Source organism: Ammospiza caudacuta, chromosome 4 (assembly GCF_027887145.1).
Source record: "Ammospiza caudacuta isolate bAmmCau1 chromosome 4, bAmmCau1.pri, whole genome shotgun sequence".
Lineage (NCBI taxonomy): Eukaryota > Metazoa > Chordata > Aves > Passeriformes > Passerellidae > Ammospiza > Ammospiza caudacuta.
Genome location: NC_080596.1, coordinates 30,814,160 through 30,917,099, shown reverse-complemented (window position 1 = coordinate 30,917,099; position 102,940 = coordinate 30,814,160). Strand labels below are relative to the sequence as shown.

General features: G+C 39.8%; 2 protein-coding genes across 3 annotated transcripts; both read right to left on the bottom strand.

Annotated features, from left to right (window-relative positions):
- Positions 1-12,202: 12,202 nt before the first annotated feature.
- Positions 12,203-32,053, bottom strand: HSPA4L (heat shock protein family A (Hsp70) member 4 like). 2 transcript variants are annotated; one of them, XM_058803917.1, is made up of 19 exons: positions 31,862-32,053; positions 28,630-28,687; positions 27,867-28,007; positions 26,728-26,850; positions 25,326-25,425; positions 23,940-24,073; positions 23,068-23,312; positions 22,908-22,984; positions 21,611-21,762; positions 21,055-21,161; positions 20,561-20,694; positions 19,188-19,390; positions 17,031-17,132; positions 16,410-16,547; positions 15,937-16,062; positions 15,235-15,342; positions 14,232-14,351; positions 13,722-13,883; positions 12,203-12,896 (listed from the first exon to the last, which is right to left on the bottom strand). In XM_058803917.1, exons 1-19 carry the CDS (start codon positions 31,966-31,968, stop codon positions 12,702-12,704), a joined length of 2,532 nt encoding a protein of 843 aa, XP_058659900.1. In that variant the 5' UTR covers positions 31,969-32,053; the 3' UTR covers positions 12,203-12,701. The 2 variants fall into 2 exon arrangements, with proteins under 2 accessions (XP_058659900.1, XP_058659899.1); XM_058803916.1 differs by lacking the exon at positions 31,862-32,053 and having other exon boundaries at positions 28,630-28,848.
- An 8,149-nt stretch (positions 32,054-40,202) lies between these two features.
- INTU (inturned planar cell polarity protein) lies at positions 40,203-75,241 on the bottom strand. The gene is made up of 16 exons (XM_058803913.1): positions 75,101-75,241; positions 70,475-71,061; positions 62,548-62,633; positions 57,224-57,418; positions 53,831-53,949; positions 53,462-53,551; positions 53,006-53,083; positions 51,610-51,793; positions 49,364-49,417; positions 48,186-48,248; positions 46,931-47,152; positions 45,345-45,749; positions 44,734-44,831; positions 43,918-44,107; positions 41,874-42,028; positions 40,203-41,017 (listed from the first exon to the last, which is right to left on the bottom strand). The coding sequence occupies exons 1-16, from the start codon at positions 75,235-75,237 to the stop codon at positions 40,906-40,908; spliced, it is 2,775 nt and encodes a 924-aa protein (XP_058659896.1). The 5' UTR covers positions 75,238-75,241; the 3' UTR covers positions 40,203-40,905.
- Between the last annotated feature and the right edge of the window lie 27,699 nt (positions 75,242-102,940).

Below are 102,940 nucleotides of genomic sequence, written 5' to 3'. Positions count from 1 at the left end.
TAAAGAGTTTTAGGAGAGTAAAAGGACTCCCTTAAAACAGGGCATGCAGGCCTTCCTTCTACTTTATTGCATGACCAAAATGTAAAGATTTAGGACATCATCAAGTGGAGAAGTCTGATGGGCAACAAAAGTAAAAAGGAGCTGAATAGGAAGGATGATAAAAAGCAAAAGGCAGCATAAAGTTACATTTTGTCAATCATAATACATCATCACTTGTTGCTCTGCAGCTTTGCTTTTGTCTTGGCCACAGGGTTCATGACACTGGTAGTTGCACTTATTTCCCATAGTTGTATTTCTTTCTTATTGCTGCTTTTCACAGACACGGGGCAGCTTTCTGAGATGCATCTCATAGTGCCTGTCTAGACAACAGACACTGAATCTTGTTGAAAACATCACTGGTGTATCCTGGGTAGACGATAAATTGTGAACATGTAATGATCCATCAGTCCTGGCTTCTGTTTGACCACTAGGACTTAAAAAACCAGTTAATACATCAAATATATTTGCTTTGATGTGTTAACCTTGTACTCTAAATATTCAAATAAATGTTGCCTGGCCTTCCCCAGCATCTGCCCAAGAGGTGGCTGTGACAGGGTGTGTGTTTCAGTGGCACAGCAGGATGAGCACCCAGCAGTCCTCAGGGCCTGCCAGGGTGTGTCAGCAACGTGAGACACTCAGTGCAGTTGTTGCCAACTCCTCTTGTCAAGAACAATTTATTTTTAAAAATTGGACTTTGTAGTTGTAAACTCACAAAACTTCAGTGGGGTATTTTCCTGCCTAACCCCACTGAAATGCATGGTTTTTTTCCTTTTTCTCATGACAACCCTGTGAAAGAGGAGCCCATTCCAGGTGCTGTTATAGATTGTTTTCTTCCATGTTATTCATTCTGGAGGGTAATGCTAGAAAACTTAGGGAAGGAGAGATTTATCCAAACCAAAACTGAATCAAATCCAGGTTATATTTGCGATGGGTTTATTGTATATTTTTTGTTAATTTACTGTATTAAAGGGAAAATACGTGATCATGGAGACTTGGCTGCTTCTATCTCTTCTTCACAAAGTTGAATTCTGTGTTTCTACAAAGAATATAAAATTTTATCAAATGAGAATTTGCTTTGATTTTATTCTCACCCATCCAAATGCTCTTGGAGCTCACCTTTCAGCTTTGCTTTCAGAAATGTGAAAGCCTGCTCTTGTCATTTAGAATCACCTGTCTGATTAAAACTTGAGTGCTGAAAAGCAAAATTTCTGTCAGTAACAATTCATTTCCAGGCACTTGTTTCAGTCTGGTGTTTCAGCAGTTTGATCATGAATTTTGGAACATACTTGCTGGGTGTTCACTGTTTACAGTGGTCTGCAGTTTTCATACCCTGCTTCGTAGGTTAAATGTAGCAATGTCATAATTGCAATAAGTACATTTTAAAGATGAGCAGAAAAAGGGATTTCCACTCACATACTTTATCTTAAAATGCACTGGGCCAGAATTTGTGAGAACAAAACCTCTCTGTCTTGATTATGCTGAAGCTTGAAGAAAATCTCATTAAAAGTTTTGGGTCTGACTGTGCTCCATTAGGAGTATATGACTTATTCCTTGTGGGTGTTATCCACACCTTCACTGTCTGTAAATTTTTTTTGTGCTCTAAGTTACAATCCAGCCAAATGATTTAGTGTTCTTCTATGACTCAGAAGATAACATGGGAAAGAAACCAAACCAAACCAAACCAAAAAATGCTCATGCAAGGCACATTCCATCTAATACTTAATCTGAGCTGAATTCAGCCTGGAAAAATGAGAAGACTGCAGCATCAATTTATTGCCAATGCATTTTATTCATGTTAAGCCTACTGTTTCTCTCTCTTTCCATCTTGAGCATCACAATATCCAGAGGTGATGCTGGTCTCCAGTTTATCCTCAGGTGGAATGTAACCTGTTTGCCTCCTGCTCTGCAAACCCTTTCTCCTGTGTTTCTTTGCCTTTTCTCCTGGCAGCTGAGAGCCATGGTCACTGGAAACGCAGCCCTGCAGATAGGCACTGGGTGAGGGGTGCACTCAGTGTGGTTTGGTGTCTGAGGATTTGCTGCTCTGCTGGTTTTGTCCTTGCCCAATGCCAGCATTGTTTCCACCTTCCTTGGAGTTTATTTAGGTGGTGGCTGGAGTTTTCCTAGGTCTCCCTTGAGGAATATTCAATTGCCAGCAGTGGGTGTAGCTGCCTGTGTTGACAGCTAGTCTTACCTGCAAAGGTGGACTGCTCCCTTAGGCACAATTCCTTTGTTAATGGTGTTTCCAAGCCATATCAAACTGTGCAACAGTCATGACAACAATTACTGTCTCATATTTTAATCCTTTTTTTAATTAGCATTTCTTCTTTTATATGTTTTCAGAACTAGGGATTAGCACTTACCTGCACATTGAGCTTACTGTGAGCACATGAATTTTGTCTGTATTTCACAGAATGCAAAAAGACCTCTGAATAAATAACAACTGGTTTTGAATGGTACTTTATTGCCTCCATGCAGGAAGATACAGTAAGAAACAGTTTTTATATTAAATAAATGGAGCATTCATATCTCAACAGTCTTTTAGAGCTAAAAAGCCCACATCTTATTGAGTACACATCTTCTTTCAAGACATCCTGGGTAAAAAGATTGAGTTAACCTGCCTTGATAGAACTGTTTATTCCTTCTTCTGTCAGAAGAGAATGAATGGATTTCCTCTTTGTGCTTCACACAAGCAGCAAAGGAGGAACCATCTGTACCTGTCACAGGCAGCACAGTGTGAGGTGTGTTGTGAATATATAGGATTATTCAGGCATTACCTGGTGTCACATGAAGCACAGGAGCTCTGTGGTGGCAGTGAACAAGCCGAGGTGACCATTGCTGCATTCCTGGGATCCCAGACAACCTGTGACATTTACATAGCTCCTGGGCCATAACAAGCTCAGCTTCCTCTTCCTCTAAAATAAGAGGAGCTTGGGAGAAGAGAATTAAGATTTCTGTCAGTTTTAGCAATAGAACCAATCACTAACTAAATGAATGTGGTTATTTGCCATCATCTTGGCTGAAAATAAATTTGCAGTGCCTGCTTAGACCATGCAGCTCCTCTGAAGCAATCATAGGACAGCATTTTCCAAGGACAGAAATTGTAGTGGACTATTTTCAGCTGTAAACATAAGCAGCTGTAGATCCATTGAAATTAGAGAATTTGTATAGCTTTGTACAAAGGTGCAATTTGATTCCTAGGTTGGGATTTAAATTTTTCAAAAGCAGGGATGTTATATTTCTTCTGTGACATTTGCACCTCAATAGTGAACAGCCTTGCTCATATTGAATAGGAGGGAAAATTAGAATAATGGGAGTTTTTCCCCCAGTGAAATTCACATTTGGTTTGTTTGTGGTTTTTTTTTCCTGTTTGTGGTTTTTTTTCCTGCTCCATTCTCAGAAGTACTTTGAGTTAATTGCTTCACATCTGTGTCACTTCCATGACAACCAGTGTGCCTGGTTTTACTGGAGCCAGAGGCTGGGCCTGTGTTTGAAGATCAAGTAGCCTGTGCTGAGCTTTGTGCTGCTGTGGCGGCACCAGGACTCAGACAAGGTGCTTTCAAACTGCCAGGGGTATATTTGCAATGTGCCTCAAGTTGGAGGTACATGAAGCAGTTCAAAGCTTGCTTTGAAACTCCTTTCTTAGCCAAAAGCCTGTGCTCATCTTTAATTATTGAGCTCTTAGTTCTCCTCCCTGATATTCTCTCCTGCCAGGCAGACCAGACTGGTTTCCTTGAGAACTTTCCATGACATGTTTATTGCTGAAGTCTGACTAACAGTAGCATAGCTGCAGTGCAGTACAGTCTCTATTTTCACTTGCAGTAGCCCAGGTTTTGGTTGTTTGTTTTTTTAAAACTTTCTCCACTTCAGATTCCTCATGTATCTGCTTGTAGCCGCATCTCTCTTCACAGAGAAAAACAAAGCACAGCTTCCCAAGGATATTTTCTGAGGTTCACATTCTCTGAACCTCAGAGAAAGAAAAAACAATTCTTATCTCAATTGCTGCTCCTCTTGTTGTTCACAAGTGGAATACATTTTAGAAGATTGTTTACCTAAGAGAAATTAGTAATTAGATTCTAGTGTGAGTGTTTTGATTCATTAACCCATTAAATCCATGTGTGTGTGTTGGGACTATCAGCTGACAGTCATGAAGTTCTGAGCAGTGGAGTGAGGTTGAGTGCTTGTACAAATTCAGTTTAAATGTAGTGTAATACAGTATAGAATAATATAATAATTAATTAACCTTTTAATATCCATAGAGTCCTCTTTGTCATTCCTCCCCTTTGTTGGGGTGCCCTAATTTACAATAGCTGCTCAAGAGAATGGCATTTCTCTCTTCAGCATGCTCAGAGGAAATGTGATTTCAGATGGCAGAATCTTTGTGTTGAGACAGGCTTGGAGCTGAACAAATATCCTGAGACCTGGATCACTTTTGATGCTTTGCCTCACACAGGAAAGGGCTGCAGCTCTCATCTGTCTGTATGATGGCGAGTTCTCCAGAGGGAACATGTTCCAGACAGAAAAAAACAACTGAAAGCTTCTTCCTCCTGGAACTGACTGTGCCACTGCTGTGCTGATCGAGAAAAAAGATGTGGAAAAAAATGTTTCCTCACCTCCCCTACTTCTTTGGTAGTGAAATTCAGTTTTTTTCAGAGAAAGAATTTTTTATGTAAATTTGTATCTTTAAGAAACAAGTTAAACTTGTTAGCCATGTGATTTAGTTTACTCATCTGTAAAAGTGACAACATGTTTCATCCTTGGCTGAAGGGAAGTCATTTGTAATGTAAGTGAAGAAAAAAAAGTTTGTTGAAAGAATGATTCTGAGAAGCTGGTCATTAAATATAATCTGTTTTGAGTAAAATGCTTGGTGTGGCAGAAGGCTTTGTTGCACTAACACTTTTATGGACATTCCAGCTTTGAACCTTCCTATGAAGTTACTGGCCTTAAGCCTATGCTACAGGAGCATTGTGTTGCTTGTGTCAGTGCTGTCAAAGGCAGGTGGGTATTTTGTTTTTACTGGTTGTGTTGGACTGTACTGGCAGCATTTGGTAGCCCAGTGGGACTTTACCATTTATGCCAGCATAAGCTTCCCCCCTCAGATCTTGTGTCCCTGTTAGTGAAGTTAAGAGCAGTTGTGACTGTGTGGTACATGGAGCCTGTCCCTGTGGATACCAGGGCTGAGCTCAGGCAGGGACTGAGCACCAGAGCCAGGCTGACATCATGCCTGGGTTATAGAAACAATGAGCTCGTTGGAAGGATTTGCTCATTTGGCTGATGCCTCTCGTGTAGGTGTCTGTGTTTGTTGCTGTACACAGCCCCAGATGGTGCCCTGTTCCTGAGCAGGACATGAACCACTCTGCAGGTTTTTCCAGATGCCTTTTCTGTGATTGTTCTGATTGTACTGCACTTGTGAGCACTAAGTGATAGTTTCTAATAGAGAAAACTTTTGCAAATCAAAATAAATTCCATGAAAAAGGGTGGTCTCAGTATGTGAACTGTTTATTAAGACCTAGCTTGGTCTGGAATTATCATTAAATCCATCACACAGTCTGCACACTTTGCATCTCCACTCTCTATGCTAAAATCACCATGTAAGAGCATTTTGTCCTGGATATTGTAGACAAGGTGGCACAGGTAGATGATGGACTAGGTGGGGAATATTTATTGCAACAGGAGCATTTGAAAGATGTGAAAAGAATAAGTAAAATGGGAAAGGTTATTTTTGGTTGAGAAAGGAAACTTCTTGGGCCACATCTTCCTGTAGTATTGTCAAGACAAATGTTTCCTGTTTTGTTTTGTCATTTTATTTTCCAGGAGTAGTTCTGCTGGTTGCTGCCATGCTTCACAGGAGGAACTCCAAACTGTAGCTGGGATTTTTGTGCTGGTGTGTTGCCTTCCTGGTGGTGTTGGCTCATTTTCTGAAAATGCAGCATGTTTTTCCCCTGCAGTCGATATTCTGTGACTTGAATGCATCACTTAATTTCACTGTCCTTCAGAGGCATAATTAGTAACCCACATTTACTTCTGTCTGTTCAATGCTTATCAAATGCTCAGTTTTATTCCTGGAGTGTTCCCTCATCTGAGGATAAGGCTATTTTCTGAAGAAATTTGCAAGTAAAATGCTCTTGACCAGTGGTTTTTAAACGTTGTGTTTGCTGCAGAAGGTGTCATTTTTTTCTTTGTAATTGTAAATGCTTCAGCACCACTGAAAATCTAATTAACCTTATGAAAGGAAGAGCACATTGGTATTTGCAGGGAGAATGAAGAATGTAGGACAGAGTTAAGCTGAGAAAGTAAAGGATAATATTTAGCTGCAGCCATGGTAATGATCACGGGGACACTCTTGTTTCAGAAGCTCTGTGACAAACACCATCCTTGTGAATAAACTGTTTTTATTCTGCAAGCAGCTCCTTTCTCCCTGAAACTGTACCCAGCCAACCCCTTGAGAGTTAGGATATTACAGTTCAGAGAAGCTGGTTTTCAGGCAAAATTTGAAATTGAGGGTCTCACAATGTACACTTAAGCATTTTGATGGAAATACTATTGGCCGTGTTTTTAATTCCTTCAGAGTTTCAGCTGGCTACCTTCAGCTGCCAGGACCCAAGGGAATGGCCTGAAGCTGTGTCAGGGTAGGGTTAGGGTGGGTAATAGGAAAAGGTTCTTCACCCAGAGGGTGTCTGGGCACTGAACAAGCTCCCCATGGAAGTGTCCACAGCACCAAGCCTGACAGAGTTCAAGAAGCATTGGGACAATGCTCTAGGTGGGAATGCTGGGCCAGGAATTGGACTTGGATGATCCTTGTGGGTCCCTTTCAACCCAGGATTAACAGGAATCACAGAATACTCTGTGATTCTTTCAACATTCACCTTATTTTGCTGTAACAGTCCTTTTGCTGTGTGACAATGCAATAGAACATCCTTGCACAGCTGGTAAACACTGGAGTAAGGAGCTGATTGAGTGGTCTGAGATGCTGAGACAGCAGAGTAGGTTAAGGGCAGTATTTTCCCCTGTACTGATAAGAGGAAGTTGATTTCTAGTGTACATTTTTACATTTGCACTATACATGAGCATGTATATACATGTAAATATATACAGTTCTTTCAGTAGGAAGGACCTTTCCCCACCCCAAAATTCCAAACCTGTCCTGTGAAATATAGCTGAAATATTTTATCATTTATTGAGATGTAAGAATGCAAAGCCTGGATGAAATGCAGACTTTGAGAAGCTTTTAAAGTGTAGCAAGGAATATGGATATAAAAATGTTGAATTATGTTTTTTTGGTGCTTTTGTCTTGGTTATGCAGAATTCTACAGTCATTGCATCCTGGTGGAGGACACAGGGATTCCTGTTACACTGCTAGCACATTGAAAAATTCCTGGAGGAATGCCACAGGTTGCTGCTCTGCATCTGCTCAGAGAATCAGCTGTGCCCAAAGCCATCAATTTCAGTTCAAGGCACAGGAAAACTACCTGGAACTTGTATGTTGCAGTAAGTTATTCATGAATTCCTGGCAACTTGGGAATTTGTGTTTATCCTAACACAGAGATGTGATGGCAGCTGTGAAAATAACTGCAGTTCCACAGAAGCAAAGCAGTGCTGTGATTGAGCTGCAGCAGCCTGGGCCAAAAAAGGTGAGAGAAACAACACCAGGACAGGTGAGGCACCAAAAATGCCTTTATCTTACCTGTGGCCTTTTGGACAAACTCCAGTTGTATCAACCCACAACATCAGACAAAGCTACTTTAAGAACATTGATGCAAAAATGAGGTCTTGGGTGGTCATTTCTGGTTCAAGTAGCTGTTTATATATTTATTATAATTATACACAACCTTGACAATCTGTATTGCCATTCAAAAATAAATCCAAGTCTTGTCAATTTGCACATGATCTGTCACTACTAAGGATCCCATTTACATACATGGTAAACATTTTCCATACTTAAACACTGCTTGAAATTCTGATGCTCCCATCTCCTCCTCCCTTATCCCCTGGAGTTATGGTTATCAACTATGGAAAGAAACTTTTCCAAGCACTGCAACATTCAGGGTCTACCACCTTTTCTGATCAATTTAATTAAACTATTTCAACACTTGGTAGAGGTGGCTGGTGGGTGTAGCTCTTAATTGCATTTTTGTTAAAAATTATTCTTGATGGATTTCATTGCAATGATTCCTGGTTTTCATTGTTTGATGCATTTCCTTCTGACCAGGAAAGAGAAGGAAACCAAAGTTTAGCAGCTGTATCAAGTAAGTCACATCAAGCACATTCCTGGTTTAGTATTCTACAGTGCCAACAGTCACATTTAGTTGTTTTCACTGTTATTTACATGTGTAGTAAGTGGTTGAAGTCTTCAAATTTCAAGTGCAGAAAATGAAGAATTCAGCTAGGAGTCAGCCACCACACACTTTTAAGAGCTTGTGTTTATACTCCAACTGCTATCTTAGGAACTGAAATTATAATTTATGAGGCATTAACGCCTTTTGTTAAGCAACATGTTTTTTACCACCTCTTGGGAGAGTTTCTGTCTCCTGGTGCCTGGAAGATGAGAAAACCTAAGAGTAGCAGAAGTGCAAGAGGCAACAAAATATTCCTCCATCCAGTTAATAAACTCACAGCTAGTGGCAATTAAAATAAGCATCCTTAGCAGGCAGACCTTATACCAGCCCACAACTCAAGTTTGGGCATCTGAGCTTCACTTGAGAAGGGCTCCCAGAAGTGGGGAAGTCTTACAGTGTGATTACACAGCAATGAGGAGCCCTATTTTGAGGAATGAGCTTAGTGATGGCTGAATCTATGGGAATTGAATTTCACTTCTTTTCCTACAGCAGCTGGGCAGGTGCTTTGAACCAGCAAACGCAGCATCTTTGCAACATGGCTTTGTGTTTTGGGTGCCAGCATTGCTTAACTGACAGGCATGGAAACCCAGAGCTCTGACAAGTGTAGATTCCAACGTTTGTTAAGCTGTTAATTTTTCACACCGGTGTCAAAAAATAATAGGGAAGAAAACCCTTCTGCCAGCTCCTTGCTTGTTTCCTGAAATTACACTTACACAATCCTTACAAGAAAACCCCCACTTAAATATGGAGTATTTGAGAACTGTTCTTAGCCATCTGTAGGAGAGACTGGAGTTCGGCACACAGAAATGTAGCAAAACATTAAGGAATTTCAAATGTTGAAGATACAAAGAAGTCTCATCAACACACAGATTGGATGCTTTACCTTAACAGCTTCTACTTGTAGGTGGAAGAAACAAAATCTCCATCCCTCAGACTCCAAGGTGTCCAGAATGCTGGAGCTGCACTGCAGACACTGCACTGCTTCCCCCTTGCTCTGAATTCCCCTACAGCTTGTGGAATTCAGGCTGGGTATTTCCCCACTGCCCCTGAGCATTCAGGACCAGCTGCTCACTGCTCTGCAAGCATGCCCCAGAGGCAGTGATCAATCAGTGCAAGGACACTGCCAGCAAGGGAGAGGAGTCTTAGTTCAGATTCAGACATACAAAATCAAATCCTTCATTCACAATCAAGGGGTGTTTTGTCATGAAGCAGCAGCTTCAAGAAAGAAGAGCATAAAACCCCAACTTGAGTGTTTATGTTACATCTGAAGTTCGAAGAAACTCCTTGGAGTCTAAAGTAACATAATAATAAAAGTGGAAAGGAACTCATGAATCAGTTCTACACTAAACTTAGTTTAGTAAAGAAATTTAAAACAAATAAATGTTGAAGTCCTTTCTTGAGCAAGTCCATTAATGCTCCACACAGGAGAGAATGAGTCCTCTTTAAAGGAAAGAAGGAAGCTCTTGCTGGTAAAATGAACCAATGTATCTCTGCTGGTTTCTAACTAGATCTTTACATGACACTTCAGAACCTGATTTACAAAACCATTGTTTTTTAAACAAACTCTACTGCCTTTACAAAGATAGTGTTGCTTCCTTTTCTTTCTTTTTGTGGGACATTGAGGGAACATTTTCAAATATTAGAAATGTATCTTGCCCTCAGCAGCAAGTTTCAAGTAAGACATTTATAAGAAATACTTGCTGTTACAATATACAAGATGCAGAGCAGCAGACTGCTGCTGGTTCTCTACCAAAACTTTGTGCTGCCAAGACACTCGCTCTGGTGCTGTCAGGGGAAGCAGAGGGACCTCGCTCATTGAGTGTGACACACAAAACCACAAGTTGTGCATAGTGTCTAAGTACTTATATCTGTCCTGGTAAAATCCCCTCTTTGTAACAGGAACCAGATTACATATGAGCAAGTCATGTATTAATGTGAACCTGGCTGTGGAAAAATCAACTCTGCAATCCCAAATGGGATTCCTAACATGGACCTCAGAGCCAGCTTCTGTGGGCAGCACTCCTCTTCAGAGGGATCTAGAGACAGACCAGATGCACAGCAAAAAAACTTCCTATTCTAGTAAGAAAACTTGACTACAGCTGTTTGTCTGAACCATATCTGCTTTTAAGCATGCAGAATTCAGAATTATTCTAGCCTTTATCCTAAGCACTGCCTCAGACATCTGTGATGTGGTATTAAGCATCTGATGGCCATGAGCAGAGGACACACTGTTACTGCACATGAGCCTTTAGCTACTGGAGAGCTGACACCGGACATTTCTGCAGCTTTGTGCTCTTCTACCACAGGTACCAAGAAGTCTACCTAGACAAATTACTGTGCAGCTGGATTTTAGGAAGCCAGTACTTGAGAATGCTGCTCATTACACTGCTGTGGTAAAAGCCATTAGGATATAAATGGTGTTAAAGCCTACAGGACCCAAGCCAGCCCAGGCTGACTGAAAGGACAGCTGATGCTGCAGGACTGTCACCCCTCATCACCCGAGGGGTGACCACCGTGCCAGAACTCAGGACTGAGGTCACAGAGGAGCTGCAGAACAGCTCTCAAAGTCACTCAGTTCTTGTTCAAGGACATGAAACATGTCAACTTACAGTGTCAGACCATCCACACTGATCGCATGGAAGAGAGCAAAGTAGATGCATCTCAGTCACTTGAGGTCAGTCACAAAGATACAATTCCAGCACTTGAACTAGTCTGGCAGATTTCTGTACAGCCATGAATGATGCTTCCTTTTTCTGTGAAGGTATGAGAGAGTTGAATTCACCTCTCCCAGGGCTCATCAGTTACTTTTCACAACATGAACAGTGGTAGAAGATGAAGGGCATGGCTGAAGATAAAATGCCAGAAACAAGATTGTGGCTCTTCATTTGTTTACAACAGCAACACCTCCTATGGGAGAACCACTGCAGGAGTGCCTGGTTAACATCTGAATTTCTTTCTGGGACAGACTTCAAGTCACTGAAGCATCACACTGCAACTTATTTTAGTTTCTTATGCTAGGTAAAGAAACCACTTTTCATACTTGGACTAGCTCATTGCCATTCTGGTAACAGAAGAGTTTTGAAGTCAATACTGACTGGCTTTAGCAAGTGCTGCAGCACCTCAGTGACTGACAGAAGCATTTGGAATACATTTGGGACATAGACTGGACCTTGACAACCTTTAAGACATCAAAGAAAACAGTGATTCTATTGTGTAATATATTGCAGACACTTTCATTAGAGAGCTAAATGACCAAAGCTAAGTGGTAAGCTATGCAAATTCATCAGGTAGAGTCCACCTTTGGGGTAATAATATCCAGTTTTTAAACTCTTTTGTTTTGGTCCTTGACCAAAAAATTTACGTGCTGAGCATCAAGGCTTAAAGAAGCTCTCAGCATTTCTTTCAAGTTTGCACCAAAAAGCATTTAAGCCACCTCAAAATCAGGGTGCTGATACCGAGTTTGCACAGCACTGTTTCTGTTGCTTCTCCTCCCCAGGATGAGATACAATCAGATGAAAATTGAACTCAAAAGAAGTGTCAATAGTTCCATGTGCAATAAGACATTTTCAAGGGAAAGCTACGCAGCAGGCCATGAATGTTGTCCCCTGTCATGCTGTTCTCACCAGCACCACCCTGTCCTAAGCTCAGCAGGGCATGTACAGCAATGTGCAGAGCCCAGGGATTCCAGCACCCAGCAGAGCCACCGGGCTGGAGCAGTCTGCAGTGAACACTGGTAGTGGCATGGGAACCCAAAAAACGCTTAAGCTCAGATTAATTCCTATGAAAAAGACCTTACAATTCTCATGGTACATCAACAAGATGGACTGGTATGCCAACTAACCTCTATTTAATATTTAAATTATAACAATACAATAACTAGAAAAGGTCAGTGCTTGAAGTGACAGGTTTTGCCACTTCGATTCCAATATTTTTCCAAAATAAAGATGCGATTAGATCTACACTTGAGCATCAGTAGTGCAATACAGTATCCTTTCCTGAATAAAGGAGCTGAGGTTTATCCACAATAAAAGCTTTAAATAAGGTAGATTGTTGCCATTTATATATCAATTCTGTATGTTTGATATAAAATATATTGGGGAAGCTTCAACTGACTTATACAATCTACATTTGGCTAAAGCTCCACATAAGCAGCATCAGTGGAAATGAACATCAGAGGTGTACTTAATATAAAACACTTTCAAAACTACTCAGCAACAAATGACAGAAGTTTGGCTAAGAATAACTGAACATCTGAGGTGTGTACCAGACAAAAAGAATGGACCCTGTGGTTACTTGCACTATTTTAATGAAGTAAAAGAAATGCAAGGTTTAGTCCACTTCCATTTCCCCGGGGGGTTTGGTCTGCTGGGGGTTGTCCTTGGCTGCTTCGGGCTTGCTTTCGGCAGCGCTCTGTCCGTTCACGGGCCCGTTGTGCTCCCCGTTAGCTTTGGCCTGCCCCTCACTGGGAGCTTCTATCTTCGGCTTGGGCTTGGACAGAATGGGGTTACAGAAGCTGTCCAACTCCTGGGTGTGACACAATGAGACAGCAAGGTCATTTGGTGGCACAGCAACTGCACCCAGCTACACTGCCTCTCAGTTGTACTGTCCCTACTGTCACCATGATAGTTTATGAAAAATCCCTTCACCAGGATTTCTTCTCCTGGGAAGCTGGGAAGCTTCAGCTTCTCCATGTTTGCTCCTCTGGAATGTGACTTGGAGAATTATTTACCCAGCATGTGAATTGTTTTTAATTATTGGCCAATCACAGCCAGCTCTCTTGGACTCTGAGCCGGTCACAGGTTTTTATTATAATTCTTGTCTAGCCTTCTGATGTCTCCTTTCTCTTTACTAGAGTTTATAATTTTAATATCATATCGTATATCATATCGTATTGTGTATCATATATCGTATCGTATATCAGCCTTCTGAGAACTTGGAGTCAATTCTCATTTCTCCCCTTGTCCTGGGGACCCTCACAACACCACAACACCTAGGGGCCTGGAATGTCATTGTCAAGGACCAGACTTCTCTATTCTGCAAAGTCTAGAAAGTTCAAAAAAACCCTTTCACCACCTGAAGAGATTCTGATTTGCTACAAACCTGTACGTGACAACCCATTCTGTAGAAACCTAGTGCTGTAATCCAGGGTATTTAAAAAAGGCTTGTGCAAAGTTACTACTGTAAATCAAGAGCCAGCACTGAAGAGTGCTCTAACTGCTGCCCTCTCTGTATAAATCTTTTAATAGCTTTAAAATCTCTGTAGATGTGTAATTCTAGCTCAGATCTAAGCTAAAATCTGGTTCAGGAAAAACTGATTAGAATGCAACAAGTACAATTATTATTTTTTACCTTCGATTTTGCTAGTATTTCTGCCACTTTGACAACTGGATCCTGAGTTAGACTGAGTTTGTTCTGGGCATTCATTTTGCTGTTCAACCAATTCATAGCCTCATTAATGTATTTTTCAACTTTCTCCATCTCAGCAGGATCTAGGTGGTCATATTTTTCATCCTAAGGAGAGAGAGAGAGAGAGAGGTATTTGTATCACCAATTAAAATATGCTGCTCACCCAATTAAGTTAATCTTTGAAGTTACAGAAACACTGGTAACAGCTGTAAGTTCAGAGATCCATTGCAGGTGGTACCAGCCACCATAAAAACACAAAAACCTCTGACTTATGTTCTCATGAAGCAGCTCTTTCTGCTAGCAATGCTGAAAAAAGCAGAGCAAGAGGCAACTTTACAGGATTTATTTAAAAGACTCTACAGCAGCTTTACAGGATTTATTTAAACACAAAAGACTCTACAGCCAAACTCAAAACACCTACAATCATTGAGTAGCTAAAGCATCTGGCTTTACCTTATTTTTGTATGCTTCTACTGCTTTCATAAGGAGCTGAATCTTCTTCCCCAGTTCATTTAGAACTTTTGGTCTCTCTTCATGTTCTATGCATCTTTCCTGGATAGGCTGTCCAAATTTCTGGAATAATAAGCACAAAGATCTTTACAAAACACATATTTCCTTTAGTCTGCTCTAAGAATACAATGCAGCATGGGAAGGAAGGCTGCCTTCAACTCCTTTTCTTACCCCTTCAAAGAGCCAAGTCCTTGCATATTGCTTTAGTCCAACAACAAAACCAAAAAAAAGCAGAAGGTTAAACCCAGGAATAGTGACTGTTCTTCCTAGGCTTGCCATTTTGCTGTTTTTTGCAAAAAGAACATTTGGAACAGAAACCAGTGAGGCTTTAAGGGATGGTTTAATTTTTAAGTAGTTAATCTGAAAACATCTAATTTTATCCACTGTTTGCTTTTTCCTTCTCTCGAATCCAGGCAGTTGCCTGGATCTACTGTTTCCATTAATTATTCCTCCCCTTGAGGAAATGTGACTGGAGAGTAAACAGCTGGAACCCAAGGGCTAGACACATACTTCAACTTCCAACAAAGTAGGTAGTTTTTCATCAGAACTCATTTTCCCCATCAGATCCTTCAAATCTGAAGCATTTGTCATCAATAAACAAATGATACAATGGAAGCTACTGTTAAAGCACCCCAGAGCCTTTATTGTTGGATATTAGACTCAAAAGTTGGTCTTACTGTACATCTAAAGAAATCACTGAGAACAGGGAAAACAGAATATATATTCTGGAACATAATTCTCATTACCCAGGAGTGCAGTCAAACTACTCAGAAGCCTCTTGCAGACTGTAAGAAGCCTGACAGAAAATTCCCAGAGCAATTAAATCTATTACCAGTAGTGACAGTCTGCTTCATTTCAACCATCTTCAAATTAGGAACACAACTCACATTAAACTGCATTTTTAGTTCTAAATATGAGTTTTCTAGAAAACAACTTAAAACCTTACTTTTAATTCCTGAAGCTTATCCATGTATACTTGTTTTGGCTGGTCCTCTCCATCTTCATAAAGCCAGTTTTCTGTGTCCTCCAACATCAAGGTCAGCTTGTTTGAGTCCTACAAAGCAAATTATGGACACTCCAAGTCAGAAAGGAACACATCAAATGAGACTTCTCTCCCTGGCACAAACCCACCCTACTCAAAAAAGGACTGCTTCATCAGCTTAAAACATTCCAAGTGAGAGTGAAGGAAAACAGTAATTACCAGACTTCAAAGCCAAGATTTTACAGTGATGAGAGAGGCAGGACAACCCTGCTCATGTGATTTGCAGGTGAAGTTTACCAGAGTTACAAAATCAGTCCTGAGGGTATTTAAGGCAGTCCATGCACCTCTGAAGAGCGTTCCATATTATCTGTTCATTTCCTTCTGCCCACTCATGCCATTCAGAGCCTACTTTCCTACGCTGACCATAGGGTTTTCACTTTCTGCCTGCATCCCTGACCCTTCCTTGCCACTGAGGAGCTTCTCAGGCAGTGAAGAACTCTGCAAGTCAAATGTCAGGTGTAAACATGAAACCTGAACTTCACTGAAGCCATCTCCTATTCCAAAACTAGTCCAAGAGACCCCTGCAGCCTCCACAGAACACACACTCAAAATTTATCCACACAAAGGAACTTTTCCCAGCAGTTGAAATGTATAAACAGGTCTTACTTCTTCAGTGATGAATTTCTCAAAGGCTCCACACAGCTTGTCTCTGAATTCATACACATATTCTTCAACAGCATTCTTAGCATCATTTCGTTCCTTCTCCAGCTTGTCTTGCATCATCATCTTCCCCTAGGGTGGAGAAAGGCACACTGAAAACTGAAAGCGTTTTGAAGTGTCAAGCTTAGTGACTGCTCTTCAAACTGCACCAGAGAAGCTGGCAAAGGCCTGATAATTCAAAATTACTGATAAAAATGTTCACCTCTGTCTAAGGCATCACTACAAGTACAACCAGAATGGGCTAAGTCCAGAGAAATTGAGACATTTCAACAAAAACCAAAACCACAACCAAAATCTGTTACAATTATGGGCAACTTTCCAAAGAATTCTAAATTAGCTAAGTCAATGATTGCAAATATTTTTTAGATACTTATTTACAGTGACATGAATTTGAGCAGTCACCTCTTTATGCTGCTTACCTCATTTTCTATATAGGAATTGATCAGATCTTGTCCCAGCTGCCTACAGAGGCTTGCCTGTATAGGGAGGTCAATACTCTTAACTTTTGTTTTAGCCTTTGGCTGGGAGGGATGATCTTGCTTTTCTCCAGATGCAGCCTGTGAAAAGAGTGCCACTACTAAGAAACTTCCAGGAATCTTAAATATTATTACATTTATGACCAAAAAAGAAAGGCAAATGAAACTAGTTAAGACAGCTACAAATTAATATTATGTAAATTAAGCACCTAATTATTTCTCTGTATTCAAAATCACTATTAACCTTAGTTTGGAACCAAACAGGTGAAATGAATTTCTTTAGAGAACCATTAAGTAAACTTGTTCAAAAGCTTAAAGCACTGCATATTATTCTTCACAATGTTTCCTAACCTCCCTAAATTCCATCTTCATTAGAAAACCAGGTTAAAAACCTACTTCAAAGTCTTAATCATGTTGAAAATTTCAAGTGCTATGGAAGGATTCCTGACTTACCCATTTCAGTACAGCTGTCTTCTAAACACAATCCCATGTTTTCCAACTAGCAAAATCAGTTAAGTGTGAGAATACTGGGCTAAAAATGTCCTATCAACACTGAATACAAACCTTTGTTTCATTTCCAGCATTTTCAGTCTCCTCATCTGCCTGGTTCTGTTGTTCAGCTTGACTTTTCTGCACACCCTCTTCTTGATCAACCTGCATTTTATCCTGCAGAGAGTTACATAACTGAATGCAAAGGTTTGCTGTAAGATTGAGGACTGATGTCAACTGCAGTAAATCCCACACAACATAGAAACTTCACAATCAATCTTTAAAATTTATGGTTCACCATGTTTAAACAGGCATTTTGATGTAGTATTTGTATTTATAACTTTCAAATTAAATGAAAATTCTACTCTGCTGCTTGATGTTGCTGTCTGCCCCCATTAAATAATTACACTAAGCCTTGTGAATACTCACTTGAAATTAGAAACAAAAACATATAAAATGAAATCAAAGAACATTCTAGCAACACACCACCAATACAGGAAACAACAATGGATTCTCTATGGAACAGCCAGAACTTTGACCTTCTGTCATTTCTGACTTCAACTTTAAAGCTTGCAACCCAAAGCAGAAGTCATTTAATCAGTGCAGCTATTACCTGCATCTGTCTCAAAAGGCAGTGAAATCAATAAAAATTAGCTTCTGTAGTTAATTTTTTAAAGTAATTTTTCTGTAGCTATTTCTTTTAATCCCAAAGTAGCCTCTTGGGAGTATATGAGCAACTATCTTCCCTCCTTGCCACCCAAAATAAAGAGAGCCTCACTTAAATTTTTCAGAAAGTTTATCACTTTTGCCTTATTCTAACTTTAACAATCTGATTGGTAAATTACCAGTGCAGATCACTTGGTTTAAGTAATACAGCTCCATGTCATCACTCAAAAGCACTTTTAATGACAGAGTAATGAGTAAGCCTGGTGTTTTCAGGATGATTCTAATGCTCAGAGATCCAGAGCATTAATAACCAACATGCTGTAGCTAAGGTCTGAAAGGTCCAAGATTGCCTCCATTACAAGGAATTAATATTTCTGGATTCACAAACTACATATGAATGTAGAATAATTTACTACTAGTTCTGCAAAATAATAAGAACAATTGTTTAAGGATTTCAAACTCTAGCACAGGTGCCTATGTTGCAGTTCAAAGTGGAGAACAAGAAGACTACTTCTGCCAAATTTAAAGTTTTGTCACCTGAGAGTAACAAAAAAGTGGTACCTAAATCTTAATTTGCTGTTCTTACTGTTCACACAGAAAAGCCAACAACTGGAAGGAGCTGCTTTGCCTACAGGAAACAGCTAGAGAGGGGATAACAGGACACACAGACAAGACAAACCTCCTCCTCAGAGTCGAGGGGATGATCCTCAATACTGAAAGGTAATTGCTGACAAGCACCACCGTGAAACAGAAGATGTGTTAGATGAAAGAAGCGCTACAAATGGAAGGCCTGAGCATGGAGGCAGCTACACTCACACTGAATTCAGCACACTCCCAGTATGCTCCACGAGCCTCTTACACTAAATGCCAGCTCCAGCACTTCCAACCTTGGCTCACTTGATCACCAACATCATGTATGGAGCTGCACCATGCTCAGCATTTCAAATATGCCCACATTCCTGGAAAGCAGTGTAGTGTTCAAGAAGTTGCTTATACCAATTATGTAATGCTAGCTGTGCAACCATTTGCTCTAATTCCTGTAGAATATCCAACTAAGGTGGGAGAAGCTAAGGCCAAATCCTAGGAGAAAGGCTGTCAGGGCCAGTGCTGGTGTTGCTGTTTCCAGCTCCAAAGAGGCACCCAGACCTCAACTCTGCACTGCAAGGGGGCACAGCTGCACCCCACTGGGAGCTATTTCAAGGAGGCAGTGCAGTTCTCCATGGATAGAGAAATTCCATAGATTTTTTTACTCATTGAAAATACACTTTGTGAGGAAAAACCTTTTGAATTAATTTGTCAACAGATCTCTCTGCCTTTTGCTAGAAACACTAAAGACTAGTCGAGAGATGATAAAGAACAATGCAAAAACTACTCTGTGACTTTTTTAGAATCCGTTTTCCCATTCTTTGTTCCTATTGCCACACTCAAGCAATTACATAACCAAAGAAGTAATTGAAGGGTGGAGAAGCAGTAACCACGAGAAGCCAAGCAGGGCCATTTCCCCTGCAATTATCGGCTCTCATTGTTGCCACAATTACAGTGAAGACGTTTACAAGCTTTACATACCAGCTCCTCATCTCTGCCTTGGTTCTTACTTGCAGACTCGGTGTCCATGGGGGTGTCGTTGTGCTCGCCCTCCACGCTCAGCTTCTCGATGATGGAGGCGCTGGCCACGCTGAACAGCCCGTGGATGTTGACTCGCACTTTCACCTTCACCTTGGAGTTGTCGCCGTCGTGCTGGGGACTCACGTTCTGAATAGTGAAACGCCCTTGGGAACGACAGGAATGGCTTTAATTGTTGTCCCAAAGTGCAGAAAAAGGGGGGAAAAAACCCCAAACACATTTCTTAAAGGGTGTTAATTTAAACAGCAAGTTCACTGTTTGGAAACTTACTACTTAGCTGACAATCCTACAATTTAAGCTGCAGGTAGATAAACTAAAAGCTGGTTCCCCAATTATTATCAGTTCACTGATAAATTTGCTTTATCTGTATTCATAAAAAAAAGACAGTACTTTACTAGGTGTTCTACTTCTCTGTTGCCTTCTGTAACCACCACACTAGAGAAACTACTCTGATTTCATCTCAAATGGTTTCTTTTGTCCACGTAACTCAAACTTCACACTGAAAAATAAAACGTTAACAGAGATAAAATATACTGCTTAAATTTCATAACATGGCTGCACTACACTTTTCAGAAAATGAACAGTGCTTAGCAAGGTTTCTGAAAGCAGTGGGGTTGATCATTTATTCTGCAACTTGTTGAATATTTAAGTGCATATATAAAGGAGAATATTTCTTCCTCAGCACCACAGATTTCTTGCATAGACAGCCAAACAGATAGCAGCAAATTTGCACCTGATTCATGAATCAGTGAATAAAACAATGAATTAAAGAAGTGTACTAATAACTGCAAAAAAAGTAGCATTAGCTAACAAGACACTTATTTATGCCATCTAATTCTTTAGACTATACTACAGATGCTTAAACTGAGGAAACACCTATATTTTATATTCTCAGATTAACAGAAAGAGACATGACAGATAGCATGAGACAAGTTATCTGTCCAGACAGGCAACAGCTCCTTTGATTCATTTTCTTTGAAAAATACAGGCTGGCAGTCACATAAGATCCTAATCAATTTTATAGAGACTAAAAGAACCAGACAATAGAGCACTAAACTCTTTGTGCCAACTTCTTTTGAAGCATTCAGTAACTGTAAAGATAGACAGAAGGATGAATGCAGAATTTTTTTTAGGCATGTCAAACAGAGATGTCAACATGGTTTGCTCACTACACTTAAACCAAGAAGCCTGTGCTGAGCCTTTCTAAAGAACCTAAGCTAGAAAATATGGAAATAACAGATCTCACAAGAGAGGAGAACCACTTTTTCCCATATCAAAAGGAGCTAGGGATGGGGGTTTTATTCCCTTGTCCTTACCTATTCTGGAATCAGGATAAGGCACTTCATGTGGATGGGTATAATAAGCTTCCAAGTCAAAAGGCTCCTTCTTGTGGAAGGTAATTACTTTTGAGAATGGAGCAGCATGGCTCTTACTGAAGACTTCACACTCCCTACAGCAATAAACATTAGATACCATTAAACCTCTGAGCATAACTTCATGGATAATCAAAGTCAAGGTGTGTTAACAATCAGCAGTCCTGCTGACCAAGCAACTGAGTAATTTGGTTTAAGTCAGTTTTTAACAAGAGTTGGAGGTTGAAGGCCTCTAGGTCTCAAAGCTGGACTCTGCATTTTATGTCACACTTATTAAAAATTATGAAACTTCAACGCAGCATTTTAATTAACTGTATTTCCAATTGTTAAGCAGTAACTGGAACCCAAAAGGCAAAATGCTAAAAAAGAAAATTAGAATTTCAACATTTCTCTTTATATTGAAACACACATTGTTTTGTAGGCACTGTCCAACTTACCCTGTTCCTTCTTCATAAGATGATTTCCATCTCAATGTTATAGAGTAAGGAACAACATCTGTGATGGAAAACTCACGCACTTTAAAAGCTGGAGAAAGAATTGCACACTAGGGAAAAAAAAGAGACCACAAATGTGTTATATCCATGTAATCAAATAAATAGCAAGTACAAGAATTAATACTTATCATATGGAGGTCCTGCTTATCACAGACATATTTTTTTTTAACAGAAACTTCCTAGAGTTAATTGAACTGAAAGACTTAACTAAATTAATAGGTATTATTTCTTCAGTGATTGTCAGTGAAGGTTCCAAGTGACAACACAGAAGTGGAACAGCAGAATTTGGGTTCTCAAATTTAACAGGTCTTTTTAACAAGCCTGTCTTTCTAACATGACACAGCAAAGTAATGAATGTAACAGAATTCCAGTTAGTGCAAGAACAAGTAAGACTCCACATCTTGTCTCAGCTGCAGTACCTTTTGCTTGTGGTTAGCTGGATTTCATTAGTACATTTTGTTAAAGAAGCAATATTAAAGTTTTATTTCAGGAACTATACCTGCAAGGCACAGCCTCTTGCAACAGCTTCATCAGCATTTAGCGTGGTGCTTATCTCTTTACAGAAAAAGTTAGAGATCTGTTCCTTCACTGCTGGAATTCTAGTAGCCCCACCTACTATTTCTATACTGTAGATATCTTCACGCTGAAGTTCTAGAAAAGAGAGGGCATGCCCTTAAGTTATCATCAAGGTATCAGAAAGCTATCTTTGGACAAAAAAAAAGCAGAGAAAAAAAGATAAAAGTTCTCTTATTATCGATACACTGTGACAAGTGCTGAATGTATTTCATGGCTGAAAAGATCTTTAAAACTCTTTGTCCCTCCTGTAGGCTACAAGGTTTTCTAGTTGCACAAACCTGGGAAATGCAGAAGCCAAGCATCAATGAGAACAGCTGTTCTTTAAAGTGTGTTGTCCATCTGCATCTCCTTTCTGCTCTGCATGAACTCAGAAAGGTGAAACTGGGTCTTCTGCACTACTGGACATTATCTCACCTCTCTCAAAAACCCAACAAAATGAAACCCAAATAGATCTCATTTTATATTTGGCTGAATTTTGCTTGCCAGAAGAGAAAACATTTAAAGCCAATATATGTAAAAAATAGCACATTGTGCTTGAAGGTTAACTTGCTGATTCTGGAATCAGGATATGTGTATGAAGTCATCTCAAACAATTGTCAGTCCTTGAACAGCTCTGCTCAGCAGTTACTCAGGTTTTTAATTCCTGTATTTGCTATCGAGCCAAGTCACAACATCAGCACAATTCTTCCCTTTCAGTTGAAGGTGCTGGAACTGGGGGTAAACCCTTCCCTGTTAAAGTCTACTTCTCTCCTTTACACTACATTAGGCAAAAAAAAAAAAAAAAAAATTACTTTGTTATTGGCACATGCTTTAGGTAATTCAATTTAAGAATATACTGCCAAATTACCAGGTCAGTGAGGACATATAAGTACCACATGGAACAGGCTGGCCAGAAGGTTGCAGTAAAGAATAATATATTTTACCATCATCATTTTGGTTTGGTTATTTGGTGTTTTTTTTAATAAATTCACAGTGCCAACCTTTTCCATGACACAGGGTGAATGAGGGTCAATAACCAAGGCTGCAGAGTAGCATGTGCACTAAATGAGGCAGGAATGGGGTCATGCATTCATGGCAAGCATATGAATGGAACTTACATTTAACTTTTCAGTATTTAGCTTTGCAATTCTAATAAATACAAAAATACATTGAAAAGATAATCATTAAGGAGATCAGCAATGACTGGCTTACTAGCAGCACCTCAAGTAACTTGCACTTACTGGCTTGATCCATGGCTGCTCTTAGAGGAGGCTCCACTCTGGCCAGAAGGGCAGCACACAGCTGCTCGAACTGAGCTCTGCAGGGCAGGGAGAGTGTTGGTGTTACCAGGCTGCTCAGAGACCACAACCCCTGGCCCAGAGAGGGAACAAGAGCCAGTACCTGTTCATCTTACTGGAGACATCCAGGTCGTTCATGAAGCACTCGATGTTGAGGGGAAGGTCGGAGGCGTTGGCGCTCATCAGCTTCTTGAGCTTCTCACATTCCTGGTACAATCGCAGCAGGGCTCGGGGGTTCTCCTTGACATTCAGCTTGTATTTTGTCCTAAATTCTTCAGAGAAGTAATCTACCAAAGCCTCATCAAAATTCCTGCCACCTATGAAAGGGTCAAAGGTAGTGGCCAAGACCTGGCAGAAGTCAAAGAACGAGATCAGAAGTTATCAGACAGGGTTTGTGCTGTGTCATTTACTCAGCAAAGTAAGAAGTGCCATCATTGCCCTCCACACAGCCTCAGAGGGCATTTGGCTACCACAGACAGGCCCACAAAAGCACTCAGCCTTTAGTAGGTCACAGACAAAAAAGTCTCCAAACCAGGAGGCAAAGACTGTGCAGCTTTGCTTCACTTCCCACTGGATTTACACTTTGAACTGTCATGGATGGCACAAAAAAAAAACCCCCAACATCTCACAGTGACTCAAGGCAGTTCAAGAGTCTCCCATAAGTGAGTCAGTTGCACAACTGCAACACTTAAGAAGCTCCCTGAATATGCAAATATTTCAGGGACATGACACAAAAACTGCGCAGTGTCCTTAATGATCAAGCACTTTCCAAAACACACTTCAGGATGCTACACTTCTGCACTTTACAACAACTGATTTGATGAAATAGCCAAAATGTAACAGAAAGGTTCTGTATTTCACATTTAAAAATTATTTTCTATAGACACTTATTTTTTTTAACAGCTAATCTTTCCACAGAGCAGTATTTTGAATTTTAAATACTTCAGGCTTTTAATGTACAACTTAAAAGATTACCTTCAGTTTTCCCTTGTTAAAAGCACAGATGGAAACCTGATATGCAGAATGCCCCATATCTACAAAGACCACATTTCTTGGCTTCTCTTCCAAGGCTGGCAGATCTTGCTTGTATATTCCATAGGCTAATGCAACTGGAAAACATCAACCCACGGCAGGTAAGGAGAAGGCACACACAGCTGCAGACCATGCATTAAAACACCACCAAGAGACAGACACTGCCCATGTTCACCCTTCCTAAAGACCTTCACAACTCTTATTAAAAAATCAAAATTGTGTTGAAAACACATTTTTCATTGACTAGAGAAAAAGATATGAAGGTTTACACTAATAAAGACTCCCTCTGTATTTCAATTCTGCTTGTAGCCAAGCAATCTGTGAAACTGCACAGATTAAGACTCATGCCTACACCTCTCCCTTGAAATGCCCTAGCTTTGAAACATTCAAGCATGCCCAAGAGATAAAGGAAATGTGTAGCTATGATATTTTCTGAAAAAGCCTTTCCTTAGTATTTTTTTCTCCTGAGAAGCTGTGAGGCCTCAGGAACAAAATGTAAACAATTACATTTTGTTTATTACCAATTACAGTGTTGATTATCTGCTGCTGTGGAATGCAACAGGTGCATCTATGATTGGTCTCATGTGGTTGTTTCTAATTCATGGCCAATCACAGTCAGCTGGGCTGGACTCTGTCTAACCCACAAGCCTCTGTTATAGGCTTTCTTTTTCTATTCCTAGCTAGCCTTCTGATGAAATCCTTTCTTCTATTATTTTAGTATAGTTTTAATATAATATATATCATAAAATAATAAATCAAGTCTTCTGAAACATGGAGTCACATCTTCATCCTAAGACCCCTGTGAACACCGTCACAGAAATGTTTTATAAGATTCATTTACACAAATCTATGCTTTCACAACCAGCACTCGTTTGGAAAGCTTTTTCAGACTTTCTAAAAGCAAAGAGAATCAAGAAAAAAAAAATTACTACTTTAAGCAGCTCCAACTTTAGTCCCCATGAAGTGTTATGTATTTCTATGCTCTACCTTAGAATTCACCAAAACCAGAAGAGAGGAGTAAATTCCTTTATAGAAACAGTTGTGCCATTGCTCCAGCAGACAGGACTGCCACCACTTTAAGCACAAACCCCAGGTTTATTTCCAGAGCTATTCCCAAGTGTGACTGTGCTCAGGTTAGCAAACCCCAGCTCCCATGGTGCCTCCCAAGTGCTGCAGGCCAGCTCACTGCTGTGTTTCCAGTTCCCAAACTGGAATGGGCAGTACTAGCCTGGACAGCTCTCTCCCAAGCTCCCAATTGTGTAAGAGCAGGGTGTCATCACACTCACATTCAACAGCCTCAAAGGACAAAAAAAAGTCCTGGCCCTTTACCTGCTGTAGTTTCATTCATCAGCTTCAGACAATTTAATCCTGCAATCTGTGCAGCTGCCATTACAGACCTTCTTTCAGCATCAGTGAAGAAACTGGGGACCTGTTTCCAAAAATAATGACATTGGATATTACAGGATATGGATTTTTTAATTTAGAGTAGTCAGACCTGCCCATCAAGCTATCCTATAAATGTCATTACCACAAAAAACTGTTATAAGCTAGCCTCAAATTATTAAAGCTGTCTGAATAAAACAGCTAGCCAATTTATTTTAATGCATATTTTAATTAAAAATTCAAAATATGACAAAAATGAAGTTGCATCCAGGGCTGTTTTAAATACAGCAGATTTTAACATGCATAAAGAAAATCCTGAAAATGTTTTCTTAGATTGTTTGAATGAGTCTTTCACCTTAAAATCATCACCAGTTTCTGCAAACACTTGTGCAGGACAAAGCCAACCCAACAAATACCCACACAGAGCCCCACAGCAAGTCAGTGGCAGAAGCACTGCTGGAATCCAGCTTGAACCTGCATCCCTTTCTCAGCTATCAGTGCCAGCTTACAGTGTGCTGCAAGGCTCAGTGCCACCAAAAATAGCCCCAGCACCATCAGAGCCCATTCAGGATCTGGCTGCAATCAGCTGGCACCTCTTCAGCAGCCTCTTGAGCAGAGCTCCATTTTGTTGTGTGTTTTGTTGGCTACCACTGTGGGGCATTGCCAAGGATGCCTGGGTGTGTGGGAGGTATTCTCCCAGCTTAAGGAAGCAAGGAAAAAGATCAAAGCAGGTTTTAGAACAGCTCAAGCACACAGCTTTCCAGTTCCCATGGCTGTGCCTGACAGAGAAGGGATAACTGCAATCCTTCCTGCCCAAACTTCCCAGCAGGGCCAGCAAACAAACACCATGTGGAAAGCAGACACGGAACTGTGGATCCAACAAAATAAAACAAGTGTTTCAAACAAAGCCAAGTGGTTTGGGGGTATCACATTATCGGCATGACCACCAGAGCCCTAATTCAGGCAACTCTCAAATACAACAGTGTTCACCCATGCAACCAGAAAGAAACTCAAGAATTTGGGAAGGTTCTTTGGAAGCAAGGAGGAAATGCTTACACCTAGGACAGCTCCCATTTGTAACAGGAGGTACAGTAATCAGAAATACTGTCTGTAGCCTTGGAGACAGACAGACTGCATCAGCTGAAGCACTGTGTCCTGTCTGAAAATACACTCTGGATTGAACAACCTTTTCATCTCCTCACACATGCTTCAAGAAGTGTTCTCATTTGGAAAACCTGCCACAAAGGCCCATTTTTGGGGATATGATTTCTATCTGCTACTTGAACCTCTTACCATGGTATAAATGGCCCTCGCTTGCACAAATCTGCAATTAATATACACAACTTACTGAAATCACACAGTCAGCCACTGGTTTCTTCAAAGCACTTTCTGAAGTCTCCTTCAGCTTGGCCAGCAGCATTCCTGTGATCTGTTCCACTGCAAACAGTCTCTCCTCATCCAGGTACCTCACCTGGAACAGAGAGTTGGGATTCTGTGACCAATCATCCCAACCTTGCTCTCAAGATGTGCAACTTCATAATAATTATTATGAATTATTCATTCATAATAATGGACTATTCTTCATAATGTTGAGCACTGAGACCCACTGAACACCAGGCTCTAGACACAAGTAACTCTCTTTCTATTGATCTGTGCTCCCTACAACAAATCTTCAACAGTTCAGTTTGGAGTTTTTCTTTTTGTGGGAAGATTAACACCTCAGTTATCTCAAGGGATTATTCACAATGATACAGTATTTCTGCTGCTTGCGTATTTTGAATTAAAAAAAAATAAGGCAGCAAAAAAAAAAAAAAAGAGCATAATATAAGTAGGATCACATTGTGCTATAACACAGGCTAAAAATAAAAGCTTTGGAGCAATCCCAAGGAACATTTGCTTCCTGCAACAGTCACTCAAGCACAGGAGGCAGGGAAGGTGTAAACCAGGCAATTCCAACATTCCTGCCCTGCTCAGGAAACGTGGCTGAATCCTCAGCCTTCATGGGAGGTTCTTTGTCCTGAATTCCTAACAAGCTATTATCTCTCCAGCAATCCCAAGCACTCCTGCCATTTAGTTTGGAAGCAAATTAAAGCTAACTTGTTCAAATTTCATATTCAGAGCATTATGTTGTTTTCCTGACACTTGGCCTCTGCATGTCTGATGGGAACTAATAATCTCACACTATAATTACACAGATTTGAAGATAAACCTAGTAAGGCCAAGTGAAAAGCTAATGTGACTAAGGAAAATTATTACGATTGATGAGAAGCCTCAATGGACATCTTGGAGAAGGTACAGACTTATTTAGAGACACAGCAATTTTCTAAATCTCATCGTTTCTAAATTTTTAGATTTCTAAATTTCAGATTTTCTAAATTTCAGATTTCCTAAAGGAAAATGGAACTGACCACAGAGGAAGTTAAGTGACAAGGGCCCAAAGTGCTCATCTCTGCCACCAGAGAGATTCCACCCAAAGCTCTCACCCACCTTTACTCCTACAGAGCCATTTGGCATCTTCTGAAGCTCATAGGGAAGTTTGGCCCTCTCAGCTTGGATGTAAGGATCTTCAAACGCTCTTCCATGCAGTTTTTTGAAGCCATGGACTGCATTTTTTACATTTGTGATGATCTGTGGCAAAGATATTTTCATTACCCATGACATTCTGATACAGAGGACTGTGCTGAAAGGAATTTTTCATGTTGGGCTTAATGCACACACTGACGTGTGCCAAGCCCCACACATTCAATGAAAAGCAAAGTGTGAGGAGAGTGAAAGAATCACCTACTTTTTAATCTATGGCACCTATTAGAAAAATTCATATTTTCTTCTCTCTGTAATATGCATTAACTTGCTGCCATCAATTTTCACTGTACTTTTTATTTTAGAGGAGCTTTTGATACAGCATGAAATATTTAAGATGCTATACTGTTGCAGTGGCTGCCTGCAGGAACTAATGAAGTTATTACCTACATTAACCTTAAATGAACCTTCAACAAATTAACACATTTCCCTTCCTTTAAAGTTCTCCTCTAATTCAGATCCCATCTGGATGTAAAGCCTCCCCACACCTCTTCTCTCACCAGTTTTTTAACCTAGTCATTTTCAGAACAGCCTTTCAACCAAAGAAAGAACCAAAACAAACAAATCCCAGCGAACACAATACTTCAAGCTATCAAAATAAACGACTACAAGACAATCTTCTCCAAGAGGAACTTGTTTACAGGTCAAAAAAAGTTTTTGATCCATTTACCTGGCTCTTTGCTGCATTCCCGATGGCTCGGGTCTTGGATCCTAAAGATATACATGCTCTAAGCAAAAAAAAAAAAAAAAAAAAAAAAAAAAAAAGACAAAGAAAAGAAAAAATGAAAAATTCTGCTTTAAAAGAAAACATCATAAAATATTTCTGTGGTATTTTTGAACACTCACAAAAATTCAAGCAGCAGGACATGGATGTGTTAAATAACAGCATTACTGCATGAAGCACCAGAAGCTGAAGTGGAATTCTAGTTATTTTGTAAATTAGCTTAGAAACAAGCAACTGCAAGTGTTGCTATTTTAATTGCATTTAAGGAATTCTGAGAAAGCTGAACTGTTCCACAGTTCTTATCAGGAAGGAAAGGCACTGATAGTTCCTTCTGGGTCACAGGTTAGAACCTCAGAAGCCTGAGAGACCTCAGTCAAACCCCAGAACTTTACCAGCCAGGATCTCTCACCTCTACCACCCTCGAGTCTCACAGGGCCACATTCACACCCTGAAAGCCCTCAGCAACAACCCTAAAACAACAATTAAAACCCCACAAACCACGGGAGCTGAACGAGCTGTGAAATGCTCCCGGGTCCTTACTGTGAATGGGCACCAAGGGATGGAGAGACCTGGGGACAGCTCCCTGCCAGGCACTGCTCTAATCCACAGCTCCCTGCAGCTTCCTGGCCACCAACACCACTCCCTGGATCAGCAAAGGGCTGCCTTAGAGCCCAGCCACCATCTGGCCTCTCAGCACTGCCTCTGGAAATGTTCTTTCCTGTTCTGGAAGGTACTAAATGCACCTTTGCATCTCAGACCTGAAATACAACTCTGCCCCAAAAGGCAGATCTGGCCAGGGCCATTCAGGGGGAACAGAGACACTCGGATTTCACACAGCTCAAATGTAATTGTTTAATGCACAAAGGTTACTCCAGCACACTGCTTCCTGCTTGCCCTCCATCACTGGGGGCACTGCAATTTGGCAGGATTTTCTAGCAACCTCTTCTCTGTGACATCCAAAACCTCCTCCAGGTTCAACTGCTGCAAACACACCAGGCATCTCCCTACATTTTGTTCAGCTTGCACAAACAACTCTTACAGTCCTACAGCTCCCCAATTCCTCCTTGTGATAATTAGGGGAACTGAGACAAACGAGCAATTTCCAAGGCAAGCAAATGATTTACAAACGAATGCTATTGCATCACACCTTCCCAGGGCAGGAATTCTACCTCTGCTCACAGCCAGCACAACCTGCACATCACCCCACGCAGGAGCAGCTCAGAGCCAGCACAGCTCCTGCCACGGGTTATTTCAATTACTTCCAGCACAGGGGGATGGATGGATTTTCCCTCCTGCAGCTGGGAAGCAGAGATGCCAAAAAAATAAATGTGCCCTCCTTGGCTTCAGAAAATTCAGTCGTTTCCAAGATTCCTTATTACATCATCTCAATTACAGCATGTGATCACATTAATCACACCTGGTGTGAAGTAAGTTATGAGCTATCAGCAACGGCCTTGTTTTCCCACAAAACCACAGAGGGTGAGGCAGAGGCACCTGAAAGGACCATTTGCCATGAGCTTAACGTGCCAGAAGCACTGGAAATGTGCTCAACAGCCAGGAGAAATCAAGTCTCGGTTTTCAAAGAGATACAGGGCCAAAAGCCAGGAAATATCCAGGTTTTACTGAAATGCAAGGCTTATTGGCAGGGTCTTTTTCCCTTCTTTGTAAAATGCTTGTGCTAAAGCTTCCAGGATGATACATAGTTGTACTGACACTGGATTACAGAATGTAATTAACTAATAACTCAAGCACCTGTATGATGCGAGCACCTCCACAGGAATAAGTTCATTTAAATAAGTCCACATTCAAATAAGTTCATTTACTGTGTGCAATAAGGGAAGTTGTGATGATTGAAGAATTAGATCTGTCTGTATCACTCGAAGTAAAGATTTAGCTACTATGAGAAACTTACGTAACAGCAATAACCTGTTACATATTTATTCACCTTTGTTTGATTTCTCTCAAGACAGTAACACTAGAAAAAATGTTCCTCAAGATCTCTTGTATTACCACATTCTGAGACAGAAAAGGTCAATGAAAATGTCACTTAAAATGTGACAGGCACTGCCTTTAAGTGTGTGTGCACGCCAGATGCTGTAATTGCTAGCTTGAACCTCTTTCACAATCACTTTGCAAGTATCTTGAAAGTACAGTTAATCAGACACTAGTGTGAAAAATATCGAATGCAGGTAAGCCTACCTGCACAGAACACACTCCAAAAAGAGCTAAAAATCACAAGTGCTCTTCATCAAAAGGGAGAAGGAACCTGCAGCTGCCTGAGGATTCTCTGGGCAACAATTTCATGGGATACTTGGCATTTGAAAGGCCAGAGAATTTCAGTTCTCACTGCATATCTGGTGCACAAGGATAATTACTTCCTCAGAGCTCATATGAGAAGCACATTTTTCTAAACAGCAAACAGAATTTTCAAGAGTACTCCCATTAAAACAGACGGCATGCTCTTCGGCCACCAACTTCTTTGTACTTTTAAAAACCAACTTTTTAGAAAGCGAACCTGCATTTCCCCGAACTTACTACAGTCTGGCACAGCAGGAACAGCTTTCCCTGTTGGCTCCGAGCCCCTTTGTAAAAACAGAAGCACCATCCAACCCCCGATTTTCATGAGTGTTACACGAATCCCTGAATCCTCCTTCCAAATTATGCACAGATGGAGTTCTAAAAAATCCTAGACGTATCCCATAGAAACAGAGGAGCAATATCTCCACCTCCTCTTGCGTCTCCCATCATCACGGCCGCTGCCCGGTGCCCCCCCGTTCCCCGCCAGACCTCGCTATGCCAGGGCCGGCAGATGCGCTGCGAGCACCAACAGCTCCAAAGAAAGGGAAAAACTCATCGCGCCGCTGAATCAACCTCCTCCTCCTCCTCCTCAGTCTCGCCACCACTCGTGCGATTGCTAATGGGAACGCTCCCAGCCCTGGCAGCCCATGCGGAGCCGGGCAAACACGCTCACTCCAGGGGTATCCCTGGCTGCCCGGGAGCCCAGCGAGCAGCGCAGCGCCCCGGGCTCCTCCGGGAGGGATTTCAAGGGCACGCCGGCACACACCCCGCTGTTCCCGGCAAGGCGCTCTGTGCCGCCTCCCGGCTCTACCGGCACCGCCGCGCCGGGGATCCCGCGGGGGGACGCCGGCGGGCGGGGCGCGGGCGCGCCGCTACTCACGGCGTGCAGCGGTCGCTGTACTCGTTGGCGATGGTCTCGATGCCGCCGCTCCGCGCCACGCCGATGTAGCAGTTGAGGAAGCCGAGGTCGATGCCCACCACGGACATGGCTGCGCCCGGCGCTGGCTCTGGCGCTGGGACCGGCACTGGGGCTCCGCGCCCGCCGCTCCCCCACTGCGGAGCGCCGGCACCAACCGGCAGCGGGCCCGCCGTGCGCAGGCGCCGCCGGCGGGGAGCCCGCCCGGCCCCGGCGCCGCCTCGGCTCTTTCCGGCAGGGCTCGGGCGGCGCTGCCCTTCCAGAAGGATCTGGAACGGGAGGGATGCGGGCCAGCGGGGCGGGAGCGGCGCCGCCCAGAGCGGCACAGCGTCAGCGCTGCGCTGGGACCGCCCCGGCCGCCTTAAAGGCTCCGGGCAGCGCGGCTGGCTCGGGGCTGCCGGTGCCACACGGGCCGAGTTAATGAGCTTATAGCAATCCGCGGCAATTAGTGCAGAGAGGCCATGGGGCCACTGGCGCTGCCGCCCTCAGGAGCCGCCCTGAGGAGGGGACAGCCCCTCACGGAGAGCCCCAGCGGCTGTGGTGCAGGGCGAGCCCTGCCGTGTGTGAAAACCGCGTGGTTTATGATTGGCTTTTCGAAAATATTAAAAGGAATATCATATCTGTTATGTTAGGAAGTTATGCTGTATAAATTTAAAAAAAAAAATCTTTTGTCGGAAGAAACTTAACTCCTTACCGCCTCGCTCAGTCATGAAAACGCAGTCAGAATTAAGAGGAAGAAAGTTACACTGCCCAGATAGAATCCTGTGTTTGAATGGAATTTATGCATCATGTATGAGAGGTATGAAAATGCAACAGGCTGTTGCTTTTAAGGGTTAATCCTCTGTTAATGTGGGTCCTTTTCGGGGCTTATTTTGCCCAGAAAGAGATACCCAGAGTGTCTGTAACTCCTTGTTTCTATTGCCTCATATTGTCCTAATCCAAATTGTTCAAATTTCTATTACTCTAATTATACTACTATTTTTATAACCATCTTATTACAATTAAACTTTTAAACTTTTAAAAACAAGTGATTGTTGTTTTACACAGGTGGAAGCTGTGTGTGCCCCAGAGGTGGGCACAGCTCTGGGTGCCTCCTGGGCCAGGGCCAGGCAGAGTTTGTGCTCTCTGCTCCTTCATCCCACCCATTGCCAACACCTATGGAAGAGTCATCCCCAGCTGGGCTTGGGCTCTGTCTGTTTCCAGAAACAGACCCGTCTGTTTGCTTTCCCTAGGGAGAAAAGTCAACTCGAACCCCAAGTGTCTCTGCTTACCCCGCGTTTTATGGGTATCGGATATTTATGTTTTGAAACTTCACAAAATAAACCTACAGGCTGGAAAAGTTCCCTAAGTATTTATTTGCTTCTAAAAATGACACTGTTTCACACAGCAATGTGACGTCTTTGTGACACAGCATGTGACACTGCACGGTTCTGTTCCACTGGAGAGATTAAAAATAAGCACAAAACGACTAAACTAGTTTAACATCCCTGTCAAGAGGCTTGATTATCTCCCCATTTATCACGGCCTCAATGGTCTCCTAAACAACCAGAATTTTCCTAATGAAAACATATTCTTTTCCTCTAAAACCTCCAGAGGCAAGAGAAACCACTGGTACACAGAATTATTTCTAACACAACTACTCCACCTGCCTTGATTATCTCATTTTTACTTGCTAGGATGAGGATCAGAAAGGCAAACCAGGTCCTGTCCCATGTACAGCAGCTCTGCTCTTTACATCCCTGTTAGAAAAAAGTGGCTCAAGGCATGGCAGCAGCACTTGAGGCTGACTCTGACTGAATAGAAGCCTCGGGGGCAAAGAGATTAAATGCAAATGCTCCTGTGTGCTTGTGCAACCCCAGCCAGCTGGTTTGAAGCTGCTCTGGGGAGCAGCAGACTCGTGCAAACATTCCTGACAGCCACCAGAAAGTAAATCCATTTGTACAAATTCCATGAGCCAAGGGTTTCACGTCAAACTTAATGGCTGGGGTGAAATCTTAGGAACACTGCTGGGCTTAATTTCTTTGAAACCAGACATTTAAATGCCACTTAAATGCCTCTTTTATCCTGAGTTGTCAATACTCCACAAGGTTTGGTCTTTCCTTCTTGAAAATTACTACCTCAGAAATAAGGGTTTTCTCATTAATGTATATGCTAAGATTTATCCCTAATACTGAGAAGGATCCTGAGCCATTTTAAACTTTCTCAAGAAATACTGTACTAAGTATGCTTGGGTCTTTGTATTTTTAGGCCGTGTTTTGGCTTAAAATGCTGCCAGCCAGGTAAAAACCTTTTCAATGTTGTTTTAGTATGAGCAAAATGGAAACATTGAGAATTTCAAACAAGAGGCAAATAAGTATTTTCTTGGATTCCTTGGTCTTTCTGTAGTACAGAACACTAAGAAACTTTTCTCCTAATGGATCACTCCAGAGGAGGATCTTTTGACCATTAAACATTTATCTGGTGTCACACTCTGTGTTAGCTGGTACCAATGGCTAAATTTAGAAAAGCTGTGATCCTTCTTCTGATGCTTTTTTTAAGCTCTACTGGGCAAGTAGAGGGCTTAGGAATTAAATGAGGTCACTCCCATCCTAAGGGTGCTCTGAATTTTTTCAGTGCTGTTCAAACTTGCACAGCTCATTTTTTTCCTTCTTTAGTAGGAGTGAAATAGTTTTTTTACCAAGTAGATTGCAGTTCATAAGTGATCAATAGAGTCCCCTAAAATACTTTAAGGGCTGTATTAGGAACTAGCACTGTTTTTTTTTTTTTGTCTTCACTAGCAAAAAACGTGCACACATTTTTTGAGAGAGACAAATCCAAATCCCTAATTATATTGGACAGAAGACACTTTTTAAAAATTAATATTGATTACAATTCAAGTACATCTGAAATCAAATCTACTTGCAATGTCAAGGTAAAGTTCTGGGTCCTCCATAATAGCAGAAAGACAATCTTCTCTAATTCAGGCCACTGATACACACATATGAAATATATTTTTACAATAAATATAATATTTATGTCCATCAATATAAATAGCTGTCATAACCTTGCTAAAAACCATTTAGCATATTTTGTTTTGGATCAACATGAATGTATGCAAATGAGCGGCTATTTGATAATGGTTGTTGCTGCTTCGCTGACAAAACCAGTTTTGCTGAAAGCAGCAATTGCAGTAGGGTTGTTGTTTCAGAAAGTTATCCCATCTGGAAAACAGAGTCTTAACTGGAGAAATAACAGGCGATATATTTAATTCAAGGCCTCCACCTGGATCAGAATAAGCAGCATGACAAAAAGTTGTTAAAATCATATCAATCAGCTTCATTTGTACCTTCAGAACAACATGAATGAAACAAGGATCACTCACAAAATACATTTGTACACCCACAGCACATATAAATCCTCTCATTCTCATATTTTGTGCTAGTAAACCTATTACCTTAATCTAAATTATTATAATTTGTGTTTTTAGTAATCTTGATACTCTTCTCTATCCTAGTGGCAAGTTAATGACCAGAAGCAGAGGCTTTGGCAAAGCCTCAAGAGACACAGCACTTTGAAATAAAGCCAGCATGAACTGCAGGCCTGCTGCTCAGATAAAGCATGAAACAGTGAAATCACCTTTACTTTGAAAGGAAGACATTAACAGAGCTAATGGGGTAAGCTTCAAGGTTTGTGATATTTAGGACAGATTACCAGAGGTATGCAGGGCATTATGTAAGAATTTAAGAATCCCTGGTATTTTCTGAAATGACCTAAGCAAGTTCTATGCCAGCATTTATTCAGATTTTATTTTGACTTCCTGGAATGCCAAGAGAGGAGATCCTTGAAACAAAACACTTTGGAACTAACAACTCCTGTTATCAGGGGGCAAAACGTGCTCAGGGATGCAGGGACCAAACTCCTGTTCTCTCAAGAGCATTTTCATGGTTTTTTAAAGAATTATTTATTTGAAGATAATCTTCACAGCAGGAATTAGCATTATTAAATGTACTTCAAATGCTACTGAACAACCTAGTAAAATTATGCTATCCACAAACCTGCCCTACTCCAAACACCTGGCTCTGAGTAGGAAAACCCATCCTAGTTTTCTACTGAAAGTTTTCACCAAGCTGTGAACTGAACATAATTCTTCAAAACAAAAGTGGAAGCCTGTACAAGTTCTGTAAAATCCAGTAGGTAAGAAATGTAATTTTGATCAACTTCTGCTACTGTAGAATGGCTTGGCCCTTCAGTAATAGTCTGTCAGGCACAAATAACTGTAAATGGAAAAGCTGGTGCTAACACCCTCATGAATTCTTAATAAACACGATGATAAAGATTTAAAAGGTGTTCATTTCTGTTTGTAAAAGCTCCCTTAGTGGTGTCCATAACATCCAAAACTGAAGGCTTGGTGCACAACAATTCCCTGTACTGAGCTCCCAAATCCCTGCACAGGCCAGGCAGCCCATCTGTATTTGTGATTTTAATAATCCAGTGCCCAGTTCCTGGAACTGTTGCTCAGCAGCACCTACTAGAAAAGAAATTTATGCACATTGTTATGCATGCAGGCACTCTGCTTTCCAGCACAGACTGCCTGCAGAGCTGAGACATTTAAACAGAGGAGATCACTGCTTTGTCTCATTTCTAACAAAGCATAGAGACCTGGAGGGGTGAAGACAGAGTATTCCCACAGGTAGTGCCTTCCATTTGCTGAAACACTTCCCAGCTCAAATATCTGCCATTCCAAAGCTGCTGTCCTCCAGCAGAATCCTTAAGGATCAAATTCTCTTCCTTTTTCTCTGGAAAGAACTTTTTTTCTATGGAATACCAAGATTTCACTTCCTCCCCATACATTCTTGCTCAGATCTGTAAGAAGCATTACTTGTTTCAGCTTTTCCCTATAGTGGAGCAAAAATTAAAAAATCTGTGTGGCAAAGTTAAAAAAGTTAAAATTATAGGTGTGGATTTTAAATCTGTTTTAAATCCCAGCTCTTGGGATTCTCTACAGGTGAAAACATGGCAGGCAATAAACCAACCTTTGAAGAACTCCAAACTGTGTACCTTCTTATACCAAAGGCATCACAAAATTATTAGTTCAGCCCAAGTAAAAGGCACAGGGAGCAACAGGTGAAGCAAAGCAGCCAATTCCTGGGATAACCTTGCACAGACAAGAACCAGAGTTAAGTTGTCCATTGCAGGCAAATCAGGAAAGCCAACAGCCCCAGAGACAGCAGAGATTTCTCTCTGTACTGCAAAACCTTCCAGACATGCTTTTCAGGAAATAATTTTACGTGTTTGAATGAATGAAATGTATCTAGGGACATAAACTACCCAGAAATCATCTCCAGTTGAGAAAATCTTCAGTTGATATTCTTGATACAGAACAAGGATGGTCATTAATTCTTTTAATCACACCCCATAACACCTTAAGTTAGGAAAAACCAAACTCCTCTGGTTTCTGCACCCAAAGTTGGCAAAATCCAGTTAAAACCTTTCCCTACAGAATCTAAACAAAGGCAAAATTTCAGAATCTACACAAATGCTGAGCTGTGCTCAGCACTACTTCCAGGGAATTGTCTTTCTCTCCACTTCATCCTTTTCTTTAAGAATTGTGCATTTCTTATTACTTTTATGCTTCTAATTGCACATTGGTAAATTTTTAAGTACCAGAAAGGATTCTAATACTATTGTGCATTGATCTGCCTTTAGAAAGAAGTAAATATAACACCTGAGGCACATTGATAAAAATCCATTTCTTTGGTAAGGTAAAGCTGGCACTGCCACTGCAGAAGTTTCACTGCCTTCCCCTGTAGGAGCAGCGTGGTCTGACAACTGAGCTGATCTCAGTGGATCTGCCTCCTGCTGCCCTGCCCAAACTGAAACACAAAGATTGCTGCATACAGCTATGAAAACAGAGCATGACATTGTTAGAATACTGACCTTTCTACTAAGTGAAACTTCAGAGCACCAAGAACAAGACCCGTCCAAAACACTGTATTTACAAAATAATCAGCAAACATGGCAGTCTCAGAGCAGTTCCTACAATGAGTTTATCTTTTCACTGGTACAAGTTGATCACAGTAGGAGAAACGTTTTACATAAGTTTTTACAGCTCTGACATAGCTGCGCTGCCTTTATCTGCATCAGGGGCACATCTTGTGCAGTAAATACAGACCATGTGGTTGTACCCAAAAATCACTTTTTATTTGCCAGTTTGGGAACAACTCTGCAGCTGTAGTATCCCATTTCCTGACCTGAGCAGAACATATAAGACAGCATCCAAAGACCCTGAGCTTCAACAGTGGATATGGCACTTGGCTAAATATTGTACTCCTAAGGAAATTAATCTTGAGTGTTATTCATGGAATGTTTCTAAAATTTGAGTCTCGAGCTCACATACACATGTGAGCCATCTGGAAGCACTTCCAGGAGATTTTAAGAACTATAAACAGTGTTATTTACACAATGCCTGTTTCACTGTTTTCCACTATAAGTAAAGAAAGAAAACAACCTTAAACTCTTCATACACAAATGACTGTAATTGAAAAGGGACTGCTTAAGAATTTCCATGTGATATCAGGAGATTAATCAAACTTTAGTGACTGACAGAATTCCTCCTGGTCAGCACTACCAGAAAAGCCTGTGGCAAGGAAATTTTCTGGCACTGTAGTAAAGAACTGTCAACAAGAGAAAACACAGAACACTGCATTTTTGTTTACATTATCAAAACCTAATCAAAGAAATCCTGAAAGGGATAACTTAAGACAGAGACAAATGAAGCAGATTTTCCATCTATTTTCACATTAAACAAACCAGAGATGAAGAATTTATTTTCCATTCTGCTGATATGAATGAATTTGATGCAATTTGCCAAATGCCAGTATCAACACTCCATATTCCAAGACCAAGATTCCTTGTCATTAATTCCACGGGTGTGTTGGCCTGTGTGCCTTTCAAGAATCCATCTGAATGGAGGGGCATTTGCAGGCACCTCAAAGTCATCAATCATTTAAGATGAAACCCAAATTTTATTGCTGTAACAGGCTACACAGGAAACCTACCTCTTTGTACCACCACGAATTACCAGCCATGCTGAGGGAAAGAAGTGCACAGCTCTTGACCAGATCTATTTTGTTTATTAAAATTAATATGCAAAAGATTGTTTTTACCTGTTTTCCCTTATCCCCTTTGGACAGAAAAATATGTTTGCATTGGTCCTTAAAAGCAACCTTTAGAGCCTGTGTTGGGAAATAGTGTGTCATGTTTGCCAAACAGTGCCAGAGATTCTATAGAGAAAGAAATGGATTTTTAAACTCAACTAGAGATTTTGACATTTCCAAAGTTTATACCATACCAAGGATATTATAGAATATCACTTCTATTTGGTATGAGCTGCAAAGGCCGAAAATCTTCCTTTTCAGGTCCTTTTTCAAGGACTTCCTTTTGGAAATCTGGGTTTATTTTGAAACTTACCAACAGTGTATGAATTTGGTGTTAGCACTAGAAAATCTCAATCTACAAGTGAACCAGACACTGCTCTCCTGCAGCAGCCTCCCTGTGCATTTTGGCTGACAGAGAGGGTGCTCACACTCCATCTTAAAGCAATGCCTGACAGCTGATACAGGTATCAGAAACTCGGTGGCACTTTTAGAATTAGATTAAATAAATTAAATAAAGGCTTCTCCTGGACATTAAGATAAACAGCTGAAAGCACTGCAGCAAGCTTGCTTTCCTCCACGTTCCTTCTTCCATCTACCAGGAAATCTAATGCCTAAATCTCAGATATTTTAGACTTTTGAGAGGTGCAGCAGAGTAACTCACCCATCACTTGATTTATACGCAGAGAACAGAGCTAACCCACTGCTGCTGTCATTTGTGGGCTCAGACTGAAATACTGCTGCTCATCTGCTAGGAACCATAAATCCTGGAGAAAGCTGATTAGCAAAGTCCTCAATCACAGCTCGCACTTCAGGCCCAAGACTTCTGCTGCTTGGAACTGAAGCAAGTGCTGAGTGATGAAGACAAGCTGTGAATCACCCTGTGAGCACTGCAAGCATTTGATTGACTGTTTTAGCACTACCCCAAACTGTGTCCTTTACTAGTGAGAACGAGATCTAAAGATTTGGCCATGAGAACCCATGAAACTGAATTGGCTCTCCTGAACACTTAAACTTTTTGATCCCGTTGCTTGAAATGCAATTCTAGTTATGCATTTTATGAAAAGCACTCATGAAAAACAATTAGAATAAAATAATAAAACCAAAGAGAAAATCCTGCTTTACTGTTCTTTAACAAATATACATTTTTATTATGAAATTATGAATATAAAATCGGCCAAGTCTATGCACATCTTAAAACCACCCTGCCCACCCCCCTTCTTTTTTTGTGTCTTCAAAATTGCATTTTAACAAATTTAAGTAATATTTATAGTTAAAACTCACGGAGTCAAGTAAAACATCAACCACACTATAGTCCTCGAGTGTCCAGGACAGCAAAAACAGTAAACCATCAGTTTTGTGAGGCTAAGTGCCAGGAATTGTCTTAAAGATTTCTCTCTGTTTTGATTAACACAATGCTACTGAAAACATTCAGTGTTTTCCAGCCTCTCAGAGGTGCAAAATTTAAAGTTACTGGAGAATTTTTTTTTTTCCTCCACCACCAATTTCCATGTTCACGGAGTACTTGGAGGATCAGCTTACCATTTTATGCTGCATATTGTACACTGAACAGCAGTGAACATACAAATGATGTGGTGTTTTCATATAATAAAGTTAGGACCAGGATAAAAAAAAAAAGTGACAGCATATAAAAATAGGAACTTTGGTTCTCTGAAAATAACCATTCCATTGATGAGCTCATCAGAAGCACCACTCAAGTTTTAACTGCTTCATACCACAAAGTATTTGATTTTTTTAAAGCATTTCAAAGATGCCCCATGGGTGGCACCCAAACTGAGTTCATTTCCCTTGACATGGGATATTGTAAAGAATGAACACCACCCTGCAGGATGCCTGGGTGTGCAGGAAGCTCAGCTATGCAGCTAAGCCAAAGGACAGCTTAAAGGCCAGCTCCACAGCAGCTTCTGCCACCGAGTCATGGAAACACACGTAACACTCCTGAGGCTTGGGATGGAGAATGAGTCTCCTGGGGAAAAAAAAAGAAGAAAGAATAAAAAGAAGAAAATCATCAAAAGTGTTTTTTTTTTTTTCCTCCCCAAATGGTAGATTCTGGTTGTACTGCAAGGTTTCAGCAGGAAATTAAAACAAGCTGCTGTTGCTTAAAACATGCTGCAGATGTTGGTGTCTGTCCTTTACCTCTTTCAATACACTGATTTTAAAATCAAGTTATTCTCTACTCAGTTTTGTTAAGGCTGTGTAGGGAAAAAAATCTTCAGGTTTTCAGGATCTTCTGGGTCTGTTTGCAGCAATCCAAGTCTGTGGGCTACAAGCTGCAATCAAGGTCCTTGGGAGCAAGCCCCAGGATTCACCTATTTACTAATTTTTAAAGGTAATAACATGTGGGTAGTTACATTTCCACATATTAATCCAATGAGGGCTCCTAGGGAAAGAGCTAAAATAGAGGAGCTCTTATTATAATTATTTTTTAAAAGGCATCAACAATAGTATAAACATTTTTTCAATGTTTTAATTTTTTCCACACAAACAGCAGTTACGTACATTCATGCTGGGAAACAATTATTTTTCTTCTTTCTTTGAAAGATTTTTCTTCCCAATGAAAGAGCCTCTTTTAGAATATAACAGTAATTATAACTGTCACCTTATTTATGTCATTGACTCAGCAGCTGTTAAAGGTGGAAATTCACATCAGTGCAACTTCTCAGTGCCCTTAAATTAAAGCTACCTCAAGTCAGCTCAAGTGATGTGCTACAGTTAAATTTATTTTTCAAGAACACAATGGCATAGTCCAAATGAAAAACTTCAAGAACACAATGGCATAGTCCAAATGAAAAACTGGAGGTGAAATTTGTCTTTAAACCTACCCCACAACCCAGTAGTTCATTGTTGGTGGTGGTTTCTTCTGGTCAGCCCAGTTTTCAGGAGAGCACTCAAACAGCAGCCCATGTTCTCTTACCAGCCCTGGGTCCTCAGCTGCCTTACTGAAATCTGAAATCCCACTGCCTGCTGCCTTCTTTTTCTGTAAAACAGCTGGTGAAATGTTAGTAGAGAATGAGACATTGTGACAAACACAGGCAAATACAAGCATGTGATTTGTTCAGGACTCCCTGATGGGTGACTCTGCTGTCAAAAAGCCAGGCTTAGGAGATAGAACTGACTTGCTTACATGATTCTTTTCTCCACAGTTTTGTTAGTTGGGCATCAAAAGGCTTTTCTGTTGTTATACAAGTTGGAATTAGACATATGCTCCTTTTTTGACTTTTCCTTTCAAGCTAAACACTGTTTTTCTAATAAGACATCTGAGTTACTACAGCACTTTAAAAAGTGTGCTACAACAGCTAAAGCTCTCATCTTTCTTTTCTGTGTGCCTCCCTAATGAAGAACTGTGATAGTAAAAGTCTATTAAGCAAACTTGGCCAGGCAGGAATTTCTTTTTGTAAATAAGCAGCTGAAGCACTTTGCTCAGAGCATTTTCTGACTCTTACTCAGTATGAAGGCATAAAATCATAGAAAATAAAGACATTTCTGTGTTTTCTCAAGCTGTTAGAGCTGTGTTTTGAGAAAAGCCTTTGAATAAACCTTGCAATTTTCCAGTTCATCTCTGGATCTGCCAGTGAAACTATTGCTTCAAAGGTCAAAGAAAAGATGTTTTTAGAAAACAACTCAAGGAATTTCTGTCTGCCACATGAAGATGGAGAAACCACATTGTTCAACCTGCCTACAATATTGAAGATATAGGGACTGAAGATTGAGAAAACATAGTCAAAACATCTTATTTTGGGGTTTCAGACCACTGAGCTTATCTTTGCTAAATTTAGGATTTTTTCCAAGACTCCTGGACACATTTGAAAAGTTAAATTGTTGAATTTTCAGTTCTCAAAAATAGAGGAAAAATTAATTATTGGTCAGTTTACAGTAACTTTGCATTACTGGTGCAGCTCTCTGGATCCCAAACTGTAACAATATTTAGCAGATGACAAAGAACACACAGTATAATCGTACATTTCTGTATTTGATTTTTTATCATGTACAATGAACAAGGCAAATTTCTATTTATTCTTTAACATTCTCCTTGTGCTATAATACAGCCTGCCAATTTCAGCATTAATTGCTAGAGCCAGTCTGCAAAGACTACAGCAAATTTTGCTGAAAGAGACATGTCTATCAGTTATTTCTAACTCCCAGTTTTTATGACTTGAAGTATAAAATGCCTACTTTATAGCTATAGCCAAAGGAAATTTGATGCTAGAGATAAACTCATTCATTGTCTCTGCTTGCTTTTGGGTGTCTATATCTCCCAACAGAAATGCCCAAAACACACGGCTCATTGCCAAAGTCCTATTCAGCCAAACCCCAGTGCCATGTGACCAAGCCACCAAATTAACACCATTTTTAACACTTAAAAATTCCTAGATTTACAAGGCACATGGGTCTAGCCAGAAATGGAAAAGAGAAAGCCTCAGAGAAAAAGGAAAATAATTATCTCATTTGCTTCTCCTGTGTTGTGCTCATGTGGGATGAGTTTGGCAATTGCTTACCCACAGGTGATTGTTTCATTGGTTTCTGGTGTGGGTTATTTTGGCTCATTGGCCAATCAGTGCCAAGCTGTGTTGGGACTCAGAAATTACTTCTTCAGTAACATCAAAGAAACATTAAGAAAAACCATGCTGCTCTTTGTAAACCTGCCTTCATGCAGTCTGTACTGTTATTTCCCCTTTTCTCACTTAACTCACTTGAATTGTCACTTTAGGATCTAAAAAATACAACTGACACTGTTCCACTTTGGTTTAGAGTCTGCAGACATGCAAATACAGCTGCTCGTGAACCACTGAAATAATGAAGTGAAAAGAACCTAGAAATACTGAATTGAGAATGTGATTGGACAAAGAGAAATCCAAATTACCATACCTCTTTCTTCATGGACTGCTGGAAAATGGAACGGATTGAAAGGCAGCACTGGTAGAAATTCTCAATTAACTGAGGGTGGATGGAGCCACCGAGCTGGGCTACTTCTTTGTGAGTTGGAGTAATAAAGATTCCTTGCATTGTCTCCAAAAACAGATAGTGGAAGAGGGTGTTCTCAGGACCAGATGTCAACCTTAAAAATATTGGAGAAGTCATTTAATTAAAATAATTAAAATAATGAAAATAATTTGCAGCTTTTGTTTCTTAAGGCAGAATTGGTTTTCTAATCACAATAGGGTACAAAATGGATACAGGCATTCAAAGGTTTCTGTCTTCACACCAAGGAAATCCTGCTGATTTTGACTATAATACTCAATTTAAAAAACCAACAAATTAAACTGTGCTGCTAGTTAGGCATTGCCACATAAATTTATGTTCTCAAAAATTGTCTCCAAAACAGGAAAGTGAAATAAAAGCTTTTTTCCTTGTACACCTACCTAGAGATAACATGGAAGCAAGAAGCTAACCACATGTGTGGTCCAGAAACTCCTGCTTGAAATTCCAAGGTCACACAGACGTGGGACAGGTGTGCACAATACTGACATATTATTCAGAAACAGCTGTCTTTTATTGTATTATTTCCAATTTTTATGTTTAATTAAGCTCTCAGTTTAACAGATTCACTTCTGATAATCTCTGCATAGAAAAGCTTTGGTTGGGATAAAATCACGAGGGGACTTCTGTGATCTGTGTATATTTAAAAAGCAATCTAAGCATGGCCTAAAAAAATTAAATACTCAGTAAAAAATAGTTTCTTACCTCATAGCATTAGGAAGTTCTGTAACTTTCTCTGAAGAGTTCTTTTTCAGGTTTCCTGAATGAAATGGGTTTGGCAGGGTGTGTTTTTTCCTAGTGGCCTGAAGAACAAAATGATAGATGAAATAACAGAGAACACATAGTGAAAGAAAGAACAGAATCCAGCCAAACCAACAGAAAGAAGAGGACAGTGTTGTGTTTTGAATAAGGCCCAGTTATATCAATTTATATAAGTGTATTTTATAGCCTATTTAAACTAAACTTAGACACAGTTGTACAATTGTACAGCAGTTAGTTGTGATAGGTTATTTTGGGGTCATACAACTGTACAGAAATTAGTTGTGATAGGTTATTTTGGAGATAGTCTCCAATTACATCTGCTTTTTTCAATGCAGCTGTGCCCACTTCACATGTGAAATCTCCAAATATTTACAAGCAATGATAAAATAAAGTGTGATGGCTCTGAGGCTGACTCAGCCCTTCCCAAGGCAACAGAATTATTTTATAGGGAATTCAAGGGACTTACTCTTTTATAACGTGCCTTTTGTAAAAGTCACCTTGAGTTTGAAGGGGCTGCCCTCTCCCCAAGCCCCCAGCAGCTGTTCAGTTCTGACCTGCTCCATCAGAGGCTGTGGATTTGTGCTCTCCTCCTCCGCGGGCCCCTCGCTGCCCTGCTCGGCCGCCCCGCTGTCCCGTGGGGTGCGCCCAGTGTCCCCAAAGAGGCTCCTCCTGCTCCCTGCAGTGCTCCCAGCTTTGCAGGAGCTCTGCAGCTTGCTCAGCACTGGGGAGGTGCTCAAGCTCTCCAGCCTGTCCCGTGCTGCAGGAAGGAACCAGTCAGCACAGGCTAAAGGTGGCACGGAGGGAGAATCCAGCCTTTCCTCGATGCTGGCGTCGATTCCTTCCAGCTGGAGAATGGTTGCTTTGACCTGGTCTACATAGATACAGTCTGGTCCTGGGTTCCCAATAGCTCTGGATGCACAGCCCCCTGCCTCCAGCAGGACACACAGGACAAAGTGTCCCTGTAAATGCAAACAGAACAGACTGCTCACAAACTCAGCAGCTGTTCGTGGCATTCACATTTTCTGAAAAATCCCTTTGCCCAGGATTTTAGTCCTGGGAAGCTGAGAAGCCTCAGGGAAAATGGAAAACAATTCTTATCTCATTTGCTTCTCCTCTGTTTTGCTCATGTAGAATATGTTTGGAGATTGTTTACCCACAGGTGATTGTTTCATTGGATTCTGCTGCAAGTTATTTTGACTCATTGGCCAATCAGTGCCACACTCTGGAAAGAATCACAAGTTCTCATTATTATCTTTTTAGCATTCTGTAAGTATCCTTTCTGTATTCTTTAGTTTAGTATAGTAGAGTAGTCTTTAATATAACACATTATCATAAAATAGTAAATTAGCCTTCTGAGAACATGGAGTCAGATTCATCATTCCTTCCTTGGTCTGCAGGCAATGCAACTACAATAGCTGTCTGCTTGAAACGAAGTCCACATTAGAAAACCAAACCCAGACATTTCTGATGCGAGCTGTCTGAAAAACTAAGATTATGAAGGTAGAAGCATTTTCAACTGAAGTTAAAAGGCATAAAAATAATGAGAATTTCTTATAAAATGCTCCCTAGGAAATTCTATCCCATGAAACAGCTACAAGTTGAGTATTTTGAAAAAATTACCCAACTATTGGAACAAGATGACCCCTGTGGCAGGGAGAAATGATGAGGAGGGCTCCATCTTATCAGAAGGCTAATTAATTGGTTTATTATACTACATTATTCTATATGACATTACATCTCAACTGAACCTGCCAAGCACTCAACTCCAACATCTCGTGACTGTCAGCTGACAGTCCTGAAACACACAAACCTGGATTCAACTGGTCAGTGAATTAAAACACTCACACCACAATCCAATTACCAATTCTCTTCAGGTAAACAATCTTGCATTCAGGTAAACAACCAATGCATTCCACTTGTGAACTAACATAGGCACAGCAAATGAGATAAGAACTGGTTTTTCTTTCTCTGAGGTTCAGAGAATGTGAAACCCAGAAATATTCTTGGGATTGCTTTTGTCTGTGAAGAGAATTGTGGCGACACCCAAAGAAATGCATGGGAAGTGTTGATCTGGGGAACACACAACTCACAAGAGCAAAGGAGAGGCTCAGAGAACGGGCATGCTGCAGCATCAACTCACCAAGCCCACTATCAGTAAGAAGTATCTTGCTTCAGGCTCCCTGTATCCTGTGAAATGTGACTCCTCATCCGGCTGCAGGTGATGCTGTGGGAACACTTCCCGCCAGATCACCAACTGCCCAATCCTCTGCTCTGCTGCCAGGGATAACAGACAGTAGTGCTGGCAATAGAAACCCACGTCAACAAGGTCTTCCTTTGGCAAGTGATTGCCAATCAAGTAACCCTTCATTAAACACAGGAAAGAAGAGTGTTCAGTGAGGACAACACCACCACGCAGCACTTCAGAGTGCTTTTCATACAGAGATACTCCTGCTCCATGTGCACTGAGATCTTAGGGTTTCTGTCCACAGACTTTTTGGTGTACATTCGTACAACACTGAGCTTTTTCTAAATAATCAAAACACTAAATATAAGCAAATCAACTATCAGCACATATGCGAGTCATCAAAGGTGAGCTGGGCTTTCCCAGCTTGCAAAACAGCTACAGTGTTAAGGTGCTCGAGTTCTCATTTAATTCTCTAATAAATCTCACTAATAAAATTATTAAATTTTATAAATTAAAAAAATTTGGAATTAATAAAATTTCCAAAGAAAACCCATATTACAGTGGTTCCAGCACTAAGGACTTCACAGCTGAAGTGCTCTCATGGTAGATACTGTGCAGTTCCACTTCTCTTATAACACTCCTGGCACAAAAAACAATTGCCTGATAAAATTCTTAAAATTCTTAAAACAATTGCCTGATAAAATGCAGGTTTTCTTAAAGCAAAGGCTGTTACATTCCTCTTTGTACTGTTGATTACACTGTCTCCATTTACCAAAGAGAAATAAGGCTATGAATGAGGCCAAAGTGAAAAAAGCTGTCAATACAATTTCTCAAGTCTTGGACTCAAAGACATTCAAGAGAGAGCACCTGCTATTAAAACATAGGATTGCACAAGAGTTCCCATTAAAATATCCTACAAACTCAGTTGAACAGACTCTTCCTACTTTCTTATTACTCCCTCTTTCCAATCCTTGGACGACACCAAGAAATTCAAATTTTAAAGAAGTATTTTTGTTTTTGCTGTTCATACAGTACATAGCATTTCCTGAAACTGATTTTTTCTGTTATGGTGTTTAAGCTTTAGGTCTGTAACTAAAAATACATGCTTAAATCAGTTATGTGTTCACCTCTGATTTGTGAGATTCTGAAACATTACATCAGATTTCTAGATACATTTTCCTAACCTTTAGGTCTTAATCATTAATATTACCTTGTAAAAGAGACAAGAGCCCAGGATCACATATAATCTTCTCATGTCATAATAATCTTCAGACTGTTGGGGAGGAAAAAGCATGTGCAATTTTTAATTCTGTATTTTAATATTATTTACCAAATGCAAGTGAACTAATTCCAGCCAACTGTAATCAATATTTCAATAATTTCATATTTGACCACCTCTTATTACCAGTACAGCAGTTAATACTGAGCATTTCAGGGAAATACCAAATTTTTAGCCTCCATCATTGAATTTTGTGTCATTACAATTGTCTCTAAAAATTTCAGCTTAAAATAACTAGTTTCTATTTAACTGTTATGTGTTCATAAACTATTTTTGTTAGGATATGTTCATTCTCACAGTTAACAGCAAAGTAACTTCAGCATAACTACTGACACCAGGGGCCCTCCTAGAGTAAAATTTACAAGTCAAAGCATTTTTTTCCAGTCTTTGACATTTTCCTCAAAATATTCCCATTCATTCATCTTGTATTGCCCAGTGCTCTCCCATTAGCAGCACTGTTTTTAGATAGATGTACTGGATTTTAAGTATGTGGAATCAATTTTTGTGCAATAAACTGTGACTCAAACACTGATTTCTGTAAATGATCATCCAGCTTATTCAGTGCAGGGATTCTTTTGAACAGAATTTTACAGTAACTTTAGAGTAATTTGGATCTCAAGACAGCTACTTCATTACAAAGTAAAGCTGAAATGTCAATGTGTTTACACCCTGCACAGCTAAGAGTTACTGAAATAAATTATATTATTACCTTCTGTAACAGTATTAAAACTAAGCAGAATTTGTAATTGCCTTCTGTAAACTAGACAATTAAATTCTGATTCATAGATGTTTCCAAGTTGGTTCACAATTGCTTGGGAAGGAGACAGTTACTTACACAAAGAAGAAATCTAACAAGAATCACCTCTGTGATTTTTGTAGACATCCCATGGATTTAAATTATATAAAATCATGGATTTTCAGTGACCAATCCTATAGGATTATAATATGTTATAATATTAAGCATGGAGAGAAATTCAGGATAAACTGCTTTTACTCCCACTTCATTAAAAGAAGTTGATGGATTTTGAAAATAGTCTTTGTTTAAACCACTGAATGTGACACCAAGGGAAGGAGATACAGTACAAAGCAAACAAAACCAAAATATTTACCAGCTGTGCAAAATCAGCTGCTTCCAGCTCACTCAGTGCTGTGTCAATTTCCATCTGAAATAGTAAAAAAAAAAAAAAAAAAAAAAAAGCTTTTTTAATAAACATTTCCAACACATTAATTTCCAGTAATAGCACATCTCACTCTGTCCTGCTCATCTCAGATTGGGATTTAAAGTGATGGGATAAAAACTTGCACCTATTTTTTATTAGTAACATCAAATACCAAGAATATCTGGGGACACCAGAATTAAGACAAATCCTTCCTAATTGCTGGCTATTTTCCTGCTCTTTGAACTGTCCCATTTCTCTGTGTATGTGCCTGCTGAGCCTAGTGTGGGTACAAAGGAGATGTCACTCTTACTTTCAGTGTGCTTTAAAACGTGAGGGCTAGAGACAAACCTGGCACACTACTGCATCCAACTGAGCTTTCAGAAAAATCTTTTATCCAATGGATTTAAGTTTTTTGTCTCTATCAAGTCACCAAAACTCTCTCACACATGATTTTTGTTCCATTGGAACTACTTTAAGCTTCCTTATTTCTGGAACTGCAAGGGCTGTTGGTTAAATCAAGTTTAACTATGAGTGCTTTTCTTGGTCCAAGGCCCTGAAACTCATGACATAAGTGTGCTACTTAATGAAAAGATCCTAAATCACAGTTGCAAACTTCTTGAGCTGTGTTAACAGGCTGCCTCCAATTGAAATACAGCCAGTTTTCAAACAGAGAAATGTCAGCAAGCCTAGTTGTTGGCACTCAACAACTAATCATCCTCTCAGCTTTTCCCCAGTCAAAATTTAAATGGCTTTCTGCCCGAAGAACTGACATTTTTAGTTTTATATTCCTTACAGAATAGAGTAGCTCCTCACCAAAACTCTGACTGGAAATATCATCTTCTGCACAACAAAACTTTTCTGGCAAATGGGAATGGTCTCAAAGAACTCTGGAAAGTGATGCCTGTATTATAAGTATCAATGATGATGTTTCCTAAGTACTTTTAAAACTTATTGTTTTATAAGAAAAAAGCAGCCTGCAAGCTGAACTGGAGAGCAAGGCACAACAGAGCCTCTCTACAGAAACTTGAGAAGTAAGAAAAAAGCATGGAAAGACTCCTGATCAACAAATTGTAAAAAAGCAGTAAAAACCCTGCAGTGTAAGGTGGAAAGAACTAAATAATGATCAGTCTGTGACTAAAGATAAAGGAGAAGATAATTCACCTTTAAAGGAGAAAAGGAAGAAAGCCACATTAGTAAAGAGAAATCTGTTTAGGAACAATGGCACAGGCTAAGATATTTTAAACTGGAGTCACAGATACTAAAGTAATGAAAGTGAGGTTTACAACTGGCAGCTAAAATGTTATTAATGTTATAATTAAATTATTATAGTCTATATAATTATTACATAATAAAATTATATAATTTAATTATTAAAATACATTAATTTTAATTCAATTATAACTTAATTATATAAATTATAATAAAGTTAATTACTGTGATTTACCTTTTGTCTTACTACTGCTTAAAGCACAACTCAGTTTCTAACATGGAGGTAACATGGCACAGTGAAATGGTGGAGAAAAACTGTACCTGTCTAGCATCAACAAACCACATGCAGGTATTTATTTTGATTCTGCAACAGCCATTTATAACTCTCATAAATTATGAGAAGTACACGTGTCACCTTGATTTTTTAAGATTTTCTAAGCCTTCTGATTTTATATTGTTATAACAAACTTCCTCACACACTTGATGTAAATAACTTATTGTTTTGCATTCTTTTATGGAGGAGGAGAAATTTGATGGACTGTTGGTTTGTCCAGTGTCATTGGGTGGCACTGTCACCCTCCAATCCACTGGCACTTGTAAAAATATATAATTGTTGGAGTCAGAAATTAAAAAGTTGCTTTTCCCTTGAAAAGAGCAGTGTCCACATCACATTCTTTTGTGTCCTATAGTGACATAAATGGGCTTCCAGAATAATATTTCCTGCCTACCAACATACTTCAATGGTTAAAATCAAACACAGAGCTACATACCAGGGGGTGCTTTCTCTACTTTTCCTAGAAAAGTCACTGAACTACACTCACAACAGCAATCCTGTGGGAATGGTGGTGTAGCTGCAAACTTGAATTTTACAGGAAAATGAACCATCTGGCATGGGCAAAGCACTTAGGTAAATCAGAGAGGAAGAGCACTGACTTTTTGGTGTGTCATGGCGAGGAAAAGCTGGAGAGATGTGAGAAGGACCTGACCTTGACTTGCTGGGGCAGCGTCAGCCAGCGCAGCGCGGGGAGGCTGCCCGGGAGCAGGGCACTGCAGGGATCCTGCAGCTGGGCACTGCTGCCAGCCTGGAACCTCGCAGGATGGAGGGCACGCTGGAACAACAGGCTGAAAAAATGATCCAGGCGAGAAACATTTTCCACCTGGCAAAAAGCACTGGACAAACATGAACCGCAAGTTAGAATAACTCTGAGAAATGTGCAGCTTGTTTATATAACCCTCAGTGATACACAACCCTTTTTGCAGCATCATGCTACGTTTGGATTTTTTTTTTTAACATGAAAAAAATGTTTTATTAACATGAAAAAAACCCACTAGGCTGATATCCAGGCAGTACCTCCAAAGAACAGATTAAACCAGTATGGTGTTACCATAGAGCAGTGTCACTGACATGTTTTATGAAAAATCCTTTTGCTAGGATTTCTCTCCTGAGAAGTTGAGAGGCCTCAGGAACAAAATGCAAACATGGATTATCTACTGCTGTGGAATGCAACAGGTGCATCTGTGATTGGTTTCATGTGGTGGTTTTTAATTAATGGCCAATCACAGGTCCAGCTGGCTCAGACTCTCTGGTCAGTCACAAGATTTTATTATCATTCCATTCTTTTGTTTGCTAGCCTTCTGATGAAATCCTTTTATTCTTTTAGTATAGTTTTAATATATCATTTTTAATATAATACATATCATAAAATAATAAATCAGCCTTCTGAAACATGGAGTCAAGATTCTCATCTCTTCCCTTGTCCTGGGACTCCTATGAGCACCACCACAGAGCAGCTTAAGGTGAGTGAAACATCAGCCTCATCCTTTTGGAAACTGAGATTTGCTCTTTTTCATTCACTATGGCATACATAAAGCCTGAATTAAATGCAAGAATATGAGTAATCCACCTGGGCAGTTTTATTTATGTAAGAGTCACACTGAAAGTCTCCTGGGAGATTTCCACATGCAGAGAAAGACACTCACTGTGCCAAATGGAGCTTGGCACTCCAGACACTCACTCTGGAGAAGTCCAGAGTGTTTACTATGTTAAAAATGTAACACTGATACACATGTATCTGTCACAGACACAGGGTAACATTTGCAGAGTGCTGCTGACATCCTCAGTGACTTGGATTATGGGAATGATTTAACCTGACCAAGGGTAAAACTTCCTCAAGTGACAAAGCCTGCTGAAACAGTATCTTACTAATGTTAAGGCTGAAACCAAAAGGCAAGACCAACAGAATTCCTGTTTTTATACAAGTATAAAGCAACATGCCAAGATATTCCTTGGAAACATTAAAATTAATCCTAATATTTGTCTTTTTCAGTGAGCACCAATGACAAATGAGTGACTGAAAAGTAAATACTTCTGCAAGAACTCACCTGTCCAAAGAACTGTACATGAATGTCAAGGTCCTGACAACATTCTGAATCATGTTCCTCAGCTGGTAAAGTGGCACACTGACAAGTAAAAATTAAAACATCTTTATGATGAATAAGCTTCCTAGAATGTGTAAATATGTAATATTACTATTGTTATTCAGCAGTCTCTGCAAAGAACTTGAGTTCACCAAATCCTAGGATATTACTCTTTTCTAACTTACAGATATTTCTGGATCTTATTCTCTTCAGAGGAAATGAAAAAGAAATTATAACAATGGATATATGAAAGACGAGGATTAAGTCAATCAAAAAAGTGAAATCACAGACAAAAACTAGTTACAGTAAAAAGAGAACATTTTAAGCCTTTTCTTGCCTTTTTTTGTTAGAAGAGTACACACAATAAATTTGAGGACACAAAATTTAAAGGAAAACAAAACCTTTTCCTTTGAAACTCACTTTTCTTCAGGAAGGCCAATGACGAGCAACTTGTCAGATTCTTTCCAGTAAACAACTTGAACAAGTTTTTCACACAAGAACAGGGAGGAGCTAGAAAAATGAAACCAGAAGTGTTTCTGTTAACACTGTGAAGTTATAAAGGAGTTGAAAATCATTTCACTGAACTAAAAATCCTAGTCACTGCTACCCACTACAACAAAACTCCCCCAAATCCATTTACATCCAGGTTGAGCACTCCAACTGTTTTAGTTAAAGAGTTACTGCCTAAACAGCTTGAGTTGCTCTGGTTTGTCTAGAACTTGATGCATGACCTCTGTACATGTATGTATAAAAGAATAAAAACAGTAATTACATTTCAAACACTTTTACCTGATAATCTCGGTACCAGTAACACTTTCCAGTATGTCAGACAGTGTGAGAAATATCCCTCTCACACTTTTCAGTTTTTGGGATGCTTCTGATATGGGGTACTGATAAATAATTTCTTGCTGTGAAGAAAGTTAGCTGTTAGTTAAGTAAGCCAAAACAAAATCCCTCCAAAAAATCCCCACAGAACACAAGATAATGATTTTTTTGGTGGTAACAGTTGGGGTTTTTTTAAACATTAAATCCTTCATCATATCCTTTTATAAGACATTGGAACCAGCATTGTGCTGCATGGGCATACTGGAAAGTTCTAAAAGGTATATGAATGTTCCTACAGTTTTTCTACAGTTTGAAAAACTGTATTTTATAGAAAAGCATGACTTATTTAGATTAATTATTACATGGAGAAACGTAAAATGACAAGCAGCGTGGCCTCTGCAACTTAAAGCTTTAAGTACACTGTTAACAGATCTGATGCCAAGAGAGGGGAAAAAATCTTTATTCTGAGTGAGGGTGCTGAAATTTTAAAATACACCACTAAGATGTCTCATGAAACATCTGACCAGATACACTTACACAAGTCATTTGAAACTAAAGCTCTATAAAGCTCTATATTTGTGAGATATTTTTCTCTTTCTAACCATTAAAAAAAATTGTTTTATTATAGCCCTTTCAAGAACTTTATTATTTCAGCAACTATAACAGTACAGTAATAAGCAAACATGATTGCCCCTCATTTATTGCTTCCTGCCAAATCATGATGGGCCATTATTTTTTTTGCATCATCTCCACTGCAAAGATTATAGTAAATTATCTTTCTCCACAAACAAATGAAACACAGGCATGATTAATTTCCCTGTTTATGTCACTAATCACATTCAGCCAGTGCCAACACCCACTAAAAATTTTTCCTTCATCAAGACTAAAAGAATGCAGAATTTCATTATAGAAGGACCTGACAAACTCTCCATTTATATCCAATTTAATTAACTCTATTTAGAAATACTCATTAGTGACAAGGATCTTTTTTCTGCATTCAATCCCTCAGCTGGAGAAACCCTGCTGTTTTCTAATTGCAGCATGCAAAGGGCTAGAGAGAGAGACTTTTTCTCCCCCCCCCCACTATTAACTGGGGCTTTTAGACAAAATTTGTTTGAGAATGACCTGAACACGTTCCCAGGGAAAGAAAAGCCAAGTGTAACAAACAGGCACAATGTTATCATGTATGGATACAGTGATTTAGCAAGGGCCAGCACATGCCACCACATCAGCTCTCTCCAAAGCAAGCCCAAAGGTCACAGGCCAATGACAATGGGATTAATAAATTCAAGCAGCTCATTTTTTGAAGTGTAAATCCTCCCTCAACCCAGCCCCAAACCTGGACACAATCTTCCAGTAACAGCAGAAGGAAAATGAACATTATTCCTTTTAAGACATGCTATTGCCAAAATCAGGTCATATACGAAGATGTGAGTGTTGCACACTGCTACAAATAATGTGTAGTTGCAATACCCACCTCTAACTAAAATATAAAAAGGCAGAATTGACCTTACTCACTGAGGAACTGTTACCATAGGGACACATATCCCAAATGACTCCCAACACCACTTCCCTGTAGAGCTGAGCAGACAGAGCTTACAAGTCTTAAAGCTCATTAATTCTATTTTAGGTGCCAAAAGCTCCCAAGTGGAACACTTATTTACAAGTTGCAGTTGCCACAGTTGCCACAGATGTGATCTGCATACTCTGCTTCTTAAAGGATCATTCTATTTCTATTGGGCAGGATGGCTTTGGTGTGCCATAACTTCATTTAAAGTACAGTTTAAACTAAATCTGGGACAGTACATCTACAGGAGAGAAGCTGCCTGAAGTACAGAAAATGAAATTAAAGACAAATGCCTTAAAGAAGGAGGCATTCTTTTGCAAGGATACATCATAAAGAGCTTCATTATATCAGCAAAGCATCTCTCAGCATATTTGGGGCTGCATAATTGCCACCAAGACTTCTCAGGAAACAATTATTTCATGTTGTGAAGGGACAACAGGGGCATTACAATCCCTCTTTTACCTCTGCTCAGTGTTCAGGATTAATCCACTCCTTGGGAGAATGTAAAGGAACAATGGGGCAAGAAACCAGCACTCAGTTTACTGTCAAGTGCAGAATCACAATCAGGCTTTTATATGTGGAAGAGAGGAGCCAGACACCCTGAAATTATTTTTTTAAATATTTCATAAAGTTTATGTTGTCAAGAAAACACTGGTATTGGACTAGTACATATTATGGTACCATGTAATTTTCTAGGGTTCTCCTTCTCAGCCCTGTCTCTAGAAAATAAAATTAAATCCTATTTTTATAACTGTAACACTTTATTACCCACCACCAAGAGAACGTAGATTTGTATCAGTTGAAAAATACTACTAAAAAAAAGTAAAGGTATCTCAATCTAAGGATAAATTCCAAGGGAGAGAAAGCAAAATTATTTCTTTCTGCTCCCCACTCCATCACTGTCCTGCCATCTTAGTCCCTGGGCACTGGAAAAACCTGTGCTTTGTTTGATGGCTCCTCAGCACAAATAATACAAGATGACCGAGACACAATGCTAGATTTGAGAATTCACACAAAAGCAGAAGAGTTTTTTCCCAAGTGTCCGCTCCTAAGAAGTCCATTTTGTCCCCTTGTCATTCCCAGACTGGGCAAGAGGCCAAGCCCAGCTCTGTGTCCCTGCCTGGAGAGGAATTATTTGTAGCTATGGCTACACTCTGAACAACTACACAAACTTACATGCACACTGGCAACATTTTCCCGAGGAACACAATAAGGAAAGAGTGAAAGGAAGCTTTACAGGATAAATAAAAAGTACCTCAGTGGCTCTAAAAGCTGCCCAAGCAATAATCAGCAGCTGACTGCTACCAGCAGACATGCCAGAGCCCTCTAAGAAAAGACACATTAGCATTTCAAAACAGGAGAGGCCAGACAGATTATGGATGAGGACTGCCAATAGCTCCTGCAGGGGGATATTTCTTTGACCACCAGGCAGATCCTGGTGTTGAAAGCCTCCAGGTCAGCATCCCAGAGCCAGCCTGGCACTGGGGAATGCACCTTGGCTGTGCAGTCACCACCTGGCTGCTCCTCACCTGACTTCAAGGCCAGCCAGCAGTTTGTCAGCAGTGATGCTGAAATTTCACACCTTATTTCTACCAAAATGGCTATTTTATGGATTATTGCCAACTCCAAACCATTAGGATGATTTTTATTTATTCTTTTACATCAAATGTCCTAGGAGCTGCTGTGGTCAGTGAGCTGAGGGTGACTGAGTCAGGCACATACCTCATCCTTGGGTGTCCCAGAGTCAGGCACATACCTCATCCCTGGATGTCCCAGAGTCAGGCACATACCTCATCCCTGGATGTCCCAGAGTCCAGTTTCAGTGTGAGGAACATGACAATGTGAGGCACATCCTGCTGAGGCTCCACAGTGTCCTCTCCCCACAGCAGCCGAGCCAGGTTGTTCATGCTTGACTGTGTCTGTTTGTTCCTTTGCTCACAAGTCCCTTCAGCCTCAAACACCGAGGTCTCAAATGTCAGTTTAACCTATTAAGGTAATTAACTACTGTGAGAATGAGGCTGTACTTCCAATTACCTTGCAGCAGCAGATGAAACAGATGGAGTTGGAGCCCTTTAAGAGGTTAGGTTTTCTCAGCCTCAGCTTTACTGAGGAAGATGTAAGCAAACAAAATTCCTGCTGTTTCAAGAAAACCAATGATACATTCAGCATTACATAAGCAGCTATTACAAAGGACAAAGCCAGCTATTACATGGTCTATGAACCATGTGAGTAAGCATGTGGTTTGCTGTGTTTTCATACTTAATTCTTATGGTTTTGAGAACGGAAAAATAGACTTACTGCTCTGGCTTTGTCTGAGCACAAAAACCCATTATTGTGCCTTTGAAACACATACAGTATTTGACTTCTTTCAAAATGTCAGCAGTTTCCTAAGTACATATCCTGAAGGCTCTTTCTCGAGCATTTCTTCGCCATTTTGAGTGCACTGACACATTTGCCCAGGGAAATCCATTTAAATTTACACTGGACTGCAAAAGTCTGGTAAACTGTAATGGTAGCAATTCTTTCATTTTCAATATGTTAACTTTCCTTTTTTTAACTATAAAATCAGAAAATAAGAGTTTTGTTGCTGTATTTAACAATTTACACAAATACCAAGTAGCCTAAAAATTACTTACATCCCTCACTGTGCTGTGCCTTTAAGAAAAAAGATGAGAACACAAAACACATCATCCTCTCCTAAACAAAACCTTTAAAGCTTACATGATCAAGCTGATTTTGCAAAAAAAAAAAAAAAAAAAAAAAAAAGTTTACTGTCCCTTATTTCCCAAATAAGTTTAAATCCAGGAGTTTTAGAATAAATGAGTATTTCCTGACACACTAACAACATATTATCCAAGCTTCATGTGGAAACATGTTTCAAAATTTGCCGTATAGACCTACTTTAAGCCTCAACTTAAAAATATTATGTTTGTTAGTTGTCTCAGCAGTGATGAAAGTGATTTTTTATTTTGTATGAGCACATTATCCTAAGCATGAAAGGAGGAGATGTGAGAAACACTTATCTCTTGAGTGAGCATAAAAATGCTAGTTCCAAGGAGAAGAAATTCATTTATGTTCTTGGATGAGACCTTATTTTTTTATCAAGCTGACTAAAGATATATTTGGACTAAGTTGGCATGCTCTTAGTTTCCTCTTGCACACATTTTTACTCAAGACTGTTTATCTGCCTTGAAATACTGCAACATAGGAAGTTCTGAACATAATACATCACACCAAATCCTGCTTGTTAAAATCAGTGGCAATTTAGCCTGAGGACTGATGCAACAAAACCCATTTTTCTTTTCTCAATTGCAATAAATTTTGAGAAGCCCAAGCAGATAATTTATACATTTAAAGACAGATCATTTTTGCCATTGTGCATGTGTGTACACAAACTTCAGGAGAGGAGTGCCAGCAAGAAATAATGTGCTTTAAAACACCCACTGCCTGTCAGACTGGCTCAGAGAGAAGTGCCATCATCAGCTCTTACAGCTACATTTGTCACTGCTTGCCATCTTCCACTTCACTCCCTCTCCCAACACTTTCCATTGATTTTCCCCTCTCCTATTTGGGCTGCTATCAGTCTTTTTTCTCCTCCTCTTCCCTGGTACTGCTCTCCTGTCCTGCACCACCTCTTTCTTTTCTGGCAGTACCTCATCCCTCACCCTCTCCTCACCAGTCCAGTTTTGATTCCTGACAAGGAATCCAACTCTGCTGAGAAGCAGCTGCTTTCTAAGAGCCAGTAACTTGATAGCTGACAGTTTCAGAAGAGTGTGTTTTCTTCTCCAGCATTCTGAGACTTGGTTCTGTTTCTCTGTCATGCCATCTGCATATATTTCAGAATATTTCCTCATACTCTGTCCAACTTCTTACAGATTTCCTTAAGGCTCAATAGTTATTTCTCTCAACTTCTACTGCATCTTGTCTCTGGACATTTAGTCATGACACTCAGGCTACAGTCTCTACATTAATGACACACAGATGTCATTCTTGCTGCAGTCTATCCTTTAGTCTCTCAGTTAAAATAAAAACAAACTTAGTCTGTCTTGTCTTAAGAGACACAACCATAGGATCCTCCAGGGAAGAGCTCAAAACAAACTGGACTGAACAGAGCTGTAACTCTCTCTCAGTCTGGAGTCATCCATGCTGCCTCCCATATCACTGAATAGAAATGGACCAAGAGACTGCATTTCAACATATCCTAAATATATATATAATTTTTTTTTTGTGGAGAAGAAATCAATCTTCATCCTGAACAGTGCATAGGATCTGATTAAACATGACTACTCAAGTCCCCTTTTATAAGTAGTGATTGTGAAATCTTCCACAGCTTTGATTCCATTTCTCCTGAAGAAAATCAGTTCCATGCACAACAGAACACAGAAAATGACATGAAGAATGAGAAAAGCATTAATATTCCACTCTATATTTCATGCTCATGTTCTCAATACTTATAACATTTCTCAAGCAGACTTTAATCAAATAGCAAGAAGGTGGCAGGAACAGCACACTGTGAGGGACATGGATCCTCATTTTCTGCTTAGGGAAGGTGACAAAGTGGAACATGACAGAGCTCTCCAGAGCCATGGCAGGGTAAGACATGAACAATTAACTTCTTCTCAGAACACAGGAACATGAGGGTCTGACATGCACTTGGTTAGATGGCAATTTGAAAGCCAGTGATAATTAACATAATCAAATCAGTCACATAAATCACTGCCCCAGAATGCTGTGGAGGTCAAAGGAATTTTAAGAAACAAAGGAGAACATAGAAACCCTTAATTGATATTACAAGTCCTTGCTGGAAGCTGGAAAGTAATGATTGGAAGGTCACTCTGTATTTAATCTGCTTCCTAATACCATTATACATTTCTCAGTGTAGAAACAGAAAATGGAGCTGTTGTGCCACTGGCCTGCCCCAGAAAGGCATGATTTCATCTGCAAGAAAGCTGCATGCTTGGAAGATGGATTTCATTACAGACAGAGCTGGGGGCACTGCCTGCCGCTTCCCGTTGCCAGTATCTGTTTGCCATGTGCTTATGGTCTGCACAACTGCTACTCAAAGTTTCAGGCTGAAATTTCTCATTCTAGAGGTCTGCCTCAGGCTGGATAGTTTTAGCAAGTTTTGAGTAAAATGGTTCTGCAACTTCTGAGTATCAGAGCAAAGAAGAGTATATTCCTTCAGGATATCTTGCCCTTCCTATTCTGTATTCTCTGTCTTGTGGTGCTAGGAAACAGCAACTATTTTGAAAAGACTAATGTAGCACTTGGACTTCTATTACTCACTAAATGCACTAAGCCAGCCCTTACAAGCCTAGATCTAGTTGTCTAAACTGAGGTAAGAAAAACAAAATTCTGGAAATACAATAATGACATATTTTATGTCACATAGTGCAATTGAATCTAGGTAGTCAAGTTTTTAAAATTCCAGCAATTTTTAACATGAATCCAGAGGAATAGGGACTTCACTTACAGAAATAACATAAGTAAAAAGGCTTTAAAATGCATATTTTTTGATATTCTTCAAGGTAAGATGAATGAAAACACCGTAACAATTTGGCTTGTATTACAAAATGTCAGCTACAACAACCCTCTGTTCCTTCAGAGGGTTGCAGTGCAGTGCATTGCAAAGAACCCAGAAGTCTGTATTTACATCTCCACTGGTCTATTCTAGCCACCACTTGTCTGGCTTGACTCAAGCTGCACAGTGGAAAAGGAATAATTGCACTTTAATGAAAGGATTTGGAAAGCCACCACGACAAACTGTTCCACAATTCAAGTCATCTCTGCCTGCCTGACAGATTTACTGACAGAGCAAACACTCACACTGCAGCACCAGAACTGCTCCGTCAAGGGCTGCATTTGGGCAACAAATAATACCCACACCCTCATCTGCAGAGGGTGCAATTACACACACTGCATCACCTCTGCCTTTTTCATCATTCTGCATTTCATAACAGTTACAGCAACTCTCTGTTTGGTCAAAGGCTTTTCTCCCATGGAGCTCTGCCAGTACCTGACCACGGCTCCAGTAGCTCAGGGAAACTTCAGGCTGTCAGATATCTTGGAAAGCTTCCTGAACTGATATCCCCAGCACTCAATCTCACTGCAACTGAAGATATATTTCCACAGAAACTTGCAAATAGACATTTGTGTTCAAGAAAACATAAATTTCCACTTTGAAAAATCTCTGGACTATAAAATATGTCTATTATTGTCATTACCTTGTATATTCTACCTGAAGAAAAACTACCAAGAGACACTTGAATTTTTAACCTGCTCCTGCTCACACCTCATACACATAAAAGTTTCAACTTTTATTTTGTCTTCCTGTCCATCAGGAAGTGTATTTAAGCAGAATAACTCAAAATATTACATTTTATGCTAGTAACATCCTAGGTAAGTAACATTCTCCTGGCTTAGCTCTGAAACAGCTATCTAATTCTTCATTAGAGCTCCAAAATTATTCAGCTGGAAGATATATGCAGCAAGTTTTGGGAAAAAAAATATCATTTATCAGTTTTTTTTGAACTTTTCTTGGTACCAATTTTTATTACTAACTTCTATCAGTTTCATCACTGTGGAGTTTTGAAAGATCTTGAAAGTAGTCAATCTAACATCTCTTAGAACCCCAAGAATTAATTTTTGTATTTAAGTATTAAACCAGTATCAATTTTACAATTTAAATGCTCTTAAATGTTTTTAACAGCACTCCATGTAAACTCAGGCTTGTTTTTACTGTTGTGGTTTGTGAGTGTTGTTTATATTGATGAAGCTATAATTATTCTATTTAAGTATTTTCAGAGCAATTATTACCATTTTAAACACAGTAATTGGCAAAAAACCCCCACTACTATTCCACTGACCTGTTGGTTTTTCAGCTAGACATCAGCACCTATTTTCATAGAATTTTTCTGATTCTGATTTTTATCAGAATTAAACTCTGAAATTTCTACTCTGACTGAAGTCAAGCAATGCAGTTAAAAGACAATGGAGGAGGTTTTAAGAAAAAGGCCACCTAAATTTTGTTTCCTCAGGAAAAAAAGGGCTAGAAGCAGTACTAACTTCTGGAGAGGATTTTGGAATAAATGTTCAATAGTGCTGTATACTGTACCTGCATAGGACCTGGAATGCAAGACAAAACCCTCTCTATGTTTTCAGAATTCACATCGACATCATTTACAGCAACAAGAACATCTCCTGGAGGTGGAACAGACAAGACATGAGAAATTCAGTTGCTACTCCATCACAATACAGAGCAAAACAAAGTTATTAAAAAATAATTAACATGCCATTCCAGCTGTCACAAATGTCCATTTGTTATATTTAAGTAGATGTTTGCTACTTTTAAGCCTGGACTTGGCAAGAAAGATGTGCAGAAAGTGCAGAAATAAAGCACTGCAGCACTGTAAGGTTCAGCGTGCATTTCAATTTTCCAGGGAGAAGACTTGCTCAGCTCCAAGTGACACAGTGCTAATGACATGCACACCATGGAAAAGCACAGCCTGAGTCTCTGAGGTCTTTCCACTCCCTGATAATCTATTCAGGGCCACAGAATGCTCAAGTTCAGAAGAAGACTGGCAGTTACCATTATTTCTATGTTCTACCTTGGTTTTAAATGCCTGCAAATTGCAACTGGGATTTTTCCCAGGTACAAGGTCGATTGCTCAAAATCAGCAGGGATCAAAATCAAGGCCAACAAGAGACAGAACATCCTTCTTCACCATCAGTAAGGACACACTGATTACCTCCAAAATCCAAGCAATATTCCTCTTTAATACACCAGGTAATCAGTTGCTCACTCTTCTTTTACATTAAAGGGAAATTCATTCCTACTCCCTCTGAATGCAAAACCAAGAAAAGGCTACATTTTATTCTACATATAAAAATGTTTAAAGTTTTCTTGTTCAAGAAACAGCTCTCTCCCTAAACTGTGCTTCTTGATGCACAGCACAGTTAAGTTTTAGTCGGTCAAATCTTCAACACAACAGTAATTCAAAGACAGAAAAGCTCAAAGTTAAACAGCATTTAAAAGGAACTCAGCAAGTCCATGCCAGAGCCCCAGGACATGAAAATTAGTAATGAAAAGCAGAGCACTCAGGCTACTCTAATATAACAAGAACTATAAACAGGATTACTGTGTTCTTTGCTAAGAACACTATTACAGATCATTACCCACAACTACAAGAGAAAGCATAAATTGCTCTTGTACTCATCTTAAACTCATCCGCTCAAACAAAAGTTGTTTGTGTTCTGTTTGTTTGACTGGATCTTTAGGAATTCTGCTGTAGAGCCATTCAGGGGAGCTGCACACACTTTGTGAAGACCAGAATACACACCTCAACACTTGAGGGAATGTTTTGGAACCACCAGGGTGGAACTGACAAAGCCACTTTGAAGGGAGAAGAGCCATCAGTATTCACGTTACACACTCCAACTGTTTTATTTACTCAACGCCAAATGTACACATGTAAAACTTTCATTGCAGCAGTAAATATTTATTCCATCCAATTGGTAAAAATGTAATCATGGACCATACATGGAACAGTTTTCCAGAGCACACAGCCCAAGCAGCCCTGTAAGGCTGCCTTCCTTCTGCCAGGAAATCCTGTATCAAAGAAAAGGAACTTGATACACAACAGAAAATCTTTACTGATTAGTGTGGATTTTCCAGAACTGGGGGTGGAGTGTTTGCATTTTTTGCTACCCACAACAGCAGTCAAAGAACAAAGACTATGAAGTATCAGAATAAATAATATCACTGGACAAAGTATGAGCTGTGTAAAATGATGAACCCAGAGTAGTCTTAAAGCAGGATATGACCACAAGATCTACTCAGTGTGATAATTAACTGCAGGGAAAGAGTTAATACATGCAAGTTGTACTTTGTAAGAGCTTGACATGTACATTTTGTTTGAGAATTGTTTCTTGCCCTTTAGCAGTGTGAAAAACTTACAGAAAGACAAATTCAGGTCTTCAGACATTAATTATGTTAAAAAATCAATGCAATTGTATTAAGTTTAATCTTATTTCACTTACCTAATGCTTAAATAATTCATGTTAAGTGAAATCAAAGTGTATATATAATATATACAAAATAAATAGCTTTGGCAATTGTTTAAGTTAGTCTAACTCAATGGTCTGCAGATTTAAGTGAAACCATCCCAATCTAAAACATCACTGAATTAAAGATATAGGGAGAAACATCAGAATAAAGGATCACTCATGAACCACCACTGCAACAGAGGAAAGGAATTTTCTTCAGGCAGCTCCAGGATATAATTCCTTACAAATGTACCTTCAGAAAAAAGACAAGTCCTTCTGGAAGAAAATAGTTTAGATGATGTATTAGGAAGAGGTTGTTCCCTGTGAGGGTGGTGGGGCCCTGGCACAGGGTGCCCAGCAGAGCTGTGGCTGCCCCATCCAAGGCCAGGTTGGATGCTGTGGTGTGGGGAAAGGACTGGATGACATTCAGGGACCCTGCCAACCCAAACTGCTCTATGATCCTGTGACTCTTTTCAAGGAATGAAGTAAGCTTTACTTAAACATCATAATAATCAATGATCAACCTTTTCAGGGCTGTCACTACTGCGGAAAGATTCTCAGTCCACAAAGAAACTTTAAGACATCCATGCATGTTATCTGCACAATGCTAAGCAGGGCTGTACTTTACCTGAGTGATGAAACAGAACTCTCTCTATTTTACTTCTTCTCATCAGGAGAGACTTCTCCCACCCAGTTAGCAGCAACTCAGACCAGTGTGTGTTGATCTCAAACACCCAGTCTGCACACAGCTGCTGGAATTATTCCTGCCTCTTTAAGGACAGAGTTTAGGAAAGACTTTGGCACCCCTAGAACATTTATTTCAGAGCTGCCTATCTCTTTGCCACTTGAGGCACAAGACCGTGACTTCTGTTAACCATCCCTTCCCTAGAGACAAACCTGCAAGCACCATTTGCAAAAGTAGATGCCCACTGGATTAAGCCCAGGGACACTGACTGACAATTGAGCACAACTTCCATACTGTGATGGGAAGGGCACATTTTTTCTCCTGATATTATGAAAATCAAATTGTTCCCATGGGAGAGGATGGAGGAGACTTTTGTCATGGAATCCTGATATTTCGTTTGCTCCATTCTTGGTAATGAGTTGGTGGGAGCACTTAGAAAAGTTCCCATATGCCTTTCCAAAAAAGGCAAACTATGGAATGCATTCCTACTGAAGAAAGGCAGATCAATTGCTTGTTTTATATGTTAGCAGGCTGCTTTCATCCACACCAGTGCTGCTGTGCCTCAAGAGGAGAGTAAAAGAATAAAAGCCACATCCCAAATGCCACAGTGAGAGCACAGCAAAGCTTACACAAACTCTGTTTCCATCCTGTGAGCCCAACATGTCTGCTCTGGAGAGTCTTTTCAACAAATACACCATGTATGGTAATTTCACATATAAATCACAATCTCTCCCAGTATTTTGGTCCTTTCAAGGGCTTTTTTTTTCTGACAGGACTCTAAGGACATAAACCTTTCAATTGAAATCTGCAATAGCAGCTGTAGCTTTTGCATACATGTTCAAAACTGGATTATTATAGCCCATCTTTACTATCAAACACAATTACTTCTTGTCAGGGGGGAGTTTTCACAATTTTTTGACAATTGTACACACTGATAAAGTATCATACTGAGAAGATTCATGCTGAGCTATTTGGCTATAAGAGCATTAAGATTCTTTCAAAGAGGATAACAACAGTACATTTCGCTGATGAAAAGAGCTTTACTGCATTTTCAGTGTCACTGGAATTAATTTTTTACGATAAAAATGATGCTCAACAGCATTTAAAAGAACTTTTCCCTGGCATGAAGCCAACATGTTTCAATTTGAAGGGGACTGGGAACCAAATTATAATGGCATTACCTATCACAACCCTTTTTTGTGAGGATCTAAACATATTTTGAGGTTTTCATTTTTGAAAATATGCTCAAAGTCTTGCACAGCAGACCAAACTCTGCATAATGTTACAGATTAAGCGAAGTAAGGAAAATGTTTTGCCAAAAATACAAAAGACACTTAAAAAGCACAAGATAGAAGCAACTGTATTTCATCTTAGCCAAAATCAAAGTGGCAGCGAGTTTAAAAATCAATGAGGGCTTTTCTGTTTTGAAAATTTAAGATGGATGCTGGCCTGCTAAACATAAAAAAAAAAAAAAAAAAAAAAAAAAAGAAACTGATAAACAACACATGGATTGAGTGCCATCTTCTTTGAGTTACAAAGCAGCAGGGTTTTTTAGCTTGCAAAACTGTTGTGTTTACTTTCATATGGTCAGTGCCTGCTTTCCACTTGGTTAATAAAGTACAGCAACAAGACTTACGACTTCCATATGCAACCTTCAAACCAAAAATTAAAGTGCGTTGTGCAAATAATAAACAGATGTTTGAAGTGTTCAAAGCTATAAAGGACACACATTTCAAAGCAAATAGGGGAAGCCACCTGAGGAAAGTGATTATTAAGGATGGAAAAAGAAGTTCTAAAAATGCTGAAGCATAAACCACTTTGCGAGTCAAAATGAGTGCTGCAAACTGGTGACCAGGAAGACAACCAGATGTCATTTTAAAGCATGTATTTTTAAAGATAATTTGGATTTGGCTCACAAAAGACTACTGCCAAGCTGGTCTGGACCACTGAAATATTATAAAGCTAAACAAGAGCAGGTTAATGTTTATACACATACAGGTCACTGGCTATAAACAAAGTTATCAGCAGAGCAGCCAGCAGGCATCATCCTGTGCTGATAAGGTATTCCTCATTTTGATGACCTAAGAAGCTGCTCACTTTGTGCTAATTCTTCAGCTTTAGACTGAGCACAAAAACATCCTTTACTGGCTGTTTCTGCAATTCTCCATATGACTCCTAAAACCTGCTTTGATCAACAACAACTGAAAGGCAAAGTTCTGCTGTTATTGTGCTTGATCTTTCTGTCCAGCTTCAGCTGCTGTGATGATCTGAGGAGCTACCTATTGAACTCTAGTTACTTCTAAAACAGGCTCTAGGTGTACACCACAGCTATCCCATCCTGTGATGTGAAGTACAGAAGCAGTAAACCCAACAGATTTTTGACAAGAACAGCATTTTTTTACTGTATAGTCTTTATGCAGACAAGACTGAGCATCTAATTTATGCAAAGCATCCCTATTTCTAGACACCACATAAAAATTCCAGAGTACTCAGCTTCACTATAGATATATAATTTGAAAGTATTTTTATATGAAAATGATATATTTCCCACTGTTGGCACTGAACACAGCTCATTTTCCCAGTTAAGAGCTGAATAACCCCAGTATGCTTAAAACTATTTCATTTCCAATGTGCAAAAAAAGGGCTGATGATAGCCTGGGACATAATAAAGTGCAAGACTCCTCTTAGATGAAGTTAAATGTTCTTCTATTTCAAACAAGCAAAAAACAAACCCACAGTTTTTGCCCCCACTAGATCTGCGAAGCATTAAGTGCAGTAGATTAAATACTGTCTCTGGTTAGGACACCTTGATCTCCTGGATCTGGTACTTGCCTACACTGGTGAGACTTCACACCTGCCCTCACAAAAATATTATATGCAAATCTGTGTCCCCAAATTAACTCCCAGGTTACAAACACCCACTCTTACACTAATTAGATTAAACACCCTTAAGCAGATCAAGTGGAAACTCGCTCTCTCCTCCCTCACATCCCCCACTTCTTGACTAATCAGTTCTTGCTGGTAAAATTTGAAAGTTATCCAATTCTCCCTCTGGAGTATTCTTCAGCATCTCTAGCAAAAACTCATGCTGGAGCAATCACCCAGTTGAAGCACTGATGTGCCTTTTTACACACACAACACCAGAATTTCAAAAGCACTCATGCTGACTTTGTAGGATTTGTGCTACTTAGATGTTGTCTTATATAACAAGAGTTCTATTATCATTATAGTGCAATGGTGTTGTCTTATATACCAAAGGTTTTTTTATCATTATAGTGCAAGGATTCCATATCACCAGAGTTCCATACCTCCTCTATGTTTCTCACAGACAGCTCCTCTAAGCACTGTTTCTTCCTGGTCCTTGCAGCAGCCATCTGACTCCAGATCCCCCCAATCCACTTTTGTATCACTGCTCTTATTGGCCACAGGGGTGGCCTGTTAACATCAGGCCTGCTCCTAATCTTTAGTAATTGGTTCAGCTGCAACTCATTGGGGATAAGGTTACATTCTGTACCACCTTCATTTACCCATACTGTATCCCCCTACAATTCCCCCTTTTTCTTTTAATTACAGAGTTGCAGCATTTCTAGAAATACATATTCAAATAAATTAACATTATGACATAGTCATATACTTCATTCAGAACCAATAGTTATACAGATGCTCAGACAACATATCACAGGACAAATATATATTTCTGAGTGTTGGGTCAGTTTTGTAGCTTTTCTCAGTTTACAAAGTACTTTTCTTCAAAATCTTTTATACTCCTATTTAACAAACACTAATAGCTGTAATTGATATATTCTACCAATAGTTTAGTAGTCAAGTCCTCTTCCTCAAATTTACAGGGTTATATGGTCAAATATTGTTTCCCCAAATCCACAGGGCAATCCCAAATCCACAAGGTCATATAGTCAAGTCCTCTTTCCTGAATCATGTTGGGGCCACCATTGCTGTCATTATATTGCAGGAGTTCTATTATCAGTACATTGCAAAAGTTCTATATCACCACAGTTTCATACCTCCTCAATATTTCTCGCAGGCATCTCCTCTGAGCACTGACTGTTCCTGGTCCTTGCAGCAGCCATCTAACTCCAGAGCCCACCAATCCACTCTTTTATATCACTGCTCTTATTGGCTGCAGGTGTGGCCTGTTAACATCAGGCCTGCTCCTAATCTTTAGTAATTGCTCCAGCTGCAACTCACTGGGGATAAGGTTACATTCTGTACCACCTTCATTTACCCATACTGTGTCCCCCTACACTTATAGCATTCAGATTTTTAATGATCTTCTAACCAACCTCACATCTTTGCTCTCCCACTCTGTGAGCAACCATCTTCAAGGGTAATTAAATAATTTTTCACCCTTTAAAGATGTGGCCTGGTTGTCTCACGTTTACTGTCTCTGAGGTTGATGTCCTGTGAGTGCCAAGTTTTGAGTGGCCTCAGTGCTGGGAATGGGAGAATTTCTGCTTCCTCATTACCCCTGACAGCAGTTTATTCCCCTCCATCGTTCACATTTGGGTGCCTGTCAGACCTTCTGTGACCCAAGTTTAACTTACTGCACCAGCAAAATACTAGACAGCCAATTTCTCTTCTGGGTGAGGTTCCTGCCAGCTTATTTCATCAGCTCATGGAAGGGCCTGACTGCCAAACCACCACAAAGGCTGTACTGGCTCACTGCCTCCCCAAACTGCAGCCCTGCCATGGATCTGGAGCCTCCCAAAGTCACAACTGCTGAGGAAGCTGCTGTTGGACTTGCTAAATAGAAAAATAACCAAACAAGGCTGTGGGGAAAGTTTGTAATATAAGAATGTATCTTACTCAGTATTTCTCCCCTCATTTTTATGACACAAAATCCATTTAAAGCATATATAAGCAAAGCTTTTTATCTAAGGGGGATCCTGTGGAGAAGAAGGAAATCTACATACAGTATATGCCAGGCTATAGGTTTGCTCCAGTCCCACTTAACTACTGAGGAAATCCTCAGCTAAAATCCTAAGTCAAAGGTGGTGGTGGGGTATTTCTTGCTCCAAGCTGCTCAGCCTCTGAACACTAAGGGATGCTCATCTCCTCACTGTATTAACTAACACCTTTTATGTTATGCCACATGTTCTAAAAAGCAGTAACACAGTAAAACTGACAGGGTACCAAACCATCAGATGCAATAACATAAAGCAACCCCTGCAGAACTGATGTAATTGCTTACATCTCGAGAATATTCAGGTCAGCTGCCTCAACCAGCAAAAATCCCACAAATCTTCACATTAAAGGAAGAGTGCAGCAATTGGCTATTCCTTCAATTACTTACCAATCAAGATTTGACCAGTTTTCATTGCAGAACTACCTGGCACCAAGCCATGTACCACAAGCTTCTCCTCACTGGCTCCTCTGGTAGCTTTATCCTTCCTGCCTTGTTTTTCCACTCTTCTGCTGCTCCATGAGGACTGATGGACAATCCCTACTAAGGCTTCCAGCAGCCTCTGCTGCTCTTCTTCCCCAGCACTGGAGAGTTTTCTGGGATTTACATACACAGACACATCTTTGTACTTGTGCTGAACAGTGACACCCATTTTCTGAGCAGAGCGGTGCTTCAGTATGGAAGTAGGACCAGAGGGGTGCTCATTGCAGCTTCCACTGCCTTTCTTACCAGAACTCTTTGGTAAAAGACTCTTCTTTTTTAGCATTTTGGTCCATTTCTTCAGTTCATACTTCCTTTCCTTTCGTGATCCCTCTTGAATGATTTCAGCTTCGTTTTCACGAAACCTGACATGATTCACTGCTGGCATTTCTGGACAGCTGTTCTGAAGCAGAACTTCTTCTTCACTTCCACTTAACTCTAAATAAAATAATTCTCCATTTTTCTGCACACTATCCAACCACTCAGGCTCAAGATCACTGGAAAAGAAAGAATGATCAATGAGTTCTGATAAGGAAGATCACTGTGCAAGTGAGATCTGATTATTTTAAGTAGGGAGGGGACAGAGAGAATGCAAGGGTTGAATAAAAAGCAGGAAAAATAATTGTTGCCTCCTGAACATTGACAGCTCAACTGCTTTAAGTCTGCCACAAGGATTAGAGCTTATTTAGATAAATGATGGATATGGCAAGGAGAGACATCCCTCTCACCAGTAAAATTGTTTCTTCAAATTTCTTCTGCTTTCCTTAGAGGAAAACAGCCATTGCAAAAAGCAGTATTCTCTTTTCAGAAAACAAACATTTCTTTGACATGCAAGTTTTAATTAGTAATTACATTCATGTGCATGATGGGATTTTCTCTTAAGAGAAAAAAATCCATTCTGTTTGTTCTCTCCTGTTATTTTTTCCTTTATGCATCTGTAATATAACTATGGCATGATTTTTTGAGGTGGTCCTGTGCAGAGCCTGAAGATGGACTTGTTTATCCGTGTGGGCTCCTTTTAACTCAGGATATTCTGTAATGCTATGGGAACACACTTTGCACTGCCAGCCCTTTGGAAAGAGAAGATAAACATTTTAAAAATCACTTCGATTTAACATTAAAAGAAACCCCACAACAATCTAAGATTAAATCTAGGGAACAGTTTTTAAAACCCAAGTTCCAAATAGCATCTGCAGAAATGCACACTAAAAATGCAAAGAGGCAGCAGCACTGCTACAGAAACAGCTCTGGCAGCTGGTGTGGATCACCCAAAGGCAAGAGCAAGACATTTCTGCAAAGCAGCTCTAGGATATAACAGAAACATCATCAGCTCAGTGCAAAAAAAATTTTGTCCTAATTTGGCAACAGTGATGTGTCAGCCATGTCCAGTTTTGGATAGCAGGTTTTAAGGAAGATGTAATAACTGGAACACACCCAGAATAAAGAGATAAATGCTATGTAGCCTATAAACACATTTAAATGGAAGGAGACTGAAGGAAATCATACTCTTTTGGCTGAGGAAAAACAAAACAAACCAAAAACTGCCTGCTGAAGGGCAAAAAACCAAATGAACCTCGAGGAGAACCATGGAGTGTTACTCCAGATAGATGAGAATCCATAATGGCCAAAGTAAGAAGAATCCTCAGAGGTATAATTACCTGGGACGTTCTGCGTGGAAGATTTTCAGGAACAGACAAAACCAGTTAATTCTTCCTAACCAGATGAGAAAGAGGTCTCTCTCTTTCATACAAAGCATATAAGGAAAACTGAGACTGGAGATTTACATCATCATTATTATAATAGTTTCAAGTTAACACACATTCCTACATTTTACACTAGAACTACTTTTACTGAATAAAGAGTGCAAATAGGGAATCATTAATTCAAAAACACAGATAAATGACAAAGTTTAGCTGAATGGAGAACATTATACAGACATTGCACCAGAACACCTTTAAGGGCTCAACAAGAGGATCTGGCTGGACTAACAATACAGCAAACATTGGCATTACTCTTTCTGGAGCTCCAGTTATTGAGTTATTGAGAAAAGTCTATGGGTCTTGCAGACAAGAAGAAACATCACCTATGTCCTCTGCATTTTTAGCTTTTTTGCCCAAATAGATAGTTTAAAAGAAGAGCCACCACTTGTGATAATCTGCCAATACCTGAGGGATTTATCCAAGTTTGTGATTTCCAAAATCCTGAGTTCTTATTCAAGAAAGTATCAGAATGCTGACAGAACCTAAAGGCTGTCAAGGGCACACTCTTTCTGATCCAACTTCTCTCAGAATTTGGTAGGCAAGAAATAACACGAGAAAAGTTTTTCCTTGGTTTGTTTTTTAAGGAGTACTCCCACATTCTGGCATGTATAAGCAAAACTAAGCAAAAACAAACAAACAAAAAGCCTCCAACAAAACCCAACCAAAACAAACAAAAAACCAAAAATCCTCAAACCAACCAACCAACTCCACCCCCTCCAAAAAAAAAAAAAAAAAAAAACCCAAACAAAAAAGGAAACAAAAAAGGAAACACTAGAAATTTACAAAGAAATTACATCTGGATTAGCAAAAACTCCTGTTATGTATGATAGCATTTTATTCCCTCTTTAAAGAAGACTGATCTTTGGAAAAGCTGTTTCTTCTTTGGGGTAGATGTCAAAATTTCAGCCTGGACATGAGTTCATACACTCATGTCCTCCAGCTTTGTTCTCTATTTTGATTAGAACAATATGGGCCAAAAAAATGCTGTGGGCATGTCTGGTGTTTACTCTGTGTTTACCCAAACAGAACCACTCCACAGAGAAGTCAAGAAGGAACTGTACTGTAAAAAATAAACCCAAAATCTCTCACTTTCCCAACAGAAATCCACATAGACATCTGGAAAAGCAAATCTGAAACAAGTCAGCACCTAGCATGAGAGGTTTTCCCTCCTAATCCTGTAGCATCACAATAAATTTAAACCAAGCAAGGCAAGAAGAAATAAAAGAAAAAAAACCTAATTTTGACCTGTTTTCTCTTGTGTCAAAACAAATGCTTACACAATAACCTCAACTTGCCTCTAGGACTGGAAGCTTCAGTCAAAGGAGCTAAAAGACTTGAAGGCTTGCATTTCTCTAAGAATAGTTTCACTGATCCCACACAGGTATTTCCTCTTTGGGATAAATGTCTGAAAAACTGTGCTGATTGAAATTGTCCATTCATGGAAGAAAGATAAATTAGAAAGGATTCAAGTTCTGCTGGATAAATTGCTATACAGATAAATTATTAAAAGTATTACACATATTATTACAAGTAGTAGACATATGTTATGTGCTGAAATCTGTGGCACAGCTTTATCCCCTAAACATACATAAAGAATTACAGTAAAATGGCATTTCAGATGACAGAATTGAGAAAAGAAAAAACCCAAACATAAAAAATATTAGAAACCCATGGCTTCGGGCTGAAATGTTACAGTTGACTTCTGGCTTATAAATATAGGAATAAAGTAAGGTAGGTGTACATACAACAGCTTTGTCTCTGAGCCAGAGGTACAGGGCAACTACAAATAAAACTAGGCTTGAACACAATTCTAACTTCTCCATTTAAACCATTTTTTTTTTCCCCTTGCCCTGCACAGCCTGATGAAATTAACATGCTGAATGAAATGCTATTGATTAGACCCTGAAATACACATTGGAAATGTCAAGCACAGCTGTCCTAACACAGGGAACCAAGTCAGTGCTGTAAGCTGCAATCAACCAAGTTGTTGTTGTATGTTTCACTTCATCCAAATTAAAAAATATACAAATAAACTAAACACCAGAGGTTGTTGGTGTTTTTTTAACTTTAAAATATGTATTATTACAGAACTATCTTCTGACTTAGAAGATGTCTGAGATACACATTCAGAGTGTAAAGCACAGCTGTTGTAACACAAGGAACCAAGTCAATGTTCTAAGGTTAACTTCATCCAAACTAAAAAATATACAAATAACTAAAACTCCGGAGGTTGCATTTGTAACTTTAAAATACGTATTATTACAGAACTATCTTTTGACTTAGAATATGTGTGAAATACACATTCGAAGTGTAAAGCACAGCTGTCTTAACACAGGGAACCAAGCTGATGTTTTAAGTCTAATTTCATCCCGACTAAAAAATATACAAATTAACTAAAACCCCGGAGGTACTTTAAAATACGTATTATACAGAACTCCCTTTTGACTTAGGACACTGAGATGAACAACTGCACCTTTCCTGCTACATCCTGTGCCAAGTCCCTCCTTGCCCTCCGTTTCCCAGGGCTGATGCAGGAGCCAGCGCAGGGACCGCCCTGAGCCCATACAGCGATATCGCCAGGGCTCGGCAGGGAGGCACTGAAACCTCGCATTGCTCTCTGCTCCTACAGCCACCTCATTTTAGCTAAACCCAGCTTAGCTAAACCCAGCTCAGCCCAGCCCAGCAGCGCCGGGGCGCTCCTGCAGCCTCTGCTGGGCACGGGCGGCGCGACCCCAGCCGAGCCCCCGCGGCTCGCCCTTCCCGTCCCCGCCCTTACTCGGAGCTGGCGGCCAGCGAGGAGCCGCCGGAGCCGCCGTCAGTGCCGCTGTCGGTGTCGCTGCCGGTTCCCGCGGGCCCGGCGCTTTCTCCCCGTGCCGCCTCCATCCCTTCGGCAGCGCCGCTCCGGGACGCCATGACAGCCTTGAGCCGGGCGGGGATCACGTGATGCGCGCCGCGCCCTCCCATTGGCCGGCGGCCCCGATCGCCATGGGAACGGAGGGACGCGCGAGCGCCCGGCCATGAGGGGCCGTCCCTCCGCGCTGGGGGCGAACCCTCCATGGCCGCGGGAATTGCCGTGTGCCCGGCATCCCCCGGCTTCCCCCGGCTCTCCACGCCTTTCCCTGCCTCAACAGCACCGCACCACACTTTATTTACTTGCCCCATTGCCAGGTCCCAGCAGCCGTCCCGTAAAACACACCGGCAGTGAAACTCCGGTGTCCTGCGGTGAGGCGCAGAGCGTTGTAACCAAACACTGATCAGGAGGGGGAAACACGAGGTAAAAAGAGTTCTGAGGGCAGCTGGTAAGCAATAGGATGCCTCTGTGCTTTATTTTATGTGCCGTTGTATCAATTTAACGAGCTGTGAGGAATTAAGTTACTTTCTCCTTAGCAGGGCTGTTCAGGAGAAGCGAGGACGTGACAGGCCCAAACAAATACCTTAAAACAGCCCCTGCAGTCTACAAGTGTAAAATCATGCACAGCCGAGACACATACACAAAAGAACTCCCCCCACTCGGTTTTCAGGACTTAAATTATTCACATCCATGAAAAACAAGACCTATGGCAGCCCTGCAGACAGCTTGCAGGGCAGCTGTGTCAGTAAAGCCATCAGGACACACATGGTGAGCGGGGAAAGGGATGGAGAGTAATTGTTGGAACATGTTTCATGGGCTGGATTTAATCTCTGCTCTGTGGGATATTTGCACAGCTTCAGCAGTGAGGTTTTATAGCCCTGGAACACTACAGAGGAGTGACAGAATCCTGGGATGAAATTGCTGTGCCTGAAATTGCTTTAGGGAAGCGTACATTAGCAAGCGTGATTTCAAGTGAATTAACAGACAGAAATATTTTGGACTCACATCCATGTGATTAAGGCTTCAACTGGAGTAAAAATACCTATATTAAGTACTGAAAGGCCATTCTGAAGTCCCTGAAGACGACCTGATTTCACAGATAAATTACTGTTGCATGGTTATTAAGACTACAAACCTATCCAGAGAGGGACACAGAAACACTTCCTGAAGAAAAAATCTTTTTTACTATGGTTTCGTTTAGAAGGTGAGATACACTGTGCCACCCTCCCTAATTATGCTTACATTTGCAAGCACTTCTAATACACAGAGCAGCACACTGGAGTGTTTCTGTAGAGAAGTGATAGTCAATGCCAGATGGTGCTGTGTTAGTTAAATTTCTTTGAGTTCAAGAGCTGATTAATTGGTTCCAGTTGTTTGCTCACTGAGTGAGAAATACAGGCTCTCTCTCAAGGAGCCAGTGGTTTTACACCACTTGCTATTTTATAGGAATAAGCATATTGGGAATGGAAGGATGATGGAAGGCTTTGGGTCCTCTGAGAGGAGTAGCTGGGAGCCACCTAAAGACTTTGCTGAAACAAATGTGGAATTTCTGCTGCTGTGGGAACAATTAAAGATTGCAGGATATATATCTCACACAGCAGGATCTTATTTTAGTGAAGACACAGATTTTCCCACACAATCCCTCTTGAGAGGAAAGCCTGTCATTTCTTGGGCATAAATACTAGGATGAAACTTGAAATAATTTGTCTTCTGCCAGACACTTCACACTTAATCCAAGGAGCTGGGGCTGATGCTCCTCACTAAGGAATCCATGAGCCTTCTATGCCAAGTTGCTGTTTTTAACTTGCAGATGGTAAAAATCTGCCAGGGGGTATGACTGGCATCAGTATCAGTGCTCACCCTCACTGGAGAACTGGGTAATGAGCACTTAGCAGTGGATAATTAAAGCCTGAAGGTTGTTCTGATTTGCTGTTCCTGCAAAGAACAGCTTTCATGTGTGGAAATTTATTTCCTGAGCAAGAGTTCCTTGTTGTTATTTGTTGTTATATCTTTCTTTTTTTTTTTTTTTTTTTTTTTTGGCTTAACCTGCTTCAGAAGCTGTTGTGCTTTAAAAATAACAGCCTGCCTTGATCCGTGCCTGTATTCAGAAGGAGACTGGAGTTAAAAGAAGACAGGGTATAGGACACACTGGTGTCCATGCTTCCAATTGCAGCTCTTCATTAGTGATAATGAGGTAAGAAGACCCTAAGTGATTTGTTAATGTTTCATTTTTTCCTTTCTTGATTTCACATCACTTAATATTTCCAGGAAGACTCTACCAACAACTGGACAGACACAAATGATACACAGATAAAGCAGATAAAACTAAGAGGGAAATAGTTTCATCTTTGTTTTTCAGTTGTGTTTCTTGCTAACACCTGTTTACTGAAAGAAAAGCTAGCCAAAAAATATGAGTGACATTATATTTCAGCTATTGATTCCTGGGGTTTTTTATTTCTCCAGGGAACAGCATAAGCAAAATATGTCAGAAATAATTCCCTCTTTTTTAAAGATTAATGACAACAACACAACTTTCACCTCGCCTGCCCAAGTGTTTCTTAAAGGACAAAATACATATTTCACAAGGATTCCTTAATAATTAAGATTTTTTTGATTACCAGGTTTCCATAAAACTCTGTAAGACTGTGATTAAAAAATCTCCTCTGACAGGGCTGTGCAGAGACCATCCACAGCAAAGTGGCATGAATTGAAGAGTGACACTGGGCTGTCATTTTAATTGGCATATTTACATATAAACAGACTCCACGGAGAATGAAAGCTATCTCTGGGACCAAAGGGACAGAAATTTTGTGAGCAAACACTCTAGTGCTCAATAAATGAAACAGAATATTCTGACTTCTTAAGCATTCTGTACCAGCTCTGGTCACAGAAGGTATTTCAGAAGAACACAAAACCAACAGGGAGACAGCCATGAAAAGCTGGGAAGAGCAGTACAACTCATCCCATTCTTTTGAAAAACAGTCTCATAGAGTTAAGAGTTTTCTCCAGAATGAAAAGCAGCTGTAATTTTCATATTTTTTCCTATTGCTTTTACTTCACCTTACATGTTTTAAATGCCCTTTTTTTAGGATCACCTGCTATGCATAGCAGGCATGTCAGGCATGAAAGAAAGCCATTATTTGCAGTCAGTCAACATGCAAATGTTTCAAGCATGAGTAGCCTTATTCCACTTAAGAGTACATGAACGTAAGCAATACCACGGGGCAGCACGTTTTTAATCCAGCCCTGAAACAGAACATTTTCAGTTAAGTCACTGAGAAATCCGCGGGGTTCTGTTTGCACAGAGCACATTTATTGTGCATAAAGCAGCCTCAGAGAGCCGTGCCGGACAGGCTGATTGCAGCGTGCCCTCTGTGTTTGCATCCCCAGCGCTCCCAGGAATGGATTTCTCTCGCCTTGAGCCGAGTTAACAACCACTTGTTAGTTTCCATAGCAAGAGCTGCTTGGAGCTGGCGCTGGAAGTGCCCGTGAGCTTTTTCTGTGCAGCTGGAAATGAACCAGCGTGGCTGAGAAACAGGAAACACTTTAGCAGAACTGGAGATGAGTTCTCTTGGATTCTGCTGAATGGGATGCGTTTTTCTGCGTAAAGTTTCTGCGGCTCTCAGCTAAGCACATGGAAAATGCCATTAAGGGTGGCTTTCAGATCTGGGCAAGATCCTATTGTCGAGATGCCTTTGTAGGGGGATACCGTGGAAAATCGCACGTTAGGGATGGTGAAAGCAGGAGGAAAAGCAGCTGCTTCTCGTAGAGTGTGCCGCCTCCTGTACATCCACTTAAGGACTTCTTTCCCATCCCTCGTGGATTTGTGTGCGAGTTAGAATACATTATCCCCTGCCCTTAGCGAAGGGTTCAAAACGCTTATGGCATGCATGCAACAGCATCAATCCATTAAAGAGTATCCGCACGTTTCTCTGCACATGTAAGAGCCCCTCACCTGCACATCCTCCTCTCTCCAGGAAGGAGGGAGGGGAACCCCAGGGCGCCTCGGCTCCCTGCCTGCAGCCTCCCCTTCCCTTCCCTTGCCGTGCACAGAGGGGCAGCCCCGGCAAAAGGGGAGCTCGCTGGGGCTCGGGTGGCTCCGCTGCCCGGCGGAGGGACGGGGGTCCTGGAGGCTGCCGAGCTGGGGAAGCCGTCCCGGGCAGAAGAGGTCTCGGGCAGCAGCGGTCCCGGGCAGCAGCGGTGCCGGGCACCCCGCTCCCCGCGGCGGGCACTGACCTGTGCAGCAGGACGCTCTGCACCGAGTCCAGGTCCTCCAGGTTCCTGGTGACGGGCCGCGGGATGCTGTACCTGCCCGCCCCGAACATGGGCACTGCGGGCGGCCGCGGGCAGGTGGAGAGAGCCCCGCAGCCCGCCCGTCCGTCCGTCCGTCCGTCCGTCTGTCCGCTCCGGGGCCCAGCGGCGCCGCGGCGCGGGGCGCGGGGGAAGCGCGGCCGGGAGAGCGCGCCTGCTCCGCCGCGCTGGGACACGGCGTGTGTGGTTTGTGTCAGGATCTCGCCAAGCGTGAAAAGCAGGGTTTGAGATGAATGAAGTAAAGCAATTCCTAGCTGCAGCCGAAAATTTACACCTCCCCCCCACCCAGAGCTTCATGCCCAGCGCCTGCTATGTGAGAAAATAGTTCTTCCCCGTGTATTTTCCTGCTGGTCAAAGTAATGGATCTGAATTTTGAATTCCGGTTGATCCTCTTTCCTTAAGTAACAATGTGAATAATTACCAATCGCACAAAATCCAATCCGGTCTTTATTCCCTCTTTCACAAAATACTAGTTACAAGTGGTTTCAGATGATCATAGGACTCCTTACTGTGTTCCCATCTGTAAAATTCTGATGCAGTATATTGAATGAACAGGGACATGAATGTATAAAACCTACATCTTCACAGTTTTTATTCTTTCCTGTGAATTGCTGTAATTGATTTTCTCTGTTCCCTTTTATGGGTTTAGTTTTCTCTAATTTTTCAAGATGTGGTCATCTCCTCCAGGTTTTCTCTGACAGCTGACATAAGATCAATAGCTAATAAAGTCTTGCAATCTGTTATAAAACCCATGAATTTTAGTTTCCCTCAGAGATTGTGCCTGAGGTTGTAACAGAAGCACAGCAAGGCAGTAGTTTCTCAGAAAGACCATTAAGAGGAGGACCACTGGCATGATAGGCAATGGAGAGCAAACTGGAAACCACAGAATATTTTTAGCACCACACTCTGTGGTATGGTGGCCACCACATGGAGCAAAAGCTTCAGCTTTTTTGGAGACTTTGGCTTGAGTAGGTGGTGGCAACAACTCAGTTTGGAGAGGGTGAATGCGGAATTACCCTGAGTTTGTGGGTGGGATTCTCACCAAGTAGTGTGACTCGAGTATTTGGGTGTCTTAACATTTTTTCCTTTTCTTAAAATTTTGTTTTGTTTTTCTCTTTGATACCAGCATGAAATTTTAAGAGAAGGGTGCTAGGGAAGCTGAATGGACACCAGGGTTTTGTGTCTAAGTAGCAGTGGCTGGAGGAGTTTGATGTGTACAGCATCAAGATCAGCATAATGCTTCCACAGTGGCACTGAGCAAAGAACTTTTTGCATTACCCACATTTGATTTCAGAAAGCTGATGGAAAATTCCTGGTGGTTGTGTCACCATTGCCTTAGAAAAACACTTAGGCACCACTTGTATTTCAGCCTTTTTACCTTTTTCATGCCCTGAGGGAGCAGAAATGTTTCATTTGTACACAACAGGGCTGTGTTTTCCCTATTCACTCAGGACAACACCAACTCCACATCTGGGTGAGGAATTTGACGGTAGAAAACAACAAAACCCCCAAATGTTACCATCAAAATCACCCTGTGTGTCCAGAAGGCCTTTTCAAGCTCCTTGTCAGCTTTTCTTTTTCCCTGGGCTCCTTCTCACTGGGAGACTTTTTTTTTGGTGTTTCTTAAGCTACTGAGCTAATGCTGAATTTAATGGTAGTATCATCTGCTAATAGTATTTTACTTTTACATGGGTTTAAAATTGGTTGTGAAGGTCTTTATTAGAATTGCTTACAACTCATCAAAGCTAGAATGTGTAAATATAAGAATAGAGACCCCCGAAATGTGCCAAAATGAAAGAAGGTAACTTAGGTTTTTTGTAGATTATGAAATGGAAGATCACATAGCACCACACTGTTGATAAACAGCCACATGGCTAATTTTAAAATCAAATAGAATGTTTTGCTGGGTGTGAATTACAATTTCTACCACATTTAGTATACCTAGACTCAATATTTTTGGGTGACATGACTGAAAAATGAAAGAGAAGCAGAGAGTAAAAAGTGATACAGTGGATACTTTCAGAGCCCTATATTTTTTTTTCCTGAATATATTTGCATTACCTTAGTTTTACATAAGTTTTTAAAGTTAAAAGACAACAGTCTGAGCTGCGGGCATCTGTCTGCGGGCATCAATCCTGCAGATATCCCAGCCTTTGACATTTACAAGAATTACTTTATTGAGTTTTGGAGATTACAGTTTCACTAAAATACAAAGTGCAATTGCATTGTATTTTCTGCAAGATTTTAGGCAACTTAAAAGGAAGGTCACAATTCCATTTGAAGTTTTTCAGCTCTTGTATTGGTACACAAATGAGAACATGGCACTACAGGACATTTTTCTGAATCCATAAAATAAGTGCAGTTGGAGAAAGATTATAAAATCCTGCAATGCAGACAAAACCAAACCTATAGGGATTGGGGAAGGAGGAAATCCAACCAGTTTAAACACACAGAAATGACAATAGTAGAGAATTTTAAGAGACAGCCTGCCTACAAAGTAACAATAACATACCTGGGCTCCACTTCTATTTGTGGTACTTTTGCTGCCAGCTGAACTGCCTTGTGAAAACCCTTCTGCTTTGTTACAGAACAATTCTGGTGTTGCTGATAGAAAAGAAAAAAAGAAATAGCAAAATGCTCTGATGCTGTGTTCATGACATACTCCTCTTTCTGAAATTATACTGTGTTTTTTCTCCAGCTGATGTGAGGCTTTAGCAGACTCTGCAACTATTTCCTATGCTGACAAGGTCAGAAGTTTTTGAGTCATAATCCCTTTTTGGAAAAGACTAAAAGAGGTGGTAAAGCTACTTTTGCAGTATTCAAACACTTTTAATCTCCTTGACTTGGCTGGTGAGTTTTAGTGTACCCAGGGATCAAAGATTAATCAGCATTTATGGGCTGCACAAGGTGGAAATCAGCTTATTATTTCATATGTATGATGTGTCATTTATGTCATGAGTCCTGAGATGTTAGCACATGATGGGGAGAGTTGAAATGTTCTGGGAAAGACTTCATTCTTTGAATTGAAGGAAGAAAGTCCCTGTTTTTCTTTTGTTTTCTGTTTGGTCATACCTGTGAGTAAGGGACACTGTACTTTACTGTATTCCATTCCCAAAGTAAGGGCCATGGCAAATGTTTGTTAGGGTACAAGGTTACTTTCCTGTTCTGCCATTCTGTCTAGAAACATTCCTTAAATCTACAGGCATTAGGAGAATCAGTATGATTGATCTTTTGCTGATTAACAGTGGATAGTGTTGGCAGTTCTGTGGTGTGGGCATTGCTGTTCTTGGACAACAGGGGAGGTTCTCCCTCACCAGATGCATCCTCAGGCTGCTGCTGCCTGTCTGTTGCCATGTTTAAAAGACTGAGGAGTGGGATTGGTAGGGAATTTTTCCAAGAGGATGTTTCCTGGCTGTGCCTCTTGTCCACAAACAACTGGAAAGATTCTAAAAGGCAGAGGCAACACTCTAATTTTCACCTCTGACACAATCAGATATGGACATCTACCTCTGGATTTGCTTATATTCTTATTGAAGCTAGTGGCATCTGAAAAAAAAACTAAAAAAACCCTTAAACACAGAGAGATTTTGGTGTTACTGCATCACTCAAAGAACAGCTCCTTGTTTTGTGTCTGTGTGGAGACAGCTGGGTTGCCCAAGCTGTCCTGTTACCTGCCTTGTGCTACATCAGCACTGCACTGCAGAGAGCAGAAGGAACAGCTCTGCTGCACTGAGTTTAATGATCTTTTCTTGTCAGACTGCAGGGGCACCAAACATTCTGTGCATTTCAGGCTCTGCCTTCAGCCCAGCCTTGCAGCAGCAATAGAGAAAACCCAATTTATTTGTCAAACAAATCTCCTGCACTTCTGGGCTCTCTTCAAAAGCAGCCACAAAGGCAATTCTTTTGGCAAACTGGTGAAGTCAGCAGTACAGGAACCCCTGGAAATACAAGTTTATAGTCTGTGGGGAAACCTTTAATCCAAGGAGTAAGTGACAAGTTGAAGAGCAGCATTGGATGATGTCACTCATTTCATATCAATCTTTCACTTCTGCCAAGAATCTTCAGTGGGGATATGTTGGCAACATGTGGCTACTTCATGGCCTTTAAAACAACTTGCTGGATTCTTATTACTTCCTCTAAGACAGTTCTTGTACCAACAAGAAACCTAAACCTCATTGAAAAAGCCACCCCAAAAATTATTACATGACTGATATATTGCAAAGACTGATAAAATATGATTAGACTTTGTTAAACTGAAGCTGATAAAGTTCTTGTCAACTTGTCTATAAATACAGTTTGTGGCCATGTGCTCTTGTGAGAAATAGATCAGAACCATAAAAAGGGGCAATGTATTTTTTATAGGAACAACATCTGGGCAAAGTATAGGAATATGTGGCAAACATGCTACATAAAAAAATAATCTTTGAATTTTGACTCCAGATTTATTTTTTAGGATTGATTTTAAATCTTTCTCTCCCTCTTATCCCCAGCTTCTAGTCTTGTCTGAGTTTCTGGAGGCACAAACTTTAGTGCATTGCTTTGAAACAGCATGTCTGTAATTTAAAAATTTATAACCAAATACACCTACTTTATATGTGCCACCTCACAAAACAGGATTTCGATTAACATGAACTTTCTTTTTTTGTGTGAAAATATGAGAGAAGCATATGTAGAATTTCTATGGATTAAACAGTTTATAAAACTAGTTTAATTGTGAGAGAAGTAGAATTATTTTAAAGACTAAAGACAGTTTTAATTTTCCTATCAGGTGTGTTGGGAATCCTCTGCTTCTTAAATATATAAATGCATAACACCAAAAGCAGCCACAAATAATTTACAGTATGAGATAATAGATACTCTTCTCACTCATTTAGCTTTCATCAGAGATTATTATTTATAAGTGTAAATATTTTACCAAGCTACAAAATTTTAAAAAAGCAAAATAGCACCACCTGGTGCTGATCAAAGTTTTCACGATCAGTTCCACCCTCTCAGTTTGAGATTACTGCTATATGGATAAACCAGCGGCTTTCACAACATCAGCTAGAGGTTAGATAAAGAAATAACCTTATCCCTCTTTCTATTATTAATCTTTGGCTCCGTTTTCTTGTAGACCTTTCTTCCCTCTAAATCTTTATCCATTATTTACCAGTTTTTAGGGACTTCTAGAAAAAGTTCTAGTTTAAACATTCTGGACAGGTGTAAGGAGTTTTTGATTTAAATATGATTTTTAGGCTTTTCTTCAGCTGGTTTAGATTTGAGGATGATCAGAGACTCCAGATAAAAGTGAACTTCACCGCTCTTTTTCTTTTTTTCTAATTATTTCTGGGCTTCCTTGTGGTGCTCAGAAATAAATGCATAATTGAGGTCAATCCCTATATCCTGAAAGGACTTCAGCTGCCTAAAACCTGTTGAAATCAATGGGCAGGAAGGTGCCTGAGGAGGAATCCCTAAGAATTCAATTTCTAGGCATTATATATTTATTTCTGAAAGAAGTTCCCTATTCATTGCTTCTCAGTGATTGATGTATTGTTATGGTCACTTTGTCCCACAAACACAACTTTGTGTGACACTGTTTTGTTTATATTCATTATCTAAAAATGAATTTTGTATCATTTCTTGTAAGTAAAAAAATTATAAAGCCAACACATTCCTGAAATAAAGATCATCACATTCAAACCAACAACTAGTTAAACCCTCACAAATGAGTAGGGGATAGCTTGGGAGTTTGCCACAACATTGTTTTGGAAGCTTTTTTCTGTTGTATTTTGATGTGTTTGAAGTATGAAAACCAACTAAAAATGGACTTTTCTTCAGATTAATGAAGCAGAACGAAGAAATTGCTGACTAGGAATCTAAGAGATACTTGGGACATATCTTCCTGAGTGCACAGAGCAGGAGGGTGGGGAGATCTCAGCCACCAGGACCTTGCAGAGCAAGGGTGATACTTTGTGAGAGAGTTGCTTGAACATAAAAGCACGATCAAAGCTGTTTAGCTTGGGCACAGTGCTGTAGTGATCCATTGCAGCTGCTGTGCTGCATGTCAAATCAAAGCAGCCACTGCTCCAAAAATAATTGTTATTTCTTAGATAGCTGCTAGCTAGATGACAAAATCCTGATGTTTGTGTAGCTTTTATGATTTCTGCCGTTTTGGGAGAGAACTTTGTAAATACATTGTGTCATGTCTTGGCTTGGCTGTTGTCTTCCAGCATCAGGGCTGTTCCTCAGTGTGTACTCACATAAAATTCAGGGTGGTTTAGGGTAGGGTGCTCTCCCTGTCTCTGAGATAATGCAATTCTCATCAAACTACAGTGCAACTTTAATTTCTTGTGGTCTCTGCAATCTCAGCTATTTGTTTGTTTTCCATCTAATGGAGGATCTGTGTTTCATGGTGTGGTTGTTTTTACAATGGGTTTGTTTTCAATATCCACCAAGGCACTTAGAAGTGCAACTAACCAAGCTTGCTAACAAAATTTCACTCTAAATTTTAATTTCCAGGCAAGAAACACTAGAGGGCATTGCAAGTTCTGTGCTCATCCATGTAGTAACTCCATGATGCTTTTCTGTAACAGCAGTCTTCTCAGTTAACTAATAAATAACTCAGATTAACTAATAAAAGCTTGCTAACATGATGGGAAAAGCTGTGGAGACCATTTCCAGACTGCAAAAACACTTCTGCCACTTAAATGACAAATACAGTGTTTTCTTTGGTCAGCAAGCACATGCTGCACACACCATCAAAACCAATAAATTGTGAAGCTGCACATGGATTTATCTGAAAATGGAAGCAAAACTATGTTAAGGACATCGATTTCTGCAAATAGAATTATATAACTTGTGACTGGCACCTGGCAGGGTTATATATCCTAAGCCATCTCTGGGCTGAAAAGTAGAATATTTTTTCCCCATACGCATTGTACAAGTTCTGTTCAAAATTTAAAAAAAATGCTGATAATTTCATAAGGGTCAGTTTTAAGTGACTTCAAAACTGTGCATGTGTTTTTATAAAGAGAGAGGAAAAGTACAGACAGAATATATATACACCAAGGGGGGATTTTAGTAGTTTGGAAGTCAGTGATGGGAGTAGGATTTGCAAGACTCTTCTTTGATCCTGCTGCCAAAAATTCAGGCTTTTCAGAAGCTTCTGTCCCCTGTAAATGTCGCTGATTGTTCTTCCCGGAAATAACAGTGCAGGAAGAATTCCAAGGACACAGAGGGTTCTTGAGACAAAATTGCTTAAATGGGATGCACAGAGGAGACAAGTTGCTTACCCTCCCTTATCTCTTTATCTGTTTTTGTGTCTGCATGTGTCAGACTTCAAAGAGGTTTGTGTTTGTTTGTTTTTGTTTTTGCTTGCTTTACTTTTTGTTTTGTGGTTTTGTTTGTTTGTTTGTAGGTTGTTTGGTTGGTTTTTTGGCTTTCTTGTTTGTTTTTTTGGAAAGTGCAAATGGTGCCACAATGTCAAGGGTGAGTGAGTGATGCAAAGTGATGCAAGGAAAGGCAGCCTCTTCCTGCTTCCCTGATTCCTGAGAGCTTGGCAAACCTGCACAGAGCTTTAGTGTTTAACCAAAAATTATAAAGCCTGGATGCTTTTCCTTAGTCATTTTGCACATTGGTAATTTACCCAGCCCATGGAGCTGTTTAACAGTGTCTGTCACAACTGAACTGTTCTCAGGAGTATTGGAGATTTCATATCAAGAAAAATACATTACTCAGTTTTCTATTTTGGAAAAATCACAGGAAATGGAGAACTAGGATACATACAAACACAGATGTCATTATCAGGAATATCAGAAAATCAGAAAGCCAGCTCAATGAAATTTGCCTCCCATGACTTTAGACCAGTCTCAGCAAAGGCATATTCCCTTTAGAGAATGAGAATGAAATTCCTTCCTAGGGAGGAATTCTAGGAAGTTCTGCAATACAGAAAACAAGCAGACAACACTTCTCTTTTCATTAAAGCTTTTGTGCAAAATCCAATGTAGAATGTAGCATATGACTTGCAGATAAAAATTATGGTGTCTAAAGTCATGCTTTCATAAATAGAAAATATATTTTTTGAGGACCTGAATTTTATACTTCTACAATATACAATATTGTATACAATTTCAAAAAAGTATGTTTTGTAGGGAGAAAGAAAGGCAAATGAAATTTTTTCATCACTGGATTAGTGTTTCCAGTTGACTTTCAAAAAATCTGATAATTCAAGATAAACAAGGAGAGAAATGTGATCAGCTCTGAGAACACTTGTGACAAGGTTATAGTATATAAGAATAAAGAACAACTTTCAGCAAGGGAGAACATCAAATGAGCTCTCTCTACCTGTCATAAAGCCCTGAAGCTTACAAAAATAGCAGACATTTTATTGCATTCTTCACAAGTTGTCAATAAAAATCTGTGAGGCTTGAGGTCACACAGAGATGTTTGGAAATTACAGAAAATCTGCAGCGGAAGCTTACAAAATGAGCACCAGAATTCCTGTAGTGTTTTCCAGTGGAGCAGCATCAGATTTGTGTTTGACCGTTCAGGCTTTTGTGAATTGCTTTCTCTTTCTTGCTATGCAAAACTGCTGGAGTGGCCACTAGCTCTAGATTTCACTGGAAGAATTGCACTGTAAGATTTGAAAATCTTTCTGTTCAGTGTCAGATGCCATGGGTTCTGCTGTTTGGTATGACAGGGAATTTAGGTGCTGGCAGGTCAGCTAAAGCCCATCTCTGATGAGATGAAAGTTACTAAATGAGAGATCTTCAGGAACTCAAGCATGGTAGCTGCACCTTCTCCACTGGAAATACCTTGTGTTTTGTCATTATATTAATCTTAAAATCTAGTTTTCTTTACCTCTCAAAAATTTCTTCTGTTCATAATCAGCTGTAGTTAAGAACTTGGGCAGTTCATTGTACTTGTCATCCATTCCAGGTAGTGGCAAATCACAGAATCATTTTTTTCTAGCTGTGGCTACTCAGAAAATTATTTCTGCTTCTTTGGTGGTGAACTTGCCACAGCAATCCATGCATTGATCTGCAGCTTTGCAGCTTTCAGGTTCCAAACAACATAAACTTTAATATCTACTGTCTGCTCTCCCTGGCATGCACCGTGGCAGGGTTTCCAGCACATTCCTGGCACAGACCAGGTGAAACATGGGACAAGTGTTTGTAGCCAGGTTGAAGAGTCAGATGCACAACCAGAACTTGGCCAAAATGCATTAAAGGACTTTTTATTGACTGTTGCTACAACACCTTTGCCTTCAACAGGAAAACATGTCCCTTGAGTGGAACATTAAAGTCACAGTGTACTTTATGCAGATGTAATTTCATTTTTAATTTAGCAAGATAAAGCCTCATTTCCTTCTCAGGAGAATCTCAGGTGCTTTAATATGTAAATTATGTGTACATTTTTAATGTGCATAGAACAACTGTGTGACTGCCTGTTAATATTCAGTAGTTTATTGAGAAAGAAGGCTAGGATTCATCAGGAAGATTATTAAGAAGAGAAACCAGATCATCCTTTGACAATCAGGTATTGGAGTTTGGATCAGGTATTGCCAATCATGGCCTGGAGTTTTCATATTGGTTTCCTGAATCAGGAAAGCAATATGAAAACTCCAGGCCATGTTGAAGGAGACTGCCATGATATATACAGGGAAAAAGGAAATATTCTGTTAATTTGGAACATAGACTAGCTTAAAACTCTTTGTGATATCTGGTACCTGCTGCACAAAGCACTGCAACTTATGTTTAGTTGGAGCTCTCTTAAGCACAAGTGGTTTATAGGAAAAAAAATGGAACTGCAGTACAGCAGAGCACATCTCTTCAATTTAAACCAGCATGCCAAAATAATACCGATACATTCCAGAAACATCTATAAAGGCAGAGCTAATGCAACTCTGCTTTTATTAATGCCCAGTTATGTCAAGATGCATAACAGACCTTCATTATTGTCATAAATCAGTGACAAGGTATGCCATAAAATCACATTGTAGCTTAGCTTTATGTTTTCTGATTGGTAACTGATGAGGTCAGGCCATGGATTTACTGGAGATCGCTGGAAGGGCAAGGTGCAATCATATTGTTTAGATTATGCACTAGTTTCCAGCTCATAGTGAACTCTAAAATACTCCTCTTTTTTTTCCTCAAGTGTTATTTGAAACATTTAGAATATTTCTGCATGTATTACATGTAGGCATTATTTCAAAAATGCTTTTAAAAAATAATTTAATACACAAACAATTCAAAGCTCGTGGATCTTAGTAGCTCTGGTGCCTTTTTTGGACAAATACCCTGTAGTGGTGCTGTGCAGATCTTTAGATATTTACTGGTTAAAGCATCCAGTTTTCTTCTTTGTCACTGAAAATGGATGTTCAGAACAGAGAGGAATAGTTAAAGAGCTCTGAAAGCAGCAGCTGATCAAGTAACTAAACCCACATTCTTTAACTTGGAGATTTGGATTCTCAACTTTAAGGACTTTCATGAAAACAGAAATAAAATTATGTAATTTATATTGCATCAGTTCCATAATAAATACAATTTTGGAGTGTATGCAGATTTTTAAAGGGTAGTTCAGCATCTGACTAGAAGACAGAGCTTTCAAGAAGAATCTCTCTGATTTCATGCTAAATATTGAGGAATGCATTGAGAGAGTGAGTCCAGGGCATTCTTTTGCACCCCCAAACGAGAACATAAAGTTACTAACAAGTTACTTTCCAGAATTCTTTTGAGGTTGGATGTGGCCTGATTGCTCTCATCATTCTGCAGGGCAGCAGAGGCAGCTCTTTCAGCTCTGTAAAGGGAGAACACGACAAATTGCCCTCTAGCCAGTTAAGGAATTCTGTAAAGGTTAAGGAGTTACATTTCTGGAGAGAATCCAAGTTTGATCTCCTCCACAAAAGAGGCCAACAGTAACAGCAGGGTGTTACTGATTAAAGGCTGGAAAATGCAGACAACACAATTTCACAGAAGACTAAAGAAAAAAATTCATATTGTGCAATTTTAAAATATATTAAAGCAAAGATTTAAAACCAGTACCTATTTCATCAATTGTAAAAAATTATTTTTAAATTAATAAGTCATTATACCTAACAACTTATACTATAGATAATCTTGAAATAATATTTCTGTACTTGAAAAATTTTTTGTTTCTTCAGATGTAAACATAAACATTCCAGCTCATACTTTGTGCTCAATAATAGAGAGCTTTCTCAAGTACAGGATTCAAAGAAGTGAATTCTGCTTAGTCTGCAGATAACACTGAAAACAGCCCCAGCTAGCTGCATCCCCAGAAATCATGGGAACTTTTCTTGAGAACTGAGCTGAGGAGAGAGGCCAGGAAACAGCTGACTGCAAATTACTTTATATGTTGTTGTTTGACCAGAATTGCCTGGAATTACTTTACACTTCATATGTCAGTAAGAAGCTCCCGATAACCTTTTTCAGCACCACAGATCATTATCTCTTTTGTCTTATCTGATACAGTTAATGAACATGAACTTTCAAAATCCTAGACATTTTCAACTTACAGTTGTGCTCATGTTTACTGAATCATGGAAGATTTCCTTTGGACAAAAGTAGTTACCAACCTTGTAGGTATAATGGAAAACAAGAAGCATTTTGAGAGATTTCCTTCCCTACTTTGCTATCTCTTTAGTTGCTGGCCAGCATTCTAACTTATAAAATGCTAAGTTTAAACTACTAAGTTTAAAAACTTCTAAGTCAAATGGGACAATATTGTTGCCTTCCTGTCCTTCTATAGTGAAGAATAATAAACTCATTAGTATTTTGTTGTATGTTTTATAGTTGAGGCATTTAATCCTTTAATGGTGAATGCAGTTAAAAATCTGCACCCTATCTCCAGTTTACATTTGTCTTCCTTCAGCTACAGCCATTGTCCATGTTGCTCTTGTTAAAGAGAATTTGTCTTTTTTCTTTTTCTGGAGATGAAAATGCTTCAGTTGTTGGGTTTTGGTTCTTTTTTTAAAAATCAATAGGCTGACCAATGTACATTCTCTCACTCTAAGGGGATGCAAGGAGAGCAGAATGTGCCTTCATGTCTGTGGCATTACCTTCTCCAGCTCATCCCTCAAACTTCCATTCTGGCACTCTTCATGGATTCCACACATTTTATCCACTGCAATTTTATATTTACTTCCAGATCACTGATCAAAATATTAAATATCAGTAAACTTAGGCCTAATAGCAGGAAAATCTTATCAGATGCAGTTTTACTGAATTAAGCTTTCTAATGGATACACACTTTGAGATATATAAACAGATTTTTCTCAAGCTAAGTTAATGTGCTATTTTAAATAATAATTTTTTCAGGTATAATTAAAAAATCTACACATATTGCCATTCAGTTTATAATGTGGTCCAAAGCCAAATGTAAATCAAGGAAAACTTCTTTATTTTTTTCTGTGATGAATTCAATATGAATGAATCCATATATTTTTTCATTTATGTTTAAAATTTCTTACTAGGAACAGCTTAACACATTTTGATTAACTGAAATGGTAAGTAGCTTTACAAAACCAGGTTTGCTATTGATTTGTCTCTGTAGAGTGAATCTGGAAGCATGACATCCTGGTTTTCAAATTTCTGAAAATCCCTTTTACTTCTGAGTATCGAAAGTTTCCATTGCATTGCAGAGACAAGATGAATGATTTTCCCACAGTGGGTAATATGGTCACCATCAACAGGAGCCTGTAAAAGTCAATTTAGATTACTTATTAGAGGCTAGATTTGATTTTGTGATGTTTCACCTCTTTCACTGGCTGAACTTTGGGTTGTTTCAGCATGTGCACAGGCACTGAATTTGATTTTTTAAGGAACCAATACAGCTCTCAATTTTTACAAGTTCACATATTTATTTTCATGATGCTGTACTAAACATAATGGGTGCATTTAAAAATATGCACAGCATTTGATTACTTAAGCATTTTTATCTCCTAGTGTTCCTATCAGATGTGGAGAGCTGTCAGCATGAAATGGGATCCTGTAACTTCTCAACCTTATCTAATGAAAAAAAAATAATCAGAACACCAGAACATTTTATGGATTGTCATTGTTTGGAGATGCCTGTAATTGCTTTGTATTGCAAAAATACATGCCATGTTCCAACTCTGCTCTCCAGAGAGCTGGATCAAGAATCCCCCTTGCTAGCTTGTAGTTATGTTTCTCTGCCTGCTGGGGCTTTTGTTTTAAATTACCCATCCAATCATTAACTTGTGCAGATTTTTTATATTAAACACAACAGTTACAAATGCTTTAATTTTATATTTTATTATTCACTAAAGCCCTCCAGCTGGCTGGATTCCTCCTGTGTCAACATTCCAACACTTTTGTTTAGAGGATATATCAGCATGTACAAGGCAATGGCCAATGAAATCTCCATTATCTCTGTTTGACAGGGAATGCTTTGAAAGGCTGTGTATTTTTAATGAATAGGAAAAATCAAAGACACAAGAACATCTTGGGCTTTTGCACATAACAAAGGGGGCATATTTATTGACTTGTTAATTCTGAATATCAGATGGCTGTGCTGAGAGTCGGCACTCTCAAGTGTTCCATCACCTACAGGGAGTATTAAATATAGAATAAACAGTCCACTCTAAACCAAGGGGCCATTTTTCTATCACAATAGCGGGTGGGTCTATTAACTTAAATTATTAACAGTGAAACTGAAGTCACAAAGCCTCAGATGAAATTCCAGGCAATAACTCATAATTTTATAGCTTTCTATCCTTGATTATTCCTTCCTCCCCAAGCCTTGAACATATTTCTTTCTACAACAAAAATAAGCCATCTTTCTGGGTTTTTTTTTAGAGTCCTCTTTCAGGCTTGGTATTGATTCTATTTTTTCCCTCTGCTTCCTTTGAGGAAGTTTTAACAGCTCATCTCTCTCCATTCTATTCCCTTCTTGTCCTGCACTACTGACACATCTTCCTTGTTGTTCCAACACTCAGTATTTGCTACTCTAATTTGTCATCTTATCTTTCCTAAGAGCTCAATTTTTATAATAGAACAGTCATGGAAGCAACTCCAAGAGGTATGGTTATTTTGTAAAGGAAAAAGCTAGTTTTAATGGTATGATTTGGGAAATGTAAGGGCCATGTATTCATTTTCCCAAATGTATGTCATCTCGTTTGGCTCCACTAGGATATCAGATCTAATTCTTTATGTATCTAGAAAGGCCAACCATGCCTGAATTTAAATTATATAAATAAGCCTATTTCCTGATAAACAAATGAGAAAAACATTAGCTCACAAGTTTTCAGGCTCTCAGACTGTTTGGGTTGGCTGGTTCTCTGGACATTCCTAAACTGACCACAGAGTGCAACTAGATTTGTATATGTAGAGGAGCAAGACCTTAAATAACTTAAAGATTCAAGCTTTTCCTAGCTGGAACTTATCATACTGATTCTTGAATGTTTAGAATTAGACTGGGACAAGATAGTCTTAAGAGGAAATGTGAGCATGAGATTTTCATGGTGATTCCTATGCACAAGTGTGGAGGATAAGGCATTGAGACCCTGCATTGCATAAAAACTGCTTAGAGTCTGGTTTGCTATCAACAGGTCAGTACTAAAATCCTTACTGTGAAGAACCAGTGAATGAAAATCTTTGGCAATGGTAAATATTTTTCCAAAGAAATATTTGGAAAATATTCTTCCACTGGTAAATGTTTTCTTGGTCCAGCAATTTCAGCCCATAGAATTTTCCTGGATTGTATTAATAGGACAAGAATGGGTATAAGGTCTCAGGACAAGAGCCATTAACAGCCCATTTGATACCCTATAACAAAAGCTCCAGGAAAGGGTATCCTGCAGTTGACCCTGTGATGTCAGCAGCCACTGCATGTGCTCAGGGAGACTCAGCTCTAGCACTTATTTGATCCCAGGCCAGGCCTGCTGATTGCTGAATGTCAAAGAAAACAAGAAAAACCGAGCAGATAACACCAAATTGTGTAGAGGAGAAATTGTTGCTGAGAGAGTTCAAACAGAACATTTTGGACTGGAGTCAATAAAAAGCTGAGATTATTTGGAAAAGAGTGTAAGGCAAAAGTATATGCCAGTGAAAAGGTCAAAAAGGAAGTTTAAGGCAAAGCAACTTGTCTCAGATATTTGAGAACTTTGAATTACCAGACTAAAGCCTGATATTGTTGCAAAGAACCAGCAGCTTTCTCAATTAAGTCCTATCAGGCTATTGTGTTAATGACTAATGCATCTTGAAGTCCTGCTCGGATACAGCAAGGCTGGAGTAAAACATGTCCCAGATTGTACAAGGTAGTTCTTACATGGAAAGAGCAAGATAGGTGTAACCAGTTACCAAATGTAGTATTTGCTACATCCTGTACCCTAAGGCACTGTTTACATTTATCTAAATAAAGCAAGCTTACAGTAGTTATGCAGTTAATTTAAAAAAATTAAAGTTCAGGATGGCCAGCTGAGAAGGGACAAAATTTGGGATCTAATTATGCTTTCATTAGTCCTTTTAAAGCTTGTTCCTTCCAACACAAGCTTCTGACTTCTTCCTGTACTTCATAAACATGCCTGCAGACTTTGAGAGCAAAAGGACAGTTCATCTGCAGTTTAGCTTGGCCTGGTCTGACATTGTGGGGATCATTTACTGTGCTCCACAAGAGCCAGCTGACCCTTGCAGAGCTGCCCATTTCAGAGGAATGATAAGGGCACCAGCACATCCATTTATTTACTAACAGCTGGTTATATTTCAGTGAGCAGGGGTTGAATTGAAAGGAATGTGAATAGAGAATTTTCTGAAGACCCTCTCTCTTAAGTTGTCACTAAGTGAAGATACAACCACATAACCTTCAACTCAAATTCCCAGAAGTATTGCAGATTAGGGAATTCTGTAGTAGTCCTGTGGCTGGGGAGCTTACAAATAGAGCAAACGGAGTATACAAATAAAAATGGGAGACATTTCTATATTTGATCCTGAAAAATCTGTCTCCCAGGATCATGACTGTACTGGAGCAGCGCTGTCTTGTACCTCTGTAAAGGCACTGCTGCAGAAGCTGTGTAATTTTCTGTAAGATACTGAAATGTGCCCTGACTCAGAAGGACTGAGAGAGAACAATTCTCTGACCTGGTGACAAGAGCTCTTAGTTTATCAGCAAGCCAGTTGCTGTTCCAATGATTCTTTAACACATATTTTGGACAGTTAACTGTTTCCATAGGAGACAAGGAAGATCTAGAGCATCTCAGAAACAGCAGCTGGGATCCCTTGTGTTTTAGGGGCCACCACAACCTTCTTCATTTTGCTTGCCTACCCCTCAAACACTTCCAGGTGAGGTGTTGAGACAAAAATAGGAACTGGACAAATTCAGCAAGAAAAAAATTTCTTTTGATAAATAGTCAATTTCACAGAACATGCCACCAAGTTGTGAACATTGATTAATGAAGAGAACGCCATTCATTACTAATTTCCACATGACCTACAATCATTGCTGCACCAAAAAGCCCCTCAAGTCTCAGCAAAAAAAAAATATTATATATACTATATATGTATTAATAATTATTATAATTAATCCAGGATTTTAACTGGTTTTGAAAAATAAAGTAAAACTTGAGAATGGTCAGCATTCTCAAGAGCACAAATGCAGGACAGAAAAAATAATTATCTAACATGACACGTTTCCCTTTTCAAAATGAAACAATTCTTGAGTGGTAGGATTGTATTTGTACACACAGGATATAATCATTGGAGTCACAGCTTTGCTCTGTCAAAATTCTCCTTGCAAATGGTGTTACACTTCCCTCCATGGTCCAGAAACATCAGATTGATAAAATCTGGAAAAGAGAGTGCTAAAGTAGGACTTAAACCAGCCTCATTGTATCACTTAATGATGATTTAAATAGATCATCCAGGGAGAAAACATCAATAGAAATTCTGTGACAAACAGAGCTTTAAATTGGTTTAATAAAATAAAATGTCTCAATTGTTGTGAAAACATTGCTGAGAGCTGTAAACAGACTCCACTGCCTTGTTTTTAACATTCAGCTGAATTCTATGTGTGTTTTAATATTTGTTTGTTCAGAAAACATAGCCATCTGCCTCAGGCACATCAGTAACAGGCAAGCTGGCATAGTCAATTGTATAAGGGATTCTGAGCAAGCAGCTGAAAAGCAACTATTTAAAAATCAGCAATCCTGTTTCAGAGAACAAAATAAGAGACTCTGAAGTATTCTCTTTACTAGGTTTTATTACTATTTGAATTGCAACAACAGAGAAAAAAAAAAAAAACAGGCTTCTTTCTTTGAACGGCATTGCTGAAGAAATTCCTTTCAAAAATAACAGTGAAGCAGAAGTGAATCTCTTTGGACATACAGGCCAATTTGCATCATCCTTGCACACACAGAAAAGTCAGTAACCATGCCACTTTTGTTTGAAATGCATTAAATATAAGAAAAGCGACCTTCACTTCTGTTTTTTGAAGGAAAAGCATTATGAAGTTACCAAGATAAGTATTTAGAAAAACATATTCAACAAGTTTTCATTAGAATTTTCCTTCTTAGCATATGTATTTGTGTCATATATCAATAATTCATCTTAAAACTCACCCTGAGCTGTGTGTCTGGAGTGATTCTGAAGGTGACAAAGGGCACCGGTTGTTTTTAAACCCAAATGCAGCTTTTCCAGTGTAAGACCACAGCTGGCTCGCCTCACTCTCTGCCTCCCACTCTACTGATTCCAGGGCTCCAAAACTTTTCTCTTTCCCATTTCCATGACCTTAACCTAATCCATTTGCTCTTACAACAAGCATGCTAATTGTTTCTGTCAATAGAGTGGGTCAAATGTTTTCCTTTTAACACCAGTGACTTTTCTGAGGCTGTTTGTAATCAAGAGGGGGAGATGGTGTTTTCTCATTAAGACAGTAAGGAAAGAATCTCAGAGCAGAAATATTTCTGGGGATTTAATGCATATATGTATGACTGTCTCTTTCATGTGTCTGCTATCATGCAGCATCTTAATTTTTTTGAACTAGTCTCCTGTTAAAAGTTTTAATTGCTGCTGTATCTAGTTTTATTACAACAGAAGCTGAGTTAGCTACACTTGTAGTGAGAATTAAATATAGCTCTATTTCACACATAGGAATAATTAAAAGGAAGTGCTAGACTAAAAAATGAATACCAAAGTTTTTACAGATGAAAAAACAATATCATAGTTTTAGTTGGCCATTTTATAGGAGTATGTATGTTTTTTCAATTCACAAAGGCTGTTTTCCTTGAATTTGGAAATTTGAGGAAATGTGGGGTTTTTTAGTTTTTGTTAGTGGTGCCTACAGTGAAACTCTGAAAGTAATGGGGAAGATTCACTATTTCTTATCTGGAGGTGGTTTTGATGCAGAGTTTTCATTTGGAAGGTGGAAATTAATATTTCAGTTAAGATTTCTGTGATGTCATTAGTGACTTGGGTATATCAAGTAAAATACATGCTATGTCAAGTGAAAATAAAGAAAATACTCCCAGATTTTACATTACTGAAAGCTCTGAGAAAACATCACCTGTCACCTGACAGGACAGGAATGAATTCACTTCAACAAGGGAGTCTGCCTCTGTCTGTGGCTTCAAAAATTCAGGGAATGTCTATCCATAGAAGAATTGCAGAGGCATAGGAGTAGAAATGTGCAGAATAATTAATTTTTCTCCATTTATTTGGGAGTGGTTTATCACGTTATGCTTTTGCTATCCAATATCTTCAAAGCTATGTCAGTGGAACTGATAAAAAGGATACCTGCTATTAAAAATGTATTGGGACATGATAGTCTGTACTGCCTTGGGGGACTGACTTGCTCTTGCACATACTTCACATGTATGAGAGGTTTTGTACCCTTATATAATATGGTTGGAGAATCTTTTCTGAAAATAGAGAAGCATCTCAAACCCTGTTCATGTGTGCCCAAACCAGCAACTGTATGTTTAAAGAACAATAAGCACCGCACCTCATTCCTATTGGATGTTCATTATGATTTTCTTAATAATTACAATGATTTGTGTCCTTATTTAAATGTTTACTGGGGATTTTACAGTATGAGGCTAAGCCTTGTGAGGTCATTGGATAAAATGACACCAAACTGGAAAGGCAATGGTTCTATAAAAGATTATTAGGTTTGGCAGGAGAGAAAAGGCTTGGATGGGAAAAAACAATGTTCTGTAACTTCTGTCATTGCTTGGATGTCACTGCTTAGATTCATTGATAGCATTTCTGTTTGACAGAGTAAAGTGATACAGGAAATTCCATGGGCTAAAAATAGATTACCCTGCTGATACAAAACTCTCAGTGAAAGTCATTGCAGTACTTGGCTAAAAATCCTGGAAATGAGAGGAGATTAGCACTGTTTTCTCCTGGCATCTTGTTTAGTTTGTTTCAAACCTAGCAGTCCAGGCATTGTGTAGTAGTTTTGTGAAGTCTTTAATTTTGCTTGCTGGCTGAAACAGAGCTGGGACTTTTTGGGATGGGTAACAGGTTCTTGAAGAATGAATGGGTTGTCTGTAATTATTAACAGAGCAGTCAGAGGAAGCGATGTGATTGTTTGCTTTGTTTTTGTTGTCATTCTCTGCCCATACTCATTCCTTGTCTAATAATATCTTGGCTACAACAAGAGCTGGGCCTTAAATCACATTTAAGTGTTCCTCTTCAAAACCAGGACTAGTTACTTCCACATCTCTCTGTGTCAAACAAGGTGGTCTTACACTGGATATTTGGATGACAACATCCTACTGCCCAGCTGTGATAATAAATAAGGGGCATAAGATCTGGTATTTGTAAATCTTTTATTTTGGAATTTTATCCAACACCTGGATAAAATTATTCAAAAACCTATTCCTCCAAATGAAATATTTTTATCTAAACAGTGATATGTGCCATGAGTACAGATAAACTAATATTATTCAGATAGTCTGATTAACAGCAGCAACATGAAAGTGAAACTATTTCCCTCCATCAGTTTGTTTGATGTGTGTGCATGGTCCTAGTCCATAAGTTATTAAGTTATGGCTATAAGTTGTACCTCATTCTGTACACATTTTGATCAGTCTGTGATTCCTTTGCTGGTACCTTAACAAGACAGACAAGAATATAAAAATGAGGATGAGTTAGATACCTGAGGTGCAGGTATCTAGTGTTATTTTAGGTGCTTTGGTGTATCCCAGCTGGTTTCCAGCTGCTGATAAGGCAGGACAGCTCTTCCAGCCCAGCTCTTCCATTTGTCAGACCCAGGCAGGCAAAACTCCTGGATGCCCTAGAGTATCCAACATAACAGTAGTTGCCACTCTTCAAGCACATGGCTTCTTCCAGTGGCTCTGGCTGGCCCTGCTAGCTAATAAGCATCTGTAAAAAAGGGCTGGAAGTGAGGGTTTTTCTGTTAGCAGAGATTCCTCCTATGATGTAGAGGGATAGAATATAAGAAAATAAAGGTAGTAATCTTTACCCCTAAAGGTACCCCTTTACCCCCTTTCTATTACTTTAATAGAAAGTAATCTTACCCCTAAGGAGTTGCAGCTGGGCTAATTATTTAAGATTAGGAGCAGGCCTGACTTTAACAGGCCACAGCTGTGAGCAATGAGAAGAAGAGTGTTATAAAAGGGTGGGGTGGCTGGGTGAGGGGGCATCTGGAGTCAGTTGGCTGCTGTGAGAAGAAGGAAGAGTCAGTGCTTAGAGGAGCTACCCATGGGAAACACCAAGGAGGTATGAAGCCCTTGCAATAAGGAGATAACAATGTGGAACCTTTGCAATATAATGTAACACTATGATGGGAAGTTTAATCCCAAATACAGAACATGGCTTTGGCAGCATGTCTGATCAATAACCTGAAGCAGTTCTATGTATTTTCATACATGCTAGAAAGCTGACTTGGCCCAATTGAAAGAAATGGAAAAGTTTTTAAGGATCAAATCTCAGAAACACTTTAAATTAAAGTTCCATTTATAGATAGTGTTTTAATATTTGTTACATGGTTTCCAGATGGACTTCTGTTCTTTTGTAGCTACTGATCCAGTATGTTGTACTTCTTTCTCATTACATTGAATTCTCAGCAAGTGTTTGCAATTGCAAGAACTATAAATAGGATGTAATCCAAGTAAATCTTTTTAAAATATGCCTGGTTTATACCTTTAATAGATTATTTGAAGTCTGAATTCTTTCTGTGGTATCAGAGATTTCTTTGGGTTTAATAGGGCTTCACCACTGTGGCTCAAAGTGGCTCTGGGCCATGTCCTGGGTTGCAGGTCAAGGGAGGGGATTCTGCCCCTCTGCCCTGCTCTGGTGAGAGCCCACCTGCAGTGCTGCCTCCAGCTCTGGGGTGCTCAGCACAAGACAAAATGTTGGATAGAGTGCAGAGGGGTGGAGCACATCTCCTGTGAGGAAAGGCTTAGAGAATTGGGATTGTTCAGCCTGGAAACGAGAAGGCTTTGGGATGACCTCATTGGTGCCTTTGAAGGGAGTCCACAAGAAAGATGGAGAGAGATTTTTTTACAGGAGCCTGGAATTACAGGACAAGATTTTGAAATTGAAAGAGAGTAGGTTTAGGTTAGATATTAGGAGGAAGTTCTTTGCTGTAAAGGTGGTGAAGCACTGGAACAGGTTGCCCAGAGAAATTGTGGGTGCCCTATCACTGGGGTTATTCAAAGCCAGGCTGAATGAAGCTCTGAGGAAACTGATCTAGTGGAAGGTGTCCCTGCCCATAGCAAGGGGCTGCAATTAGGTGATTTTTGAGGTCCCTTCCCACCTAAACCATTCTATGAAAATGGGACAAGAGTTCTAGTTCCTATACACTATCTTGTCCCAGTAGATTTACGAATAAGTAATTTTGATCAGTTTGATTGACTCTTTTTAACATGTCCTGAATATTTTCATTTTCTTTATGGATAAGTTCAAAGATAGAATCTATATATATCTGTACCTCTGGTCGATGTCTAGCTCTCAGATCCATGGTATGATGGAAATAATGTGTGTTATGAATTCCCAGGTCAGTCTTGAAGTTAGACATTTTAGTGATAAAATCTTGGTTAGGTTGGTAAATGCACTTGCCACCTTGCCCATTTATTAAAGATTTCTTTCTGAAAATCCTGTATATTTTTCTTTACTGCCAGTGTATGGAAATTGACTGATTCCTATTGTAGTTACTTTGTCTTTCTAATTAAGTGATTGAGTTGCAGTTTCCTTGGTTTTAATTAGATTTTGGTTTTTTTTTCACAATAGGAAAATATGTTTGGGTAGTAATATGAGACTGCTTTTGTCTTTTCCCTTTTATTGAGCCAGAAATTAAAACTATGTCATCAACAAAGTCTAGATTTCAAAATCTGTGTAATATCTGTATTTCTAATATTAAAGTCAGTGGCAAACATGACAACGCCATTAATTAATATCAATCTATGTGATTAACCATTCCTTCAAGCCTATATGGATCTATGCAAGCCCCACTATATTGATGGCAATATTTTTTGTTGGAACATAATAACAATTCAAGATGTTCTGTACTGGTTTGTGATAGAAGCTCTCCATGTGCTGGGGGAATCTATGAAGTTTGTGCTGAGTGGTAAAAACAGTATTTGATGGTTTCTTTGATGTTTATACTGAGGGTAGAAAATCTGTCCAACACATGAGATGCAGCTTGTCCTTGTAGCTTGTTCTTGGTTGACTTCAGCTGTAAAAGAAATGGAAAGGTGCTTAAAAGGACTATGCACATAGTTTGGTGGGGTTTTTTTGCTCACCTCGATCACTGTTACAGTAACTTACACTCATGTGAAATGCCTCTTCTGGTATTTCAATTTCAAGTGCTGTTATACCAAAGGTTTTTTTTTTGGTCCCATATAGTTCTTCATTTTCACAAACTTCAGCTGTTTGTAGGTCTTCCAATTATCACTTTGTGGTGAGACATGTTTAATGTTTAGCTCTGGGAATGTAATCTTGTTGGTCAAGTGTCCTGTGATGCTTGCTGAGCTAGTCTTTCAAAAGTAAGACTTTTTGAGTTTTCTTCTCAGTTTTCAAGTTTTTTTCTGTGTGTTATTGGCATTTTCAGATAGTGTAAACTGGCTTACTGTAACTTTATTAAATTGATAAAGTGATTTATTATTCCTTCTTTCAGCAACCACTTCAACCTCTTTGGCAGTGTTGTCCACATATTTTCTCTTGCCTTTTGTCTCCATTTTCTGCTGCCTTCTCCTTTGTGTGGGAGCCAGCTGCAACTCTGTCATGCCTGTAATATTGCCATGTGAAAAACTGTCACATATTCCTGATGCCTTCTTGTGATGGCCTTGGGTAGTATAATAGCTGAAATCTGCTCTTCAGTTTGCTTTGAAATTGCTGCTTTAATGGTTTATATGTCAACTCTTTGATAGTGCTTTTTGGTGGAATGGCTTTTCCCTAGTTGTGAAACCTAAAAGCAAGTGCAGTTTTGCCAGGCTTTCCACACTCCCATTTTGGAGTCTGGCTAAGTTTGTTTGTA

Excerpts from the sequence above, each read along its gene's own strand:
- INTU (XM_058803913.1), bottom strand. The coding sequence starts at position 75,237 with ATGGCGTCCCGGAGCGGCGCTGCCGAAGGGATGGAGGCGGCACGGGGA. Across the intron at positions 71,062-75,100 it reads TCGCTGGCCGCCAGCTCCGA|TGATCTTGAGCCTGAGTGGT; the intron begins GTAAGGGCGGGG and ends TTTCTTTTCCAG. Across the intron at positions 45,750-46,930 it reads TCTTACTGATAGTGGGCTTG|GGACACTTTGTCCTGTGTGT; the intron begins GTGAGTTGATGC and ends TTGCATTTACAG.
- HSPA4L (XM_058803916.1), bottom strand. The coding sequence starts at position 28,848 with ATGCTGTTATTTAACACATCCATGTCCTGCTGCTTGAATTTTTGTGAG. Across the intron at positions 20,695-21,054 it reads TCTTATGAAGAAGGAACAGG|GGAGTGTGAAGTCTTCAGTA; the intron begins GTAAGTTGGACA and ends TTATTGCTGTAG. Across the intron at positions 12,897-13,721 it reads AAATACTAGCAAAATCGAAG|GAGTTGGACAGCTTCTGTAA; the intron begins GTAAAAAATAAT and ends TGTCACACCCAG.